The 144,179-nt window shown below is 33.5% G+C and overlaps 5 protein-coding genes, 4 long non-coding RNA genes, 1 other non-coding gene and 2 pseudogenes across 13 annotated transcripts; 5 read left to right on the top strand and 7 right to left on the bottom strand.

The window, feature by feature from the left end:
- Window positions 1–19,670: 19,670 nt before the first annotated feature.
- LOC146949480 (small nucleolar RNA R71) lies at window positions 19,671–19,777 on the top strand. The gene has a single exon (XR_015029545.1). It is a non-coding gene; the product is annotated as a small nucleolar RNA R71 (small nucleolar RNA).
- A 5,931-nt stretch (window positions 19,778–25,708) lies between these two features.
- LOC146949481 (putative LRR receptor-like serine/threonine-protein kinase At1g53430) lies at window positions 25,709–36,023 on the top strand. Of its 2 annotated transcripts, none has more exons than XM_085745489.1 (24): window positions 25,709–25,940; window positions 27,351–28,448; window positions 28,694–28,765; window positions 29,435–29,506; window positions 29,692–29,763; window positions 29,847–29,918; window positions 30,070–30,141; window positions 30,225–30,296; window positions 30,409–30,480; window positions 30,750–30,824; window positions 30,921–30,992; window positions 31,578–31,649; window positions 31,747–31,812; window positions 31,967–32,026; window positions 32,112–32,150; window positions 32,239–32,285; window positions 32,388–32,761; window positions 33,106–33,301; window positions 33,535–33,672; window positions 33,958–34,070; window positions 34,182–34,392; window positions 34,480–34,717; window positions 35,065–35,215; window positions 35,481–36,023. In XM_085745489.1, the coding sequence occupies exons 2-24, from the start codon at window positions 28,255–28,257 to the stop codon at window positions 35,868–35,870; spliced, it is 2,940 nt and encodes a 979-aa protein (XP_085601615.1). In that variant the 5' UTR covers window positions 25,709–25,940; window positions 27,351–28,254; the 3' UTR covers window positions 35,871–36,023. The 2 variants fall into 2 exon arrangements, with proteins under 2 accessions (XP_085601615.1, XP_085601614.1); XM_085745488.1 differs by having other exon boundaries at window positions 28,268–28,448.
- Window positions 36,024–49,249: 13,226 nt separating this feature from the next.
- LOC146949482 (uncharacterized) lies at window positions 49,250–49,940 on the bottom strand. The gene is made up of 2 exons (XR_015025417.1): window positions 49,803–49,940; window positions 49,250–49,469 (listed from the first exon to the last, which is right to left on the bottom strand). It is a non-coding gene; the product is annotated as an uncharacterized LOC146949482 (long non-coding RNA).
- Window positions 49,941–52,987: 3,047 nt separating this feature from the next.
- Window positions 52,988–55,939, bottom strand: LOC146949483 (uncharacterized). The gene is made up of 9 exons (XM_085741515.1): window positions 55,550–55,939; window positions 55,299–55,458; window positions 54,564–54,697; window positions 54,344–54,456; window positions 54,011–54,248; window positions 53,733–53,885; window positions 53,568–53,647; window positions 53,387–53,436; window positions 52,988–53,155 (listed from the first exon to the last, which is right to left on the bottom strand). The coding sequence occupies exons 1-9, from the start codon at window positions 55,937–55,939 to the stop codon at window positions 53,028–53,030; spliced, it is 1,446 nt and encodes a 481-aa protein (XP_085597641.1). The 3' UTR covers window positions 52,988–53,027.
- Window positions 55,940–59,758: 3,819 nt separating this feature from the next.
- On the top strand, window positions 59,759–61,763 carry LOC146949484 (uncharacterized; annotated as a pseudogene). The gene is made up of 6 exons (XR_015027282.1): window positions 59,759–60,092; window positions 60,516–60,570; window positions 60,689–60,754; window positions 60,917–60,997; window positions 61,088–61,192; window positions 61,295–61,763. The product of XR_015027282.1 is annotated as an uncharacterized LOC146949484 (transcript).
- Window positions 61,764–61,872: 109 nt separating this feature from the next.
- LOC146949485 (uncharacterized) lies at window positions 61,873–62,588 on the bottom strand. Its single transcript, XR_015027283.1, has 2 exons — window positions 62,042–62,588; window positions 61,873–62,007 (listed from the first exon to the last, which is right to left on the bottom strand). It is a non-coding gene; the product is annotated as an uncharacterized LOC146949485 (long non-coding RNA).
- Window positions 62,589–77,481: 14,893 nt separating this feature from the next.
- LOC146949486 (uncharacterized) lies at window positions 77,482–78,336 on the bottom strand. Its single transcript, XR_015025418.1, has 2 exons — window positions 78,111–78,336; window positions 77,482–77,727 (listed from the first exon to the last, which is right to left on the bottom strand). It is a non-coding gene; the product is annotated as an uncharacterized LOC146949486 (long non-coding RNA).
- Window positions 78,337–80,475: 2,139 nt separating this feature from the next.
- LOC146949487 (uncharacterized) lies at window positions 80,476–82,864 on the top strand. The gene is made up of 3 exons (XR_015025419.1): window positions 80,476–80,770; window positions 81,859–82,088; window positions 82,473–82,864. It is a non-coding gene; the product is annotated as an uncharacterized LOC146949487 (long non-coding RNA).
- A 3,727-nt stretch (window positions 82,865–86,591) lies between these two features.
- LOC146949488 (uncharacterized) lies at window positions 86,592–90,784 on the top strand (annotated as a pseudogene).
- Window positions 90,785–92,603: 1,819 nt separating this feature from the next.
- LOC146949489 (epstein-barr nuclear antigen) lies at window positions 92,604–100,362 on the bottom strand. Its single transcript, XM_085745451.1, has 7 exons — window positions 99,668–100,362; window positions 97,822–98,061; window positions 97,231–97,320; window positions 96,221–96,370; window positions 95,963–96,087; window positions 95,450–95,579; window positions 92,604–93,127 (listed from the first exon to the last, which is right to left on the bottom strand). The coding sequence occupies exons 1-7, from the start codon at window positions 100,199–100,201 to the stop codon at window positions 93,002–93,004; spliced, it is 1,395 nt and encodes a 464-aa protein (XP_085601577.1). The 5' UTR covers window positions 100,202–100,362; the 3' UTR covers window positions 92,604–93,001.
- Window positions 100,363–120,658: 20,296 nt separating this feature from the next.
- On the bottom strand, window positions 120,659–125,403 carry LOC146949490 (BES1/BZR1 homolog protein 4-like). The gene is made up of 3 exons (XM_085745493.1): window positions 124,907–125,403; window positions 121,101–121,831; window positions 120,659–120,870 (listed from the first exon to the last, which is right to left on the bottom strand). The coding sequence occupies exons 1-3, from the start codon at window positions 125,120–125,122 to the stop codon at window positions 120,867–120,869; spliced, it is 951 nt and encodes a 316-aa protein (XP_085601619.1). The 5' UTR covers window positions 125,123–125,403; the 3' UTR covers window positions 120,659–120,866.
- Window positions 125,404–130,657: 5,254 nt separating this feature from the next.
- LOC146949491 (BES1/BZR1 homolog protein 4-like) lies at window positions 130,658–134,905 on the bottom strand. 2 transcript variants are annotated; one of them, XM_085745494.1, is made up of 3 exons: window positions 134,384–134,905; window positions 131,207–131,958; window positions 130,658–131,075 (listed from the first exon to the last, which is right to left on the bottom strand). In XM_085745494.1, exons 1-3 carry the CDS (start codon window positions 134,597–134,599, stop codon window positions 131,072–131,074), a joined length of 972 nt encoding a protein of 323 aa, XP_085601620.1. In that variant the 5' UTR covers window positions 134,600–134,905; the 3' UTR covers window positions 130,658–131,071. The 2 variants fall into 2 exon arrangements, with proteins under 2 accessions (XP_085601620.1, XP_085601621.1); XM_085745495.1 differs by lacking the exon at window positions 130,658–131,075 and having other exon boundaries at window positions 131,203–131,958.
- Between the last annotated feature and the right edge of the window lie 9,274 nt (window positions 134,906–144,179).

Below are 144,179 nucleotides of genomic sequence, written 5' to 3' on the forward strand. Positions count from 1 at the left end.
TCTCCTCAGAACACTCATTGACAACACTAGGGGGAGATCGACTGCGAAACCAAGGAACACAGGAAATGCGACCACTCTAAGTGCTGCCACTCGTAAGAAAAAGGGAACCTCAAAGGAAGTCGTTTGGAGGCTCACTCACGGATGCACTAAAATTTAGGGTGCCTGCAAAATTTTGAAGCACGTCGCCCGCAAAAGCAACCTTGGCGAAGACTGCAAGCCCAAGGGTGAGTCAGAATTCAAAGCGACGAAAGGCACGAACGACCTAATGACCGACGCCCATGTAGAGCTGTCAAAATGGGCCGGGCCCAACGGGCCGGCCCGAAAGCCCGAATAAAATGCAGGGCCTGGGCCGAATAATTGCAGCCCGAATTTTTTCAGGGCTTTTTAGCCCGGCCCGAAAAAGCCCGTAGCCCGTTCGGGCCGGCCCGTTCGGGCTCCGGGCGGCCCGCCAGCCCGCCAAGAAATACAATTTTTTTTTTGCCAAAATACCTTGTCAAATGAAATTAGGTTCCTGAGGTTCATTCTCACAACCAAGTGAACTTCTCAATATTGGGTTCTACACGAGATTCATTCTCACAACCAAGTGAACTTCTCAATTTACCAGATCCTTCCGCTTTTCTATCAACAAATTGCTTATGCAGTTCCTGAACATCACAGTTAGGGTGAAGTCCAACAACCAAGTGAGGATTTCAGGATTGTAATTAGTGTTTTCATTTTGAACACTTGAAAATCCCTTGAACAATTTAGTAACTTGATACTGCAACCTTTGAAGTTGGCTACTACTACCATTGTTGTTATCATCTTTTGATGAATGTATAGCAGCATCAAAAAGCTCTAGCTATATCTTCTTCTTCTTTTGTCATTTGATCCTTCCTAAAAATGTTATGTTATATAAGCAACATCAATCATGCATGCATCAGTAATTAGTTACCCCAAACTCAATCATCAATTCATCAAAAGGAAAGTAATCCTGACCTTGAATTTGAAACAGCAAAGAATTGAAGCTGCAATCAGCAAGGGTAGTAGCTGTAATCAACATAAGGAAAGAAAAAAAAAAAGGTGCGGGCCGGGCTGGCCCGTTAGCCCGGGAGCCCGTGCAGGGCCGGGCTCGGGCCCCAATTTTCCAGCCCATATTCGAACCGGGCTTTTTAGCCCGGCCCTAAAAAGCCCGTTGCCCGACCGGGTCGGGCCTAAACGGGCCGGGCCGCCCGTTTTGATAGCTCTGCGCCCATGGAAAGGAAAAACCAGTCTGGAAAACATTCGTAAACAAACCTCCCAGCAAAGGCACCACCAACCAACAAAGCAAAAGCAGGAGATACACTCCCTTAAATTCATCACGAGAGACTATCCTTCGCGAATGCCTCATCACAGAGTTCAACGAGGCGGGAATCATACCACCTAAACCACTGGGAGAGTCCGCAAGGACAGACATGACAAGATACTGCCACTACCACCAATCATATGGCCACAACACCGACGAATGCTACCAGCTCTGAGACGCGGTTTAGGAAATAATAAAAACAGGAAGATTAAGCCGATTCACCAAGGGCGAGCAGAAAGAGGATGAAAGTCAAAGAGGAACCTCGCCAGGCAAGGTTGCACATTCTGACAGACCTCCAAGCCAAAGGCACCATGGAATTTGCTCACCTCTGAGGAAGTGGTAAAACATTAGAGAAAAGGGGGCCAATGCTCATGGCGGGTACGACAAAAACAGGGATAAAGGAGCACACATTTTCCTGGATGCCTGCAAGGGAGCACCCAGGAGGAAGGTCGTTGAGCTAGTAACAACGCATGTTGAAGCGCCAACCATGAAGAAAAGGAAGGCAAGACCCGCCTTGGGATTCACTGACAACGAACAGATCAATGGGGACCCCAACGGGATATTCCCACTTGTCATTACTGCCAATATTTTGGGCCACAATGTCGGGAGATGCATGATAGACGAAGGTAGCCCCATGGACATCTTCAAGGAGTTAGGATTAAATAAATAAGATCTGAAATACTGTTAGAGAATGAAAGCGTTTGATTCCAACAGAACAAGCACATGCTCATGGGATATTTCAACTTTGGCATCGCCTTTGGCAACGGAACCGGGAAACGAACGATAAAGACGTCATTCTTGGTGGTCTCCAGCATGCCCATTTATAACTGCATATTGGGGCGCCCTACACTTGCTGCGTTAGATGTCATCGCATCCATGATTCACTTGAAGATAAAGTATCAAAAAGAGAATGGGGGAGCTAATCACAATCCACGCAGATCTGGACGATGCCAGCAGGTGATATGAAGCTTCCCAGAGACTTGAATTCGCCTTCATACCAGAAATTGCTTAAACTAAAAGGAGCACCAGAGAATAGGGCAGCTCTGAGAGGAATGAGCGACTGGTGCAATAACGGAGCAGATAGAAGACGCGCTCAAGCTGGAAGGCAGTATGGTAGTTAAGTACGAATAAGCTTCTAAATCCAGTTATTGTATTTTGATTTGGAAAAGCCTTTGAATAAAAACCATTGTAAAAACACTTTCACAACATTAATAAAATGAACATTTTCCCCCAGAGAAATATGTTTGTTGTATATTTGATTAACATGACCAAAATTCCTAAAGCGCAAAGGAGTATCCTCAAATAAGAATGGTTGGCATGGCTTCTGCTCTTAAGTGGAACGAAAGCCTAGACAACCGTGGTAGGCCCACCTTAGGGCTAGCCACCTTTTAGGCTGAGTATCTCGCCCCCTAAACGTCCTATAAAGAGGGGGGGCTAAACCTTGCTCGGTCATGTTCCCCCACGCATCAAGAAAAGACAAACGTGCGGGAACCAAAGCAAGGAACCTTTAAGTAAACGAACTCTCACGAACGCGGCATGAAATAAAAATGCAAAATACGAAGAAGGGGAGGAAATGAACCAAGTAAATTCTCTCAAACGCGGCATGAAACAAAATGAAAACGCGAAGATGGAGGAATAAGGCATATATAAAGCAAGATAGCATTGCACCAAAAGAGGTGAAAGGAAAATAAACTCAAAACATGAGTAAACAAAGAGCACCATTCATCAAAGAAACAGGTCATTACAAAAGAAACCACCGTGGATGAACAATACATTCAAAATCAGAAAGAAAAGAAAAATAAAGGGGAACCATTAGTTCTCTTGAATGCCCACCGGGCCCGCAGGATGACCTTATCGATGGGAAGACAATGTTGGAAGAAAATGAGTTTAACAATCCTCTTTAAGTTTTGATGATAACAAGATATTAAAAGTTCAGTTGGATATGCTAATATTTGTTCAAGCGTGTAGAACCATAAACTAAAATATATATGTCTTAAAGCATAGTATTGGTTCTGAAAGAACGAATGAGAGCAAAAGAAATTTCAAGAGAAGCTTTGTTGCAAGTTAGAGTCTGAAGAAATGAGAGTCTAAAGACATCCAGAAGCTGACTATCAGAGTCTGCAGTTCACCCAGAGTTTGAAGTTCATCAGAGTTTGAAGTGAAGAACCTGAAGTTAGTTATTTGAAGACACAAATATGTAGAAGGAATAAAAGACTGGAGCAACGGTTATTTCTGAAGAATTAGAAGGCATTGTAAGCTTATCCTCAGAGAAAAAAGATAGTGAAAGACAATAGTACAATTGTACAGCTACTACCTCCACTACTCCAATATATCTTTTTCATAGTACAAGATACAATTGTGTCTCTACTAGTTAATTCCTTATCAAGGAATGGTTTTCAAATTATTCCCTCCTAGGATATTAACCATATCAAGCAATAAATCAATGATGATTGATGTAGCTTCCACAATGTCTCTTTGATGTGCTGGCAACTCTACAACATCTCTTTCATAACTCTATATAAAGGAATGAAGACTTGAAGATTAGTAGAGACTCTACAACATTTTAACTTGTGCCAAAACTCTACTGAAATTATTGTGCATCAAACACTTAGAATTTCTTAACAACTTTCGTATCTTAGAAATTCTAGAGTCTTAGAGTCTGAAATGTTTTGTATTATGAACACCATTGATTGTATATCAAGTGTTCAACCAAATTTATTCTTTTTAATTTTTTTGTTTAAAAGTCTCTTGCTTTTGTGCTTGAGCATGGGAAATCTCTTGCTTTTGTGCTTGAGTATTTGAAGTCGCTTACTTGTGTGCTTGAGCAAATTTAATCAGTTTGGGTTATAGTTAAAATCTCCATAAAAGTGCAAGGGGGACTGGACTACTTCCAGATTGTGGAATGAACCAGGATAATTACTTGTGTCTCGTTCTTCTCTCTCTCTCTCTCTCTCTCTCTCTCTCTCTCTCTATATATATATATATATATATATATATATATATATATATATATATTTTATATCATATGCATTAGATTCTGAACATTGTTCCAGACTTTGAACTCTATCAGACTCTGGACTCTCGACTTAGTTTTAAAAAGAAGAAAAAGCTAACACAATTCACCCCCCTTCTTGTGTTTTTCTCACCTTCACGCAAATGGGCCTTCTGATTGGGGTGAACCTTTGAGCAGTTAACCTTGAAAGGGAAGTGAATGAACTTCACTTGCTTCAAAACATCTTGAAAAGTCTGGTCCAAGCCCCAAACAGCAAGATCAACTGCCTAGTTGGATTTCTTGGTGAAATTCAGTCGCCCACGTCTTGACCCGCCAGAACCTTATCTGCCTGGCTCAAAGCTTCAATATCAGTGGAGAAGATCTTATTAACCTAATTCTGGGATTCCATCTCCTTCTCCATATGGGATATCTTCAAACCGGCCTCCTCAAGATGGGCTTTCCATGCTAACAAATCCGCCTCTAGTTCAGATATTTTTGATGCCCCGTCTGGGAGATCTATGTTCAGACGGACATGATCGGCACTCAGATCCTTAACTTTCCTTACAGAAGAAGAAAGTGACTCTCGAAGCTTCTCCTGGAAAACCGAGGCCTCCTTGACTTTCTTCTCGGCCTCCACAGCTCTAGTGTTGGCCTCCTTAAGCTGCTGACTGATAAGTGCTAAAAAGTGTTAATTTCATGTTATATTTTAAGCACTTTTTGTTACTTGTTCTGCAAGTTATTGTAGGAAAAGCTTATAAATAAACGTTAAATGCCTTATTACGCTTTATATATCTTACTCTATCCTTTTGTGCAGGAATTAGCCTCAAGACACTGAGCAAAGACCAAAAATCATGAAAAAGTGCAAATTAGCAAAAGCTGGTTTTGAAGAATTCGCTATTAGCGTGTTCCACGCTATTAGCGAAATTGGTCCAGAGAGGTACGCCATTAGCGTACCTGGAGCGAAGCAGAATCTGGTTTGAAGATATACGCTATTAGCGTAAATGACGCTATTAGCGTAAAGGTTCCAGAGGACTACGCTATTAGCATACCAAGGGTGAAGAAACAGGGCAAGGACCAGCGTGGCAGACTGCAATTGGCCAGAACTTAGGCCGACCTACCACGCTAATAGCGTATATTGCGCTATTAGCGTAGGTGTAAAAACTCAGCCCTTTTAAATAGAAGTTTACCTCTCTTTTAGAACATACTATTCCATTAGATATTTTTATAGATGCTAGGAGAGAAAATAGGGTAGAGCATATAGAGTGAGAGTGATTTTGGAAGTTGGATTCTTCTTCCTTTGTGAGACATCACAAGGTGTAATGATTCCTTCCTTTTCAATCCATCCTTGCAAGGCTTCCATGATGATGTGTAGCTAAATATCCTTTGTTGGGATGAGAGGTACTTGATCCTTGCTAACATGTAATCCTTTGATTTAAGCTTACATATGGTTCTAGCAATTTATATTCAATATTGTTGTTATTCTTGTTGTTAATGCTTTCAATGAGATTCAAGATGATTTGGACACGAACTCTTGAATCTAGAGCTAGAGTAGCAATATATCTTAGGTTATGTCATTCTTGACAAGTTTGTTAATCTTTGATAATCACCATAATCAAGAGTTTAATGCTTCCAGACACTTAGTCAGGCTGGACACGGTCGATTAAGTTATCCGATCGTCTTTGTGATCGTTTAAGGGATTTGGACACGAATGTTTAAACGATACCTTAGAGTCAATTATATCGCTTTGGACACGAAGGATAGTCTAGAATTGATTGTGATAATATTGGTTATAAAGCTAGAATTCGTATGGATCGTTAGGTTATGTGTGACGCTTGGTTAAGGAACTCTACTCCTAACAAGTTTCAATCCTTATTAATCTCAACCTTTTACTTTTTGCAATTTAGTTTAGTTAATTATAATTCAAACAAACAATCACTCTTAATACTTGGAATGATATTTGATGTTGAAATATCCATGATGTCGCACTAATCCCTGTGGAGACAATACAAATACTTATCTTGTTTGATGCAAAACTACTTCATCAAAATGGCGCCGTTGCCGGGGATTGGTGTTTAGATATCATAGATTGTACGATTGATTTATCATTTTAAGTATTCGTACATATTCCGTAAATATTTTCTTTACTTGATAGTTGTTTGTACTAACCCCTCTTTGATAAACAAAGAAAAGTTCTTGTTAGTTATTTCCGTTTCAGGATCATCACCTAGACAAAATCATGGCTGATCATGGTTATAGCAACTTCTATACTCCACCCGAGTATGAATCCTATCAACAGTATCAGCAACGTTCTTATGAAGATGAGAGATTTTCGGTGATAGAAAATACTTTGAACATCTTCATGCAACAATCCATGATAAACATGCAAAATACCAACCGGAGATTGAAGAATTTATCATTACAGTTGGAGTTGATGCAAGCACAAACCATGGAGAACCAATTCAACATTCAATCCACTCATGACGGAGAGATTGTTGGAGAAGGTGTTGTTGAACTTGAGGAAGATATAATAGAGCCGCCACTTGAAATAGAACTTCCTCAAGAACGGTCAGATTCTGAGGAGGCCAAAATTGTTGATAATGGAGAAGTGATAGAGGTGGTAGAGATAAAGGAACGGTTACTAATCAAGGAAGACTTAGTGGAAGCAAGGGGGAAGAATGTGAGCAAGGTAGAAATCGATCGGGTCATTGATGAAATTTGCACCTTGTTCAATAAATCAAAGTTAAGGAGGAGATGGACTCCACATCATCTGTACTTAAAGTTCATGGAATTCCTCCCATAGCGTAGGGTTTCAAAAGATGATGTGTTGTCCGCCTCATTTTGGCCACCCTAATGAAAAAGTCGTCGAGCTAACGACGTTAAACAAGCGCTTGTTGGGAGGCAACCCAATTTTGTAAGTTGATTTACTGTTTTTAATGCATAATAAGTTTAGAAGTCATGTGCATGCATCAAAGCATCCAATAGCAGAAAGCAGAATTCTGAACTGTCTCAACTCGCAATGGCGAGTGAAACAGCTCGCAACTGCGAGCAATTTGGTCTTTGACCAATTTTGACTGCCTCTTAGCTCGCAACTGCGAGTAAAGCTGCTCGCAACTGCGAGTAGCTGCAGTTTGGGCAGTTTTAATCATTTTTTTTGGATAATGGTGTGGGATGACTTTTGTTTTTAATTAGTATCGTGATGTTAGTATTGTATATAGTTGTCTTTTGTTAGTTAAAATATGTGTTAGCACTTTTGGTTAATTTAGTACTTCATTTTATTGTGGAAGTTTCTTTTGTATCACTCTTGCTTAAATTTCAATTCTCAGATGATTGATAATGATTCATAGTTGTGATCAAAAGCGCAAAGCCAAGGTACAAGTTTCCAGTTTTTCTAGGTTTTTACTCGAATATGAAACGAGTAATTTGTGTAAATTTCATGTCATTTAGTTCTTCGCAATAATGTATTTGTTTGTGAACTACTTAGTTCTAGCCTAAAAGTGAGGAAACCTCAAGTGTTTGTACATATGCAAGGAGACCAGATTCATTGTTTAACTCGGTTGTTTTATGTTAAATCCAATAATTGTTTTAAATTGTGTGAAGGCATGGAAGTGATTAAGGCATATTTTTTGTTAATGAGTGAAACATACTTGACCACAAATAGCCTACCTTGTGAGAAGAGCAAGTATTTGCTAACCCACTTAAGACAAATGAATCGGAGTCCTCAATTATGAACTGTCAATTCATAAGTACAATGCTTGATGAATTTGCCTTTAAACTTTTCAATATCCAGTTCATTTTTGACGCATTTTAAGACTCTGATATGTTTTTAATTGTTGAACCCTAAATTTTCATTGTTATTTGTCCTTTTACCTTAGAGTAAGGGAACATTCAAATAGGGTGTATTTTGATTCAAGTTGGGGAGAGCAGGTAGATGTAAATCTTTTGTCAAGTATAATGGTGTAATTTTATCTTTGATCAAGACAACATGGTGTTGTAAATACAAAAAGAAAAAGAAAATGTGTACATGAAAAGAAAAATAAAAAGAGAAAAAGAAAGAAAAATAAAAAAAAATAGAATAAGTTGTCAAGATCAAAGTGCTTCATGTGTAAACACCAAGGGTTTGTAATGATTGGTAGGGAAGATTGTGGAATTTAATAGTTGATTCAAGGAATGTTCCTCTTTGTTAGGCTTTTTGATTTCAATTGCCCCACATATGACATTTCTTTTGTAGCCAAGCCAAGTTATAACCCTCAAAGACCTTTTGATCCATGTTTTTATGCCTTTTGAAATGATATTTGGATGGACACATAACTTGATTGGAATGTTAACTTGATTTCCGGATGTGTGTTCATAATCCTCATTCATTTGATTTCAATTGTTTATCTACTTTCATAGAAGTGTGTTAGGTGTGGTTCGTAAGTAAATATATTATTGTTTTGAAATATTTGACATGAACTTTGTACTTAGGACTCAACTCATGTTGGTAGTAGAATTTTAGATTAGTTGGAAACTTAGACTTGCCCGCGCATTCACTTTTAAATCATTCATCTGAAAATATTTTCAAAGCCTTTTGTACTTGTGTCTTGTTATTAACTTGTTTGATTTTCAATCTTTTGTTTGAGGACAAACAAAGAGTTAAGTTGGGGAGAGTTTGATAAGTGCTAAAAAGTGTTAATTTCATGTTATATTTTAAGCAATTTTTGTTACTTGTTCTGCAAGTTATTGTAGAAAAAGCCGAGAAATAAGCGTTAAATGCCTTATTACGCTTTATATATCTTACTTTATCCTTTTGTGCAGGAATTAGCCTCAAGACACTGAGCAAAGACCAAAAATCATGAAAAAGTGCAAATTAGCAAAAGCTGGTTTTGAAGAATTCGCTATTAGCGTGTTCCACGCTATTAGCAAAATTGGTCCAGAGAGGTACGCCATTAGCGTACCTGGAGCGAAGCAGAATCTGGGTTTGAAGATATACGCTATTAGCATAAATGACGCTATTAGCGTAAAGGTTCCAGAGGACTACGCTATTAGCGTACCAAGGGTGAAGAAACAGGGCAAGGACCAGCGTGGCAGACTGCAATTGGCCAGAACTTAGGCCGACCTACCACGCTAATAGCGTATATTTCGCTATTAGCGTAGGTGTAAAAACTCAGCCCTTTTAAATAGAAGTTTACCTCTCTTTTAGAACATACTATTCCATTAGATATTTTTATAGATGCTAGGAGAGAAAATAGGGTAGAGCATATAGAGTGAGAGTGATTTTGGAAGTTGGATTCTTCTTCCTTTGTGAGACATCACAAGGTGTAATGATTCCTTCCTTTTCAATCCATCCTTGCAAGGCTTCCATGATGATGTGTAGCTAAATATTCTTTGTTGGGATGAGAGGTACTTGATCCTTGCTAACATGTAATCCTTTGATTTAAGCTTACATATGGTTCTAGCAATTTATATTCAATATTGTTGTTATTCTTGTTGTTAATGCTTTCAATGAGATTCAAGATGATTTGGATACGAACTCTTGAATCTAGAGCTAGAGTAGCAATATATCTTAGGTTATTTCATTCTTGACAAGTTTGTTAATCTTTGATAATCACCATAATCAAGAGTTTAATGCTTTCAGACACTTAGTCAGGCTGGACACGGTCGATTAAGTTATCCGATCGTCTTTGTGATCGTTTAAGGGATTTGGACATGAATGTTTAAACGATACCTTAGAGTCAATTATATCGCTTTGGACACTAAGGATAGTCTAGAATTGATTGTTATAATATTGGTTATAAAGCTAGAATTCGTATGGATCGTTAGGTTATGTGTGACGCTTGGTTAAGGAACTCTACTCCTAACAAGTTTCAATCCTTATTAATCTCAACCTTTTACTTTTTGCAATTTAGTTTAGTTAATTATAATTCAAACAAACAATCACTCTTAATACTTGGAATGATATTTGATGTTGAAATATCCATGATGTCGCACTAATCCCTGTGGAGACGATACAAATACTTATCTTGTTTGATGCAAAACTACTTCATCACTGACCAATTTCTTCAAGCTTCTTGTTGGACTCAATTATCTTTTGGTTAACTTCACCAAGGCTTTTATTTGCTTCTTCCTTCAATTTCTTTGCAGACTCATGATGACTTGCGTTATGCTCTCAGGAGCAAAACTATGGATAAAGTCATAACCAACCATCATGGTACACAAGGTAGCAACCTTATAGGCACTCATAGTGCCATCAGCCACCAACTTCCTCCAGGTAGCGACATCCAGCGACTAAAATAACTTTGATCCCATAACGTCATGGCTTACAGAAAGTCATCTCTAGACTTAGGAAGAGAAGCGGTGTAAATATTTGGAAGTCAAAATACGTGCTCTGAATCAGTTTGACAAGTTGCACCTGGTGATCCCATGGTGATCCTTACGTGCGGGGTCTTACTTTATCCGTCGATTTTGGTCTATCCCTCCGCCTGTTGAGTTGCACCTGCTTCTCACACGGTGATCCTTAAGAATGGGGTCTTACTCCCTCAGGGGTAATTGAAACATAAACTTAAATTAGAGTTCCTAAATTTCCAAAGATATGGTGGCCATTGTTCCTAAAGGTGTTCTCATCTTTGAAGTACATATCAAATTTTCCCTCTTGGTAGTTCTACAAATTGGAGTTCTACATTTTCCCTCTTGGAGTTACTGGGCTGATTTAAATCGTGAAGTCACTTGTTTCCTTATGTACTAACTAGTTACTACCTGACTTCAGCAGATTGCCTCAATATTTGTTATGTCACCTCCTAAGTACCTACTATATAGGTACACTCGCTTTCGGTTTGTTACGCTAGTTACTAATTACTTACTTCCTGGTTAGACAAATATAAATATCAATATTAGGCCCTGTCATTACCTAAGTGCCTAAATCAGGGTTATGCTTCGGAGAAGACAAATCTTACGCACTACAGTAAAACTAAATAGCGAACAGAAAATAACTAAATAAATGTTTTAAAATTAAATAATTATCCAACGAACATAATGGAGTTTCATCTTAGAACACTAGCCTAAAAAGATTTAGTTACCCATGGTAACTAAAGACAAATTACAAAGGAAATAAAACATACCCTTGAGAAACTTGGAGTGAGGAAAGAGTAACTCCTCCCTAGAAGCTCCTAGTTTTTTTCCTTCCACTTGAACCACTTTGCTCTGAATGATAAATTATGAATGAGGAATGTGTTATTTATAGGGAAAGTTTCCACCTGACTTTGGGCTAAAAATGCGGGCTTTCTTCACGAAAAAGTCACAAAATAGCGCCATGGACCGCAAGGCACAGGTGCCAAGCGCCTATAGCCACGTGCCTGGTGCATTTGAGTGTTGTTTCAGGTGCCCCAGTGTAAGTTTCTAGGTGCCTGGTGCCTCCTTATCTGCGTTGGGTGCATGTGTGTGATGTCCGGTGCTGAAAACGTATGTGTTCTTCGCCTTTTATGGTGTTTGCTTCTATGTAAGATGTCTTGGAACTTGGGAACATAATTCCTCCCTCTATGAATTTTTTTGAGGCCTCTTTAATCTTCATTATTCATCTTCCCAAGGACCTCACAAATCTTTGGATGTCTTGCTTTACCGATATGCATGATTTCTTTGTGAATTTACAACAAAACATCCTAAAATTGCTATGTTTCGGGAAGAATAGAATTACAGACTCCAATATAGAAAACATTACAAATGTACCGAAATCATATGATATTTTTCTAATACTCCTCTGTTCTGCTGGTAAACCTAATGAAGTTGATTGAAAAACATGCTTTCAACAACGTAAGATGACCTGTCATCAGCGAGTGTCTGGCGTGCCTTCCCGAGTATGGTGACCTTAAGGACCTTATGTCGCCCATAGAATGCCTAGGGGATCTGGAACTCTTTGAGGGTGGGCTCTTTCCCCTTCTACTATGTTGGAGGGAAAGAGGGCGAGCATCTTTCCTGGGAGTCAGTGACCTAATTAACTCGGGTATCACAAGAATGATCATTATTCATCTCCTTGATGCATCTATTTTGATCCTCAATAATTTATGTCTAGAGATGTAGAGTCTGAAGGATATTGTTGAGCATGGCATTTGCAGAGATGTGCTGCCTGCCTCTTCGATAGGTCGCCGTGGAGCATACTGATAGACGTCTGGCAAGTGCACCAAATACTATCGAAGTAGTAAAAATATCGATCCCACGAGGACTGTTTTTAACTTCAATAATTCAATTTCGTTATAAAAGTAGGATGTATAAAAGTTTATTTTGTTTTGCCACTAGGCAGTAGATTTGGTTTGATTTTAAGAAATCAAATAAAATAGTAAAGATTTGATTAAGAAAATAGGAGAGAGATGAGATCAGGTCTTCGAATCCTCTATGTTTCCCCTAATTGGTTACTGCACCTATTATTACTAATGATTCTCTAGTTTCACGATAGTTAACAAATTAGCCCTAATCAATCCCTTGAGTTAGGACCCTCTTTTTAAACTACAGCCCCTAATTCCTTAGGTGGTCTAATAATCATCAAAGGTTTAAGCACGTTAACCTAATATCACTAACAAACGATTATCCATTCCTAGACTAACCATGTTTATTAGAACAATTCAATTAGGTCTAAGTCGAAAGCTATGGTCAGTAGTCATTCGATCTCACAAAATCATGTTTATATTTGATCAGGATATAAAAAGCAGTAAGAACAATTGAATTGAATGAAAACTAGAATATCATTAATAAGTAATAGAGTTTCACAGCAACATATGATCAATTAGGGTTACATAGGTTCATCTCCGACCTAATCTCTAAGAGATTTAGCTACTCATAATTGAGTTTACAAATAGCATAATCAATGAAAGAATTAAAACATACATAAACTGGGTTAGAGATGATGAAATCCTCTCTGCTGCAGCCTTCTGGGTGTTAAAATCGCACTTTCGTTCTCCAAAATCGTAACCCCTGTTCTTCAGATTGAGTGCAGTATTTATAGAAGTCATGGGCCTGACCCATCAAAATCGCGCCGCGCCTTGTTAATTGGCGTGCCGCGATTTCCCCTTTACAGGAAGTGTGTATTTTTGCTTCAAAAATCGCAGCACGGCTTGAAATTGGCGTGGCGCGATTTCCTTCGAACAGACTTCAAATTTTAAGCTTTTTGCACTCCAGAACAGTATAAATTGCATGAGAACTCTATCAAAATGTCACAATAAGTCCCTAATATTACGTAATGACAGAATGTCATCACAACCCCAAACTTAAACCATTCCTTGTCCTCAAGGAATTTGCTTGCAACAGTGACAAACGACAGTAAAATAACAGTTACCTGACAAAACGATAGTACCCAAAAGTTCATTCTCCTTCTAGCTAAAGATGAGCTAGTTTGACTTGTTCGCATCCACCAATTCACAACTCCTCGCATCAAATTGAAACAGGGTTCTACCAGTCGACATGCAGGTCTACATATTACCATACGCTTGAAAAGTTTCTAAATATCAATCAAAGTCAATATCATTACACACTTTTGAGGTCTTTAGGGTTATAACGGGGCTTAGGTGAAAGGTGGGATATATTTGGATAAGTAGGCTACACAAAATTTGAGTTAGGCATTCCTACGGAAATTAAAGCACAAAATTCAGTCCTTCGATCATTCACCTTTTGAAATAACAATCAATGTAAAGGTACTAGAGAATATTTTTAACATTTAGGGACAATCGAGTTTGAAGTTACTTGGATTTTCAATGTTTTGTCCCTTTTTCATCATTCAATTTCTTTTTTTTTTTTTAATACACCATTTTTGTGTATATTTTGCATAACAATTTCATATTTCTTTTAATTTTTGTTCTCTTATTCTCTAGTACCCCCACCCCAAACTTAGTTGGTTGCAAATTCCAATAGCAACCCCAAACTTAATCTTTAGCAACATTCTACAATGCCTTAACTCAGAAAATACATTAAGGGACAAGTCCTAAAAGTCTCTAGGCTTGTAATGTAGTTTGTCACCGAACAAAAAGTTCTAATCCTACCGGCTCACAATTGGTTAAGAAAGGATAAATTCAACGAATTAAAACAGGGTAGGCTTCAAAAAAAAGGCTCACAGGACCAAGCACTTTTGCCTCAGTGTGTAATTGACAAAGACCAATCAATAATAGAGAAACAATGCAAGTTCTAGAAATGTAGTTGCATGGAAAACTAATCTAAATATAAGTAAATTGAAAAACAAGATTTGGCAATGAACCTTATGGCTGAGATTTCTGGGAGTATGTGACTACCTAGCAACGCCGTACACTTCGCCTTTGAATCAAGTCACCCCTCCTTGAGAACTTTTGGAATACCGTTTCATCAAACAACTGTTACTAAACTGGAATAGGTCACATGAAACAAAACAAATTCATTAATAATAAACAAGTGCAGGAGCAATTACAATAGGGAAATAAGTTCAATGGACTTCGACATTAAAAAGAAGATAAAAAAACTGAATGTATTGAAAAACAAAGTAAATCTAGTGGGTTGCCTCCCACCCAGCGCTTCTTTATCGTCACTAGCTTGACTGCTAAGGATCCTCAAAGGTCCTTCAGAATGAGTGCCACCCTTCCTTTAGGTAGGTCGCCACCTAGGTATGGTTTAACTCTTTGTCCATTTACTTTGAAACTTCGATCTCCTTCAGGTGTCACTAGTTCAACAGCTCTATATGGTGACACACTTTTGACCAAGAATGGTCCGGACCATTTTGATTTGAGCTTCCCAGGAAACAGCTTCAACCTGGAATTATACAACAAAACTAGTTGTCCACAGTTAATATCCCTAGGCACTAAGTTTTTGTCATGATACCTTTTTGTCCTGGCTTTATAGATGAGTGCATTTTCATACGCTCTAAGCCTCATCTCCTCAAGTTCATTAAGTTTCAAAATTCTTTTCTTACCAGCGGCTACTTGATCAAAATTTAAGGCCTTAATGGCCCAATAAGCTTTATGTTCTAGCTCGACTGGAAGATGACATGCCTTCCCATATACTAACTGATAGGGTGAGAACCCAAGATGGGTCTTAAAGGCTGTCCTATATGCCCACAGTGCGTCATCTAACTTCCTGGACCAATCTTTCCTATTTGACGCAACTGTCTTCTCCAGAATCTGTTTCAGCTGTCGGTTTGAAACCTCTGCTTGACCACTAGTTTGTGGGTGATAGGGAGTTGCAACTTTGTGCTTAATGTTATACTTTTTGAGCACATTTTCAAGAAAATTATTGCAAAAATGCTTCCCCCCATCACTGATCAATACTCTAGGGGTTCCAAACCTAGTGAAAATATTCTTTTGAAGGAAATTGACAACCGTTTTGGCATCATTAGCAACACATGGTATCGCTTCAACCCACTTTGTGACATAATCAACACAGACTAGAATATGGAGATAAGAGTAAGAGGAAGGGAATGGTCCCATAAAATCAATACCCCAACAATCAAATGGTTCAACTTCAATGATTCCTTTTAGGGGCATTTCATTCCTCTTTGATATGTTACCTGTCCTTTGGCATCTGTCACATCTTGTGACAAAGTCGTGGCAATCTTTGAAAAGGGTGGGCCACCAGAATCCACTTTGCAAAATTTTTGCAGCTGTTCTTTCTCCACTGTGGTGGCCTCCATAAGCTGAGCTATGGCAGTGCCACATGATACTATGTGCTTCCTCACCTGCAACACAACGTCTAATCAAACCGTCAGTACCTACCTTAAACAGATAAGGGTCATCCCACAAGTAGTGGTTCGCATCTTTGAAGAACTTTTTCCTCTGAGGATAGGTCATATCATCAGGAACTATGTTACCGGCCTTAAAGTTTGCCATGTCAGCAAACCAAGGTCTTTCTCCAATAGCAAACAGCTGTTCATCAGGGAACTCGGCCTTGATGGCCTTCTCCTTCTTTGTTACCTCATCATTTTCCAGCCTTGAGAGGTGGTCAGCTACCACGTTCTCGACTCCCTTCTTGTCACGAATTTCAAGATCAAATTCTTGCAATAATAGGATCCACCTCAACAGTCGAGGCTTTGAATCCCCTTTAGTTAAGAGATATTTGAGAGCTGCATGATCTGTAAAAACAATGACTTTGGAGCCTATTAGATAAGAACGAAATTTTTCCAATGCGAAGATTACAGCAAGCAATTCCTTTTCAGTTGTGGAATAGTTAACTTGATTTTCATTTAAAACCTTGCTTGCATAGTAAATTGCATGGAAAAATTTGTTCTTGCGTTGGCCTAGGACTGCACCAACAGCATAATCACTTGCATCACACATAAGTTCAAAAGGTAAATCCCAATTGGGTGCAATGATTATTGGTGCAGTCACCAACTTGTTTTTAATCAAAGAAAAAGCATTTAGACATTCAGAATCAAAATTAAACTCATTTTCTTTGACTAAGAGGTTACAGAGGGGTTTGGAAATTTTAGAAAAGTCTTTTATGAACCGCCGATAGAAACCGGCATGCCCCAAGAAACTCCTCACTCCTTTAACATTGATTGGTGGAGGAAGTTTCTCTATAACCTCTATCTTAGCTTGGTCCACCTCAATGCCTTTAGCACTTATTTTATGTCCCAAAACTATACCTTCAGTTACCATAAAATGACATTTTTCCCAATTCAAAACAAGGTTAGTTTCGGTGCATCTTTTAAGTACAGCATTTAAATGGAACAAGCATTGATCAAAAGACTTACCAAAAACAAAAAAGTCGTCCATAAATACCTCAATGTTCTTCTCTATCATATCAGAGAAGATGGAAAGCATGCACCTTTGAAAGGTTGCCGGCGCATTACACAGCCCAAAGGGCATCCTTCGATAAGCAAACACTCCAAATGGACAAGTGAAGGCAGTCTTTTCTTGATCTTCCGGAGCCACTGCAATTTGATTATACCTCAAATACCCATCCAAGAAGCAATAAAAGGCTTGGCCAGCTAATCTCTCAATCATTTGATCCATGAATGGTAATGGAAAGTGGTCCTTTCTTGTTGCGGTATTCAACCTCCGGTAGTCTATACACATTCTCCAACCAGTGACGGTGCGGGTAGGTATCAATTCATTTTTTTCATTTGCTACCACCGTCATTCCTCCTTTCTTGGGTACCACATGAACTGGACTCACCCATGAGCTATCTGAGATAGGGTAGATCATACCTGCATCTAGTAACTTCAGCACCTCTTTCTTCACCACTTCCTTCATTGTTGGGTTAAGTCTCCTTTGAGGTTGAACTACCGGTTTGTATTCAGCCTCCATGTGTATTTTATGCATGCAATAAGCTGGACTAATACCCTTCAAATCAGAAATGTTCCACCCCAAAGCTCCTTGATTGTCTCTTAACACCCTCATTAATTTTTCTTCTTCCAAAGGTGTCAAGGTATTGCTGATGATTACTGGTTTAGAGGCATCCTTAGTGAGAAAAACATATTTCAAGTGAGAAGGGAGTTCTTTTAATTCTGGATTTTTCTCTCCTTCTCCACTCAAAATAGGAGCATCCATAGAGTGCTTACCCATTAATTCTTCTATTTTTACCGGACCCAACTCTTGCTTGCTTGCTGCTAGTTGCTTCACACAATCACTTACTTCAAGATCTTCATCATCTTCACCTTTTGCTATAGAATTCACAATTGCACGTTCAAGAGGGTGTGTTGGTTGATGTTCACAAGAGTCATCTTTAACTATTTCTTCAACAATGTCAATCCGGTAACACTTGGGATTTTCATCTTTGTGCTTCATGGCCTCAAATATATTAAACACTACTTGCTCCTTATGGAATCTCAACATTAGCTCTCCTTTCTCAATATCAATCAAAGCACGGCCAGTCGCAAGGAATGGTCTTCCTAGAATGAGTGGCATATCTTCATCTTCAGCCATATCTAAGATCACAAAATCTGCTGGAAATACCAAGTCATTAACCTTGACTAGCACATCTTCAAGTATACCGAAAGGATAAGAGATTGACCGATCAGCTAAAGTAATGGTCATTCTTGTTGGTTTTGGTTCCCCACACTTAAGCTTCTTCATCATTGAAAGTGGCATCAGATTTATACTTGCTCCCAAGTCACATAAAGCTCTTCCAATGTCTACCGGTCCAATTGAACAAGGGATAGTAAAAGCACCAGGATCCTTCAGCTTAGGTGGCAGCTTCTTTTGAAGAATAGCACTACAATTCTCAGAAAGTGCTATGTTCTCATCATCCTTAGGCTTCCTTCGTTTAGTCAACAAGTCTTTCATGAACTTAGCATACAACGGCATTTGATCAAGAGCTTCACCGAAAGGAATATTCACCTAAAGTTGTGAGAAAAGTTGCATGAACTTCTTGAATTGGCCTTCATCCTTTTCTTTCTTCTTCGAAAGGTGAGGGTATGGAAGCTTCACATATGATGGAATAACCTGTGGTTTGTCTCCATCTTTCAAAATTTGACTCTTCGACTTCCTCAAGATTGAATCTTCATCAATTAACTTCTCATTTTTTTCTCCCTCTATTTTTTTCTTCCTTTCGTTTTCAACTACTCCATGATCATTTTCTTTTTCAACTACACCATTCTCATTTTTTCCAACTACATCATTCTCCTCCACCTCAACCACTTCATCAACCTTCTTTGGAGCTTTTGGAACTAAAGGTGTCAAAACCTTTTTGCTCCTCAATTCAATAGCATTACAAGACTCATTCTTAGGGTTATCTTTAGTGTTACCTGAGAATCCGCCTTTGTTTTGTTCAGCCAACTGCTTAGCTAATTGCCCCAGTTGAGTTTCAAGCATCTTCCTAGAAGCTTCATTGTTCTTTCTTTCAGCTTCTTGACTCTTCTTCATCTCTTCAAAGTTGCCTTGAGTCATCTTCATGAAGTTCATCATAGTTTCCTCAAGAGCTGATGGCTTCCTTTGTTGTTGTTGAGGAGGAGTGAGCATCTGAGAGTTCAAAGCATTGTTATTTGAGTAGCTTAGATTTGGATGCTTATTAATGCCTGAATTGTAGTATTGATTCTGCCTTTGATATCCTCCCATGAAGTTAGCTTCTTCACTTGATCCTTCCGGAACACATTCACCGTTGGGATGTTCTTCACCACATAAGTCACACTTGATTGCAGCTACTTGTTGTTGCTTTTGAGCCAAAGTGAAGCCTTGAAACTCCTTAGTTAGAGCTTCGATCTGTTTGTTCATTGCTGCTTGGTTGGCAAGGATAGCAGTTTGTTCACTTACCCCAAACACTCCTCTTTCCTTCTTCTTAGCTTCAGCACGATACTCATTTCCAGCCATGTTTTCTATCAAAGCTTGGACTTCATGATCAGTTTTGCTCTTGAGACTACCTCCCGCGGAAGCATCTAAGAACATTCGAGTGTTTGGTGTTACCCCCTCAGTGAAGATTTGGAGGTATTGCTTCTCGGTGAACTCATGATTAGGGCATCTCTTGAGAAGCAAATTGAATCGCTCCCAAGCATCATACAATGATTCACCTTCTCCTTGCTTGAAGTTAGAGATCTCCATCTTCTTATCCCAATACTTAGACATAGGGAAGTATTTCTCCAAGAACTTCAGCTCTAACTCTTCCCATGTTTGGACAGTCCCGTTTGGAATTGTTAGCAACCAATCTTTTGCTCTTCCCGTCAAGGTGAAAGGAAATAGCCTTAGCTTCTTTTGTGCTTCAGTCACGGTGGCTGGTTGCACACAAAACTCACAGGTTTCAGCAAAACGGCTCAAGTGTTCATGAGGACTCATAGCTTCAGTCCCATCGAATTGCTTGTCCCTCAAACCATTGAGGACAGTTGTCTTGATGTCGAACGCTACGGGGTTAGCTGGTTGAAAAGTGTGGGTCAGTTGACCGCGATGAGTGGCTAACCCGTAGTCTCCAAGCTTAGGTCTTGGTGGTACAACTTCTTCTCCTTCCATCGTTGCAGATTTAGGAGAAGAGATTGTTTCAGATTCACTTGAGAGTTGCTCCGGTACTTGTTCTCGAACACCCGGTGGAACGGATTGAGCTAACCTTTGCGATCGGACAGCTTTCCGAAGTGCTCTAGCAGTCCTTTCAATTTCCGGATCGTACTCTAAGTCGTCAGAGCTCTGTTTACCTCGCATAAACAGCAAAATACCTTAGTAGCACTGCACAACGCAAAGTAATCAAGTGAATATGAAAACAGAAAAATAAAAAATAAAAAAACAGAAAATTAAATTGCAAAAACCCTAAATTATAACGTAATTGCCTTGTTGAAATAATTCAACAGTCCCCGGCAACGGCGCCAAAAACTTGATAGACGTCTGGCAAGTGCACCAAATACTATCGAAGTAGTAAAAATATCGATCCCACGAGGACTGTTTTTAACTTCAATAATTCAATTTCGTTATAAAAGTAGGATGTATAAAAGTTTATTTTGTTTTGCCACTAGGCAGTAGATTTGGTTTGATTTTAAGAAATCAAATAAAATAGTAAAGATTTGATTAAGAAAATAGGAGAGAGATGAGATCAGGTCTTCGAATCCTCTATGTTTCCCCTAATTGGTTACTGCACCTATTATTACTAATGATTCTCTAGTTTCACGATAGTTAACAAATTAGCCCTAATCAATCCCTTGAGTTAGGACCCTCTTTTTAAACTACAGCCCCTAATTCCTTAGGTGGTCTAATAATCATCAAAGGTTTAAGCACGTTAACCTAATATCACTAACAAACGATTATCCATTCCTAGACTAACCATGTTTATTAGAACAATTCAATTAGGTCTAAGTCGAAAGCTATGGTCAGTAGTCATTCGATCTCACAAAATCATGTTTATATTTGATCAGGATATAAAAAGCAGTAAGAACAATTGAATTGAATGAAAACTAGAATATCATTAATAAGTAATAGAGTTTCACAGCAACATATGATCAATTAGGGTTACATAGGTTCATCTCCGACCTAATCTCTAAGAGATTTAGCTACTCATAATTGAGTTTACAAATAGCATAATCAATGAAAGAATTAAAACATACATAAACTGGGTTAGAGATGATGAAATCCTCTCTGCTGCAGCCTTCTGGGTGTTAAAATCGCACTTTCGTTCTCCAAAATCGTAACCCCTGTTCTTCAGATTGAGTGCAGTATTTATAGAAGTCATGGGCCTGACCCATCAAAATCGCGCCGCGCCTTGTTAATTGGCGTGCCGCGATTTCCCCTTTACAAGAAGTGTGTATTTTTGCTTCAAAAATCGCAGCACGGCTTGAAATTGGCGTGGCGCGATTTCCTTCGAACAGACTTCAAATTTTAAGCTTTTTGCACTCCAGAACAGTATAAATTGCATGAGAACTCTATCAAAATGTCACAATAAGTCCCTAATATTACGTAATGACAGAATGTCATCACATACAGTGGAGCCTCGCGGAGAGGAATTTCCAACTACGAAATTTGACGCTTGGGCTCCTCCCTTGGTATTTCAACAGGGAATGGAGTCGAAGTCTGGCAGTCACATTGAGAGTAGTAGATTTCACTCCGGATTTGAGATGTAGAACCGTTAGTCATTCTGATAAACGAGTGTTTTGGGATTTTTGTGTATAGTTTGTTCTATAAGAATAAAAACAAGGATGACTACTTTTCCACAAACGGCGCCATTGATCTAACATGATTAAAAGAGGGATGTCTGGATGTTTGTAACCTTTGGAATGGCGGGAGGAGGGTGTGTACCTGCGGACACTCTGATACTCAAGTTAGTAAAGAGCAAACAAATAGGGGTATAAGGTTGAAATGAATCATACCTTTGGGGACTGATTTATGCCCCTTACATAATGAAGAGGTGTAGCAACCGATGTGAATGACACACATGTGCTCCACGGTTACGGATCCTCGGGGATCGTGGCCGTCGAGTAAGGCTTTTTCGGGCACGTGGGTGATATGCCAATTAAGTTTTGAACTGGCTACCCGTAGTGTTGTGGGAACCCTCCTCACAGGGAGGGTGTGAGAGGGGAGAATGACCCAAAATTGTATTGGGCCTATTTTATTGGGTTTGCATTGAGAAGTGGGCTTAGACATTTGCTTGGTTCAAAACAGTTTGAAACTAAGTTTAGGATTGTTCTTTAGAATAAGCAACATTTTAAGTTTGGGATGTGGTACTAGTATAACTTGGTTACAAAATTAAAAAAAGATATATAGAAGGAAAAAAAAATGTAGACAAAATCTTAAAAATAGGGTCAATACAAAAAAAAAAGGCCAAATACCCCCATGGGTCCTTTAAGTTTCACGTTTGTTTCAGATAAGTCCTTTAAGTTTCTAAGGTGTCAGATAGGTCCTTTAAGTTTCTAAGGTTTCAGATAGGTCCTTAACGGAGGTTGGTAGAAGGACCTATCTGAAACAAACTCGAAACTTAAAGGACCTATCTGAAACCTTAGAAACTTAAAGGACCTATCTGACACCTTAGAAACTTAAAGGACCTATCTGAAACAAACGTGAAACTTAAAGGACCCAGGGAGGTATTTGGCCAAAAAAAAATGGAAAAACAAGAGTCAAGAATAAGCAATTCTAATAGTACCAAATTATTGTTTTGGCACAAAAAGTTGACACTCAATTATGGTTTTGACGCAAAGCTAGAGTTTGAAGAGTATTTCATTGTTTAAGGATCCGTAGTAATCTAACTCCAATTCTATTGTTAGCATACTTTTTCAAATATACCTCACCTTAACTTAAGCCATGTCATAACCTTAAAAGACCTACAAAGTGTATGTGATCAAATCTTGAATTTAAATTTTTTTATATTTGCTTCAAGTTCGCAACAAGATGCATTCAAATGTCAACTGAAGTAGAAAAATGCTTACCAGTCCCACATGCATTAGGATGACACAAATTTTGTATTTTGTAATTGAGAATGGTAGTATAAGCATCTTCTTTAAGTTTCTCCCGCTTGCATGGAAGTGGTAAGTTAGTCAAAGTTGGTTCAAAACAGTTTGAAACTAAATTTAGGATTGTTCTTTAGAATAAGCAACATTTTAAGTTTGGGATGTGGCACTAGTATAACTTGGTTACAAAATTAAAAAAAGATATATAGAAGAAAAAAAATGTAGACAAAATCTTAAAAATAGGGTCAATACAAAAAAAAAATGGAAAAACAAGAGTCAAGAATAAGCAATTCTAATAGTACCAAATTATTGTTTTGGCAAAGCTAGAGTTTGAAGAGTATTTCATTGTTTAAGGATCCGTAGTAATCTAACTCCAATTCTATTGTTAGCATACTTTTTCAAATATACCTCACCTTAACTTAAGGCATGTCATAACCTTAAAAGACCTACAAAGTGTATGTGATCAAATCTTGAATTTAAATGTCTGTATATTTGCTTCAAGTTCGCAACAAGATGCATTCAAATGTCAACTAAAGTAGGAAAATGCTTTGACCAGTCCCACATGCATTAGGATGACACAAATTTTTTGTTTTGTAATTGAGAATGGTAGTATAAGCGTCTTCTTTAAGTTTCTCCCGCTTGCATGGAAGTGGTAAGTTAGTCAAAGTTTCAAGTGGAAATAACAATTATCTAAATACCCTCTCCGAAAAGGTATGTTAATTTCAAAAGCTTATGCAAATTCTGACTTCTTGCTAATTTTTTACTTGAGGGTAAGCAACAATTTAAGTTTGGGGTTGTGATGATGGAGCATCTTATGATGTTTTAAGCTATGTTTTTAGTTATTTTATTCGCATTTGAAGACAATTTATAGGTCATTTAGAGGAGTTGTTCATGGTTTTAGGGATATTTTGTATTTTTTTTTTTCATTTGAGCCATTGTAAATCAGTTTCTTCATTAATTTTGCAACTTTATATAGGTGTTTTGAGTATTTTTATTGATAAATCATGTAATTCGGCGAAGAAAGACACCTTGTGGAAGATCAAGGGATTTCAAGAATGAAGATCAATGTTACTTAAAAGGTTTATGAAGACAATACAAATGTGGGGAAATGCATCCCAAGTCCCAAGACATTTCAAGACGGAATAACGCTCGAAAAAGGACGAAAAACTGCAAAATTCACCCCGAGGTCTATCCAGTGCACCCCTATACATGGATCTGAGATCTTACTAAGAGCCCGTTTGTTATAGCTTTTTTAAGGAAAAAATCACTTTTTTTAAATAAATAATCACTTTTAAGAGTTTTGCATCCGTTTTAAAAAAATCAGAATCTAAAAAAAATCTAAAAACAGCTTCAGGTGAAAAGCTGTTAAGAGCAGCTTCTAAAGATATAGATTTTTTTTAGACGAGAGAGAAAATATGATTTAAAAGATTAAACTAATTTTGTAAAAAAAATCCCTTTTCTATAGTTGTATCCAAACAAACTAAATTATTTGTTTAAAAAAGTGATTTTTGTTACGGCAAACAAACGTAAAATAGATTCTGATTTTTCACAAAATCTCTAAAATATAATCTCTAAATTATTTAATGTCAAAATCACTTTTATTTTAATCCGTAACAAATGGACCCTAAGTGGTAACCTATGTTAATTCAGCAAAGAAGATAAAGGGGATTCGGATAATCCTAATCGCCGCTCAATTTTTAAATGTATGTTTGATTTTACTTTTAAAGAGATCATAATTGATTATGAATGTGTATAATTGATTCTGACATGTTTGGTTGATGTTGAGTAGCATTTGGGTTCGTTTGTTTTAGTTTAAGAAAAAATAGATTTTGAATTAAAAGAATTTAGAGATTTTTTTAGAGATTCTTAAAAAAAATCTTTTAGAGATTCTTAAAAAAAAAAATCTAAAGCTGTTTCTGTTTGTTTATTATCATAAAAATCATTATTTTAAGATTTGAAAGTCTTACACTTGATTTCCTTGTATTTAGAAAAAAAAAATAGATTTTTATTTTGAGGCTAAAACTGAATGAATTTTTTTTTCTAAATCTAAAACAAACACAACAAAAATAAAAAAAATAAGTGATTTTTTAGTTAAAAAAATAGATTTTCTTTTCAAAAAAATCCAAAACAAACGGCCCCTTTATTCTGCCTCTAAAATTGATTCTACTTGAAACTAAAATTTGTACCTTTTAATTCTGAAATTGATTTTCACTCACAAATTTATAGTTTAACTCACTTTAATGAATTTATTCAAACACAAATTACTTTTAATCAAAATCACTTTTAACTGAAATCAAATTTACAGAATAAATTATGTCAAAACCAATATTGTCCTCCGCACAACCAAACACATGCTAAATCAAGCTTTTTGTAGTTGAATGTTGTTCAAAGTGTAATCATGAGTGAGTAAAACTAAAAAAATAAGGAATCAATAACTAAGTTTTTTTTTTTTTTACAAGAACATTTTTTGTTGTTGAATGCTTTTCAAAGTTAAGACACTATTAAGTAATTATATATATGCATATTTGAAAGGGAAATAAAGAGAACAACACAAAATGACGAAATAAAAACGTTTCTCATTCTCTTTCCCTCCAACAAAAACAAACAACCCCTTATACCAACTCTTATCTACGTTTCTATTTGTTTTCTTCCTTCTCAACTTTTCTTCCTGTCGTTTTTACATTCCATTCCAAAAAAGTTTCATCTTAAAACAACAGAGGAAAGGTACCCTTAAACAACATAGACCAAGATGTTTTCTCTAAGCTTCAAACATGTATCTATGTTGTTCTTTTTGTTCATGGCTTTCAATTGTTTCTCAATGTTTGGATCCAACGCTCAATCATTACCACAAGATGAAGGTACCCTTCATTTCTTTTGCTCTCTTTTTCTTTGTTTTGATTTTAATTTTGTTTATGTTTTGAAACAATTTTGTGTAACTTCCGAAACTGTCATGAAACTTTAAACTGTTTTTTTTTTTTTTTCCTTCACATATATATGAAAGTAAAACCAATTTTTTCACATAGTTCTAACCTTTGTCATAACTTGTACTATAATAGATTGACATATATGATCAAATACAGTTTTTTTTTTTTTTTTTTCATTTTAGGGGAAGTTAAGATTTTTCAGTGGCCATGAAATTATATGTTTTGTTTGTGTTAAATGACTGTGTGTTCTGAAGTGTCTTCATGTCACTTTCAGAATTTAGTTCATGAACTTTAATTACTTCATCTAACTTTGTTTGGATTCTTTGGTACATGAAGTTTTATTGGATACCAATGTCAGCAAAATTATTTATACAACATTAAATAATTGAAAGATAGATATGTAGCCAATAAAATTTCAGATTATCCAAAGTATTTTTTTTATCTGTGTGTTCATAATATGCATTTTGGAGTGTTTTGTCATTCTAAACAAATAATCAAACCGTACATTAGATGTTGATTTTTATCCTATGATGAGATAGCCACGGCTATAATAGACATAGGTGGGCCCAATAGGTTTGTAAACATTTATTATTTTATTACTTTATTGAAGACAGCCTTAATATATCTATCCACATTCAATTCATTTAACAATGAAATTATCTAAATTCAACTCATTATGGATGAATTATTGATAGGATATTTTAGAATAGTGGACCAAGCTTACTATAATATGTTGAAAAATAAAAGGTGGGGACCAATTAAATAGGGTACGTGATGGGGGGCAAACCGTGTATTAATAAATGTGCACTGTACTAGTCAAACACTCTGTTCGGTTAAATATTCCCTCTCCATATATATGCTTTGGCCCATTGGATTAGCAACAATTATTTATTCCTAATAAGAGTTTATGATGTTACTTATACTGGGATTATTTAAGTTCAACAAAGATGTTGATAGAGTCGAACTAAACGATTGAACTCGAGTGGTTAACGAGTTTCACCAAAGATGAATTTGAGAGAATTCGAGTTCGATTAGAACAATTATTGATAAGATTATTTTTACCTAATGACCGAACTCGGGATTTACTAAATCCCTTTATCATAGGATAAAAAGTTTAACAGAAAAAAAAATGTTGTTAGAGTTTTCTAATGATTTTTTTTATGACCAAAAAGTTTCTCTAAAAGTTTTTTGCTCCACTTAGATTTGCATCACTATTCAACAAAAAAAAAAACTTAGATATGTGCAATTGTGTGTCTTTTTTTAAACGGAACACTAAATAATTAGGACATTTTGAACAAATTATTTCTCAACTAATTGTATTTTTTAATTCATATGACGGTCCAGATAAAACGAAGGAGATAATAACTTCATAGGATTAAAATGCTGACCAAGATTTATTCGAGAAGCCTTGAGGATATGAAGATTGGAAAAAGAAAAGTTCCACACATAAACCTTTTGCATGAAAAGTTTTTTTTTTTTTTTTTTAGGCATGCATGAAAAGTTCCATTTCTTATTCTATAACTTATTGTATTAGATTATTATGTTGCCGCCTTGTATGACTTAGTCCCACCAACTATAAAAAAATTGGGATGGTTTGTATGACAATTTGTTAATTTTTAAAGTTTTTTGACCATGAAAGCTGCAAAATAATGAAGTATCGACTAATTAAAGTTTTGGACAACCAGAATTTGCTAAACCGTGTGAGGATTGTTCAAATATGATGAATAGGTCAATATCTACTATAGTACTAACCAAGTCCCTTAAAAAAGATATCTACAACATACCAAGTGGTTAGTCACTTTCACTTTTTTGACTCACTAAAACTTTACACTTTGAATCAACGACCTTAAAGTTGGGGCATAAACCTCTAACCAAAGTATTACTTGGGGGCGAGTAAAGACATTCACTTAAAATGAAAAATAGTTTGGAAGCAACTAAATTTAAATTTTGATTCAAACAATTATTGATCATATTTTACTTCATTTCGATTGAACTTTATATCATCTGAAAAGTGAAAGAAAAAATATATTGTGACTATGTAGAGATCAATGTTTTTTTGTTGTTGATATTATGGTCAACTTTATTATACACAAATGAGATATATAAGTCTTGTATCATTTACAAGTTAGTTTCATCATAGATCAATGAATCTCATAATTAAATCAAATAAGATATGACGTGATTTATTGTTTTAATAAAGTATGATATTAATACAAAGAAAAACTGTGAGACCTAATCAAGTTGATGTATGTTCTATGCAGTGAAATTGCTACAAACAATTTCAGACAAGGTAAATAACTTGAATTGGAAGGTTACAAACCGTTCATGCAACAGTGGTGATAAAGGATTTGGTAACGAGATTATTGTAGAGGATCAAATTGTAAGGAATGTCACATGTGATTGCTCTTTCAACTCTAGCACTGTTTGCCATGTGACAATGATGTAAGTTTCTAGAAACCCCTCCCAAAAAACATAAGAGTTTTGAATTTTACAATAAACTAATGAATTTTTATTGGTCCACATAAAATATGTGCAATATTTTGAATTAAAAGTTTTACATTTTCTTACATTTATATGCCTATGTGGACAAATGTCACCTTTTGTTCCTTTAGATTAATTTTTATTTATTAAATTAAATTCAACTGTTTCATTTGAGAATGACTAATTCAACGAATTGACTATGGTAGCTTGCTCAAGGGTCTCAACATATCTGGAGTTTTTCCAAGTGAATTTGGAAATCTCACTCAGCTCAAAATACTGTAAGTGATTACATTATTTTCTAATTTAATTTTCCCTTTGTCATTGTGTTAGAAAATGTTGATCATAGATTATTTATAACCCTAATTGCTTTAGTCATAAATAACGGAGTTACTAGTTTTCAAGGTCTCTCAGGGTCCTAGTATTTAGCCCATTGAGTATTGTTGGAGTTCAAGCGCGAGTGATTAATACCACATGCATTAGAAGTTGGTTAATGAAAATGAGTAATATATATAAGATAGGTGACACTGACACACATACACGTGATGTCTAGGTCTCTAGTGGTCACATCATTAGCATATTCCTGCTCCAAAAGCTTTTCTAGACTCGCAACAAGTCGTATCAGAGTCATGGTTCGGCACACATTTTTATATAAGAATAGGAATTGAAAATACAGGGCTATTAATGATAATGAACTAACCTCTTCTAACTAGAAACTTTAACTAACTGATAAACTAATAACTGAAGTTGTTAAGTTAACTATTTCCTAATAACCCGTGCTGTGATTACAATATTTTAGTATGATTTTTACATATGTATTCTATTTTTATTTTTTATTTTTATTGGAAAGTGAAACAACTATTAACTTCATCAAATGCAGAAGAATATGCCATTAATTATTAATTATTATTATTTTAAAAAGAATCTAATTGAAATTTTTTATTGAGCAGTGATCTCACTAGGAACTATCTAAATGGCTCAATTCCAAAGAGTCTTGGAGGCCTCTCATCACTAGTGACACTGTAAGCCATGTTACCTTTGTGTATATATTTATGTGTTTTATTTTCTTACTTTATGCTATGTATGTACGAAACATATGGTCTTCAAAAATTCTGTATACAATTTTTCCTAATTAGTTTGCATGCTTTACATGCACACTTTTTTTTTTCTTTAAATTTCTCAGCTTCCAATTATTTCCATTTTTCAGGTCACTTTTGGGAAATAGACTTAGTGGTCAAATTCCCCCAGAAATTGGTGATATTGCCAACTTACAAGAACTGTAAGTGTTCTTGAGAATAATTTGATGCCATATTAATTGAGATTGGTAGTAGAATAATTATATTTGTGATCCAATTTTTGCAGGAATGTAGAGGATAATCAACTTGAAGGGAATCTTCCTCCAAACCTTGGAAATTTGAAGAACTTGCAGAAATTGTGAGACTTGTTTCTTTCAGTCATTTTCATTTTATATTTATTGGCCTAATCTAAGGTATATCTCGTTGAAAAGGGTACACCGGCGATCCTTAGTATTGACCGTCGAGTTATCTATGATTTCACATTCCTAACATTTTTCTGTACGCTGCAGATTGCTTTCTGCAAATAATTTTACAGGGACAATACCAGAAGCATTTGGCAATCTAAAGAATCTCACAAATTTGTGAGTGACATGATACGATACAACTTTTCTCAGTTTTCATTTTATGTATTTGTTAAATTCTGAAATCACTCAATATTCTGCAGTAGGATAGATGGAAGCAGTTTATCTGGGAAGATCCCAAGTTTTATCGGAAACTGGACCAAACTTGAAAGATTGTGAGTCTAAATTTTAGTTCATTCATAAACTTTTACTGTTTGAAGAATGAAATAATGATATACTATGCTTAAGATGAAGTTTATTATCCAAGTAAACTTTTTTTTTTTGTAGGGATTTGCAAGGCACGTCCTTGGAAGGTCCAATTCCTCCTGCTATATTGGTCTTGAAAAATTTGAAGGAATTGTGAGTACTTTCTCTGTCACGGTTATCAGTATCGTACACTATTTGAGGCTAGTAGATGAAATAGCAGCTTATAATTTTTCTTTTCCAATTACTTTTACTTAATAGTGTCATATATTTACCAATAATGTATCGATGATTCATAAATTTTTCTTTGAATATCGACCATGCTTTCTACTTGTTGCATTTTGTCTGCATTTCACAATGGTTATGGAATGCATTGTTCAATAGGGGCACATTTTCTTTTTACTGATGAAACATTTATATATCAGGAGGATATCTGACTTGAAGGGAAACACAACGATGACATTTCCTGATTTGAAGGATTTGAAACGCATAAAAAGACTGTGAGTGGAAAACTTGAAACCTTTTCCTCCATGCTACATATGAAGATTTGTGTAACTCATTTATGATTTATTAACTGGTTTATTTCTGTAACTCAGGGAATTGAGAAATTGCTTAATCACTGGTCCTATTCCAGACTACATTGGTGAATTGGAAAATCTAAAAACTATGTAAGTTGGACCAATGGTGTATATTGTTGGCTATTTACTCTTTAAATTTCATTATATCTACATGATTACCAATAAATATAAGGTTATTTAGTATATACCAGTATGTAAGAAAGAACAGAAATGTGATCCTGGCAGATTATTTTTTCAACTAAACATTACTTGTATAGTAGAATAGTATTAATGAAATTTTGCTATTTCTTTATTTGACACAATTTCACACATACTCTTGCACAGCGCCTTTTTTTCCCTCCTTTTCTGTCTCGAGTTGTTAGAGGAATCATTCTTCAGTACTTAAGTTTTTGATTATGGATTTACTTAAATATAAAGATCAGCAAATGATTTGGATCAATTAAACTTTTACTAACACTTCATAAGTACTCTTTGTTAACATATTTTTCATGACTAATTTTAAGATCCTCCTCTTCAGATGTTTGTGTAATAGTTCGGAAATCTCTTTTTAAGATTATTGAACTAAAATTGTTACATATTGAAAATTACCTATTATTATGTTCTAAAGGTTCTTTATCATAATAGTCATAAATATTTTTCTTTTTATCATAATAGTCATAAATATTTTTCTTTCAGAGATTTGAGCTCGAACAGATTGACTGGTCCAATACCAGACTCACTTCAGGACTTGGAATCAATCAATTTCATGTAAGTGAACATTTTCCTTTGATGGAAAAAAGATTACCGAAAGGACGTGGATCTTCTTATTAGAAATTATATCTAAAAATGTTGTTTTTCTTAACAGGTTTCTGACAAATAACTCTCTGAGTGGAACAATTCCCGGATGGATACTGAGCAACAAACAGAACTTGTTAGCACATTTTCTTGAATTTTTGTTTACGTCTAATTCCATATTTTATACTTGTTGAAACTTCGGTGTTACACAAGTACAAATTATAATTTTCTTGCAATTCGTTGTGTTGAATTATGAAGTAATGAAAATATACTCTCGCTTTATGTTTCAGTGACTTATCTTTCAACAATTTTACTGAATCTTCTGCTTCTGATTGCCAGCTCTTGGATGTGTAAGCATCATCTTATTTTTATTCTATACGAATTTTACAAGCATTTCGCCTTTCTCAATACTGAGCTAGTACTATTGTTGAACAGGAACTTAGCTTCCAGCGTCTCTCCTTCAGCAAACACTTCGTATGTTCATGCGATCCTGCTTACGGTCTAGTTTTAATTCTGTATCATTTTTTGAACCATCTTCTGAATTTAACTCCATATCTTGTAGATTGTCCTGTTTGAAAAGGAACCTACCTTGTTCGGGAAAACCTCGGTGTTAGTGTTCAGACTTATCAGATCAATTGCGTTTTCATTAACTTCAGTGTTTACTAAATGAAATTGTGATACTGATAGCTTCTGTTGAATATTTCTCTGTAGATCATTCACTGTTCATAAACTGTGGAGGACCTGCAACTGAGTTTGATGACAATGAATATGAAGCTGATGATCATCTACGTGGAATTTCGAACTTTGTTCCAAGTGTTAGTGGAAAATGGGCTTATAGCAGTACAGGAGTATTTCTAGGAAATGAGAGAGCTGATTATGTTGCAAGAAATGTGTTCTCTTTGAAGATTAATAATGGCTCTGAATACTACCAAACAGCCCGCATTGCACCGATATCTCTTAAATATTTTGGATTTTGTATGCTGAAGGGAAATTATAATGTGAAACTTCATTTTGCTGAGATAATGTTTTCTGATGACCAGAAATTCAGCAGCCTTGGAAGGCGCATATTCGATGTTTCAATTCAAGTGAGTAATGAAATAAAAAATTTATATTTCTTTCTTAGGCCTTGTTTGATAAACAACGTAATTAATCGCTTATAATATAAACTCGTCATATAAGTTCTTAAATATATCTATATCTATAACAAAAGATAAAATAAAGTCAAGCTGTTCTCGTAAAAGCTATAGTCGAAAACAGATCGTGGACCTTCCCTAAGCTGTAGTTTTGCAAGTACTTATGTCAGTAGATAGATAAGCTCAAATAAACCAATCCAAACAGGTCCTTAGTTTCTTCTAAAATGTTGCTCATTTTTTGTATCTGGTGTTCCGACAAAACAAAAGTTCTGAGCTTCAAATCTATACAATGACAGGGTCGTAAATATTTGAAAGATTTTAACATTATGGAAGCAGCTGGTGGAGTTGGCAAGGGAATCACTAGGGATTTTAATGTTGATGTTAATGATAGCACTTTGGAAATCCACTTGTCTTGGGCAGGGAAAGGAACTAATGCCATTCCTATGAGAGGTGTATATGGACCTCTTATTTCTGCTATCACCGTGACACCAAGTAAGTCGTTTTCATATTTAATTTGTATGCACTGTCGTGTAAAAAAGATTTTATGCATGCATCCAATCATTTTCATTCATTGTGTCACTGACAGTGTATACCAATTAAACTCTATTTTATTCTATGTGGTGAAATGTGATTGGATACATGTGTAAACTTTTTTACACTGACAGTGTATACCAATTAAACTCTATTTTATTTCATGTTATGTAAACATTTACACTTTGTTATAGACTTTAAAATTCCTTCAAATGGGTTGTCTGCTGGAGCAATTGCTGGAATTGTGGTTGGATCGTTGGCATTTGTCATGCTGATACTCTTTGTCCTTTGGAAGATGGGTTACCTTTGTGGAAAAGATCAAACAGACAAAGGTAAGATTGAAGTCCAAAATAATCAAAACAGATAATGCCCTTATGATTTGATAATTTTATAATAACGATCCAAAATTTTGATAATTTTAACGGTCAAATATGTTTTTCGTTCCTACAAGGAATGAAAACAAAATTGAGATAATTATAAGGACTAAAATAATGTTTAACCAAAATTTTAAATCAACAGAAAATGTTGATTTGGCTTATTATATAATTACATTGCTATTCTATCTTTCTTTTTATTTTCACTTCTTGTAACTGAGTAAAATTCCTATCTTATTGCAGAGCTCCTAGAATTAAAAACAGGCTATTACAGTTTGAGACAAATTAAAGTTGCTACTAATAACTTTGATCCAGTAAATAAGATAGGTGAAGGAGGATTTGGACCAGTTTACAAGGTAAATTTGGATAAACTATTTGTACATTTTACTTGAGAATTATTTAGTTTTGAAATGTTATCTTCAATTATATATGAAAAATGTGATACTGAAGGCATTCCCTATTCATAGGGTGTACTGTCAGATGGTGCTGTGATTGCTGTTAAACAGCTCTCTTCCAAATCAAAGCAAGGGAACCGCGAATTCGTTAACGAAATAGGCATGATATCTGCTTTGCAGCATCCAAATCTTGTGAAGCTTTACGGATGTTGCATTGAAGGAAACCAATTGCTGCTTGTATATGAATACATGGAGAACAATAGTCTTGCTCGCGCTCTTTTCGGTAAATGCTTCTTGTAACAAGTTTTGGATGTGTTTGAATGTTCCTGATAAGTTAAAATCTAACATTGAAAGAAACTTTTTCTTCTAGGTAAACCAGAACAACGGTTGAACTTGGACTGGCGTACGAGAATGAAGATCTGTGTAGGGATAGCAAGGGGTTTAGCTTATCTTCATGAGGAATCAAGATTGAAAATAGTACATAGAGATATTAAAGCAACCAATGTCTTACTCGATAAGAATCTGAATGCAAAGATCTCTGATTTCGGTTTAGCCAAGCTTGATGAAGAAGAAAATACCCATATCAGCACACGAATTGCTGGGACAATGTTAGTATTATGCCGCATTATTTAAAAATTTTGAATCCTAGACTTTGTTCATCATTAGTCGGCATGCACTCATGGTTTTAAATTTCGGTGGCATTGGCTGAATTTGTTTGCGATATAAAGGTTTTGAATGTTCTCGAGAACAAGTTGTGACTACAATTGCATCTGCATCGACTGCATTTGATTGCAACTCAACTGCAATTTATAAACATGCTTGTAACATTAATCATGATTGTGTATTTCTTGCAGCTATAATCATATACATAGTTCTAACGTAGAAAATGTTTCACTTTCTGTTTCTGAAATCACCGACACAAATGGTACTAATTTACTAAACGTTCTCTTATCAGAGGTTACATGGCTCCTGAGTATGCTATGCGGGGTTACTTGACTGACAAAGCAGATGTCTATAGCTTTGGGGTTGTAGCTTTAGAGATTGTTAGTGGAATGAGCAACACAAATTATCGGCCAAAAGAGGAGTTTGTTTATCTTCTGGATTGGGTAAGTTACACTTTTGTGTGGCCTTTAGAGACTGCGTTTATCGTTTCTTCGTTCTAAATATTCTTGGCGTTTTCATTTATATCGGAACCTTCATTCTATTTATCTCCAAAAACAATAAAGCATTTCAAAATCAAATATAATAGGTTAATAATTAAGGTTTATTATATACATTATACTTGGTCTGATTTTTCATTGTGATTTCCCTTGTTTTATAATTATGGTATGGTTAAATTTCTAATACTATATTTTGCATGTGATTAAAAAGGCCTATGTTCTCCAAGAACAAGGAAACCTTCTGGAATTAGTGGACCCAAGTCTTGGTTCAAAGTACTCCTCAGAAGAGGCAATGAGAATGCTGCAATTGGCACTCCTTTGCACCAATCCATCTCCAACTCTTAGACCACCAATGTCATCTGTAGTAAGCATGCTTGAAGGAAATACTCCGATTCAAGCGCCGATAATCAAACGCAGCGATAGTACAGCTGGTGCAAGATTTAAAGCCTTTGAGCTTCTATCACAAGATAGCCAAACTACTTCAACATTCTTACAAGATAGTAGAGAACTAAGAGGCAAATCAATGGATGGACCATGGGTTGATTCTTCCATATCTTATCCAAGTAAAGATGAGTATTCTTCATCTGAGAAGCTTATTTGAGGCTTGATTGATGTGTGGTTTGTAAGTTAGAGAGAGATCAATTCAGATTAATACAAATTCTTTTGTAAAGTATATATCGAAAGCAACAATATTATAGAGTGAAAGCATACTTGCAAAAATGTAGTGTTTGAAATCAAGCATGTGGTTTTGAAACGTGTGGAAGATTTTCATTGCTTTCTTTCTGTATATTTTATGTGTTGAACATAGTTAGTTATTCACTGTTCAAACTACGTGGATTTCTTAGGAAATGAATGATGTTAGTATGTTATCCATGCTGATATACAAGGAAGGTTTAATTTACATCATATACAAAACAGTAGGATATGTTTTATATGAAAGAGTACTTATTGGGAGATTTTTTTTCTGTGTTAACCCTCCGGTTTTCGGTGGAAAGGGGGATGAGAATGAGTTTATATAGTCCTAATGCATATTTAAAATCACGGTGAGTTTGATAAAATCACGGTGACACGGTGAGTTTGTTGAAGTTCTAAAGTGTAGGTTTTGCAAAAAACCATAATGGAACATTGTGATTCTGAAGAACACAGAAGATAATCCAAACATGCTCCTTGAAGTCTATAAACATGCATCGGCTAAAACAGACCGTGAAATATTTGTAATATAGTTAACATGAAATGTACTCTCTATCTTGGCACATTCATGATCTTTAAGATGCTCTCTCTCCGCGCATTCCTATATCCTTTGCATTTCTTGTTTTACCAACTCTTTACAAACTTTTGCTCGCATTCCGATATCCTTTGCAGTTCTTGTTTTTGCTTCCTTCTCTTGGCGCAAGGATTCCTCCATATCTCTCGGCGCAAGGAATCCTCCATATTTTTTAATCCAATCCTCAAGAACAAGAACTTTAATTCCTCATTCAATATGATGCAATTTTCCTCTGCACTTCCAGCCCAACTTTCAGCTTTAGAAACCTTTGACTGATGATCCTTTATCACATTTTGCATATTTCTAATTGCGGAATATAACATACTTTGTTTCTCCTTACTAGCTTCAAAAGATGCTACTGAATTCTGCAATTGTAGATTAATTTCTTTTAGCTTCTTCTATAGCAAATAGACATTGTCCGTCACCTTTCAAAAGATTAAACTCTTCATTGAGTTTTGAATTAGTCTCTGTCAATAACTTACATTTAGCTTCTGCAATATCAGCCCGACTTTTGGCATTAAATGCAGTTTCTTTCGGTTCAACAATAAGTTTTCTTATTCCTTACTTCAGAACACGCTACATTATATAGATTATCCGAAGATGACTTCACATTCCGTATGTGAATTTCAGAATTTTGTCACTGGTTCTCAAGTAAAGACATTTTATCTCTTAAAGAGGGGACCTCAGAACCAGTAGGGATTCGTTTATCTTTAGAATCTTTTGAATTAGCTTCTGCAATATGCCAATATCGGCCCTAATTTCGGCATTACATACCATTTCATTCAGTTCAGCAATACCATTTTTCATATTCCTTACTTCAGAACACACAACATTATAAAGATTCTGATATTCAATAGAAGTGGACTTTACATTCAATAGCTGAATTTTAGAATCCTTCAACTGCTTCTCAAGTAATGACACCTTATCGTATCTCTTAGAGTGAAGACCACAGAATCAGAAGCGATTCGTTTATCTTCGGCGTCTTTTGAATTAGCTTCTGACCTTGAAGAGAGTCGTTTAATTCACCGGTGCTGCTTTCAGTCGTGTTCATAATAATATCCGTAGTTTTTTATTGTTCTGCAAAAGTATCAAGCTTAGCTCGAAGCTCGCATTCACGCTGACTTAAACCATTCAAATTAAAATGGGAAACCTGGAGTCTACTCACAGACTTTTTAAAATTTTCATCAGAATATCATGTGCATTGTCTGCCTCAAACAATCTTTGAAATTTTAAAATGTTCTTCAAACTCTCTCGGTTACAAAATATAAGCAAAAGTGAGTCAAAGAAAGTTGATGTGTATTTAGTACGAGATTTGTATCAAATACATCAACTTTACATGACTCATTTTTGCTTATATTTTGTTACAGAGGGACAGAGTTGTTCTTTTTCATCTTTTGCAACATTATATTAAAAGTAATTTGAAAGACACTTCTGAGTTCCTGCTGCTTTTGCAAAAACAATTACACAAGGATATTCAATTATTATAGAGAAACCCCAAACGACAAGACAAACATCTATGTAGCATTGACACTTCTAATTGAAGACATGTTTGACACATATCTGTCTTTGACACCGACGCTGACGCATGCTCTTAATTTCATTTTTTCAATTACCAGCATTGACGTGTAAGTGTCATGTTCAGTGTCCATGTCTTTGTATATGTATTTGTTCTTCATATATAGTCACAAAATAATACACTTTTCTAACAAGTTCATGAAATTGAGATTTTTTTAAATTAAATTAATGAAATAAGATCGCATGCTTTGATAGTTTCTCTAAATTGTTGAGTATCCCCCGTAAACACAACAAGGAGCATCCTCCTTGCCATTGTTATCAAAAACCCGACTTAAGTCTCAAAATCCTGGTTTTTGCGACTTTGCGTAGCTTCAACGACTCAAATCCATAGCAAAGTCCCAAAAACAGGCAAAATCCTATCAAAATCGCACAAAATCGCACAGAATCGTGAAATCCATTCAAAATCGCAGGATTTTGATGGATTTTGAAGGATTTTGTTCATTTTTTTGATAAGGGTCAATTTTTGACCTGGTTCATAAATTGACCCTATTTGAATCCATGACCCGTTTTATAAATACCCGAAAGGCCAAAAATTTTCATTCCTTCACTTCTCCCACATTTATGTATATGTATTTTGTGGACTTTGAACTTTAGTCATTTTTGACTATATGCAATTTATAACATATATTTAACGTTATTTTTGTTTTGGTAGAATCCTCGATTTTGATTGCGATTTTACAAGTCCCGACTTTTCTATCCTACATCGATTCTACAAAAGTCCTTGAGTAAAATCCTTCGATTTTGATTGCGATTTTACGAGTCCCGATTTTGCTACTCCCTTTCGACTTCAAGTAAAGTCCCGATTTTGATAACCTTGCTCCTTGCAAGAGCATGCCCATCAATGTAGTTCAATGAGCCATAATAAAGATGTATTATCAGAGATACTTAATTTAAAAGGAAGCATATCCTGAACTAAATATATTTTGGTGCAATTATTAACCAATCTTATTAATGTGACTATTTGATTCAATATGGATTTTTTTCAAATACAAAATGATTGGTCTGTAAAGATAGTAGAAGAGCAACAAAAATTTAGGGATTCATATCACTGAATGAAGGGGGGCGGCAACATGGGCCCTTATGAGGATCACAAAGAGGTGGAGGACATGGTGTAATATGAGGATCGCAACAAGGTGGGAGGTCTGTGTGTACATTGCCTGCCATAGCACCTGCAAGAAACACCATTAACATCAAAAACATCTTCAACATAGTTTCCATTATAACCAAGCTTGGTTTGAACATAAAAGCAAGATGGATATCTTATTGTGAGTGGTTTGTTGAAACAATATAGTTATATTTATAGGCAAAGAGAGAATCCTTTGAATATAATAATTGAAAATATTTAGATGTTAATAATGTAAACGCTTTAAGTTTTTAATAATATTAAGTATTTCTTTTAATACGTTGACTAACTAGGAATACCTTTTTTTTTTTTTTTTGAAGAAAGTAATACCTTCTTTTAATACCTTATTATTTTATTAGAATATATTTTCTAATAATAATTATTAACAGTTATGAATTTGACGCTTTTGATGCTATGGTGGGTGATAGCTCGCGTTTCTGCTTTGCAACCCTTTTTTTGGGTTGATTAGACTTTTAATATTTTGGTTGAATGGTTGGTTGCATTTATGTTATTCTTCATGTTTGAATTGCTTATGCTTGCGTGTTCTTTGATTAGAGTTTGAATTGCATAAGTTGCTTTGTTTGCATTTTTTGGGTTAAGTTTTTGAGTTTCAGATCGTAACCATGCCGTGTTTTTGAATATGAAATAATTGAGTTTGTGGTTGAATGTGAACTAGATTTGTGGTTGAAGGTGATGAAGAAATTGGGGTTGGAGATGCAGAAGAAAAAATAGAGGCAGAAGGATGAACAAAATTTACGTTTTTTTAATTTCATCCCACTGCAATTTTGTGTTTTTGGTTTTTGTCCTTCCTTTCTAGCCACTCATCATCTCTCTTCACACATAAATCTGTTTTTGCAAACTCACCCTTCGCCACGTGTTTCTCCATCTGCCACCACAACATTTTTGTAACGGGAGTTAACATGAAGGACTAATTGCAAAGGTTAACAACTTACAAGGATGATTTTGAAAGAAAAAAAGATAAAGGGACGACTTGCAAAAACACACCAATTTACAGGGACGTTTTGCATATTTAAGCCTTTAAATTATCAAATACAAAATATTAAAAATCAATTATTTATCACCGGTTTATGGTTAAAAATTTAATTATTGGTATTAGAATTTTAATTTATTAGTTATTACTTTTTTTTAAAATATAAAATTGCTTAAGTTATATTATTGATTTTTTTTAGAGATTGTATTCTTGAAATATTATTATTTATGTATTATTTTTTTGACTCATTCATGTAATTTATAACTAAATTGGGTTTTAGTAATTTTGAGAGGAAAAAAAAACAATAATTTGAGTTTCAATAACTGAAAGGAAAAAAAAAGTATGGAATGCAAAAGGATTCGATTGAAATAAAAAAAAAAAAATGGAATGGAAAAGGATTTGCTAAGTAATACTCACATAAGTTAAGATTTGGTATCAAATTATCCAGGTGTCAACGGATCTAGGCTCAAAGTGTAAGAGTAGGATGAGCAATTTCCTAATGCTTAGAGACACCCTGATAAGCATGAAATTTCTCTTCTTTCGTCATGTTTTCAAGCATCCGTTTTAGGGATCGGTTTTTATGAATATGCAAAATTTAATTAATGAATAAAAGGTACAATTAAAGCACAAATTGTGCCAAACATCACGACAACACTACTCCCTCTGGTCTCAAATATAAGAAAAGATTTTCTTTTTAGGTTCATTAAATAATTAACGTATCTGTTTTACAATGTAGACCAGATACATTAACTATTCAATGAACTTAAAAAAAGAATCTTTTCTTATATTTGAGACCGGAGGGAGTATTTGATACAACATCAACAGAAGCACCCAGTAGTTCAAATTCAAAAAAATCAGTCATATGCAGGAGCCTCATCCAATGATCAATGTCATGACCATAGGGACAAACAACACTATAATTTGATATTATCAAAAATATATGATATCCAATTTTTAAAATTTAACTAGATTATTTCACTCTATAGCACCAATCCAAACATACTTAGAGGAAAGACAATCAATAAGTAACATTGCAAAGGCAAAACAAGAGGCTGAGGGCCAATATTAGGGAGAAGAAAACATGAGCGAATCTCAAGGCAGCTCATCCTAAGAAGGTATGGTCTCTAAGATAACATTTGCCCATGAGTCTAATAAAGCTAATCAAAAAGTAAAATGTACAAGAAAAAGGGTGAGATCCTCTTTTTTTTTAGGGGATGGGTGAGATCCTCTTACTATGACGTTTGCTCCTACTCCTTGCATGTTGCAGTTGACAATTGTATGTATGGTGCAATGGTGCATATATATTACATAAAACTTATCATATATAGTGATGTATAAGCACTACAAGAAACCATTGAAATTCCGAGGCACAAAACTCCTTGGAAATTGTCGATTTCTCCTCGGAATGTCACTTTTTTCCGAGGAACTCTCTTCCTGGAAAAATAGTTGGTTGCAATCCACTTTCCGAGGAAGTTCTGTTTCCGAGAAACAAATGTCCTCGGAATTTTGATTTGACTACTGCGCCACAGGCTGGGCTTCTGCGATGTCTGACATAGCATTTCCGAGGAACTTTGTCCTCGGAATGTAAGTTATTTAAAAAATAATTAAATTTATTATTATTATTTTCCTGTCTTTTAAATTTAGGGTTAATTATGTTTCTAGTCCCTATAAAATAGCGACCTTGTAAGTTTAGTCCCTACTTAATTTTAATAGCATTTTTAGTCCCTATAAAAAAAAAATTACTTATAATTTTAGTCCCTGCTAAAACAAAGTTTGATTAATTATCCTTAAACTCTTAAATTTTTGAACGATTTTTTTGAGACAAGATTAGAACACTATGAAAGGTTCGTTTACTAAAATTTAGAATTTTCTGACATGAAATGAATTAAATATGAATTTTTTAAAACGACAAAAGTTAAAGATAAAAAGTAATAAAATCTGGATGTAGAAATCAAATTTTGCAATAATTTTTTGCGGACGAACTTTTAGTAATGTTCTAAACATGTCTGCAAAAAATTGTTCAAAAATTTAAGAGTTTAAGCATAAATTAAACAAATTTGAATTGAGTAGGGACTAATACTCAGTGCAGAAAAATAAAATTAGGGACTAAAAATGCTATTAAAATTAAGTAGGGACTAAACTTACAAGGTCGCTATTTTATAGGGACTAGAAACATAATTAACCCTTAAATTTATGATTAAATTAATAATTATCAGAAAGAGAAAGAAAACTGTTCCCTCAAAAAAAATTCATTGTGTAACTGTGTTATGCTCTTCAAATCTGATGATAGCTCTTTGGCTTTCTCGCGTGTTGCATTTGCAAAATTGGCATCAACAGTTGGACTGGCATCAGAGACTAAACCATTTTCAACATAATTGGATGTGCTGTGTAAAACCTCAGAACTTGAAGCCATATGCTCTAGTTCCTCTTTGATTTTTATCTGAAACCGAAGAACAGCAAGCTTCCCTTCAAGCATATCTAGTAACAACCCACAATAAAAAAGACATAAATCCAGATGAAATAAATCCAGAAACAGTTTCATTCTTTCTCAATATAAAAAAAACCCCAAAAACAGATGAAATAAATCAAAAGGAACAAAGATTTAGTAATTTACCAGTTCAAATCTTCAAGAACCGGAATGAAGGGTTTGGGTATGAGAGGGTTTCAATGGATTTGGGCTTTGAGAGGGATTTCGAATTTAGGTTTGTTTGGAGCAGAACCTTCGACGGATTTGGAAGAACCTTTGATAAAGAGATTTGGGTTTCTTTGCCTTAAGTTTTGAGGCTTGATTTGGGTTAAATGGAAGAAAAGGGTTATGTGGAAGAAAAGAGAGTACTGAGATTTGTTTTTGAGAAGAAAGAGAGTACTGATTGTTTAAAAGCAAGAAAAACAAGTTAAAAAATTAGAATAAAGAAAAAGAAAAATATATGGAGCAGTGTTGATTGACATCCTGCTCTGTAAAGTTGCTGCTGCAAGTTTTAGCGAGGAACATCTTCCTCGGAATGCAGCTTAAAAACGCATGCTTCTACCACATATCACTGCTATTGCATTGTGAGGAAAAAGTTCCTCGGACTTTCCTCGGAAAATGACATAAAAAACCGTGCCTATACAGAGATTCCTGACACCGGTATAACGAGGAAAATGTTTCTCGGAAAAACATTATTTTTGCGAGGAATAACTTCTTCCTCGGAAAGTTTCGTCGGTATACGATTGATTTCTTGTAGTGAAGGGGGTTTCCTTAGTATTATTATTTCAACTCAATTTTAATAATTTCTGTTTTATTTTTTGTTTTGGATTTTCGATCCATTAGGGTTCCCTTAGTATTTAAACACTTCAAATGTAGCTAAAAGAGGCAGTTATTTTCGTTCAATAAAATTTTCAGAGAGTTTTCTAAATTTCTGGTGGATTCTAGAACACTATTTTCACAAGTTTGCAAGTGACAAACTTGTTTCTTTTTAATATAGGTTTGGCGTTTGCTGACTTACGCTTTGATTGCGTTAATTGGCATTAGAGCAGGTTTTGTCATATTGTTTTCGTAACGGGATTTAGCAAAGGGTAAAAGAACAATAAGAACTGTAACTGAACTTGGTATTGAGTAGGAATTGATTAACAAGTATTCGAGATGAGTTTTCATGCCTTGCTTCTTCTGCTTCCAATCTCGTTGTTAGTGCTTCTTGCAGTTGGGTTCCACTTGCGACTGCCCTCTCCAGTTCATCAACTTGGGATTCGATGCTTGTATTCAAATCGATTGCTACGGCCAGAGTGCATGGAAGAACTTCTGATACCAATGATAGAGATTTAGTATTAGGTAAAAGAACAATAACAATAACTGGACTCATTTACAAGCATTCGAGAGACTTTATTTATACCGTCCATGCTCCCTATTGACTTTATTTATGTTTCCTGTTTTTCTAATTCCCCATATTAACTAACTAACTAGCTAGTTAACAGTTACAATTTTCTGAAACCCCAACTTAACTAACTAAAGAGTTTGTTATTTACTCTCTCCGATCCTTGTTATAAGAAAATTTTCAAAATAAAATTTGGTTCTATTTATAAGGAAATGTCTCAACTTAAACTACTATCTAATACATAAAGTTTCATCGTTATCCTTAATTTGTGCCTTCCCTTTGTTCAATATTATCACTGGTACCGTAATGGGTACAATTGGTAGCTCAATTGGTAGTGGGAATGCATTGAACTAGTACTTAACCCCAGGTACTAGGTTCGATTCCCACGGGAGGCAAAAACACCACTATTGGGGGGGGGGGGGGGGTGATTAAGCTTGTGAGTAACAGTGCCGGGGGGCACAGGGCCTAGCCGGGACCCGCCTGGGCTGTTACATGTTCACACTCCGGTAAGGTAGACGCTAATAGGGCTGCCAATTTGTAGAACTACCGATAGGCAGAGTGTGCTATGTGCTTCTACGATTCATAGATGAGGGAACCTTTATGACAGTTGGAAATTTAGGAACGCTAATTCAAGTCTATGTTTCAAATACTTATGAGAGAATAAGAACCCAACACTAATAATCAGTACGAAGGTGTACAAACCCTATAGGATTGAAAATCATATAGTGTAGCGCTCGTATAACCTTAGTGTGATCATTAGGTTGCAACCCGACAACTGAAGGAGAATAAGCCATGCCTCTGAGAGAGTAAGACCTCACATGTACTTACCCGTGTGATCAACAGGCACAACTTGATAGATGGGAGGTAGTAAAACCCAACGAACTCATCACTTGAATAGGAATCGTTAAATGCTGAATAAGACTTGACTGTTACTTAATTCCAACAAATAAATAGAGGGGATTGAAAAAATTTTAACCACCGCTAACATTCTGCAATCAAAAGATGTAAACTTTGCTCTATTACAAGCAGATAAAAATTGCAAAACTCTAAACCCTTATCTCTTTTATTTTTAATGTTTCCAAATAAGTGACGCAAATTGTTTGATTGGAACGACAATCCTTGTGGATACGATACTATATTTATCACTTTATTACTTGGTAAACGATTTAGTACACTTGCATAAATCCGACCATCAAGTTTTTGTTGCTGTTGTCGTTTCCGGGTAGTTTTGATATTTTCAATTAAACAATTTAAATTACTTATTCGTATCAGTTTTTATTTTTATGTCATTTAATTTTTCTGTTTTAAATATTCCAAAAATACCAATAAAATAAGTCCTATTTGAGCCGTTATTAGATGTCTAGTTTAATTTTCATTAGTTGTTTATTCCTCTTTAGTTGTTACTAACCATAGTTATTTTTTCTTTTGCATTAGTTTATTATTATCGAGTCTATTTTCCTTTTCCTTTTTAGTACTAATCATTCTTCTTTTCTTTTCTTTTTCTAATTAGGAACTAACATTTACTTTTATTTTCTTTTTCATTTTTAGAGTCGTAGATTTTAGGGAATAATTAGTAGTTGTGCATTTAGAGAGTCATAGTAATAATAACAATTGTTATAATAACTATAGTCATTAGATCAAGTCTAGTAATGTAGGTCATTTAATCTTACGAGTCGTTTCATTTTAGTTTTCATTTAGGATTAGAATTAGCAATTAGTAGATAGACGAAATGGCAAAGCCATTATAAACTTAGACACGTAAACTTAGACACATAGTGGAGGTACCGGAGTTCGAACCCCGATCATAGCATCTAGCTTAACAATTTTGGCATTTTACATACATAGACACATAGTGGAGGTACCGGAGTTCGAACCCCGATCATAGCATCTAGCTTAACAATTTTGGCATTTTACATACATAGCATTAAGGTCCCGTTTGTTTTGGATTTTTTTTCAAAAAAAAATCTATTTTATTAAAGCATTAAGGTCCCGTTTGTTTTGGATTTTTTTTCAAAAAAAAAATCTATTTTATTAAAAAAAAATCACTTTATTCATTTTAAAGTGTTTGTTAGGATTCTTAGAAAAATCATTTTATCAAAAAAAAAAAAAACTATTTTGACCTTAAAAGGAAAAGCATAATCAGGGAGACAACCCATAAGTTTATTTTCCGTATTTCCCTTTTCAATAAGCTAAGCTGAGATTTCCTTTCTGAACAATTTCCTTTCTTTTATTGTTGCTAATCCTCACTATTATTTTTAATTTTATTTCTTTGCATTACATATATAACCTTTACATTTATGCTTAAATTGTTTTAGTCTTAGAGTTATTTCAGAACATTTACAGGGGAGGCTAGTTTACCCTTACATTCAAGAGCACGATAACTTTTGAGGCTTGCTACTAAAGGTACTCATATTAATATATCACCATCTCTTTTCTGTATAGCATAATCAGTGAGATTTTTAGCCAAATATTTCTAACCCATTCTTCTACTACAATTCTTTCTATCATGAATGTTCTATTTGAATGTTATTTTTGCTTGAATTTGCAGTCGTTCTTTACGGACAGTCGGTCATGTTATACTACACACGAGGCAAAAAAAAATGTTGCTACTTTGAGCCTTTCAGCCACCCTTTATAATCTTGCTATCCTTTGTGAAACCCTTTTGAGCCTCCAGTAATAATTTATTTTGTTATTACTAAGTGGCGAATCATGTCATAGTTATGAACCTTAATGTTATCTTTTTTATTTTTCTTGGGAGTTAGATATAATTTTTACAACTTGGTATGGTTTGAAACTAAGTTTGGGTTGTTCTTTGGAATTAACAACATTTTAAGTTTGGGGCGAGGTACCAGTAGAACTAATTTATCAAAATGAAAAAATGTAGATTGCCCTAGGTCTACACAAAAAAAAAAAGTAAAAAAAAAAAACAATCAAGAGCCAAAAACATAAAAAAATTAGTATCTTAAAGGTGTTTATTTCTATTGAAAAAGAAAAATGATAAATAGTTATACTTAGTGCCCATCTTGTTTGATTTATGGAAGGAATGTTGGGAGTAGTTCAATGTTTAGTAGGAATCCTTAGCTTGATAATCTAACTTCAAGTTCTTTTGTTAGCTTACTTTCCCAAATATATCCCACCTTAACTTAAGCCATGCTACAACTGTTGGAACAAAATGTGTTTAACAATGAACCTTAAAGAGTTTTGATGATAACAAGGTATTGAAAATTGTAAATTGGACTAGCTAATATTTGTTCAAGTGTACAGGATCATAATTATAAAGTTACATCATCATTGGTTCTGAATGAGCAAATAAAGAGCAAAGGAAACAACAAAAATTTGAAGCTTGGACGCTCCTGAAGGCAACTTGTTACTGAAGAGAAAAAGCGCTCCTGAAGTTAAGTCGCTTCTGAAGTAAGGATAGTGCTCCTGAAGTTAAGACGCTTCTGAAGTAAGAATAGTGCTCCTGAAGACAAGAAGTCCAGAAGTCATATCATCAGAAGCTGCATCATCAGAAGCTGCAGAAATCATATCATCAGAAGCTGCATCATCAGAAGCTGCCTCATCAGAAGCTATTTCACCAGAAGCTGAATCTCAACTGGAATTGCAAAAGATTCAAGAATTGAAGAATTATCAATGCAAAAGCTGTCTATTGGATTCGTAAACACAAACAAAGAATTAGTGGAATTTTGCAACGGTCATTTCAAAGGTGTTTGAAGGCTTGTGCTTGCAATTTGGACGAAAGCGTTGACATTGTACTTTGTACGAATTGTACAACCACGTTCTCCACTACTCTGTTTTGTGTCCACGCTTCAAGACAAGAAAACAGCTCCAGAATACGGTCTCGCCTGCATATATGTTCCTTTGGATAAGGAATGGATTTCAAATTGGTTCTTCATAGGACAACAACCAAATCAGGCAAAAGATCATTGGTGAAAGATCAAGCTTCAACAACGACTCTTTGGTGTGCTGGCAATTTTACAACGTCTCTTTCACACCTCTATATAAAGGAGTGAAGACTTAGAGTTTTGGTAATGCAAGAACGCTGAACGAAAGACTCACAAGATTTTCACAAGTACCAAACCTCTGCTGAAATTGTTCTACATTCACTTAGAATTTCTGTGTCTCAAAGTCATATCTTAGAAATTCTTAAGTCCATTGAGTCTGTATCTGTTTTGTATTGTGAGCACCTCTGATTGTATATCAAGTGTTCAACCTTAAACAATTTTCTGTGCAATTTTGTTTAGTTAGGAAGTCTCTTGCAGTTGTGCTTAAGCAGGAAGTCTCTTGATTGTGTTCTTGAGCAAAGGAAGTCTCTAGCTTGTGTGCTTGAGCAAAGGAAGTCTCTTGCTTGTGTGCTTGAGCATTTGTAATCAGATATTACTCATAGTGAAATCTCCTTGGAAGTGCAAGGGGGACTGGACTACTTCCGGATTGTGGAAGGAACCAGTATAATTGCTTTGTGTCGTTCTTCTTCTCTCTCTCTGTTTTATTCCGCTGCATTTAGATTCTGATTATCACTTCAGAAGCTGTCTCACTTAGCTTCTGATCAGTGTGTTCAGTTTTAAGGAGAAACGAAGAATTTTTCAAAACACAATTCAACCCCCCTTCTTGTGTTTTTCTCACCTTCAACAACCTTAAAAGAGCTCAAAGCGTGTATATAATCTGATCTTAACTGTCTGTTTCGAATTGTCTCAAACAATTCTAATTGTTCTTTTAATACATTGTTATTATTGAAACTACGACATTGTACAAACCCATTTTGTTTCAAAAAAGGATAATTTTGGCATTTTAGATTAAATAATTATGTGAATGTACTTAAATTTATAATAGTCCACCTCCCCTCTAAAAGAACTCCAATTTAGGGTGAGAGTGGGGAGCAAAGTGGTGTTAGTAGGAATTCGGCTTCTCTCCCTTTCTAAAAATTAAACCAAACACAACGATAACACTTTTACAAGGAAGCCTTGTTAAAAGAGGTGCTTTTACGCTTCAAAAAAGCATTGTCTAAAAGTGTTTAACTGTGTAGGAATACACACGACTTAAAAAGCGTTGTCTAATAGAAAGAAGGAAAAAAAAAAAAAAGTTGTCTAAAGTCATTTTTGTGTAGTATTTTTTTTCTTCTGTTTTTGAGAGAGAGATGATAAATAAATAATTTTAAATAGATGCTTGGATAATGCATGTGAAAATAAAAACGGAAATCAATGTATTTATTTTTAACTTGTGCATTAACTTGTACAAAGACTTATACATGCTATATTCCGCAGCAACAGAGGTTTCCATTGCAGTTGGCCATAGGGATACCCTTATCATCACAACTCTTTTTACAAGCTAGCACATTATTTGGACAGAACTTGCTCGGTTCACAGTCCTGCAATGGAGGATGATCGAAAGAAGAAGTTCCTGTTGATTGAAATATTTTTTAAGATGTTATTATCAATTTAAAAGAAAGAAAACAGAAGATTTGGGATGTCTTCTGGAAATCTCAATTTGAAAATCTTGAAACCAAATAATGTTCTTGTAAATTCAAATTTGTTTTGTAAAAAAAGGGACAAAAACTACGATCGAAACATACTTTTCAGTCAAAAGTGATTTCTCTATATATTAAAGTTTTAATAAACCCTAAACCTTATACATTATAAGTTACTTTACAAAATTTCTTCAAAAAAACGTTATTTTATAATAACAGAATAATATGAAAATTAAAATAATTTGAAAGATTCGTATAATTGATACCTGGAGTCACCATAGAAACGATGCATATAATTGTAATGAAGAAAAACATGTGGTTGATTCGTGCAGCCATGTTTTCTTTGATGATCAACAAACAATTAGGGCTATTTATTGAGAGAAGTAGGAATGTTACTAGCTATTTATTGAGCACACACACACATTGCATTAATTTTGGTCAAAATATGATAATTCATTGTTATTGCATTCTAGTTTTACATAAAATATATTTAATATACTATAACTTTATTTTAGATAAAAAACGAAAATATTATAACTTTATTTTGGAAGTTATCAATTAATTCGAGCAATTTAGTGAAAGTGGTCAAAACTAAAATATTTAAAGAATGTGTTAAAAATGACATATTTTTTTCAATTTTAAAGTAAATTAAATTTAATAAATTAGGTCAAACCCTCATTTAGAGGTTTATTAAATTATATATGTTGGAAAACTTGTACTTTTTGTTTACCAAGAAAACCTTTTATTTTTTTTCAATTTTAAAGTAAATTAAATTTAATAAATTTAGTCAAACACTCATTTAGAGGTTTATTATGTTGGAAAACTTGTACTTTTTGTTTACCAAGAAAACCTTTATAACATAAATTATTTAAATACTCCTTAAGCTCTTTAAATAACATAAAATAAAAATAAATACAGATTTTTTTTCTATTTTGTCATTAAATAATAAATGAGTTAATTGAGAGATAAATATAAGAACATTAAAAATATTATACTATTTTTAAAAAAAATAATACGGGGAAGAGGAAAATATTAGGTAAAGTGACACTAATTAATGATCATCTTAGAATTGTCATCGAGGGGATTTAAATTTTATTAACTGTGGTGAGTAGATGATATCAAATGATAAAAAAAAAGGCAAAAGAATGATGCAGGGAGCATCATTCAAATTTCATTGAAAATAGAAAAAAAGAAGTACAAAAAAGAAATGGGGGACTATGCCAAGACCTTTTTGGAAATTTGCAAACCTATAATTAAGTTATCTCATCTTATTCCTAATGTACCACCCTTGATAGAGTTAGGGATATCATTTAACCAAACAAAAGTGTTCAATGGTGAGTTGAGACCTATGTTAGCCAAACCATCAGTACAAGCATTTTCATCCCTATAGATATGTGAAAATGTGAACTGTATGCTTCTAACAAAAGCCAAACAATTTTGTCATCTGTTTTTTAAAACCCAAGTAACCTTAGCAGATGACTTAAGTGCCAAGAAAACTAACTAGGAATCAGTCTCCAACCATAAATAGTTATAACTCTTTCTTTGAGCAGTCTCCATAGCCAGCATTGCAGCAACAAGTTCGGCATGGAAGGCATTGATATTTCTCAAATTTTGAGCAAAGCAACCTAAGCATGTACCCTCTCTATCTCTGAATATACCACCTGCATAAGCATTTGAAGGATTCCTTGTGTCAGCTCCGTAGTGTTTGCTTTTATTCAATTGAAGATTGGAGAGGTCCAGAGAACTTGTCAGATGTGAGTTTTCTTTTGTAGATTTTTTTTAGAAAGATGCACAAACAGGATTCAACTAGGCGTGCCAATTTGTTTATCAGTGTTTTTGGTAAACAAGAAGATTAGTTTTTAAAAGTTGCTTGCATGATCAAACTAAAAATCCTAGGACATGTTGAGTAATCTTATTTTCAGAACACTTTGAATGTTCATCATATTCATGAGTTTGTTTGTGAAAAAGATGAATAAAATTGTTTTAGGATGAAGATAATTGTCTTTTTGACAGAAACCAACAAGGATGTTTAAAATTAAAACAGTAAAAGACTTAAAATTTAAAATCAAAGAAACTTAAAAGAAAAGTATTGCGTTATATTTAAGTAAATTGTTCAACAAATCATGTGACTTACATTTTGTTTCTCATTTCTCTCTACGCTTGGGTACTTTGAGTGTATAGAACTTTTGCTAATGATTTGTGACCCTCTTTTCCTATGAAAAACTACTATATATACATTAGAAAAAGAACTAACAAACCAACGGTCTAAAACTAAATCTAGGCATGGCAACAAAACCCATACCTGTGGTTACCCACCCGAACCAAACCCAATTTACGGGTTTTCCCCGTTTTGACTGGGTTCGGGTATGGGTTTGGGTTTTCCCCGATGTCAAAACACGGGTATGGGACGGGTAACGGGTATATAGGTACCCACCCCGAATCCGTACCCAAACCCGTCCCGAGTGCAGAAAATTACTTTATGTTGATATATCATGTTATTTTGTTTGATAATTGCCGTGTTATAAAAACTACGATTGATATTTAAAGAAGCAACTAAATCAAGCGGTCTAACAAATGTTAAAGTGAACATATTGTTGAATAATGCATTACAACATTTCTCTAAGGGTTGCAAAAAAACTTTTATTTTTTATTAAAAAAATTTATTCAATGCGGGGATGGGGATGGGGCGGGGATACCCGAACCCGTTGGGAACGGAGATGGGGTTCAATTTTTCATCCCCGTTTGGTATGGGTAGGGTAACGCGTAAGTATACGAGAATCGGGTATGGGGATGGGGAATGTAAAACCCGTCCCCACCCCGCCCCATTGCCATGCCTAACTAAATCCTTTCGACAACTTTGGCATGTTTCCTACGTGTCTGGACCTTTAATCTGGTCTCTTCAGAGAGAATTTGTACTTAGGGAATTTTGTGGTCTTATTAACCATTTTGCCTGTCAAAATATACACTTAAAAATACATGCTAACAACATATGTACGTGCAACAAGTCTAAAATCCAACAGTTCAAGTCCATTTTATTGTCGTAAATACTTCTAATTGTTCATAGTCTCACATGTACAACTTCAACATTCAAGGGTTAAATTTTCAGCAATTTACTTCTCTACTAACATACTCAATACTCATTCTTGATTTTAATTCTCCATCATTACTGCCAAATTTATCTAATTCTAGCTACAGCCCCTAGGGTTCATCTTTTACTAATTCCCATCCCAAAATCATAACTTAGTACGGAATTTACTCTTGCTATTGATGGAGAAAGTGAGAAAGAGGAAATATTTGACTCAAAATTGTGAAACCCTTGATTTGTTCAACTACTAATCAACTATTTTTTTTACAAAGTAAATCTAAGGAGTAAGATAATAAAGATTAATTCATAAATAATTCTTGGGATGTTACAGGAACAAAATAAATCTAAGGAGTTGGATAACTTATTTAAGTGCCATCTTTCCAAAAATTAACAAACATCCTCAATATTATATATTAACTTCATCATAATATTTTTTTATCCAGCTTTGGATTATCTCAACCTCTGTATTCCTTTGTTGAACTAACCATGCTGGATCACTTTCAGTTGAAGGCACAAGATCCTGGCAATGAGTTCCTGAAAAATCAACATTTGTAAAACATTATAGAACCATTTGATTAATTGGTTTACAATTTTTTATTAAATGATAAAAAGTTAGCAACATACTCTTACTACTACTACTACTACAATGTATTCTCTATATACTAATATCTGAATGTGCATAATATAATATAATTAGACAACGAAATTGTATGTATTCACACAATACAAGACATACATATTTCAAAAAGAGTAAGATATACATACCATTGACTGTAGGTAGGGCAACAAGACTATCGGATATATTGTTCAGAACCCTGAAGTATATAAAAGCCAAAGGAAGCTTATTTTAAAACATTGTTCTAAAATAATTAAGATGAATTTAAATTTTAGATTTTGCATGTTTTCTTTCAACAAAAATAAAATAAAAATGATTTTGCATGTTTACCCGCCACTACTATATGGATCTCTTAGGCCATTTGAGAAAATGATTTTGCTCGCAAACCTCTTAAGAACCAATTTAATATCCTGCCATTAGTCACAACGATGCAATTAATTTTCTATTGATAATGTAATACTAATATTGAAACCTAAACATTATAGAAGTACGTACTTGACCTCCGTAGTAAGAGTTGATCCAGTGAGGGCGAGGTTGGACACCAAAATCTTTCTGACACTGTTCAGCATAGCTCGTGAAGTTGAAAGGTTGAGGTTGAAGCAAGCAAGAATTTCCTATGCTGATAGGCATCACTATTTCAGTGCACGTCTGAATGTATAAAATAATTCATAATTTTTTTAGAACAACGAAATATGTGCACCAAATAATATAAAAAAACCTCCAATAATTATTTACTTGATCTTATATAATTACTCAAATTTCAATGTGACTACCTGCCATCTCCAAGCATCAAATGGCTTTGCACCAGTATATTTATCTGGATTAACATTGCATTTTTTGTTGCCATAGCCAGCAACAATACCTGCATATATCCTACTGAGGGTATCTTCTCCATAGGCAGCTCGATCAATGGCCTCACAAATAGTCATAACTGGAGGATCATTGTATTGTGCCGCCTTTTGATACATGTTCCCCAAGTAGTTTTTCAACTCATAAGGCTGTTCCAAGGGACTGCAAGAGGTGGCAATTTGAACAAGTTAAGTCAGAACTTGATCCTATTGTTCAAACAAAAAAAAAAGAAGGAAATATATGGAAACAATGTTTACTAGCAAGTGTTGAATTTCTTGCTTAGAAAGGAAAGACCATTTGGCTTAGATGCTACGTCATCAATTTCAAACCAAGAATTTCGTATAGATTCGTAGCATGTCTTACTGGTTTCCTGTATACCAATTAATTCAATTACCATCCATTCATATTTGATAAATCAAAAATAAATATATATTAATCAACAAACATAAAAGATAAAAAATAACTATGCTGATTTACCTGGAAATCCCTTGTAATAACATCATGGTAAGCACTTGCTGGTGTGATGTTATCAAAGTAGAGCAGTGGAGCTGATGAAGCCAGGGCGCCGATGGCAACGTGGGGATACTTAAGCCGAAACCATGCAGCAAGCGCTGCATAATTAACAAATACATGTGACATTAATTAAGATGACAGTACATATAATTAGGTCATATGATCAACACAATAAGACTTTGTTTTTATATGGTTATGTTTTTCTAGAGTTGTATAGTACTAATACTTACCAAGTCTTGACAAAAGATATCCTTTTTAGTATATGTACTAAGAGTAATCTTGAAAAAAAAAATATAGTTTGCGACAGGCATTTCGGCTATCATCAATGTGATGATTGGCAGATTATTGAGGTCACCGAAAAATACACCATATAGTTTTACTTGGTGCACTTTACAACGAGAAATTTTCCCGTTCAATTAAACAGAGATTGCTTGTTTAAGCTTAGAAGTAATTGATTTTAAGACTTCATACATATGCAACTAATATTCTGAAACTTTTATATAAAGCAGAAACTTTCTTTGGTATGCTTAAAATTATAAAAGGTATGTTTTAAAAGGTTTCAAGGAGTATTGTAATTACAAGTTTAAAATTTTAAAAATATAATTTAAATATAACAGGAGTAAGTAGAAAAAATTGAAAAAGCAGAAAAACTATGGTAAAAAGGTGAAGAAAAACATAAACATAATTTAAAAAACTAACTTCCAGCATATGATCCCCCAACCACAATCACCGGGGACTTTTGTGCGTGTAGTGCATCCTTCAAATGTAGCAGAACTTCTGCGTAATCAGCAAGGGCTTGTGCTGAGTTTAAATAGCCGTAAGATGTGTTAAAGGGCACTGACTTCCCGTAGTACCGGTGCTAACAAGAAAATTAGAAGTTTTATCAGAATTGTAAAACTAATTTGATTTAGATCAATGAGTGTCATAAAAAATAGTTTTCTATTTAGTACCTCAATGTAAACTAGTAGAGCTTTAAAAGAAGTGGCATTATCCGTCATAAAACCAATAAAACCAAGCGAATTAACAATGTCTCCTTCTCCACCCAAATAAGCAAATATTGGGGCACTAGAATTAGCACCGCCCCAAAACTTGAAATTTACAAAATATCTCTGTTTGAAGGTTTTGTAGCTTTCTGATAGATAGTTGAAGTGGTCTAAAGTCTGTTCATAGAAATATGTATTCAGGTCTTCATTTAAATCGAAGGTTTTAGCGTTTTGGTACTTAGTAGTTTTCCATTCTGAAAATGGACTCAACCGTGGAAGTGTCAGGGAGTTGGTGGTGGTAAATGAGAAACATAGGAAGAAAATGAAGAGAAGATGAAAAGAGATAAATTTGTTCATTGTTGGTGGGGTGGGGTGAAGGAGTATGAAGGTATAAGAGAAACAATAACTTTAATTATAAGGATAGGCTGAAGGAGAGCAGCGCATGTGTTTCTTACTGCTTTAAAAGGTATATGAAACAATAAATTTAATTATAAGGTAAGAGATTATATAAGGAACAATAATTAGGAAAAAAGGAAAAGAGTAAATCAGGAGGGAAAAGGAAAGAAATGGAGGATTCCTTCTGATTAGGAAAAAGATTTATCATGATTTATGAATATTCTTTACAATTTACAGCTTGACAGTTGTATTGTGAGTGTCACAGAAGCTGGTGCTAACCTGCACTAGTACACATGATTAACCAGTTAGAAAGTTATAATTACGAAATCACGATTTTCTCTCAACTTTTATATATTGAAAAGATTCCAGGTTAAAGGTGTGAAAACCGATGTCTTAACGAAGAAATGGAAGAGTCTGAAGCAAAGGTTGAAATTATGGGTGCAAGAGATCGGTTTGGTTTTTAAGAAAACATAAATTCAAACAAATAAAAATAATTGATTTGATTTGATTTGGTTTGGTTTGGTTTTTGCAATCTTTTCTTGCAAAATCAAAACCAATAAAAATGAGGCATTGATTAATTGGTTTGGTTCAATCGGGTTGACATGTTTAAAAGTCCCGACCAAATACACTACAGCATAATTGCCATCTAGTAACAATTGAAAACTGTTACTAAATCAAGAAAAATGTTACTGATTAAAATTATAAGATTTGTACAATTGTTTGGTAAAGTTCGTGTTACTAGAGCGTTTTAGTTACATTTTATAGTATTATCTGTAACATTCAAAAAGTGTCGCCAAATGTTACATTATTGTAACACTTTTTGTATCACTGGTAACACTAGAAAAATGTTACATTTATAATTTTTTAGAAGTTGCAAAAAGTGTCGCAAAATTGTCTAGACTAAAATATTGTGAAACTACCAAAAATATGTTACTAATTGAAATTGATTAGAAAAAAGTGGATTATCTATAGGAGTTTTTGTACTCAATCCACCACATTGAATCTAGAAATTACATAAGTGTTTTTACATGAACCACGCAAATCAAAATACTACATTTTGATCAAAATTTAGAACAACGATTTTGGATAAAATTGCAATGAAATAAGATATCCTAACTAAATTACCTAGTAAGGTATTAGCAAAGCTTCTGGCTGCTAGGCGGATACAAGTAATGGGCAACATGATTTAAAGAAACTAAACAACATTCTTACCTGGGATTCAAATGTAGAATAGAGTCATCATAGTCAATGAAATAATTGATTAGGAAAATGAAGGAGGGGTCAGTCACTACAACATAGTTGAGATCTAGTAACAATTATAAAATTTTACTAATACAATTTAGTAACATTTGAATAATTGTTAGGTAAAGTTTGTGTAACTAAAGAGCTTCAGTAACATGTTATGTATTATCAATAACATTCAAAAACTGTTATTTATATTTTTATAGCACTTTTTTATTACAAGTAACATTGAAAAAATGTCGCATGTTTTTAGTTTTTAAGTTATAAAAAGTGTCCCAAAGTTGTTTAGTCTAAAAAAATTGTGAATCTACCAATAGATGTTACTGATTGAAATAGATTAAAAAAAGTGGATTATTTATAGGAGTTTTTGTAGTCAATCCACCACATTGAATCTAAAAATTACATAACAAATATTTTTACAATCCAAGCAAATCACAGTACTACATTTGGATAAACATTTAGATCAACAGTTTTAAATAACAAGATAATGAAATAAGATATCCTAACTAAACTTTCCACCAAAATTTTCAAGAAAAAAAACACTAGCCATAAGGCGATTTAAGCGAGATAATGCAACAAAAATCTTCTTGATTGTAATTTCAATTGTTTAACAAGGTTGCAACACCATCTTTATTAGCTTATCTGTACTTTGTTTGGATGTAGTTTTTCCCCCTCATTTTAATCTACAATTTTGATTTTTCTTTTTATCTATTTTTGCTATACAGTTTTGTTGATAAATAAAAAGAAGAAATTTTATGATTGGTTGTATTTTTGTGCATAAGAAGATTTGGTAAATCATTTTTGGAGCAACTTAAAAAGAGATTTTATAATTGTTTTCGGCTGCTGCTGCTACTATTTTTTTATTATTTTTTTTGCAGATAAGCAAAAAATATTTATTTTTTTAGTCAAAAAATTATTTTGACTAAGAAATATGGTTAACCAAAAACAGATAACGCTAATGCTATGCAATACTACATATTTGAAAAAGATAGTCAAATGAAAGGTATTAAAGAGAAAAAAACTTAACAGGGTAAAGATTAAATGACGAGAAATTGTTTAAATATTTTAGTAAAATAAGTACGACCATGGGATTTATTTTATTGTATCAATTAGTGAGTAAAAAAATTGAAGGTTGTGAAGTGTTGAAAATAAAGTGGAAAAATGGAAGAAATAAGAAGAAAGAGAGCGAAGAAAACATTTTGGAAGAAGGAAGAAGAAAATGATGGAAGAAAGAAGAACGGTGAAGAGAGACAGCACTTAAATGGTCTTTAAGAATGAGAGATAATTAAATAAATAAGAGAAAGTTAGAAAGAGTGGTAAAATTTGCTGAAAAGAAAAGAAAAGAAAGTGGCACAATTGTTTGGTTTGCAAAACAGTATGTATTGGACATAACAGTATAAGACAGAACATCACAACACAAGGCAAAACAACTCAGGACAAATTTTTATGGCATTGAATAATTTTTTGTTTTATACGATTTTTGGAGGACGAAATGCTATTTTGGTATTTTAGACAATTTGTACGTGTGACAAAAAGTTGTGTTGTGGTTTGGTGAGGGACAAAAATATCAGTTTTTGTCCTGTCCCTAGCCACTAATTTGTCCTGTACCAGACACAGTTTTACAAATCAAACACTGAACAACTGTAGTTGTTCTCTCTTGTGCTTCATTTTTTAGCAAATCAAACGCAAATTAAAGTTCAAAAGATGGAAGAAGTGGAGGGAAAATAACAATGAAAATGAGGGACATTTTAGGGAGTTCAATCATAGTTTCTACTTTTAAATTAAACTAAATTGATAATTGATTTCAAGGAGAAAAATACTAGATAGGATGCTCCAATTATTTACTCATGTTTTATCACCTACCAAATCAAAACCATGTAATGAACATGACGCTCATGTGACACGAGAGAGTGATTTTTTGAAGGAAAAAAATACTAGATATAAGATTGAGTTGGTGGTAATAGAATTGAGCAGCGTCTATGATGTTTAGATTTCATTGCTACTTATTGATTTTTTTTTGTTTATTTATTGAGTATTTTTTTTAGTTAGGAATAATATTATTTTTTGAAACAATTAGTTAGGAATAATTGTTGCTACTTGTTTTTATCTTTTAAATTTAATTTTGAAAATATGGATACAGTTAAATTGGGAATCTGATAGGAGTATATTATTTGTGGGGGGTAGGAAGAATAAATTTCGAATTTGAACAAAAATAGGTTTTTGGCCAAGAATGGGTTTCTTGACCCGTAAACTACGGTTTTTGATCCATCGTCAAAACGCGTTAGAAATCTGAATTGAACTTCCGAATCGGTTCTCGAATTCCATCCATTTTATATATGCTTATGCTTTCTTCGAGGTACGTTTCTTTCATTTACAAATTACAAATTGTTCCATTTGTTGCAATTTGGAGAGAGATAGACACAAAAAAGTAAGTGATGGGTCCTATCACTATCAAGAGTTGGTATGAGAACTACAAAAGAAAATATAAGAAAAACAGAATATGAAAGCCAAAGTTGCAACTGGCGTGAGTTAACTCACGTGGGCCAAAATAGCCTTGCATGAGTTAACTCAAGCTAACTCAAGCAGGTTGAGTTAACTCACGCCGGATATAACACCTGCGTGAGTTAAGTCATGCAGCGTGACTTAACTCAAGCAGGGGCATTTTCGTCAGTTCAGCTAGGCGCGAGCGAAAAATGAAGGGGAATTGCAGAAATCTTAGAAGTGGGTTATTTTACTGGACTGGACAGCCCAATTACTAATAAGGATCCGGCCCAAATAATCTTAACACTCAGTCTCTCTCTTTTCTCTGTATCGTATTCATCTTCTTCTTCTTCTTCTTCAGCAACTTCGTTTCTTCTTCATCGTTTTCCAGGTTCGTTTCTTCTTCGTTTTATTGTGTGTTATTCTCTGTTTGAATTTCTCTGATTTGTGTTATTGTGAAATGATTTCGTGTTCGTTTTACTGATTTGAATTTCTCTTGTGTTGAGCTCTTTGTGTGTTATGCTCTGTTTGTTCCCTTAGGCATTTTGTTTTCTAAGAAATGCGTGTTCTGTTTTTTGCCACTACTAAGCTCTTAACACGTCATGTAGCATTTTCTAAAGATAATGTGGAACATAGTGTCATCTTACTGTGTTTAAATAATGATTTTGTGCCTTAATTATTTTCGCCATGTTTTATGTTCTCAACGATTTTTACAGTTTGTTTATACTTTATACCTTTTATAGTAGTAAATATAGCTTTCTTGTTACCTTTTATCATTTAATAACTGATTGATTTATGTTATTACTCTTTGCAGTTTCAACTTCTTTAGAAGAATTTGGTAACTGCCTGCCAGACTTTTCCAAAATGAGGTATGTATTCTCTTGTCTTGCTGGTTATTTTGTGAAATCGAGATATATTATTATTATCATTATTTTTAAATTTGCAGTTGTCTAACATTTTTTGTTTTCTTGTTTTTTCTTTTTGAAGCCGGCCAATGGAAGTTACTTATTCTTTAATTATAATTTTTATCACAAGTTTTGCATTATGATCCTGGTACGCATATCTGTTATGTTCTATTTAGTGCACATTTGGATTGACCTTGAGTTTGGCGGAATCTTGGTGTCACCTTGGTTTTAACAGAAGCTACGCCCGGTGTTTCAACAATATCGCAGTGCCAGCATGATTTAGTCAAACTGATATTCTCAATTGTTACAGGCTGTCGGGAAGAATGAGGAAGAGGAATTCAACACTGGAGCACTATCGGTACTCATGATGAGTGTGAAAAACAACACACAAGTATTTTTTTATATGACACTAATAGTAATGTATGTTCTTGATAGGTGTTCAGAATGTTTTTGATGCTTGGTTTTACAAACACTTGTGCAGGTACTGATCAATTGTCGTAACAACAAAAAGCTTCTAGGCCGTGTCAGGGCTTTTGATAGACACTGCAATATGGTTCTTGAAAATGTCAGGGAAATGTGGACTGAGGTATGCAATGTTTTGTTTACATAAATTGCTTCACTACTTAGCACATTTGAATTTACTTGTCTGCTTGTGACATAAGCTAAATGTTGTGCTTGTATGCATCAGGTGCCTAAGACTGGTAAAGGAAAGAAGAAGGCTCAACCAGTCAACAAGGATCGTTTCATCAGCAAAAATGTTCCTTCGTGGAGATTCTGTCATCATTGTTCTTAGGAACCCCAAATAAGCTAGTATCTCCATCCCTCTGATGAATGGCAATAAACTTTGAAAGAGCCTCTTCGAACAATTGGTAGATTTTTAACTGTATCACGACCTTACATAGCGACATCTTGGATATGCTATATTTACAAGAGTTGAGTCTAACGTTAGACTATCACGACATTACCAATCAATTTGAATATGGTTATTCAAATGTGAGAAGAGACCACGGCGCATGAGTATTCAATTACATGAATATTTTACAAAATCGAGTTGTAGAGTGAGGATTGCGCTTATATCAATTTTATCTAATGTGAGATTTTTAACACATCAAATAACTCTTAGTATGTTTATCAAGGTAAGTGTATGTTGAAGATATAACAATAGAATAACGATAAATAAAAAGAATAGTTGTTGATAATTGTAACTAATTATTTGATAAAGACATTCAGTAATGAATACAAAATTTAGCAATGGTCAAACAAAACTAAAGAGAACATTGATCATAGATTAGTGTCATCCAGTTAACGATTACCAAAAGACAAAAATAAAAAAAATAGCATAATATTAATATGATGATTGCTGGAGATAAAAAAGCGTAGCGTGATCAACCTTCACGAATTCTAAGTCCCAACACTTGAGATCATTCACGGGAACTCACGGCAGCGACCACCACATGCTTCTTAGTTCTTACAGTATTCAATCACCTTCGCCAACATCTTGCTCGTCACGTTTGGAATAGGAATCCCGTTGTTGGCACAATCTTCCTCTATCATGCACATTATCCTTTGGAATTCAAGTGCCACCGCCTCATCAACCTCAAAGATTTCTCCATCGGAACTCTTCAGAGTGACTGTCTTCTTGGTTGTTGAAGACATGGTGATCAGGAAAGGTGTGAAATCGCTAACTCTTAACTTTTTCTTAATGAAGTTTGTGAGCTTGAATCTTTGAACCCCGTTTCTCTTATTTATTGGTGACGGTGTTTTGTATGTAGACATATTTTTTAAGAAGATATATCTTAGATTCCGTAAAAAAATATAACATACTGAACAAAAAAAAAAAAAAAGATATAGTTCAGATATATAAAAAAAAAAAAAAACAAAGGGGTACAAAGAGTAATTTTTTAATCTATATTATTTAAAAGTAACTCTATTGTAATACTAAGATATATTAGTTTTCTTTGGTAAAAAAAAAAAAGATATATTTGTACGTAATTGAAAGGCTTACATTACAACATGGTTCCTATATGTCAATGGGCACAACCACTTCACTGCAAATCTCAATGTATAATAATTCATATTATTATTTTTTTTACGGGAAATTCATATTATTTTTAGAGTGATTAGTTTATTGTTAAAATTGTTTAATTAGAGTGATTAGTAGTTAACCATTCTGCTAGGAGTTAACCAAACACTTGTAACACTCTAGTTTGTTTTACTAGTCTAGTTAAGCTCTTGCATAAAAGCTTTGTAATTCATTGTATTCATTCAATCAATTAAAGTATATCCATTTACACACTTTATCTCTATCTATCTTTATTTCTATCTCTCTTGATTTGTTTTCTTTCACTTATATTTCTCTCAATTTTAACCATCATTATCTCTTTTATTTTCTCCAATTTTAATCTAAAAATCACTTTACCTTATCCTCCCAATAAGTGAAACCATAAATTAACAGGAACAAGCTGCGTTATTGCTAACATTATGTAAAAAATTTCATCTACCTTTCTTTATATCTGCCAACTACTTTGTCTCTGTCAGTAGTTAGTTGATACTATTACAAATGTTTTAAGATTCCTGTCCTGTTGCCCTAAAATTACAGACTCGATTCAATGCCCTATATAACATCAAGTAAATAACTTAAATCTACCTTATTGGCACCTGTCCTTAACGTTAGCAAAGGAACGAAAAAAATTGACTCCTCTTCAAAATAATAGTACTTGACTAGTGGTATATGGTCCATACCCCTTTCCTTTTCAACCAAGTAAAGAACATGCCAATGTGCTCTCAATCACTTTGCTGCATTGAATAAGTTACAATCCCTTGTTGGATCGTTCATATAAAGCATTACATGAAGATACATACCTTATGCAGGGTCGGCCTAAGGGCCAAGCAACCCAAGTAAGGGATTTAGGCCTCAAAATTATGAGTGAAAAAAAGGCCTCTAAAAAATTAATTTGGTTATAATTAGCATATTATATGATATATAAATTACAGACATAACTGATTACTGAAAAGGCCTCAATTACTCTTGGTCATGAATTCAAATTTTGATCTCCATAAAATTGATTTTATATAAATATTATGTTAGAAAAATATATTTTTAAAGGTCACATTAATTTTTTTTGTTTTAGGCCTCTTAATCTCTAGGGCCGGCCTTGCTTGTATGTTTACAGGATCAAATATATAGTGTTTAGATATACACAAAAAGATTTGTTTTAATAATAAAATAGATAAAAAAAAAAAACTGATATAGGGTTTATGGGACAATATAGGGTTTGCAATTATTGTCTTCACATGCCCTTATACTTTTGGTACTTCCAACCTGAGGAATTCTTGGTTGGTCACGGGACCAACACATTTGCATTTGATCACAGCCAACCAAGACTTGACACCTCATTCACTACTAAATAAATAATAATAATTATAATAATAATAACAAAGCGAGAGAGAGAAACCGTGAAAGAAAAGAAGAAAGAAAAAAACAGAGAGAATGGGATAGGAAGCACAGCAACGAGGGAGAATATCATGGAAGTTAGTACAATCATTGCCAATTTGCCATGCCGGAAACAATAACGACGAATTCGCTGGCGACGACGTCAAATTTTATTCTGGCGACGATTAACCACTTCAATTTGCAACACACAGCAACAATCCCACCATGGAAGATTATCTCTTCCACAAAAAAAAAAAATCTGATGTCCACCACCATGGAAATCTGCCTCTTTCGCTGCCCTGATCACTCACCTCTCTGAACTCGAACCCAGACTAATATCAACCGAAAAACAAATTAACACAAATTCAAACATTAAGAAGTCACAATTCTGGGGAAAACCAACGGCGCCAACATGATGGTCGGAAAAAGAGACGGATGCGGAGCTCTAAAATTCTGGCAGTGGAAATCGGCGTTCTTGTGGTGATGTAGAGTGCTTGCCGCATAACATTGAAGGAAACAGAATGAGGGATCCAGAGTCCATCATCGCCACCGTCTTCAACAACTACCTCACCGCCGTTATCGCCGTCGTCGTGTCCGGCGTGAACACTGATGCACCCTTCTTCTCCGGCATCAGATCCATTTCTTTCTTATCTGTTTTTTTCTGTTCTTTCACGGTTTCTCTCTCTCTCACTTTGTTTATTATTATTATTTATTTAGTAGTGAATGAGGTGTCAAGTCTTGGTTGGCTGTGATCAAATGCAAATGTGTTGGTCCCGTGACCAACCAAGAATTCCTCAAAGTGTTGCTTGGTTACAGACCCAACAACTCATATTTGGGCACAACCAATATAAACATGCCAACTCACTTTATTTTATTTAAAAAATGAAAAAAAAAAAAAGGCTAGAAAAACGTAAAACCATCATCTTCCTTAGTTCCTTTCTCTCTCCTTCCGGCATTGATAACATCCGTGACGGCTAACTCATTTCTCCGATTTCAGAAACTGCTTCTCCACCGATGATTGACAACCCTCCACCATAACCAACTTCAACTCCTTCATCGCCGGTCATCACCAACAGAGTAACAACTACCCAATTTATTTTCCAATCCTGGTTGAATTTGTCATGAAAATTTAGATCTCTTTCTCGATCAGCCATAAATTCGCATGCTAGTCAGATTATCAATGCCTTTCATTCTCAAAGCTTGCATCTTTTGGTGTATCATTTATTGGAGTCATGAGAAGCAAGATCGTAGTATTTGGTGTGAGTTTTTTTATGACCCAATGCTGGATTGTGATGATTTAATTTAAGATAAATAAAACAAACAAATAATATTGCAAAGAAGAGCTAAGAGGCTTGCCGTGTTATGTATTAAAGTACGCATGTGTTGTTTATGGTTATGGAGAAACAATAGAGAAAGGGTCTGGTGTGGTGATGCACATTCCCTCTCTTACTTTCTGATTCTCTATTTTTTATTAAAAATAAATAAATTACATGCATATGTGTTGTCAAGTTCTTGTTGGATGTGCCCAAATGCCAAGTGTTGGTGCCGTGACCAAGGAAGAGTTTCTCGTACTAATCATTGTGCTTCTTACATCACAATCAGCAAGCACTAAAGATTTATATGGGATCCACTTGTGTAACATAGAGAGATTTATGTTATATACCATTGACTAATTAGGGTGTGCCACGTGGCACACCTTTTTTTTTAAAAAAAAACAAAATAAATGAAACAACACGTTAGAGAGAGGGGAAGAAAACTCAAAGCTCCACCTTTTTTCTTCTTCTTCTTCTTCTTCATTCCTTCCTCTTCTAAACAAAACCCATCCACCATCATCATCAGCTTTTCGTCCACCGCCAGTCGCCGCTGCCTCCGCCGCCATCTACCTGCCACACCCTTTTCTTCTTCAATTTGGCTGAAGATGTATCACTGGACATAAATTTGACAGCTAAAAGCATAATCACAAAGGCAAAACACAAAGTTGCTCAGAACACTTCCACTTGACTTTGACAGCACAAAGGAAGATTTGAAACTGATAGAAGGCGTAGTTATAGTTCCATTGGAAAATATGTTCTTTTGATATAAGTTTGTAACTCTTTTTAGAACATAATGAATTCAGATTCTTTGTTTCACAACCACTACTCTTGTCCATTTAAATATTTAATTGAACCATTATCAACAGGCAAAATGAAAGAAGAAACACAGTACTATTATTGCAGAAACGGGTTACTCTTGTCCATTTAAAACTCTGTTCTTTTATTAGTGTATACCAATGTTAAAGGTACAAACAAACAAGCAGGTAATTAAGGTTTATAATGAATTTTATGGTTAATATACCTTTAATTTGACGCATTGAGTTTTGTTTTGAAGAAAAGATGATGATGATGGTGGGTGGGTTTTGTTTTGAAGTGGAAGGAATGAAGAAGAAGAAGAAGAAGAAAAGGGTGGTGGAGCTTTGAGTTTTCTTCCTCTCTCTCTAACATGTTGTTTCATTTATTTTATTTTTTTTTTTAAAAAAAAAAAAATGTGCCACGTGGCACACCCTAATTGGTCAATGGTATATAACATAAATCTCTCTATGTTACACAAGTGGATCCCAGATTTATATAGTCCATTTCCGATATCATTTATACAAGGGCAAACTTGTCATTTCAGTTATTTATCTTTGTTTTCCTGCCTATCACAACGGTTTTAGTAGCATAAAACGTTCTCTTATGAAACTGACTCACTATATTTACGATATGTACGGTAGTTACGATATTTCGATTTAGGCGGTGATGTTGGCGTTAATGGTTGTTTGTTTTAGGCGTTGAAGGTAGGTCGTGGTTAGTTGGTGTGTGTTTTAGCAACATTTTTTATGTTTCTTTTGGGTGTTTTGTCTATATACGACGTCTCTGTTTTGTATTCTGGATGACCGGACTCTGTTCGTATTGTGCATTGACCATGTTTTTAATAAAAAAATTCCGTTCAAAAAAAAAAGTCTCATTTCATGAGGTAAAACGTTTCCTCTCAAATGGTAAAAAAAAAAAAATAAAAATAATTAAATAAATGGTAATATTGGAAGAAAAATAGTGTATCAACTTTATATATTGTTATGTTATTGATGTATTTGTACCAAAATATCGTAAATATAGACATTATTAATTATTTCAAATTTCTCATTTTCAATGTAAATATTATAAACATCGTTGAGCATAGGCTAAGAGTTTTTCTTTCCTTGTTTTTTACTTTGTACAGGTTCCCTCTGTAAATATTGTTTGACTTTGGTGTCCTTTCCCTAGTACATCTTGTGCTAGAAAGGACTCTTTTGATTTGGTAATATATTTCATTTTAGCATTTTCAAAAAAAAAATGTAAATATTATAAATAATTTGTTTGTAAGGTCTAACTTAATAGTTGGTAAATGCCAATGTTCTTAGGTTTGACACCCTTACTTGTGTTTGAATCTGAGACCTCACAATTGCGTGTACGTGTTTTATGTGATACTTGCTACTTCAGATCGCCTTAGACTAAAAATAATTCATCCTCAAAAAATTATATCAAACCATACTTATAGAATTTATATCTTGAATTTGTAAACACATATACTTTTATACAAACAAATTAAATATTAAAGCCAAACAAAATTTCAAATGGAGTAGAGTAATGAGGTGACATTTTGGATGGATAGTAGAAATGTTATTTGTTAATCATTAGATCAAATGAAGAATATAGTTTTATTATAGTATATACTTTTGAAATGATTGGTAAATAATTTTCCTTAAAATGGTGGTAATTTTTCTTTTATAGCAGTAGACAAAGTGATAAACACCGTCTAAAACTCACATCAAACACAAACATTTATGAGGTCACAAGTTCAAACATGGTTAAATGTGAATGTCTAATCTAATGATATTTCTTATTTGGGTAATTAAACCATTTTAAAAAAAAAAAATAACTACTATTCTACATTTCACAACTTTTCTACTCAACACAAAGACTTTGGTGATTTATATCTCTTACTAACACGACTCAAGACACAAACAACCTTAGCTTAGCACAACAACATAGTAGTGCTTAGTTCCTTTCAAAGTTTGAAAGAGAAAGGGGATACATACCTACGGCACTGGCACTCACATGTGAGTTCTATTCTTCATGGTTTACTTGTATTTTTTCTAATTTTTAAGTCAGGTCAATATTTTTATGTTAAATAACTTATAAGCTAGATAGATCTATGTTTTACTTCTCATCTTTAATATTTTTTAAGTCAGATTTTTTTTAATTGCATTTTTAAGTTAGATCTATTTGTTTTATGTATTTTATAAGTCAGATCTATGTTTTCTTCTCATATTTTATAATATTTATGCTAGGTCTATTTGTTTATGAGTTTATCTTTACTAGTAATGTTAAAGCATATAATTATTTTTTTGGTCCAAGCATATCTGTTAATTTATGCTTCTGTGTTTATACATTGTTTCAAATTATTGGGTATTTTTAAATTTTGTTTGCAATTGTTTCCAACATACTGTTCATAATATATTTGTTTTGCTCAATATTTTGTTAAACTATCTGTTTAGCATTTTGTTTTCCGAGTTCAATCCATTTTTAAGCTTTTTTATTAACATATGATCTTCCATAATATTGGTAATTGGTAGTGTTTTTTAAAGAATAATATACATGTTTGTCGGTCTATTTAAAGATGTTTGATATTGCTACTTCTAATTGGTTGATCTAAAATTATTATAAATTATTTTATACATTCAGAAATGCATTGAAATGGTGTTGCCCATGGACATAGAGAATTCCTCCATGTTTCAACCTAAACCTTTCAGCTTCACGAGCTTTCTAAACAGTGTGAGGAAGATTTTGGTGTCTCACCTCGCCCTCATTGCATCGCTACTTACTATGGATGTCACGTAAGTGCTTCTATAACATTTAAGTTTCAATTTCAATATTGATATTGTATTAACAATTTTGTAAACAAAAAATAAGATTGTATTAACAATAGAAAATTAATTTCATCAATGTGATTACAGTTCTTCATACGTTCGGGAGCAACGTCAGTAGTGGCGGGTAAACACATGAAATATAAACTATAAATTCATCGTAATTATTATTTTAGAACAATGTTTAAAAATAATCTTTTTGTGGCTTTTATACATTTAAGAGTTTTCAACAATTTATAGGATAGTCTTGTTGTCCTTCCCACACTCAATGGTATGTATGTCTTATTGTTTATAAAATACATACAATTTAATTAGTTTTCTAATTATATTATATGATGCACATTCTAATTCTAATATAAATACATAGAGGATACATTCTAGTAGTATCAAGAGTATGTTACTAATTTCTATCATTTTATATCAAAATGTAAACCAATTAATCAAATGGTTATGTATTGTTTTACAAATGTTGATTTTTCAGGAAGGTATTATTTGGATATTTTGCTTACAAAGGAGAGTGATTCAAGATGGTTAGTTGACCAAAGGAAGAAAGAGATGGAGATAATCCAAAGGTGGATTAAGGAGTATTATTTTAATATAGGATGAAGTTAATATCTAATAAGGAAAACATGTTTGTTAATTGTTAGAAAGATGAAACTTATGTAGACTTTGTTCCTTTAGGATGTAATACTCCAATTTACTACCTATATCATTATTTCAACTCTTAAAAATATTAATTTTTTTTTTTTGAATATAAAGTGTATATGTTATGTTTAATGAGAATATTTCTAAACTAGATTAGTCAAAAAAAAATGTAACTAGAGTTTAGTAATTTAATTTACTATACCTCACGTTTATCTATCTTAAGCCACACTCATCCAAATCAAAATTCACATGTAAGCCACTCTTAATGTGAGTGAATCACTCCCCCATGACACTCTTCTATAAAAAATCAGTGCCCCTCACCCACACCCCACGTCATCTCATCTTTCATTTTATAGAAAAGGAGAACCGAAGAAAAGTAACAAAATATTTCTCCCTATTTCATTCTTGACCGTGAGCTAAGAGAAAGGAAGGAATGGGAAATTTTCTAAAAAAAATAGTTCAAGGAATATCAAGGGTTTAGGAGAATAAATCAAGAATTGCAAGCATGAAAGTTAAAGGTGTGCCTAGATGGAAGGTTTACCAGGAGAGAGTGGGATTTACTTTTCTATTTTTAAAGTATGAATATAAAACATTTTTAAATCAATTAAATGTGATTGGACTATTATATAATATGATCATTAATCATGATGTTTTTTTTTTTTTAAATATCAAATATATATTAAAATATAGATTTAACTCTCTTAAACTCTCCTATCCTAAACTTATCCGAACACACCCTAAGGAAATTAGAGATTTGTGGTTAACCATTACATGTGAAACCTTCTTTTGTACTCTTTCCAGTCACATTTATAAGCAAAAAACAACATTTTAGATTCATGAAATAATTAATGTATTTTATCACATTTATTAACCAAATACATTAGTTATTCAATGAATCTAAAACATTGTGTTTCACTTATAAACGTGACCAGAGGGAGTATGTGTGTTTATGCGAATAAGTCAAGAACTTAGTTGTTCTACTGTTTGGGCTTGCTGAAAATGTTGTTATCTGTAGTTGTCTTCCCTAGGCTAGAGTCACATAAAATCCCTAGTGATTACACATGCATCGAATCACATATTTTATGAACTAATATAACAATGTTGTGTTCATAAAATATACACCTCTCATAGGAATGGCATTAGTTCCTTTCCCTGCCCAAGACAAGTGGATTTCCAAAGTGCTATCATTAACATCAACATTAAAATCCCTAGTGATTCCCTTGCCAACTCCATTAGCTGCTTCCATAATGTTAAAATCTTTCAAATATTTATGACCCTGTCATTATATATAGTTTTGAAATTCCGAGCGTTAGTTTTGTTGGAGAAACATTTTCAGAAGAAACTAAGGATTTGGTTTATTTGAGCTTATCTATCTACCGACATAAGTACTTGCAAAACTACGGCTTAGGACAGGTCCATGATCTGTTTTTGACTATAGCTTATACGAGTTTATATTATAAGCGATTAATTATGCTGTTTATCAAACAAGGCCTAAGAAAGAAATAGAAATTTTTTATTCCATTACTCACTTGAATTGAAACATCGAATATGCGCCTTCCAAGGCTGCTGAATTTCTGGTCATCAGAAAACATTATCTCAGCAAAATGAAGTTTCACTTTATAATTTCCCTTCATCATACAAAATCCAAAGTATTTGAGAGATATCGGCGCAATGCGGGCTGTTTGGTAGTAATCAGAGCCATTAATATTCAAAGAGAACACATTTCTTGCCACATAATCAGCTTTTTCATTTCCTAGAAATACTCATGTGCTACAATATGCTCATTTTCCATCACCACCTGGAACAAAGTTTGAAATTCCACGTACATGTCCGTCGGCTTCATATTCATAGTCATCAAACTCAGATGCAGGTCCGCCACAATTTATGAACAGTGAATGATCTGCAGAGAAATATTAACAAAAAATATTTTTTCATCACAGGCTAATGAAAAAGCTATCACAATTTCATTTACAAAACATTGTAGTCTATGAAATTGTGATTGATCTGCTAAGTCTGAACACTCACACCGTGGTTTTCCCGAACAAGGTAAGTCCACCTTCAAACAAGACAATGTACAAGAATATAAGAAGTTATATTCAGAAGATGGTTCAAAAGATGATACAGAACTAAAACTAGACCATAAGTACGATCGCACAAACTTACGATGTGTTTGATGAAGGAGAGACGCTGGAAGCTAAGTTCCGGATCAAGAAAGTACTGTGTTGAGAAAGGAGAAATGCTTGTAAAATTCGTATAGAAGGAAAAAAAAATGATGCTGACATACCCAAGAGCTGGCAATCAGATGCAGAAGACTCGGTAAAATTGTTGAAAGATAAATCATTGAAACATAAAGCGAGAATCCATCTATATCTATCTATCTATCTATCTATATATATATATCTTTGTAAAGGAAACTTGAGTTGTTCTCTTACAAGTTTTATGATGATGTGACACTCTAGAAAAAGTTATCACCTCTCTCTTAAAACTTTACAAGCTACAATTCTTCACTATATCAATTAAATGTCTAACATTTTTTTTTTTTGAGAGAAAATGTCTAACATCTTTTAAAACCTTACAACTCTTCATATATCAATTTATATTATACAATTTCTACCCAAAAAATTGATGCTTTCAATGTCTATTTATATTAATATACAAATTATAAAATAAAATAAAAATTACTAATTCCAATTTGTAAATTTTTTTTTTTGGTAGTGTCAAATTTGTGAATTGATTTAATATGATACGGCCCATTGTCTTCTTTATGTAAAAAAAAAAAAATTTGTTTTTGCAAGTTAAAAGAGTTTATTTTTTTTAATATAGAAAAATTAAAATAGTTGTTGGTTACATTGATCAATTAACTTATCTTTATTTACAGACTACTAATGCTAACGCCATAAAAAAACTATACTATTACTAATCTTCCTTAAAAAAATACTACTATTCTCAATTAATTATTGGATATGTTACTTATTCTTCCCATTCAATTTGATCTTTGAGTTCATTTTTGTTTCAGCAACCATATTTCTATTCTATCAGTTAATTACAAGCCACCACTCATCCTTTCATTTTTCCCTCAATTAGTGACAATCCATGTTATTTATTAACCTCATCTCATTTCTTCTTTCCTTTCATTTTTTGTTCTTACTAGTTTTCAATTTCCTCTTTCAAACATCATATATGCTTTCTTCCAATATTTGGTATTATGAAATGAATATTCAAAATGCATGTGCCTGCGCAGATTTTATAAATAGGTCTAATAATATTTGTTTCCCAAAAATAGTTTCTTTAAAAAGTTGTGACGAGGTAATATCATTGGCTCTTTTATGATTCATATTTTATTAATTTTCTATGATCTGTGAATGAATTTATTTGCGATAGATACCAATGTGCATATTCTTGAATTAGATATCAACATGTATGACAAGATTCTTCTACAAAAGGTTCACAACATTTTTCTTTTTGAGAGAAAATGTCTAACATCTTTTAAAACCTTACAACTTTCCATATATTATACAATTTCTACCCAAAAAATTGATGTTTTCAACGTCTATTTATATTAATATACAAATTATAAAATAAAATAAAAATTACAAATTCAAATTTGTGAATTTTTTTTTGGTAGTGTCAAATTTGTGAATTGATTTAATATGATACGTCCCATTGTCTTCTTTATGTAAAAAAAAAAAAAAATTGTTTTTGCAAGTTAAATAGTAAATTAAAAGAGTTTCTTTTTTTTTTAATATAGAAAAATTAAAATAGTTGTTGGTTACATTGATCAATTAACTTATCTTTATTTACAGACTACTAATACTAAGACCATCCACAATGCAGCACCCCATTTGGGTGCTTAAATAGGACCCGACTGTACACGTCATTCGTTTTATAATTAATACGTAATAAGCACCCAATCTCTCCAACCCATCACCTCAAAATAATTATTAATTGGGTTCCAGCAATAACTCTATATCGTTACATTTTAACAATAATTTTTATACTTATTCATAATTATATAATTTTAAAATATTGAAAAAATTTAATTATAAATTATTAAAAAAACGAACATTTTTATTTTATTTTTATTAATAATCAAGAAAAAGTTAAAACTTAAAAAAACAATATAACATGGATGATGAAAAATTGCATATTTTAAATAACAACTAATCTTGTTGACTATCACTCCCAAAATGTTGCCAAATATGCTCCACAAGACCATGTTGAAGTTGAAGATGAGTTTGTCTATCTTGAATTTGTGATCTCCTTTGTCGGTACGTGGCAAGATTTGGATGAGGACCATTATGTATTTCATTCCTTGCAACATCATTTTTTAATATCAAAATAATACAATAATTAAATTTATAAAACAAATAGAATTAATTGTACATGTGAGACTCATGAGTAATAGGAGAGAGAGGGTGCCTATACAAGCACCCACCTTCATAAACACCATATTCATTGGAGTCACAAAGGGGGTGCCTATTTACAATGGTGCTTAATAGGGGAAGGACTCCCCATTGTAGATGGTCTAACGCCATAAAAAACTATACTATTACTAATCTTCCTTAAAAAAAATACTACTATTCTCAATTAATTATTGGATATGTTACTTATTCTTCCCATTCAATTTGATCTTTGAGTTCATTTTTGTTTCAGCTACCCTATTTCTGTTCTATCAGTTAATTACAAGCCACCACTCACCCTTTCATTTTTCCCTCAATTAGTGACAATCCATGTTATTTATTAACCTCATCTCATTTCTTCTTTCCTTTCATTTTTTGTTCTTACTAATTTTCAATTTCCTCTTTCAAACATCATATATGCTTTCTTCCAATATTTGGTATTATGAAATGAATATTCAAAATGCATGTGCCTGCGCAGATTTTATAAATAGGTCTAATAATATTTGTTTCCCAACAATAGATTCTTTAAAAAGTTGTGACGAGGTAAAATCCATGGCTCTTTTATGATTCATATTTTATTAATTTTCTTTGATCTGTGAATGAATTTATTTGCGATAGATACCAATGTGCATATTCTTGAATTAGATATCAACATGTATGACAAGGTTCTTCTACAACAAGGTTCCCAACATTTTTTTTGAGAGAAAATGTCTAACATCTTTTAAAACCTTACAACTTTCCATATATTATACAATTTCTACCCAAAAAAATTGATGCTTTCAATGTCTATTTATATTAATATACAAATTATAAAATAAAATAAAAATTACTAATTCAAATATGTGAATTTTTTTGGTAGTGTCAAATTTCTGAATTGATTTAATATGATACGGCCCATTGTCTTCTTTATGTAAAAAAAAAAAAACAAAAAAAAAAATTTGCAAGTTAAATAATAAATTAAAAGAGTTTCTTTTTTTTTAATATAGAAAAATTAAAATAGTTGTCGGTTACATTGATCAATTAAATTATCTTTATTTACAGACTACTAATACTAACGCCATAAAAAACTATACTATTATTAATCTTCCTTAAAAAAATACTACTATTCTCAATTAATTATTGGATATGTTACTTATTCTTCCCATTCAATTTGATCTTTGAGTTCATTTTTGTTTCAGCTACCCTATTTCTATTCTATCAGTTAATTACAAGCCACCACTCACCTTTTCATTTTTCCCTCAATTAGTGACAATCCATGTTATTTATTAACCTCATCTCATTTCTTCTTTCCTTTCATTTTTTGTTCTTACTAGTTTTCAATTTCCTCTTTCAAACATCATATATGCTTTCTTCCAATATTTGGTATTATGAAATGAATATTCAAAATGCATGTGCCTGCGCAGATTTTATAACTAGGTCTAATAATATTTGTTTCCCAACAATGTTTCTTTAAAAAGTTGTGACGAGGTAATATCCATGGCTCTTTTATGATTCATATTTTATTAATTTTCTTTGATCTGTGAATGTATTTATTTGCGATAGATACCAATGTGCATATTCTTGAATTAGATGTCAACATGTATGACAAGGTTCTTCTACAACAAGGTTCCCAACATTTTTTTTTGAGAGAAAATGTCTAACATCTTTTAAAACCTTACAACTTTCCATATATTATACAATTTCTACCCAAAAAATTGATGCTTTCAATGTCTATTTATATTAATATACAAATTATAAAATAAAATAAAAATTACTAATTCAAATATGTGAATTTTTTTTGGTAGTGTCAAATTTCTGAATTGATTTAATATGATACGGCCCATTGTCTTCTTTATGTAAAAAAAAACAAAAAAAAATTGTTTTTGCAAGTTAAATAGTAAATTTAAAGAGTTTCTTTTTTTTTTTAATATAGAAAAATTAAAATAGTTGTTGGTTACATTGATCAATTAACTTATCTTTATTTACAGACTACTAATACTAACGCCATAAAAAACTATACAATTAATAATCTTTCTTAAAAAAAAAATACTACTATTCTCAATTAATTATTGGATATGTTACTTATTCTTCCCATTCAATTTGATCTTTGAGTTTCATTTTTGTTTCAGCTACCCTATTTCTATTCTATCAGGTAATTACAAGCCACCACTCACCCTTTCATTTTCCCTCAATTAGTGACAATCCATGTTATTTATTAACCTCATCTCATTTCTTCTTTCCTTTCATTTTTTGTTCTTAGATTTCAATTTCCTATTTCAAACATCATATATGCTTTCTTCCAATATTTGGTATTATGAAATGAATATTCAAAATGCATGTGCCTGCGCAGATTTTATAAATAGGTCTAATAATATTTGTTTCCCAACAATAGTTTCTTTAAAAAGTTGTGACGAGGTAATATCCATGGCTCTTTTATGATTCATATTTTATTAATTTTCTTTGATCTGTGAATGAATTTATTTGCGATAGATACCAATGTGTATATTCTTGAATTAGATATCAACATGCATGACAAGGTTCTTCTACAACAAGGTGTGTATTTTTTTTAAAGGAACAAGGTGTGTATTTTTATTCACCTTTTTAATTTTACATGCATTTTAATGTTTACACGTATAAGATTATTTGTTTGATTGATTTTATTGATTTACAAGTGTTTATTACTCAACAAGAGCTGCTTTGCAATGTTGTGATAAGGTAATATCCATGTCTCCTTTTCTACTCAATCACTACAAGAAATGTTGCATTTTGTCAGGGGCAGAAGCCCTGGCAAAATGCTAAAAGCCTTGATAATTGGACGTTTTCCAGGAGTTTTGCCAAGAGCAGAATCACCAGCAAAGCTGCTCATCGCAAATGACCCTGCCAGGGGTTTAGCTCCTGGCAAATGCGCTCCTGGCAAAGGCCTTCCCTCAACCCCTGGCAAATTGTGTCTGCATGATTGCAGCCTTTTATGATGCAATATGGTTAATGCAGGCTTTTGGAGACTGTGTCAGCATCACATCAGTCATTTTCAAAACATGTCAGGGACATTGCGAGGGGTTAACCCCTGGCAAATTGTGCACATTTTTTTTTAAAAAAACGTTTTTTATTTGTTTAAAAAATCAAAATATTAAAAATTTAATAATTAAAATAATTTTAAAAAACATTATCTTTTTTTTGTTGAGGTTAATAATAATATTATCTTTTTTTTGTTGAGGTAAATAATAATATTATCTAACTATTCAGTTTTTAATGACAAAAATAATTGGGGACTAAGTTCTAACTCCAATTTTGTTCCCATAACAAAATATAGTAGAAAATTTTATTTGACAGTAACATCAACCAATCTATCTCAAGAATTTAGTGGAATTCAACTTCGAGAAAAATAAAAGTCAGAATCTTCAATCAAAAATTGTGTTATAAGCTTATACTACAATTCTGTCCTAATTTTCAAAACATAGCCAAAATGAAATAAAAGAGAATTAAATCAAGCTAGTGAGTAAGAGAATGAATTTCAATAATCAAAATGATAAATTGATTCAATGGTACTCCATCACCAGACTCAAAACCAAAAGTTCATTGATAGCTAAAAACATAATCATACAATACTTCTATAAATAATTAAAATTGAAAAACAGAATCAGATAACCTAGTTGCAGCAATGGATTGTGAAGACCCTTGGCTCTTATAGTCTTTGATTAAGCTTCTTCTATTTCTTCGATAACACCTCAAGTTGATCCAAGTTCCTATAAACATAGTTCAAAATTAGATAAATCAAAATACATTTAATTCAAACTCTTAGCTCATCGCAATAAAGAGTAATAACAATATTCAATCTTCATAATGAAGAGTAATTACAATCTCTTAAATTTCCTTTGACATTTCATAAAATGCTCAACAATTAGCTCATAGCTCATACATTACCTCTAGGACATTTCTTTAAACACCAAGAAAACACAATTCCATCCCTATACACTCACAGACATAGAACTCTCAAAATCCATATTGAAACAAAGTTGAGCATTATGTGAACAGTCCTCTTGCAAGAATGCTATCCTAGTTTCTCTATTGGATAACTAACACAATGTAAAAGAAATTGTACAAACACACACTTGATAATGTTTTATACCTTTTCATTCTAATAGCCATAAATTTTCCATATCATCCTTCAAGCCAGCTGCAATATAACCGAAAAATGAACAACTGTTATTCCCCTAAAACCACACCAGAAACCACGCCTCCATCAACTCCTATCACCAAAACAGACAAAAATCGGCCCTCAAAAGAGCTAAACAGCTGCTGTGCCACCAGACAAAGGTCAATCTCCACCAAGGCAGCAAATTAATATAACATTTACTCCTAAAAAAAATGACACGTTTTTAGTTATCTAAAATATATTTGTTTACATAAATGCTCGCTCACGGTTATCATTAACAACTAACATTCAACTTAAAATAACATACAATCATGTACATCTATCCATATAATTATCCAGAAATGAGAATCACTAGTCTACTAGTGTAAGTAATTGACTAGATGACACAACTAAAATCACACAAATCTATTAACAGTTTATTGATATGATTCACAAAGCCAACAATACACATAATCAATTATGTCAAAGTGACAATAAGAAAAAATTATGTCAAAGTGCCAATAAGAAAAAATTATGTCAAAGTGAATTACAACTGCAAGAAAGGTGAACAGAGGAAAGGGGATGTAATAGTTCGTATAAATGATTTTTGAGTGAATATTTTGCAAAACATAGATCGTCCTCAAAAGGTCATGCTAGTTGGCAAAATCCGTTAATTCTTGTGTCTATTACAGGGTTTGGAAGGGAGAACCCTTGTAACAATGAATTTCATTAAATCAACGACAAATTTAATTGAATATGTTGTTAAGAACTAGATTCTTACTCCCTTGGTTGGGATTTTCTTTTAAAAAATCTTTCAATAGTCTCATGTAATAACAAAAACAAGACATGTGAGTGATCAACAACAATGCTCAACATATCAATCATCCAACATATAGTAAAACACAAGAAAAGGAACAAAATACAGCATTACAAGTCCAAACTATGGACTGAAAACAAGCAAAATTAGGGGCATATAATTAAGAGGGGATCTAATGAATTTGTTAGTGTGTACAAAACACAAATAGGAAGATTGTAAAGAACAAATTGAATAACAGCAAAAATCAAATTGAAGCAGGACAAAAAAAAACAAATTAAACATCAGTAAGTTTCATCACTTTTATAGGTTCACAAAAATCAAATGAATAACTTCAAATAAACAGAGCTGAAATTGAACACAGAACAAAACTAATTGTACCCTAAATCACAATATCTCACATTAACTAATTAACTAATTGAACCCTAAATCACAATATCTCACATTAACTAATTAACCAATTGAACCCTAAATCCTAAGATCCAAATTGAAAATTTCAGAAAACCCTAAAATCAAGGTCCATTACCTTACTGTGAGTAGAGACTCGTGAGATGAAGAAAGATTGGACAAGATGATACACGAAATCACAGAGAGAATAGCTGAGCTGCAGATCGCGAGTTGAAGGAGAGAGGAGAAGATGAAACATGAAATCGCGAGTTGCATATCGAACACGAAATCGAGTTGCAGTCATAGGGAAAAAGAGAGACTCCAATGGAGTGTGGTGCTGTCAAATCGTATATGAGTCTGGAATATGAAAGGAGGAGAAAAATTAGGTTAGAGAGAAGTGTGTAATTGGATTGTGGGAGAGATAAACGTGTGGTGTGTGGTTGCTTCAATAAAAAAATAAAAATGAAAGTAAATAAGAGAGTGAAAAGTAAACAAATCCCCTGCAACTTACTGCCACTTCCATGTGGTCTTGTCTCCATTTAAATTTCAATTTTCCCACTTTACATTTTACCAGGGGTTATTTCAATTTGTGAGGATCAAACCCCTGTTTTATGAGAAACGGGTCCCACGTCATTTTCCCAGGGGCATCCCTGGCATTGCTCCTGGAAAATTTGCCAAGTGTTATTGCTCCTGGCATAGTTTCCTGGCTAATTACACACAATCCAATTACACACTTCCCTCTAACCTAGTTTCCTGGAAAAGGAGAGACTCCAATGGAGTGTGGTGCTGTGAAATCGTATGTGAAATCGTATATGAGTCTGGAATATGAGAGGAGGAGAAAAATTAGGTTAGAGAGAAGTGTGTAATTGGATTGTGTGTAATTAGCCAGGAAACTATGCCAAGAGCAACAACTCCTGGCAAATTTGCCAGGAGCAATGCCAGGGATGCCCCTAGGAAAATGACGTGGGACCCGATTCTCATAAAACAGAGGTTTGATCCTCACAAATTGAAATAACCCCTGGCAAAATGTAAAGTGGGAAAATTGAAATTTAAATGGAGACAAGACCACATGGAAGTGGCAGTAAGTTGCAGGGGATTTGTTTACTTTTCACTCTCTTATTTACTTTCATTTTTATTTTTTTATTGAAGCAACCACACACCACACGTTTATCTCTCCCACAATCCAATTACACACTTCTCTCTAACCTAATTTTTCTCCTCCTCTCATATTCCAGACTCATATACGATTTGACAGCACCACACTCCATTGGAGTCTCTCTTTTTCCATATGACTGCAACTCGATTTCGTGTTCGATATGCAACTCGTGATTTCATGTTTCATCTTCTCCTCTCTCCTTCAACTCGCGATCTGCAGCTCAGCTATTCTCTCTGTGATTTCGTGTATCATCTTGTCCAATCTTTCTTCATCTCGCGAGTCTCTACACACAGTAAGGTAATGGACCTTGATTTTAGGGTTTTCTGAAATTTTCAATTTGGATCTTAGGATTTAGGGTTCAATTAGTTAATTAGTTAATGTGAGATATTGTGATTTAGGGTTCAATTAGTTAATTAGTTAATGTGAGATATTGTGATTTAGGGTACAATTAGTTTTGTTCTGGGTTCAATTTCAGCTCTGTTTATTTGAAGTTATTCATTTGATTTTTGTGAACCTATAAAAGTGATGAAACTTACTGATGTTCAATTTGTTTTTTTTGTCCTGCTTCAATTTGATTTTTGCTGTTATTCAATTTGTTCTGTACAATCTTCCTATTTGTGTTTTGTACACACTAACAAATTCACTAGATCCCCTCTTAATTATATGCCCCTAATTTTGCTTGTTTTCAGTCCATAGTTTGGACTTGTAATGCTGTATTTTGTTCCTTTTCTTGTGTTTTACTATATGTTGGATGATTGATATGTTGAGCATTGTTGTTGATCACTCACATGTCTTGTTTTTGTTATTACATGAGACTATTGAAAGATTTTTTAAAAGAAAATCTCAACCAAGTGAGTAAGAATCTAGTTCTTAACAACATATTCAATTAAATTTGTCGTTGATTTAATGAAATTCATTGTTACAAGGGTTCTCCCTTCCAAACCCTGTAATAGACACAAGAATTAACGGATTTTGCCAACTAGCATGACCTTTTGAGGACGATCTATGTTTTGCAAAATATTCACTCAAAAATCATTTATACGAACTATTACATCCCCTTTCCTCTGTTCACCTTTCTTGCAGTTGTAATTCACTTTGACATAATTTTTTATTATTGTCACTTTGACATAATTGATTATGTGTATTGTTGGCTTTGTGAATCATATCAATAAACTGTTAATAGATTTGTGTGATTTTAGTTGTGTCATCTAGTCAATTACTTACACTAGTAGACTAGTGATTCTCATTTCTGGATAATTATATGGATAGATGTACATGATTGTATGTTATTTTAAGTTGAATGTTAGTTGTTAATGATAACCGTGAGCGAGCATTTATGTAAACAAATATATTTTAGATAACTAAAAACGTGTCATTTTTTTTAGGAGTAAATGTTATATTAATTTGCTGCCTTGGTGGAGATTGACCTTTGTCTGGTGGCACAGCAGCTGTTTAGCTCTTTTGAGGGCCGATTTTTGTCTGTTTTGGTGATAGGAGTTGATGGAGGCGTGGTTTCTGGTGTGGTTTTAGGGGAATAACAGTTGTTCATTTTTCGGTTATACTGCAGCTGGCTTGAAGGATGATATGGAAAATTTATGGCTATTAGAATGAAAAGGTATAAAACATTATCAAGTGTGTGTTTGTACAATTTCTTTTACATTGTGTTAGTTATCCAATAGAGAAACTAGGATAGCATTCTTGCAAGAGGACTGTCTCACATAATGCTCAACTTTGTTTCAATATGGATTTTGAGAATTCTATGTTTGTGAGTGTATAGGGATGGAATTGTGTTTTCTTGGTGTTTAAAGAAATGTACTAGAGGTGATGTATGAGCTATGAGCTAATTGTTGAGCATTTTATGAAATGTCAAAGGAAATTTAAGAGATTGTAATTACTCTTCATTGTGAAGATTGAATATTGTTATTACTCTTTATTGCGATGAGCTAAGAGTTTGAATTAAATGTATTTTGATTTATCTAATTTTGAACTATGTTTATAGGAACTTGGATCAACTTGAGGTGTTATCGAAGAAATAGAAGAAGCTTAATCAAAGACTATAAGAGCCAAGGGTCTTCACAATCCATTGCTGCAACTAGGTTATCTGATTCTGTTTTTCAATTTTAATTATTTATAGAAGTATTGTATGATTATGTTTTTAGCTATCAATGATCTTTTGGTGTTGAGTCTGGTGATGGAGTACCATTGAATCAATTTATCATTTTGATTATTGAAATTCATTCTCTTACTCACTAGCTTGATTTAATTCTCTTTTATTTCATTTTGGCTATGTTTTGAAAATTAGGACAGAATTGTAGTATAAGTTTATAACACAATGTGTTGAGTCTAGTGATGGAGTACCATTGAATCAATTGATCATTTTGATTATTGAAATTCATTCTCTTACTCACTAGCTTGATTTGATTCTCTTTATTTCATTTTGGCTATGTTTTGAAAATTAGGACAGAATTGTAGTATAAGCTTATAACACAATTTTTGATTGAAGATTCTGACTTTTCTTTTCTCCAAGTTGAATTCCACTAAATTCTTGAGATAGATTGGTTGATGTTACTGTCAAATAAAATTTTCTACTATATTTCGTTATGGGAACTGAATTGGAGCTAGAACTTAGTCCCCAATTATTTTTGTCATTAAAAACTGAATAGTTAGATAATATTATTATTTACCTCAACAAAAAAAATATAATGTTTTTTAAAATTATTTTAATTATTAAATTTTTAATATTTTGATTTTTTAAACAAATAAAAAAACGTTTTTTTTTTTTAAAAAATGTGCACAATTTACCAGGGGTTAACCCCTCGCAATGTCCCTGACATGTTTTGAAAATGACTGATGTGATGCTGACACAGTCTCCAAAAGCCTGCATTGACCAGATTGCGTCAGAAAAGGCTGCAATCATGCAGACACAATTTGCTAGGGGTTGAGCCAAGGCCTTTGCCAGAAGCGCATTTGCCAGGAGCTAAACCCCTGGCAGGGTCATTTGCGATGAGCAGATTTGCTGGTGATTCTGCTCCTGGCAAAACTCCTGGCAAACGTCCAATTGCCAAGGCTTTTAGCATTTTGCCAGGGCTTCTGCCCTTGGCAAAATGCAACATTTCTTGTAGTGGATCATTTGTGTAATATTAACTAATTTTATCTATTTTTAAATTATTAACACTTTTAATTTCACTTAATACTCTTAATGAGATACTACTTTAAATGTTAAGAATTGGGATGTTACATTTGTATTACTGGGAATCAGTGTCCTATGACTCAAAGGGACACATACAAAAACATAATCACTTTGGGCTACTTCAACTTGGTGCAAACCCATGCAGATTATCCGATAGTTCTGATACATTGTAAGGATACAATACATACGCAAAAGTCTCCAATGAATGAGACTAAAGGATCATATGTGGGAATTTAGTATCTAAAACTCTCTTGTTTTAAATTATTTCATTTCGTATAGGATGCTAGCTTTCATATGATTTTTATAAAATGATATTCAATCTTAACTTCTTGTTAATTTAAAAAAAAAATATAAGTTTAACTTTTTTTAATTCTATTTTTAAGTTATATAATATTTTGATTCTTTTTTTTTCATTTTTTTAGCAATATATTTCTGCTTTTTATTTTTACTCCTTTTACAATTAAATTTTATATTATGCCTTCTTTTGGTTCTATTTTTCTATTTTGTGCAGGGGCGGAACTGGGGGGTGGCAAGGGGGAGCCACCGCCACCCCATCTTTAAAAAAAATAAAATTTTTTATACACTGGAAATTAGCAGAGATGTAGTTTTAATTAGCAGATCTGAATCACAGTGAAAGAAAATAGATCTTGAACAAGAAACATATGTGAAGAAGGAAGAAATAGATCAAGACAGAAGGAAAAGTAACAATCAACCATTGATATGAAAGAAGTTGCTGCCAACTGAGAGTTGTTGTTTTTCTCAACAAAACAAAAAAAAATAAACTGAGAGTTGTTGTTATTAACATACGGCTGTCAAATGCTTGTGTGTTTTGTAAAATAATTCTAGGGTTTCATGCAAACTTGGGCTTCATAAAATAATAAGAGAAGCCCATATTGAATTGTTATGATCCAGCTCATTATAATTATATTACTATATAACACATAAAAAAAAGAGGGGTGCGAGTCAATTATTGATGATTTCAAGTCACTCGAAAAGCGTAAAGTGTCACTTTAAGTATTTAATGATAAACTTTATATATTATGTAATTTAAATTTTGAATAATCGATTTTTAGTTTATTACGACTTAAATGTGTTGTATGCAATATGATTTATATATTTTAGTTTATGTTGATGACGGCCACCCCAAACTTTTTTGTCTGGCTCCGCCACTGATTTTGTGTCTCTTATTTTTGTTAAAATTAAGATGTTATTATTGTTCTATAATTTATAACGTTGATTTTCAATTATGATGCATTCGAGAAATATTATTTTAGTATGCATAGAATGTTAGTGATTTGTATGCACATGTATTGTGATAATCCTAAATTATATGATACTATTGAATGTTAGGAATGGATCTGAATATTATATGTTTGTGTTAACTATTACAAAGAATTTTAGTTGAGATATTATGTGGGGATGATGGTTTGTGACAAAAGTTACCCTACTTTCTATTAGTTTTATTTAAATGATAGTACTTGCACATGCGTGCGAGCGTACTTCAATGACGGCACTATTGAAATTATGCAATATTATTTTATATATAATAAAATAAAACTAGTAACCTATAGGATACATTTAAATGATACATTACATGGTCCTCGTGAGCTTAACTCAGTTGGTTGGAACAATGCATAAAATATGCAAGGTCTGGGATTCAAACCCCGTCCACTACCAAAAAAAAAATGATACATTACATGCGCAAAAGTTCCTAGTCAATGAGATTGGAGGATCATAAGCTGGAAGTTTTTTTTTTTTTTTGAGGGAAAATCATAAGCTGGAAGTTAGTATCTGAAACTCTCATATTTTAAATTCTTTCGTTCCGTATAGGAAGCTAAATTTCATATGATTTTATAAAATGATATTCAATCATAACTCCTGGTTAATTTCTTAAACAATTTAGTGTTTAACTTTTTTAATTCTATTTTTAAAATATGTAATATTTTAATTCTCTTTTTCTTCATTTGTTTAGCTTCGATTTCAGCTTTTTTATTTTTACTCCTTTTACATTTAAATTTTATACTATGCTGTCTTTTAGTTTTATTTTTCTATTTTGTGTTTCTCTTATTTTTGTTAAAATTATGATGTTATCATTGTTCTATAATTTTTAACGTTGATTTTCGTTTATGGTGCAATCGAGTAATATTATTTTAGTGTGTGTTGAATGTTAATGATTTATAGGCATATGTGTTGTGATAATCCTAAATTATTTCATCATGTTGAATGTTAAGTATGAATCTGAATATTATATGTTTGTGTTAATTATTACGGAGAATTTTAGTTGAGATAGTATGTGGGGATGAAGGTTTGTGACAAAAGTTACCCTGATTTGTATTAGTTTTATTTGAATGATAATACTTGAATGTGTGCGCGTGCGAGCACGCACGCACGTCAGTTCCGTCACTATTGAAATTATGCAATATTATTTTATATAATAAAATAAGCATAAAATTATTTTATATTACTTTTTTTTAGAAATATGTAATCGTTTAACTAAATCATTAAGCAAACACATAAGCACACCTTCATCCCGCTAAACACTTAGTTTACACATAATAACTTTATTAAATCTCCTGATTTGAACCTATATTATCTTGATTCAAACCTGAACCTATAATTCTTAATATGTAAGAAATCGTCCAATCCAAAATCACAATAGTAATTGTCATTCTAATCCACAATTGATACCAAATTATCAGTTTTCCAAATAAGAGGGAGTCTTGCCTTTTCCCTCCTGATTTACTCTTTTCCATTTTTCCTAATTAATTGTTCCTCATCTAATATCTTACCTATAATAAAACTTATTGTTTCATATACTAAGCAGTAGGAAACACATGCGCTGCTTCATATACTCATTCAGCCCACCCTTATAATTAAAGTTATTGTTTCTCTTATACCTTCACACTCCTTCACCCCACCCCACCAGCAATGAACAAATTTATCTCTTTTCATCTTCTATGCATTTTCTTCCTATGTTTCTCTGTTAGCACCACCAACTCCATGACACTTCCACGGTTGAGTTCATTTTCAGAATGGAAAACTACTAAGTACCAAAACACTAAAACCTTCAATTTAAATGAACACCTGCAGACATATTTCTATGAACAGACTTTAGACCACTTCAACTATCTATCAGAAAGCTACAAAACCTTTAAACATAGATATTTTGTAAATTTCAAGTTTTGGGGTGGTGCTAATTCTAGTGCCCCAATATTTGCTTATTTGGGTGGAGAAAGTGACATTGTTAATTCGGTTGGTTTTATGACGGATAATGCTAATTCTTTTAAAGCTCTACTAGTGTACATTGAGGTACTAAATAGAAAACTATTTCTTTTGACACTCATTGAACTAAATCAAATTAGTTTTACGATTCTGATAAAACATTTAATTTTCTTGTTAGCACCGGTGCTACGGGAAATCCTTCCTTGCTTCAACCTCAACCTTTCAACTTCACGAGCTATGCTGAACAGTGTGAGAAAGATTTTGGTGTCCAACCTCGCCCTCACTGGGTCACCTCTTACTACGGAGGTCAAGTACTTACTTCTATAATGTTTAGGTTTCAATATTAATATTACATTTATCAATAGAAAATTAATTGCATCGTTGTGACTAATGTTAGGAATGAATCTGAATATTATATGCTTGTGTTAATTATTACGAATTTTAGTTGAGATAGTATATGGGGATGAGGGTGTGTGCCAAAAGTTACCCTACTTTGTGTTAGTTTTATTTGAATGATAATACTTGAATGTGTGCGTGTGCGTGCGAGCGTACATTAATGACGTCACAATCTACTCTTTTCCTTTTTCCCTTGTTAACTGTTCCTCATCTAATATTCTCTTACCTTATAATTAAAGTTATTTTTTCATATACCTTTTAATTAAAGAAGAACCCATGTGCTGCATCATATACTCCTTCAGCCCACCCTTATAATTAACGTTATTGTTACCTTCACACTCTCCTTCACCCCACCTCACCAGCAATGAACAAATCAACCCCTTCAGCAATGAACAAATTTATCTCTTTTCATTTTCTATACATTTTTTACCGCCACCAACTCCCTGACACTTCTACGGTTGAGTTCATTTTCAGAATGGAAAACTACTAAGTACCAAAACACTAAAACCTTCAATTTAAATGAAGACCTGCATACATATTTTTATGAACAGACTTTAGACCACTTCAACTATCTACCAGAAAGCTACAAAACCTTTAAACAGAGATATTTTGTAAATTTCAAGTATTGGGGTGGTGCTAATTCTAGTGCCCCAATATTTGCTTATTTGGGTGGAGAAGATGACATTGTTAATTCGCTTGGTTTTATGACGGATAATGCCACTTCTTTTAAAGCTCTACTAGTGTACATTGAGGTACCAAATAGAAAACTATTTCTTTTGATACTCATTGATCTAAATCAAATTAGTTTTACAATTCTGATAAAACTTTTAATTTTCTTGTTAGCACTAGTACTACGGGAAGTCAGTGCCCTTTGACGCATACAACATAAGCTCTTTGGGCTATTTCATCTCAGCACAAGCCCTTGCTGATTACGCAGCATTTCTGCTACATTTGAAGGATACACTACACGCACAAAAGTCCCCGGTGATTGTGGTTGGGGGATCATACGCTGGAAGTTAGTTTTTTAAATTATGTTTATGTTTTTCTTCACTTTTTTACCATCGTTTTTCTGCTTTTTCAATTTTTCTTCTTACTCATGTTATATTTAAATTATATTTTTAAAATTTTAAACTTGTAATTACAAATCTCCTTGAAACCTTTTAAAACATACCTTTATAATTTTAAGCATACCAGAGAAAGTTTCTGCTTTATATAAAAGTTTTAGAAAATTAGTTGCATCTGTATGAACTTAAAATCAATTACTTCTAAGCTTAAACAAACAAGCTCTGTTTATATTATGCTTTCTTTTAGTTCTATTTTGTGTTTCTCTTTTTTTTTTTTAAACACGATGTTATCATCGTTCTATAAGTTTTAACGTTGATTATCAATTATGATGCATTCGAGAAGTATTGTTTTAGTGTGCATTGAATGTTAATAATTTTTATTCACGGGCATTGTGATAATCCTAAATTATATGTTTGTGTTACTTGTTACAAAGAATCTTTGTTGAGATAATATGTAGGGATGAAGGTTTGTAACAAAAGTTATCCTACTTTGTATTAGTTTTATTTTAATTATATTACTTGAACGTGTGTGCGCGCGTGCGAGCGTACGTCAATGAGGGCACAATTGAAATTATGCAATATTATTTTATATAGTAAAATAAATTTAATGCAAAAATTATTTTATTTACTTTTTTAAAATATTTAATCCTTTAAAAGCAATTCACCGTAATTTTATATTTTTGTCTTTCGTATTATTTAATTAGTTCTTTTATCGATAGCCTAAATTAATTAAGATGGATTGAGGTATTTGATTAGTTCTTTTACTCATAACCTAAATTAATTAAGATGGATTGAGGATAAATTAATTAATTAGTATGCATGAAGCTAGTGAGACACATGCTACGTTTTAATACTAGATTCTTGGTCTGAAATTGACCAAGTAGTATCTCAGACAAATGGTCTTTCTATTCTAAGCTAAAAATTTCACACTTGCTAGTAAAAATATCGTTTCCATTTATTTACTGCCTTGTTTTGTTTGAAATAGGATTTAAGTGCAAAGTTAAACTTATTCAAACTGCAATTTAATGCAGTCCCTTCGAATAGTCTGATGAGTTGAGAGAGTAACATGGTGCATGTATCCCTCGACAACTCAATATGATGCACCCCACAACTTTAGATATATGTGAGGGCATTGACTGAGCCTCCTTTGGAAATGATATATATCCTCTGTAGGATATATGGAGGGGTTGTCGCTTTCAATGGAAACAACACATGTCATGTTAATCCAAGTAAATATATTGACATTGATCCAGAGACATTTGACGATTGGGGATGGTAGGTAATCAAATTTAAAGGGGAATTAGTCACTTTAGTCCCTGAATGGGGAACGATTCGTCAATTTAGTCCCTGAATGCAGATAATATGCAAAACAGTCCCTGCATGGTCAATTTCAGGGACTAAAGTGACTAACGAAGTCTACATTCAGGGACTAAATTGACTAACGGAGTCTGCATTCAGGGACTAAATTGACTAACAAAGTCTACATTCAGGGACTATTTTGCAATTTATCTGCATTCAGGGACTAAATTGACGAATCGTTCCCCATTCAGGGACTAAAGTGACTAATTCCCCCAAATTTAAATTATAGTCATTATATAAGATAAAATAAATAATAATTGGAGGGGGGTTTTCATATTATTTTGTGGACATATTTTGTTGAACTAAAAATATGGTGAATTTTTTATACATTCAAAAATGTAGTGAGATTGTGATGATCATGGGCATATGGAGTTCTTCACTAGATTGGTTGAACAGTGTGCGATTTTGGCGTCACACCTCACCCTCACTAGATCACCTCGTACTATGGAGGTGTACATACTTCTATAACATTTAGGTTTTAATTTCAATATTTAGATGAGATTAACAATAGAAAATTAATTTCATCATTGAAACTAATGTCTAAATATCAAATTGGTTCATTGAAAATTTGGTAGCAACATCATTTTCTCAAATGGCCCAACAGATCCTTATAGTAGTGGTGGGTAAACACGCAAACACTAACAAATACATTCATTGATTATTGTTGAACAAGGTTTTAAAATAAACTTCATGTGCATTTTGTTCTCAACGATTTTTCAGATAGCCTTGTTGCTCTTCCTATTGTCAATGGTATATATGTCAATATGTCATGTATTGTGTGAAAATAAATATAGAGTTGTCTAATTATATTATAGCATGCACATTCTAATATAAATATATAGAGAATATATTGTAGTAATATTAAGAGCATGTTGCTAATTTTTATCATTTTGTATCAAATTGTAAATCAATTAATTAAATGGTTTTGTAATGTTGTACAAATGTTGATTTTTAGGAACTTATTTCCTAGATATTTTGCTTGCAAAGGAAAACGATCAAGCATGGCTGGTTGACCAAAGAAAAAAATAGGTGGAGATAATTAAAAGTTAGATCAAGCAATATTATGCTGATACAGGATAAAGTTATTAATATCTTATAAGGATAAAGTTAGATCAAGCAATATTTCCTCTTGGATGTAACACTCCAATTTACTATTCCAAAATCGTTATTTCAACTCTTGATAATATTATTACTATTTTTAAAATAAAATGTATGTGTTATGTTTAATGAGAATATATATGTAATTATATTAGTAAAAAAATGTATTTAGAGTTTTAGCAATATAATTTACTAAATAATAAATTAGACAAGAATATAAATGATATATTTTAGTTAGCTTTGGTGTTTTTGAAATCTAATAATTGAGTGAAAATTTTCTGGAAGTGTTTTTAAAATTAGTGAAGAAAAGTGAATTGAAATGAAATAGAAAATAGGAAATAAACTTAGAACTTCCTACTTCATCCTTTAGAGAACTCCTTGCATAATTTTAAAGAACCCCTCACACCTCACTTTATCTCTCACACTTTTCAATCTTCGGCCACACTTGACCAAATCAAAACTTTCATTCTTTACTAATTCGCATTATTTTAAAGAATCCCTCACACGTCACTCTATCTCTCACACTTTTCTATCTTTGGCCACACTCGACCAAATCAAAACCCTCATTCTTTACTAATACATGCAAGCCACTCTTCTATTGTGAGTGAACCACACCACCATCACACTCCTCTCAAATGTCAGTGTGCCCCTCACCACACCTTATCTCATATTTCATCTAATAACAAGCTGAAAGGAAGAAAAGAAACAAAATCGTTCCCCTTTTTTATTCTTGCATAAAAGAAAGAAATGGATGAGAAATTTCTCAAAAATTGGTTCAAGGGATACCAAAGATGGTGGAGAAGAATAAATAAAGAATTTAAAACATAAGGACTTAAAGGAAATTAGGGATTTGTGGTTACCTATTCATGGCATTCTTGACATCAAGCTAAAATTTAGTTCATCATCTACTTCTGAAAATCCAAAAGTAACATAGAATCTCATTCAAAACCTCTCTTAGGCTGCGCTAGAGAATGTTAATGTTTGCGTGCATGTATATTGCGATAATCCTACATTATTTGATACTGTTATACGTAGGAATGCATATTTTGAGTTTATATTATCTACTATAGAGATTACCATTTTGAGATAACATGATAGGACGAGGAATTATGCAACAAAGGTTACCCTTACTATTCTGTATGAGTTTTATTTGAATGATAATATTATTGTTATAGTTTAATTTGGGGAAAATGGTTTTATCCCTCGCGGTTTTGGATTTTGGGTTAATTGATAAAATTTATGTCATATAGTGGATTATGGTCGAAAGAGAGAATTTGAAATATTTTTCTGCTAAAAAGAATCGGACATAGATGGATTAAAATGGATGTAATAGGATTAGGAGCTAGAGATATCGTTTTTCAGTGAAATCAATTGGATTTGATTGCTAGTTTAAAGTACTTCGTCTTTGTAAAATTTGATAGTTTTCAATTAATTGCACATTTTTTTATGATATTATGAAGTAGGTTATTATTCTTCATAAAGTTCTCTGAACCTATCAGTTAGGAATAATTATTATATTTTGAGCTAGAAAACTACGGTCTTAATTAGTAATTGAAAATCATCACAGTCAAATTGATACACAATTTGGTGTAACCAGATTTCTAAGGGGCGTGGCTAAAGAAATCTACGAATTATCAAGGTGATTCATTTTTGAGAGAGAGAGATACACTCAACGGTACCATCTTAACTTTTCCAATTATATTTACCTCTAAATTCATATTTTGGGATATCTTAAAAAAAAATTAAGCTAAATGTCAGAAGTTACAAGACCCTCACAAAACAAAAACTAAAACAAAATCCATGACTAATTCTTCCCTTTCATTGCTGAAATAAAATTGCTTGAGAAATTGAACCAAAGCTCTCTCTCTCGCAAAGGCAAGATCCTTCACTAATAATCTTTACAACACGAATGCTAATACTAATGAAAAAGATAGAGATGTTAAGCTTGCAAAACAATTATGAAATTCAATATAGTAAGTATACTGAGCTCCAACATATCATAAATTGAGCCAAACCATAAAAAAAATGGCAAAAATATGTACCAATCTGACTAGATTTTTCTATTCACATAAACACCGCAAGCTTTTGGTGTTAGGAGTATAATGTTGTGGATGAACCGAACCGAACCAAACCAAACCTATGTACACTTCTCATTGAAAAAATATAGAAAAGATGGTGTCACGAATTTGAAGGGTATCATCAAAATTCAATGCCACTGTTTATCTGAACGGAGAAAGAAGGACGTCCAACGCTGCAGAGGGGAGTATCAACTCTCAGAACAAGACCTGACTTCCCAACATTTCCATTCCATTTTGACCTACCAATCTGCACACACCATAAAAGTGACCCAAGAAATCATTTACAGCGTCATGGATGATAAGCACTCTTGCTTCATAATGAACTTGTGGGAAAAAAAGCTTAATAATGGTATTCAAGCATTCAATAATCAATGCAGATTAATATTCATGTCACAGATTAATATTCATGTCACAGCATATTTTGTGAATCCCAATAGTATGAAACTGAATAAGAAAATACATGGTATGCAACTAATTACACATACATATATATTCACGTTGCATGGCTTTTTTGCTTCTAATAGGAATTTATGGTTTTTTTTGGCCAAGTCCCACACCAAGTAGTATAAAATGCTCGGTGTTGTCAGGTTCTTCCCCTGTAATAATAGCTGGTTTTTAAGGAAGAATTCCTCAAGCACTTGAATACATATCAAATGGTATCGGTTAAGGAAGAATTCCTCAAGCATATCAAATGGTATCAGAGTTGGTTATTGGCGACTCAGAAAGAGCTGCCTACAAATGAATTGGCCGAAAAAGCCGAGTAAGAGTAAAGTGTTGACAAGTGGAAACACTCGATACTCACAGACAGTGCTATGATAGGGATTTGGGCATTGTGGAGAGCCCAAGTCTCTCTAGTATGGCTCAGTGGAGTATTTATATGACCCGATTCTTACCCTTCATAGCTAGCTTTTAAGAAAGGGTTCCCCAAGTGTTCGGACACTTATCAACCTCTTTTTTTAAGGTTGTTTTTAAGTGATGAGAACCCGAAATTCAAAATCAGAAATTACGTAGAGAAATATAGATCAAATTCAAACAACGGAAAATGGAACGTATTTAATTGATGAAGAAACAAAAAAAAAATAGAAGGGAAAGAATCCAAATCTACTCCAAAGCCATGCTCCTCAGTCCTCAGAGAAGGAGAAAACGGTCTCTCCCTAACCATAAAGGTTCACTCCAATATTTTTGCATAACCCTCACAATTCACTCATCTCACATTTTATATTACTAAGGCATAACAAACCTGCCAACTAAGCAGCCTACCCCCACTCTTTATTTACCATACATCCTTACCTGCTCTTTATTAAATTATAACTTTCCTCATCAACCCTCACTCGGGTCTCTATCATTAAGCCACTAGTATGTTATATACAAAAGAATTGACTTCCTACATTCCTTAGTAGTACAAATATTACGCATAGAAAGTCAAATCTATTGCATTTGACATATTAGTGCCTTCATAAAAACATTAATAGCAATTAGCAGATACATAAGTTTATACGTAAGGAAAGTACCAGCCAGATACACTAATAGCTTAGCTTATGTAGTGCTATCAATATTTAAAGTTAAAAGGATCTTCAGCTTGTCTCAATCCAGCAACATAAACTAAAATAGTATTTCATATATTTCCACCGAAAATATGACAAAATTATAACTTCTAGCAAATTAAATGCAAACTAATTTTTTTCTTTCAAAGAGGAAAAGGAGACCAAAGAAAACTATAGGTTCGACTATCAAGAGAAATATAAAATTAAATGGTATATCTTTATAGATGGTCAATGACCAAATATCAGGACGTTATTTATATATATGGTGCATGACAAAATATATTAAGGCATGTTTAGTCCATGTAACATAACTAACCCCACATAATGATAAAAGGCATTTCGCATTCATAAACTAATAATCGTAATTCTATATTTAATGAACAACAAATGTTTTAACCAGTGTTGTCAAGATCACGCTATAGATCGTGAGATTGTACAATCTTGCGCGTCACAGTGAGTCCACCAAGTTGGATCGGGCCCAAGATCAGAGAAGAGGGCGGAGCAAGCAGCCAGAGTGGAAGAGTGCAAAATCGCGAGATTGGCGCTCCGTTTCGCATCTGCATAGGATGTGTGACCCGGTTGACCCGACTTGTTTCGACCCGGCTCCTCAGCTAACCATTTTGCCCGATTCTGGACAGAATTCGACCCCCGCTCTCTCAATTGAATCAATTTAGGTTTTGGGAAATTGTGAGAATTTATCAGAACCGCTCCAAATGGAAATTTCTCAGAATTGGGAATTTCAATCAATTCCCTCTCTTCTTTTACTTTTTCTATAAATTTCTATCATTCCTTTACACTTCTCATCTCTCACTCTGCAAATTATAGCAATTCCAAAGTTCCTCATTTTACCCCACAAAAGGTTATTTTTCTTAGTTTATTTTATAATTTTGTCTATTAGGTGGGATCTTAGGATCCTTGTTACGATCCTACAATCTACGCTTTTTCTATACCCCAACGATCTTTAGTGAAGCAAACTTAAGTTTTCCATAAGTCAAGCACAAGTTAAGATTGGTAAAAAAACTTACAGATACTGAAGCAAACGCGGAAGGATAGGTTGTCATGGCACATCCACAAATTAGATTAAGTTGCTCTTCGATTGAATGAATGAGTTCAGCCCTCAACCCTGGATTGCTTCCACCAAATGTAGGGCACACACTGACATTGTATAGAACATCATAATGATCAAAGTGTGCGAAATGAAGTTACATCGAAAAGATCGGAGACATTGATGACAGCTAAATTACAAAAATATAGCTAAAAGAACAAATATATAAAATTCTGAAATAATTCAATACCTTATCAAATCAACTTATTATGGTGTTTTATATGACATTTAAAATATAAGTAAATGTGTACTATTAAATTACATGGCTACAAATGACGAAATTATCTAAAATATGGTTATCGATATAATATTAACATGATTCAACTGTTTATTTGCTAAAAATCCCATCATCTAACACAATTATTAGAAACAACATTATGCTATGTTTGACACTTGGTGTCAACAGATCCTGTAAAAGAATTGTAAATTTTACCTGAATTGAACAGTTGGCCTCACAAGGAGACCAGACCTCTTCCAAGCTAGCGCTTGACAAACACCAAAGGAAAACGATTTATCAGGCCATTGTATCATTGGTGTGATTCTCGTTCCCCATTTGTTCTAAGAAAAAAGAAGTAGAAGATATCAGTTCCAATGCATAAGGAAATCGGTTCAAAACCACTAAACCCTAACTTATTGTAAATTTTGAACATCATTTTCATTATCTCCTTCGTTAACTTGGATTCTATCTAACCTTGCAGGAATAGCTGAATCTCATTTCACCGGGATATTGACCCTGGGCTTGAAGAAGACCTCCACAAATAGGAAGGAAAGCACTCGTACTTAAACCCTCACCAGATACATAGGTTAGTTGCCCATTTGGAAATTGAAGATCCACAAATGACTGCATCCAAAGAGAGAGCAAAGGAAGACAACGATAAGAAACGTATACAAATTGTAATTCATACAGGCTTATCAAAATATTGGATTCAGTATTTCATGCATAAATAAGGGTTAACTTATTAAGAGGAGGCAGCGAGAGAATATTTTTATAATAATAGAATATTTTTATTTATATACGGTGTGCAATGATGTATTTATGTTGAATAAAATTCAAGGCACCAACTATTACCTCAAAAAAAAAAAAAAAACTATTATTGATACTAACATTAACCTTCAACTCTAAAAGACAAGGAAACAAAATATGAAAGTCATTCCTGACGAGGATTAAGCTTATTGAGAATCTACAAAATATTAGTATTCTAGATACTCTAACACTCCCTCCTCAAGTAAAAGCTTGTTGAGGAATTAAGCTTGTTCCAATTAAACGTGAAAAGGAAAAATGAAAAATAAAATATTACATTAGATGCTCAACAAAACAACATCCAGAACCAGACACAGGAATAGGATATGAGACCAGTAATAAAGGGAAAATTTGAAAAACTAATAAATATTATAGCTAATTGTATTGTTATGAACCAAATTAACTACCTTTCTTAACAACTGTACATTAGGCAAATGAATCTTAGGATAATGGATGGAGGAAGTAGCAATGAAAGACAATAATGATAATTTCAACATTATGTATTGGATAAAGAGTAACATAAATAGTCCTTCATTATAATTGGATAAAAAAATTAAATAAAATCGTATTTAAGAGCAAACATAAGCAATTACGTCGGAAAACTATATCATAAACATCGTCATGGCACTGTGCAAAAAATTCAACAAAAAAAAAAAACATAACAGTTCATATCAACTTACACAAGCTACGGGATTCAAGCAAAGCATGGACATCAACAGCCACCGTCGGTGTTTTGACCACACTGCTGGACAAAGAGAATGCATTCCGTTCTGACAGTCAGAAAATGACCACGTGAGATTAATACATATAAGGGGGAGACGCTTCATTGACAACATCTTTACAATACTAAAAAAATGTGAAGATTAAATGAGCTATTTTGAAAAGAAAAAAAAAACTTTTAACTATTTTCGGAAGTACAAGACAGAACGATTTTGACAGAAAAACAAAGCCTGTAACTACTAATGTAAATGGTTTCTTTCTTATAAAAATACAGAAAGTATAATAATGTTCAAAATGAACACCCAATAATATGGCCATCATTTGAAATTATACGCAATAGTTTAGAAAGAAAGAAAGTTTGTCAGAAACACATGATAAAGTATGCAGTAAAAAATAATATTAGGGCAAATTATTAAAAGATCGTTAAAACTTTAACACGGATGCTTTTATAGGATCAAAAACAAATTTAACAGGCGTGATTTTTTCCCCTTTCCCATATATTGCAAATTTTATAGCAAAATACACTTTAGTGAGCTGAACCTCATGTTTACCTTTCTGTCGTAGCCATACCATAGCAAATGTTGCTTTGACAAATGAACAGGCAAAAGAAGAGTTGAATCACGGATAAAGAGGAGAGGTCCAAGCTGGACCAGGAAAAGAGAGGAATTTTCATTTCCAGATGTAGAACCACCACGTGATGCCTCTACTCTCCACAAATCTCCCCTTGCAGCTATAGAACCTTCCACTTCTTGAGTTCTACTATCATAAGTTGACGTAAAATTTATAACTCCCTGAACATGACAAAATATAACTAGTAAATGAAATAGCAAGATAAGCAATACAAACTAAAGATTCCACATCTTCCACGCATGCATTTCAAAATAGATGTTGAATGTAATAAATATTTCCAAACTAAAAATTGCAATTTGAAGGATCGTAGGATATATGGAATTTTAGGAGCTACAACTACCACGAGGGATTCAATTACATGTCTATGCTCCACATAGTATATCAATTATAGAGTAGAGATTCTAACCAAACAGCAAGTCAATACTAACAACCGACGTACTTTTGAATGTTAAAATGATCAGTGTGAAATACAAAATAATTTGGTCTATACCAGCAAATGTAAGTGATTATTATTAGAAATGAGTTCTACTTTATATATGCAAGGGAAATTTTTCGTCAATGAGATACCACAAATTTCCACTACAGATTTAACAGCCTGATATGTTAGGAAAACATTTGTTCAGCTCTTGCTTTTTATACGACTGTACCACTATGCTTAAGTTTCTCTTTACACATCATGAATTCCAAAAGAAATCATAAACAGAATGCACAGAAAAAAAACTACAGTGCAAAATTGTGCATTTTAACAATCCTTTCCTAACACCACAATTTTTTCAACAAAGACATAATCATGCATTGCATTAGTTCATGGTTTAGACAAAAAACCATGTCCTAATCAAAATATCCACTAAACTTTGCACAAAACAAAATTCTAGAAATAAACTGTCTCTAAACACAAACACACCAATTCATAACAAACTATAACACCCAATTACTTCAACATCCTCCACCATTTCACACGACAATTATTCTCTATCCATAATAAAATAGTTAAGCAGCTACTAAAAATCACTTTCCCATCCAACAGTTCACTAAATTTTGCAGATAACAAAATTCTAGAAAGGAAAACTGTCTCTATAAACACAAACACACCGATTCATACCAAACCATAACACCCAATTACTTCAACACTCTACCCCATTTCACAAAAAAATTGTTCTCCTATGCATAATAAAATAGTTAAGCAGCTACTACAAATCACTTCCACATCCAACAATTCATCAATATACCAACAAACAAACACACACATGCAACACCAACACTTCTGATGGAAGGCATGAATGTGATTACGTTCAATTAATTCATTTTTTCAAATTTTACCGGTGTCAACGTCGCAGTGTTCACCCACACGTGATTACATTAAATTAATTCATTTTTTCAAATTTTTACCGATGTCAATGTGTCTCAATGGTTTTTGTATCAATGCTTCATAGACAGACACACCGATGCACATAAATACATGTCATTATAATCATGAACTACATAATATCCAAATCCAAATAAACAACATTAAAAACAACAACAAAAACAATATACAATTTTTCTTTCGAATTAATTCAGTGTTTGTGTAAGTGTCGTGTCCGACACCACACATGTGATTACGTTCAATTAATTCATTTTTTTTTCAAATATTAGCCAGTGTCAACGTGTCAGTTAATGTCACACCGGTGTTTGTGTCTGTGTCAATGTTTCATATATCATATAATCATGAACTACATACATAATATGCAAAACAACACCAAAAACGAAATCCAAATTTTCTTATACCTGTCTCCTACCCAAATGACCAGCAGAACCAAGATTCAACCCACCAATCTCTTCCTCAACACTACCACTAACACTTTCAGAAAACCCATGATTCTTCAACCTCTCACTAAGCAACCCTAAACCCAAATCCTCACTCAAACCAACCCCAACTAAACCCCTCCTCTCTCTCCCTTTCCCCCCAACCCTAACCCCATCCTCCTCCTGCTTAAACGGCACCGGCAACGACCTAAAAAACTGCTGAACCATTCCATTCAAACTAGCACCAAAATCCATCCCAGCTTGACCGATCCGATTACCGATATCGAAAATCGCCGAAACACCATAATCATCAACAGGTAATCCAAAATCCTTCTTCCCAAAACTCTGCGTCGAAAATTCAAGATCAAACAGCTTCGATTTTGGAGGATTTGGCCAAACGAATTGCGGTGGTGTTATGTGTGTGTGAATCAATTCGGTGAAACCTTGGGTAAGTCGGTCAGCTATATCCTGACCATGTCGTTGCACTTCTTCCCATGCTTCGAACGAACTTTCCATGTTTCGTGTTCGGTGTTCGAGAAACAAATAAAATAACGAATCGAAGCGATAAGAGCTGAATCTGAGTTGAGTTAAGATAAGTAAAAATGGTGAAGGGAGGTTGAAGAAATGTGAAATGTGGAAGAATGAAGAATGGTATGTAATGAAAATGAAATTGAAGTGATAAAATAAAAATATTGGAAAATTGAAAAAGGGTGTGTGGGAGTGAGTGCACGCGATGCGTATTGCGCACCTTATATGTATGATTTGGTGACACGTAGCAGTGTTTGTGGATGAGGAATGGTTTTAGATTTGATTTTTGTTAGGACAAGGGTTAACTAAGGGGACAAATTTAATGTGTCTGTGTGTTTGGTGTATTTATTTTCGTTGGATTAAGATTGGACAGTTTAAAATTTAAATATTTTATTTTAGTAGAAAAGTTTTATTGTAATCATGGTTGATTGTAAACTAACGATTGAGGATGTGTTGAATATATAAATTTGTGTTTTTGTGGAATTTTATTTGTTTTAGTTGAAGGATGAGGAATGGGTCATTTGAGAGGGATGAAAGGGAATATCAGTATGGCATGCCAATGAACATTCCAGTTTCCACACGTTATATTAAAGACCATATACTACCAAATCATTGATAAAAAAATTGTCAAAAGAAAAAACAAATCACCAATCAAAACAAAAAAGGCCATACCGTATAAGCCAAATGAGTTGTTTAAGTTTTACAAATAAATTCCTCTAAAAAATGTTTTACAAATAAATTAAGATATGTTTTACAAATAAATTAAGATATTTGAGGACAAAACTATTTTTCTAAATGATCTTACAATTAGAAACAACGAGAGTATAAAATATTTTTTTATTAAACTAACTTTATCAACTATTGTTGTTGGTCCATGTTCTACCACAATAAATGCAAACGCATCTTAATGTGTGTTTGGCTATACGGTACAATTACCACGTCAAGGCCAAAAGCACGGCAAGAACCACGTTTACAATGAAGCTACATATTGTAGCTTTTCCAAATCACGGCAAAAATTGCCTTGGGATGCGAGAAAGTTGCTTCCACCGCCCATCCAAACAAGCACTTAATTAGATTGTAGGGTTGAAAAAATAATTCATTCTACATTGAAAAAAAATGATATGGTTTTTTTTTAACCTTCTAGTTCTCAAAGAAAAAGATTATGGTAATTTAAAATTCGGTAAGATAAATATATCTTGATCAAGAATTGTTTTATCTTAATAAGTTTGTTAACCATTTGAACTCAATTATTTTGTTGATAATATTCATTTTAAAACAAACTCATGACGCAATGAGTAGTAAGATTAGCAACATAATAACAAAACGGAACGAGTAGTAAGATTAGCAAGCAAGACTACTATCCATTTAATTATTATCCACGTAAGAGAGTATCTTTAATGACTATTTTATACTCATTATTATGTTTGAGGAGGTTTTAAGTAGTATCTTCCTAATAAATGCATGGGGGCAGAATCGTTTGGCTGTTTATGTATATATCTTTGCTACCAAACTCATAACGATTGTAGGTAGGGTGTAAGTGGTTCGGATAAAACTAATGAAATCGAAAGTCCAAACTAAACCAAACCGAAAAAATATCCGAACTTGTTTGGTTCGGTTTGAAACCGATCCGAACCAATTGAAACTGATATAATTTGGTTTGGTTCATGGTTTTTCATTTTGACATCCGTGAAACCGATAAACCAATCCGATGATAACCACACTCTTTATTTTACTAATATTATCATACCTTACACAAACTTATGGTTAAGCCCAAAATTAAACATAAACTACTTTTTAATCCATTCACTTTCTCTCATCATCTTCACATCTCATCAGTTGACGATTCACCTTGGAATTGGATTGATTTAGTTTGGATGTTTTTATTTAATTTCATGGCGACTATAATTTCATGATGTTTAAATTTTAGGATGTTTTAATTTTAGTTTGCATGGATTTGTTATTTTGACTATGTTTTAATTTTAGAATGTTCTTTTGGAATTTTTGTGTTTTTTGATGAATGATGCATGTATGGATCATGAATGATTGAAATATTTGAGTTTGATGAAGTTGTTTTTCAAGAATGATGGATGAACGAATCTTGGATCATATGTATGAAATATAGAGAAAGGTTAGTTATAAAAAGTTGTTTGAAAAATAGAGAACATGAAAAAACAAAATATGAAATACAATTATAAAAAGATCTATGAAATATTTTGCGAGAATATGATTTTTTTTAATTGTATTTTTAAATAAACCGATCAACCGAACCAATCCAAACTGAACCAAACCGATTAATTTGGTTCGGTTTCTTTTTTGAAAAACAGTGAAAACCGAACCAATCCAAACCAATGAAGATTTCATCGGTTCGGACATTTTTTTAACTAAAAACCAATCCAAACCGAACCATTACACCCTTAATTGTAGGAAGAATAATTGGATCTTTTTTCCATGAGTAGAAGGAATAATTGGATCTTTTAGACTTTGATTTTGTTTGTTTTGGATTTTTTTTCAAAATAAAAAAAAACTATTTTTTTTAAAAATCATTTTTTTCATTTTTGTGTTTGTTTAGGATTTTTAGAAAAATCATTTTATCAAAAAAATCTATTTTGATTTTGAAAAGCTATTAGGATTATCTTTTCTCAAAATTTATTTTTTTCAAAAATAAAGAGGTAACACATGTACGTGTTAAACTCTTTTTTTAATGGATTTTTATGGGTAGTAGGCAAACAAAAATAACTTTAGATTTTTTATAAAATCTCTAAAAATTAATCTCTAGATTCTTTTAACACAAAATCTATTTTTTTAAAAGCTAAAACAAACGCACCCTTTGTTGTCTTTTTTACAAGAATAAAAAAATCATTTGTCCGATAAGTATGGCAGTTACATGACATTTAGTAAGTTGGGGTGTAGGTTGAACATGGTATCTTCATTATTTAACACTTAATATGTGGAAGTTTAATCGTTAAACGCTTTTAAATAAAAAAAAATTGTTTCATTTTGTTTCATAATAACAATTTGTAATTGCAATGAGTACAATATTAGAAATTAGGGTTTAGTTTGTTTTTGTCCTCCTTAAGAATGCTCTCAAGAGGTGTATTTATAGCCCTCTGTTTGCTTGTTTTCTCGTGACTTAAGCCCCAAGCAACCAGGGCCTTAAGTCTTTTCACAGTGCTCTAAAAGCTTCTAGAAGTCTATTGAGGCGACGCCCTTGGGGGGACGCGCCTAGGCTTTAGGAGCCCTTCTGGAGGGCACCTAAGCCTTTCTAGAGAGGTCGTTGTGCCCTTAATTATACATTAATAGTCCACTACGTACCCCCCAAGCACGAGTCTTTGAACACGCTGAAGTGATTAATTATGAAGTCGATAGTCCGCAACCCCCCATGCACGAGTATTTGGATAAGGCGAAGTGGTTAGTTATAACGTTGCTCTTTCGATATTGGAGTATGGGCAATATCTGCTTTTTACATGTCATTCGGCGAGTTTATTGGTGTATGGCATGGGTGAACCCTTTGTAGCGCTACAGTACTCTGCAACTTTATTTTTTATGTAACTTAAGTGGTGAGCCCTCTAAGGCGCCTTCAGTACTCTTTAAGCTTTTGATGGGATATGTATTTTGAGACGTCGTATTTATGTTGACTTGGCTTAATGGTTTTGAACATGTTTCCCCTTTTCTTATAATATCAGCTGCCCTTTGTGGTTTCGAATCCGTTTCCTCTTTTGCTTTTAATTTATCTTGGATTTCCGACCTTAGTTCACCTTTTTGGCATTAATTTTTCATGGACTTAGTTTTCCTATGGCGTTATGTCTTTTTGACTTTATGGGTCTTAGTTCTTTTGTTTTTGCTTTTGTAGCTTTGTTTTGATAGCTTTTGCTTTCATAGTTTTTGCATCTTCATTTTTGTGACTTCATGCATTTTGTTGGAGAAGGTTCTTTTTTGTGACCTTTCTTAGGGAGGGCCTTTATATAAGGTATTTCTTGTGCTTATGGCCCTTTTGAGGTTGGCATCATGTTCCCGTTCAGAGCCCACTTGGGGTTGACAACTTATTTCGTTCATAGTCCTCTTAAGGTTGATGACTTGTTCTCGTTTAGAGCCCATTTAGGGTTGACGTAAAGTCGACGTTCAGAGCCCTCTTAAAGGGTTGACGAAATGGCGACGTTCAGAGCCCACTTGAGGGTTGACGTAATGGCGACGTTTAGAGCCCTTTAAGGGTTGACGGAATGTCGACGTTCAAAGCCCTCTTTAAAGGTTGACGGAATGTTGACGTTTAGAGCCATCTTTAAGGGTTGACGGAATGGCGACGTTCATAGCCCACTTAAGGGTTGACGTATTGTCGACGTTCAGAGCCCTCTTTAAGGGTTGACTGAATGGCGACATTCAGAGCCCACTTAAGGGTTGACGTAATGGCGATGTTGAGAGCCCTCTTTAAAGGTTAGCAAAATGCTTTACTCTGCAAGTATTTTTGGCCTTTGTCTTTTTCTTTATTTTTGTTGGAATCAGGTAGGGAAGACGACAACACTTTTCAGAAAGTAAGGTGCCTCGTTAAAAAAACCTGCAAAATAAATCTCAAGGGTCGAAAAAGGTTAGGACAACTAAGCGTTTCATCTTCCTGTTCTCAATGGTGGGACAATTTCTTCCATATGCATTATTTCTCCATTTTCGGATTTCAGTGAGCTCTTTTGTGAGTTCTTTTTTAAGTTTGCCCTTGGCGATATGATTTATTTGAAATATAACAATACTTTCAAGCTTCGCAATTGGTAAATAACGCAATCTCAAATATAGTCCATCATAATCACTCAGAACCAACTACTTTCTTCTCATTAAATTGAAGCTAACTCGCCAATTCAGATATTTTATGTATGAGTTTAATTAGAATACTCTGACAGTGTAAAAATATTTTACACTGTCAACCAATTAAAATTAGTCAATCTTACACATCATTGTTTGTGTTAAAAATTGATAAAATCAAATAAAATCTTCTCTAATAAATTCCTCACATGTTTCCTATTATATGTATCTGTTTTTTTTTATGCATTATGATACTTCCTGCTTTCATCTTTGCAAATCTAGTCTTCATCTCTCTCATCTCCCATACACTTGAGAATTATTTGTCGGTAGATTTATGCAATGGTTGCAATTTTCTATATGAAAAATTAATTCATTTTTGCGTTATTTTTGATATGGCTCCAATTTGTGAACACTATGAGATCAATTGTTTGTCAAATAATGTGCTTTAATTCTGTATGTGGTTGAAACATTCCTAAATCCTAAATAAATAACAATTGTGGTTTTAACAATCAATGGGAGGCAAAAGAACATGTCTAGAGGGAGAGAGCGAGAGCGTGGTCTAGAGAGGGAGCGTGGTGGTTATCCTCGATTCCATAGAGGACGATCACGTCGGTATTCACCTTCACCGGAAGTAAGGTACTACAGGGGGGTCGGGGACCAAGCAGGGTGCCACTAAAGGGGGGGTATATGGGAGAATGGACTGATGCGAGACAGCGAAAGGGGAAAGCGTGGGAACAGGTGGATGGACAACGGGACAGGCTTCGGGAGGAGCAGCGGCATGGAGGTTCGAGGGATCGTCGCCATGGACAGTCTAGGGTTAGGGTTCGAGATGTTTCCGCGTTACGGTATGCTTCAGAGGATGATTTTGATTTTGGAAATCAGGAACTTTCTTGTGACGGTAGGGTTACGGTTCAATATGTGAATTCGGACAGACACAGGGACCATTACAGATTGACATATGATGACATTCACGTTCTGGAACCGTGTTATCCATCATCTGAACACCGCGGGAAAGAAATGGTTGCACAGCCAGCTCAAGTGCGACACCATTAGGCTGTACGACGTCCAGTTTCAAGGCAGCAGACTCCTTATCAGCGTGAACAGCAGAATAAGGTGAATTCAGATTTTGTTTCTTTCTACTTTACCAATGTTCCTCACAACATATCATATGTATCATTGAGACAAGGTTTTGAGGTGTGCGGTATACTAGAAGATGTTTATTTGGCTAGGAAACGTAACGTCAATGGTGGTGTTTTTGGTTTTGTGCGATACAGTAAAGTAAAAGATGTCGAAAAATTATTGAAGTCGTTAAATAATGTGTGGTTTGGGGAGTGGAGGGTGGTTGCTAAGGTAGCGAATTTTGACCGGTTTGGTAATAGCAGGGAAGGTAATAGGGAGCGAGGAGAGGGAGTTAGTCGAAAAGTGGATGTAAAAAATTCTGAGGGAGAAAATAAAAAGGCTGGTGAGGGAGAGATTAGTAAGGTTGGTGGAGGGAGCAGTTCTGAGGGAGTTAAAAATAAGGAAGCAGGGTTTGATAAAGCTGTGGTAGGGACTGAAGGGGTGACTAAAGTTGTTAGAGATAATATGGCGGTGGTGTCGGTGGATGCGGAGAAGATTTTTGTTCCTAAATATTATTCTACTGAACTTGATGTTTCATGGGCTACTAAGGGTATGGTGGTTACGGTCTTGAATGGGGAGGCTATTCCAGTGATTCAACGCCGTATTTTTGATGCGGGTTTTGAAAATTTGAATATCATTCCTATGGGTGCTGACAAGGTTTTCTTGAGAACTAGTGACGACACGGATGTTAGAACTCTTTTACTGGAAGCTGCTGAATTTCTTAACAACTTCTTCTCTGCGTCAACTGTTTGGAAAAAAATAATGTTATTCGTGAAAGAGGAGCGTGGGTAAGGATTTATGGCGTACCTTTGCATGCTTGGAACATCGATTTTTTTAAATTATGTGTTTATGACTGTGGCCGTCTGTTGAGATTGGATGATTTCACAACGGATAAAGAACGTTTTGATTTTGCACGTGTCTTAATTTCGACAACATCTTTGGATATAATTAAATTTGATGCAAAGGTTATGGTGGATGACTCACTCTTTGACCTTAAAATTATGGAGGAGTGGGGATTTTCGTTGGGGGAAGACGCGTGCTTGGGTGATGATGATGAATCACAAATTGATGAAGAGATGGGACTTGATGGGGTTCATGATGATTTGGAAGCTGGTGGGAATGTTGATAACTTGCTGCACCACTTATCAGAGGAATGGAAGAAGGAGGGTTCTGAAGAGTATGTACATTCGACTCCAATGGAACAAGAAGGGGTTACGGCGACAGTTTTGAAGCCAAAACATGTTACGGTGTCTCCAGCTGTCCCCTCGGCCTCCATCAAATCTGTGGGGGCAGGAGCTGGTACGGATCCTTCTGTGGAGAGTGTTTCGGCGGTAGCTGCTGAACCAAATCAACCTGAAGGCAGCGCTATTAATAGTGGAGGTTCGAGTATTTTTGTGAACCGCCATTTTCCTAGTGGTGCTAAGCGTGTGGTGAAGCGAACTTCTTCCTGTCCGCCAAGTAGAGTTCGGTCTGTTACAGCTGGTCCGTGGAGTTTGGAATGGGTAAATAGACATAAAAGTGCTAGTGTTGGTGCTGGTCTACGTGCAGCACCTAGTGGTATGAAGAAATCTATTTCAGGTGCACCAAAAATTACTAAGAAGAAAGGTGGCGGTTCCTTGCATCATTGTGCACAACGCTTAAAGCGTATTGCTAGACTCTCTGAAGAAGACCGAAAGAAGGTTCTCCGTGCTTTGCGTAAGACTTATCGACGGCGTAAGGTGGTGGCGGAGGCATCCAAAGATAAGGTTAATTCCAATAATAGCTCTTCTCAAAGTGGTTCTCAGGCTTCTGTCAATAATGACTGGACAAATTGGTTGGTGCTTCATGGTATTGACAAGGCGAAGTCCGATGATGTTCAAGGGATAGGGAAGGTGGTGGGGCTGAGTTTCAAAGGAGATAAAAATAATATGTTCGATGTGTTGTCAGGGGTAGGGCGAAAAAAAAATGAGGGAGATGGGAAAGGGAAGTAGGCCGAGGCATTGGTGTGTGGAGGGGGGGAGGGGTTATTGATAGGGTGGTGTTGTGGTAGTCATGAAGATAATTTCATGGAATGTTAGGGGTTTGGGTGGGTTTGAAAAAAGAAGGGAGGTGAATTATCTGGTGAAGGAAAAATGTCCGTTTATTTTATGTATCCAAGAAACAAAGTTGTCTGTTTTTGATGATATGGTGTGTAAATCTATTTGGTCAGATATGTCAGTTGGATACTCTTATCAACCCTCGAGTGGTGCTTCTGGAGGGTTAGTTACGCTTTGGGATAGTAAGGAGGTTGAGATGTGGTCAACTTTATTCTTCGAGCATGTTCTAGGAATCCAAGGTCGATTTGTGAAGACTGGTGAAAAGTTTACTTTATTTAATGTTTATGCCCCGTGTGACTCTAATCGACAACAGGTTCTTTGGCACAATTTGTCTGTCCGTTTGGGTTCTTTGAATGACCAAAATGTTTGTGTGTGTGGTGATTTTAACGTGGTGCGCAATGTGGAGGAACGTAGAAGTGTCGGCAGTGCTATTATTCAGGCAGGTAGCGCTTTTTTTAATAAGTTGATAGTTGAGAATTGTTTGGTTGATTTGCCTCTTCCGGGTTGAAAATTCACGTGGTATCGGGGGGATGGGAGGTCTATGAGCCGTATTGATAGGTTTTTGTTATCCGAAAGGTGGTGTCTGACGTGGTCGAATTGTTTTCAGTTGGCTTCGTCGCGTGGTTTGTCTGATCATTGTCCGCTTCTTCTTTGTATCGATGATGTAAATTGGGGGCCTAAACCGGTTCGTATGTTAAAATGTTGGGAGAATTTCACAGGCTACCATTCCTTTGTTCGTGAAAAATGGAACTCTTTCCAGGTGGAAGGATGGGGTGGATATGTTTTGAAAGAAAAGTTGAAAATGATTAAAGTAGCGTTACAAGAGTGGCATCGGTGTCACGCTAAAAATCTTCCAGCTAGGATTCATTCTCTAAAGGATACAATTTCAGCCTTAGAGGTTAAGGGAGAGACATCTGTTTTGTTGGATGATGAAATTGAAGAGCTTCATGGTTTTTCAGAGGATTTGTTTTCTTTGTCTCGGATTAATTCTAGCATCTGTTGGCAACAGTCGTGGATGCAATGGTTAAGCGAAGGAGATGCGAATTCAAAGTTTTTTCACGGTATTATGTCTAGTCGGAGGCGCAAGAATGCTATACCTTTTTTTCTTGTGAATGGGGTGCTGATTGAAGGGGTTGACAATGTCCGTTCTGCTGTGTATTCTCATTTTTCTTCTCATTTCCAGTCACGTGTAGAATCTCGGCCTAGTATGGATGGTTTGCATTTCCGTTCGTTATCTTGTCATGAAGGGACCAGTTTGATCAAACCTTTCTCAATGGAGGAAATTAGGGCCGCAGTGTGGGATTGTGATAACTATAAATGTCCGGGTCCTGATGGAATTACATTTGGTTTTATTAAAGATTTTTGGGATATTTTGAAGGAGGACGTGAAGAGATTTTTGGTGGAATTTCATAAGAATGGAAAGTTGACCAAAGGAATAAATAGTACTTTTATTGCACTTATTCCTAAGGTCGACAACCCTCAACGCCTAAATGAGTTTCGACCCATTTCCTTGGTTGGGTGTATGTATAAAATTTTGGCAAAGGTGCTCGCTAATAGGCTTCGAATGGTAATTGGCTCGGTAATTTCTGAATCTCAGTCAGCTTTTGGCAAAGGTCGCCAGATTCTTGATGGGATTTTGGTGGCAAATGAGATTGTCGATGAAGCTCGTAAGTGTAAGAAAGAACTTATTCTTTTTAAGGTTGATTTTGAGAAAGTGTATGATTCCATTGATTGGTCCTATTTGGATGAAGAGATGTGGAAAATGGGGTTTCCGACTCTTTGGCGCAAGTGGATTAAGGAATGTGTTGGGACGGCCTCAGCATCAGTTTTAGTAAATGGGTCTCCAACAGATGAGTTTTCTTTGGGTAGGGGATTAAGGCAAGGTGATCCTCTCTCGCCCTTTTTGTTTCTTTTAGCTGCCGAGGGGTTTCATGTCTTGATGGAATCTTTGTCTGTGAATAATTTGTTTTCTGGTTACAAGGTGGGAAGTAATGATTCAGTAGTGGTCTCTCACCTCCAGTTTGCGGATGATACTTTAATTTTGGGGGAGAAATCGTGGGCTAATATCTGAGCTATGAGAGCTATCCTTTTGCTATTCGAAGATCTCTCTGGTTTAAAGGTGAACTTTGCGAAGAGCTTATTGGTGGGGTTGAACGTTAATGGATCTTGGTTATCTGAAGCTGCATTAGTTCTAAATTGTAAGGTTGGATCTATTCCTTTTTTGTATCTTGGGCTACCTATTGGTGGAAACGCTCGTCGATTGGCTTTTTGGGACCCTCTCATTCAACGGTTATACTCTAGACTGTCGGGTTGGAGTTTGCGATATTTATCTTTGGGTGGTCGTCTGGTTCTGCTGAAGTATGTCCTGTCATCTCTGCTTGTTTACGCTCTTTCTTTTTTAAAGCTCCGTCAGGTATCGTTTCCTCTATTGAATCTATTTTAAATAATTTTTTTTATGGGGGGAGTGTAGACCACAGGAAAATTATCTGGGTTGACTGGCATACTATTTGTCGGAGTCAGGAGGTTGGTGGTTTGGGGGTAAGGAGAATTAGGGAGTTTAATTGTGCTTTGTTAGGGAAGTGGTGTTGGCGGTTGTTGGTGGATAGTGATAGTTTGTGGTTTAGGGTGTTGGCAGCGCGTTATGGTGTGGAGGATGGCAGAGTGAGTTCGGGAGGTCGTGGTGGTTCTGTTTGGTGGAGGGATATTTGTTCCTTGCGCGCGGATGGCTGGTTTCATAACCATGTCAGTCGCTCCGTGGGTGATGGCAAGAATACCCTCTTCTGGACGGATGTGTGGGTGGGTGGAGTAGCGTTACGGGATAGATTTCCTAGACTTTTTGAGTTGTCGTTGGTGAAGGGGGGGTCGGTTTTCGATATGTGTGCTTTAGGGTGGGGGGATGAGGGGGCGGCTTGGTCTTGGCGCCGTAGATTGTTCGCTTGGGAGGAGGAGATGGTAGGGGAACTTAGGATTTTACTTCTAAATGTTTCTTTGCAGGATACCAGGGCCGATAGATGGTTATGGAGTTTGGAAACTTCGTCCATTTACACAGTTCGTAGCGCTTACAATTTTTTAAATACTCGGTCCTCTGTGGAGAATGTAGTTCCCGTTCCTGATCTTTGGCATAAGGATGTTCCGTTGAAGGTGGTGTTGTTCGCGTGGCGCCTGTTTCGCAACAGGCTCTCTACAAAGGATAATTTGTTTCGGCGGCGAGTTATTGATATTGAAGGTCAATTTTGTGTTGGAGGGTGTGGCCAAGTGGAAACTTCATCTCATTTATTTTTACATTGTAGCACATTTAGCTCTGTTTGGTATTATATTTTACATTGGTTAGGTGTGTCTGCGGTCATGCCCGAGGTCATGGTTGATCACTTTTTTCAGTTTAGTCACATTGGTGGCATTGTTATGTCGCGAAGATCGTTATTACAGGTCATCTGGTTTGCAACAACGTGGGAAATATGGAAAGAGAGAAATAATAGAATCTTTAATGCTAAGGAATGCTCTATTATGCAGGTGGTGGACAAGATTAAGTTGTTAACCTTCAGGTGGTTGAAGGCGAAACTCCCTTTACTTCCCTTCAATTATCATGGCTGATGGCTTAGTCTGTTTACTATCCTAGGCATTGGTTAACAGTTTTGTTTTTTCTCTCTAGTTTAGCTTTTGGTGGCTTCAAGCTGTTGCCTTGTAAATTTTGTATATATTGCTGATAGTTTGGTTCTGTTTCTGGGTGTTTCCTCCTTCGCACATCTTGTGCTAGGAGGGCCCTTTGTCGTGGTAATATATTTCATTTTAGCCTCTTCAAAAAAAAAACAAACAATGGGAAGCAAATAAAATCAGTTTGGATATGTATTGCATCTTTATAGGTTTTTTTTTTTAAAGAATCTTTATAGGATGTGAATAGCGGTAGTTGATTTTTTGGCTTTATTTGTGCAAAATCCTTTGTTCCTGGCTTTACTAGTGCAACCTCAGTTTTACTAGCATAAATAGTGTTAGCATGAATAGAAAAAAAAAAAAAAATAGAAGGAAGAGGTAGAGAAGAAGAAAAAAATTCTGTGTCTTGCAAAAGGATGAGAGATCGGATCAATAAGTGTCAAATTAGAAAGGTTGAAATAGAGAATTTATTAAAAAAGATTTGATTTGATTTTTTCCAATTTTAACACATAGGCTGATGTGTCTAATTGAATCATTTTAATTGGTTGATAGTGTAAAATGATTTTACACTGTCAGAGTATTCTAATTAAACTCTTTATGTATTCCCCCTTTGACTTTAAATAACTCTTCCATCTTTTTATTAAATTTGAATTAATTATTCGTTGTCGTCGTCTTATTAATCCGCCTATGTTTTCTACTTCTCTTCTTCATCCTCCTACTAAATTGAAAATAACTTTGCTACTTAATTATCTTGTGTTTGTAGTCCCTTTCTTTTTTTCAAACGATTTTATTCCACCTATTGTTTTTTGGGTTGCTTTCAATTTCACTTCTTCAATATTTCTTTCTAATCCTTTTTTTGCTTTTGGTAATTCAAATTTACTTTGGAACCTAATCGTTAATCTTATTGCCTACTTGCTATCTATTTATTTACTTACTTACGTAATTTTGATTGTTCCTTCTACATTTGATAGTATGATGGTGTTGATTTGAACGATTTGTTTGGTGATTTGAAAGAGAAGGTAATACACAACACTACTTTTTTTCTGAGAAAAAAATTACTTTTTGTTTTTTTATTTTATTTGAAGCCTACTTCTTCTTCTTCTTTTTTTGTTTGATTTTGCTATTTAATATGATAAAATAATGTTATCATATTTCATATCATGTGTGCACGAAACATAAAATAGAATAAGTGTTTCTCATACACTATCATATCATATCTTTATCAACTTTTTATCATATCATGTCTCTAATCATGTCTCTATCATATCTTGTGCACCAAACGAATCCTTAATGTATGTGAATTTTGTTGCTAATCTTAAACATTTAAAAACAAAAAGTAATTTTTTTTTTAAAAAAAAGGAGAAGTTATCATTGGCTATTTTACATTTGTCCAGATGAAATTTGAACCATGGTTTTTGAATTTACAAAGTCAAATTCTTTTTTTGGTCAAACAAAGTCAAATTCTTATCATTGAGTTTACACATCTTGGACCAAAAAGTCATTTCATTTTTATCAAAAAAATTATCAATATATTAGACATATTCAACTCATTGTTTAGGCGTGTTCTAACAAATGTCAAATGTAACATTTTGATTTTTTTTAAGAGGGGTAACCTTGGCGACTGGTAAAGTTGTTGTCATGTGACTGAAAGGTCGCGAGTTCAAGTTTTGGAAACAACCTCTTATGTAAAAACAGGATAAGGCTGCATGTACGCTTCCCATAATTGGTACACTTTATAACTTGGTAAATGTTTAGTACACTTGCCATAATTGCAATTGCATTGATTCGACCATAAGTAACTTAGTAAAAATAACTATTCTTACTAAAACACCGAAAATAATCTTCCCAATAAAATTACTAATTGACCCTTACTCGCCAAATGACCAAAATACTCTTTAGTCTAAAAATGACTAAAATACCCTTCTAGACCAAAAATCCACTAATCCCAAATCAAATACACACAAAGACATATAAACACATATAAATACATATAATAAATAAATAAAATAATTCTAGCTAAAAACGGGTTGTTGCACAATATCTCAACTATAATTTATAATAATACATTTAAATAAGCGAAAATTAAATTTTTGTTGATGGTTGCGAAAATTAATATTGATTAATAAGTTTAAATTAATGAAAAAGATAACCAATCTATATTTTAATGTAAAGTAATTGATGTTCATAATTGAAGTAAATGTTGAAACATTATCCTGATATTAAGCTTTTTTTTTTTTTTGGTACATGATATTAAGCTTTCTGCATTTATAGGCAAATGAAAAATGAAATTTTACTTCTTATAATTTTTTTCTCTTTTTGAAGGATTCATATAATCGTTTTAAGGGTCATGTTAACCGGTGCCCTCGGGGCACTAGTTAAGCAACCAAAAATGGAAAGAAAAAACAAAAGTCAGCATTAAAAACAATGCTTTTTCAAGTTTCAAAAAGTAAAATACACAATTTCCGAGAAAACATTTCCTTTTATAATTCCTTAACCAGTGCTCCGGGGGCACCGGTTAACATTTTCCTTGTTTTAATAATTTATTTGTTTTTGAAAAATTTGAAAACATTTTTATAAAATAAAAATTTATTAAAATAAAGTAAACAAAAACATGAGGGACAAATTTTAAAACACTTGTATTTTAAAATTTAATGAAATTATATCTATTCTATATACTATATATAAAGAAAACTACCTCTTTCATCACTTTTGAGTTGGATTTTTCTTTCCACAAATACCCTTAATTTTCAATACAAATAACACATGTAACAAATAGATAAAAATAAATTTAAATATTAAAGCTAATGTAACAAGCACGATATAAATATATACTTTTTTGTTTTTTTTCTTCCTTTATCATTTAAAAAGTGTAACAAACTAGATGAGTATATTTATACATACTTTTTCATCATTCCAATTATACCCTTAAACAACTTTTTCTATAATAAAATTGTTGTTAGTGTCATTAAAAAATATTTAGATTATATTTTTTTGTTATATTGTTTTTTCTTAAGGATTTTTTTTGTTATATTGTATTATTGTCGGTGTCGTTGAAATAGCTAATCATGGTTAGTTTGATTTTTTTATAACTTGAAAGCAACAAACATTTATATTTTGTTTAGTTTTTATCAAAAACAAAATTTCATAAAAAAAAACACCATTCATAATTTTCAAATATTAGCGCAATCTTTTCGCTAGTTATTATAATACAATTGATGAATTGAAACATCAAAAATAACATGTCGTATTTTTGAAACTAAAGATAGAAGATTATTAACCATTTAAATATATAAACATAGTTGGTGTGAATCATACTAAACTATTTCCCACCAGTGCAGATTAATGAACCATAAGGAAGATGCATTATCAGAGATACTTTAAAAGTAACATATCCCAAATTATATATGATTTGGAGCGATTATTACATATAATTTATTAACCAATCTTATTAAGATGATTATTTGATATGATATGAGTTTTCTCAAATATAATAGATTGGTGTAAAACTAGTAGAAGAGCAACACAACTTTAGGGATTTATATCACTGGATGAAGGGGGGAGGCAACATGGGGGCTTAAGACAAATAGGTGGTCCGCATAGTCTTGGACCATTAGGGCAACAAGGTTTCAAGCCTTGTACATTGGCTACCATAGCACCTGCAATAGCGAAAAAAAACAACATAAACTTAAACAATATCTTCAACATAGTTTCCATTATAATCAAACTTAGTTTGAATATGGTATTGTGAGTGATATATTACAACAATGTGTACATATTTATAAGCAAAGAGAAAATCTTTTGAAATATCATAACTGGAAATATTTAAATGTTAATAATGTGAACGCCTTAATTTTTTTTATCATATTAAGTATTTCTCTTAATATGTTGACTGACTCCTAATACCATTTTAATTTATTCCCCTCAAAAACATATACCACTTTAACTTATTAGACTGTACTTTCTAATAATTATATGTTAAAAATATAAATAAATCACCTTTTTGTATTACCTTTATAATTCTATATTCCATAATCTTTTTGGTGGTGGCCGGGGTTCAAACCCCGGACCTTGCATATATTATGCATTGTCCATACCAACTGAGCTAAGCTCACGAGGACCTATATTCCATAATCTATACTACATATAAAGAAAATAGTTTAAAATATATGAGTTTGTGTTTATTTTTTCATCACCTATTTTTACCTTCATTTAAACAATTTTATTTATTATTTTATTCTTTAATAATATTATTTTAAATTTTAATTAAAAAATTAAATCCCATTAAAATAGGCAATCTCCCACTTCAATAGGAACAATATTATCAATATTATATATGAAGGGGATAGAGATTTTAGGTTGATTTTTATAATTCCAATTATACCCTTAAACAAATTTTTCTATATTAATGTTATATTGTATTAAAAAAGATAAGGATTTATATTATATTTGTTAACTTATTGTTAATATTGAAAAAGATAAACATGGTTTTTTGAGTTTGTTACAATTTAAAATTCATAAATAGTTGTATTTTTAATTTTATTGAAAATCAATTTCATATAAAATACCGTTTATAATTCATGTGAGTGCTCGTATTTCCGCTAGTACTTAATAATATTTTTGAAGGTGCTGCAAAAGAATTGGGGGGCCAACATAATTGAGATATCAATAAATCACAAATATAGAATAAAACGTTGGGCAAATCATATGCCAAGTCATTTAAAATAGGGTTAAAGGATGTTTATCCCCTACCATTTGGGCAAGTTTTGATTTATCCCTATGTAAAAAAAGTTAGAAATTTTTCCTTGTAATTTGAATATTCTTTAAAAGAAATAATAATCGTCACTTTTTTAAAATAAATCAAAATATGTCATTTTAAAAGGTGAGTCCGACCTCTCTTTTTTTACAAGATGAGTTCGGTCTCTTGATGATTAGAATTAGAAATAATTACATTTAAAGATAAACAACAAGAGTAAACATAACTATATTCATCATATAATCATATATGGCATCCCGAGATGCAATATGAATAATACATCTTAGAAATAAAAGAGGACACCTGGATTTATGATACAACTACTACGGGCTATCATAAATCACATGGTACAAAATGCACTACCACAAAGCATCAATTAATTGATAAGGTCTGGGTTTGTCAAGTATTATATAAACAAAATTTAGAAATATACAGCTCAAAAAGAAAGACTACACTCTAAGTAAAATATACACCAAATGAATCTCAAAGCCAAGGTTTGATCAACTAAAAACAATAACATGGATATAATACTTGCGATATATCGATTGATGTCTAAAATATTTTTTAAAAACAATTAGATTGAATTGGATACTTTGAAACTCCCTAACCAAAAGAAAAAGAAAGAGTTGGAATTATGCAAATTATTGTTAGACCACTTTTTATAATTCCAAGATAAGGGGAAAACTACTCACTCATTATAAAGATGAGCAAAAACAAAAATGAAAAGAAATCAAAAGTAAAGAAAAGTTATCTTTATTGAACAAAATGCAAGAACAGTATTACAAGAGTTTTCTGTATGTATAGAATGATGTGGAAAGCTTGGATTACAACAAGTGGTGGATCAAGAAAAGAAAAGTATGGTTCAGCCACTAAAATAAACTATAATCTATAAACACAAAATTTAAGTTGTAATAATTAATAAGCATTGAGCACAAAGTTGAAGTGTCAGAGTTTGACTAAAAAATTCGGGAGGGTACTTAAAAAAAATGAATTACATATTTTACAATTGTTATAAATTATGAAACAGTTTATCAATTGAAGAAATTTTTTAGTTAACTGGACAATACCATGCAGGTTTGAAACCCCCTCAAATTAAAAGACCTATAAACCTCCACTAACCTGTCAAGTATAAACATGGCAAAAATCCCAACGCCGTTTTGCGAATATTTGGAACTGCTGAAAACTAAAACCGCCACAAAATAGTTTAAAATATGTCAGAGTGGATCTATGGTTTTTACTTTTAAATTTTTATGGATGTGTCCCGGCCCACCCTAACTCATGAGGGGCTCCGCCACTAATTACAACCCTATATATAGCCACAAAGACGACGCACTCAGTAGCCACTAAGACATGAGTAGAGATTATTACATGAAGCCATTGAAAACCAAAAAGTGTAACCAACGAATCAGTTCTTAAAATTACTTCATCAAATGCATATTTTCCACCAACTTTTCATCAGTTCTTCAAATTCTATTGATCTTACCTAACATAAATGTCTGAATTGTTGCACAGAAACACTGGACCTCAACACACCTATGATACTGTTTTAAATGTTCTATTTCTTGTAAGATTTTATCACTGAATAACATTTCTCTATCAGTTGTCCCAAACTCATCAAGTTGCACTTCATTCCAGAGACAGATAATACTACACTCTATCACAACTGTTTTGCCATCTTTCATTTTTACGATCACCTTTCACATGCCTTGAGCATTCATGAAATTTCTATCTACCGATTTCACTCGGTGTATTGATACCAACCCTCATAATTTGAGTCTGATTCCTTGTCATTGGTTGTAGCCATAAGCATAAAAGGATTTAAATATGAGTTGGAATATTCATGTGCCACATTTTCGTCTAGATCATTCTTTGGTTTCTTGTCTTTGTTTTAACCAGCACTCAAAAACATAATGTCCATATTTCTCACAGTTGTAGCATTGTACCTTCATTTTGTGGCTTCTTCTTTTGTTGATCATTAGAGGAATTTCCTCCATTCTTGGAAGTATCAGGCTTGTCATCATTCTTTTGCTTGTCTTTAAACTAACCTTTAACTTTATTCTTCTTTCAATCTTTCTTGAACATTGAAAAAATTGCTTGTTCTTCTTGTCTTTCATTTCCACTTTCAGTTATCTTTATCTTATATGCTTCAAGAGTCCCTTGTATATCTTAAATCTTTAGATCACCAAACTCTTTTTGCTTCTTTGATAGTATCAACCATATGATCGAACTGAGATGGCAAAGTCCTCGAAATCTTCTCAATGATTACATGATTAGTCATAATATCACCACACTGCTTCATTTGATTGGCGAGAGTCACCAATGTTGAAAAGTAATATGCAATCTTTTCATCCATCTTCATATGCAATCATTCATATTACCTTCTTAACCTTCACATCACCATCATTTTACTTCACAAGTGTGTCCCATACTTCAACTGAGATATTTGCATCAACAATCTTTTCAAACACCTTGTTGTTTACACATTTATGAATGTAGAAGAGAGTCTTGCCGTCTTTATTCTTCCCATTTATATGCGAATTTCTTTGTGCATTTATTGGATTTGTAGGAAGCACTTCAATACCGTTGTTGACAACTTCAAGAACTTCTTGTAAGCCGGAGACGACATTCATTTGCTATGTTTCCTCCTTCTCGACTGGTTTGGTTCATTCATATCGATGATTCTTGGTGTAGGAACTGCTGGAGTTTTTTTTGTGTTCTCTAGTTGTTTGGTTGTTTTGTCTTTCTCGCCTTATTGTACCTTTGGTTTCTTGGTAGTATTTGTGTTTCTTTTTGGTCTTAGATCTGAGTATTCCTTGTACTTCTATCATGTGACTCTTGTTGTATCTTGCTACTGAACTACCTATACATGCATGATGTTGCTTTCACAACAAGTAACTGTTTTATCTTACTAACTAAAACTGAAAAAGAGGAAAGTTAGTTACATCACACAACCAAATAACCAATACAATTTACACTATGCACAACTAAGTTTTAATTACTAAACAAAGTGCACGACCCAACTTGTTTCGACCCAGGGCCTCCTTGGCAGTACAAATAACGGTTTTTGTGTTGTACCGATGTGTGTTTATGGACAAAAACATGTTTTCTCTTGGATATAGACACTCTGCCTTTTGGTGATTTTAGGCAGAAAAAGGAGAGAGAATGTGAAAAAGTATGAAGAAATATGGATGGAAATGATGATAGAGTAAATGAAAGACGAGAGAGTTAGAGAAAAAAAAACAGGTGCATTTCCCTCCCTAAAGGTAAACAATCCCTACCACAAGCTGTTTTTTCCATTTGAAAGCATGGTTCAGAAATAATGTGTGTGTAAATTTTTAGAAGGTGGATAAAATTTGTCTTGCTTTTAACATTTTCATTATCCATAGCTAAAAGATGCATCCAAAAACCCTATTACAAATTAAATATTCACGAACAAAATTACAATCTTTTTTCCCGCTGCAACAGACGCATCTGTGATTTTTTAGAAAACACGAGGGATTGGGAAAGAAACTCGCGCAAATTAGTTTATTTGGACAACTTCTATAGCTAAATATATCTATATAAGATTTCCTTTTTTTTTACTGTTAACCCGATTCCTAGGGGAAAGGAGTCCTAGCAATTTGAAGTTCGATCGGTGGGTAAAGTCTGACAAAAAATTGTAGTCTGACAAAAAATTGTAGTCACCAGAAATCAAACTTGGTTCTTCCGAACCATTCGTCATAAAAGGAGTTTATTAACCTCATGCGCCCAATCACTTGGTTTGAGTGAGAAATATTACAATAGAAGGCCGGGTCTTGAGTGAACTTCTTACATAAAAAAAGTTTACGATATTTTGAAAATTTTGGCCATTGAATTAGCTAATAGGTTGTAACATTCTCTAAAGCTATTCAGGTTTTTTCAGTGGCAAACCAAGCCAATTGATAAAGTATAGTACTAGCCAATGATAAGGTTTAACAAGACTTACAACAATGATGAAATGAATGGGTTGAAAATCCACGCCACGCCTAACTAAACATGTATATAGTACTAGCCAAATGTAAAGGAAAAATTGCAAAGGAAAAAAAATAGACAACAGCTTCTTCCACTCACCTCCATTACCTCAAACATTTCTTACTCAACAAAACCAACATAAGTTAATGTTTATGTAATTACATTTTTTGTAATCGAGCTCGGTATCTTGGAGTTTACAACACACTACGTACCGATCACTTGCAGTGGACTCCTAGGAGGTTTGCAACACAAGTTAATGTTGACATTCCTATTTACAAAGAATTCACCTGTCAAAAGAACATTTCAGAAGGATTAATAGAACACTAAACAAAAATAAAATGCACACATCTGAAACATTGACAAAGACATGAACACGGGACACGACACAAACATGTCGACATTGGTAATTTGAAAAGAAAAAAAATTAATTAATTGAATGTAATCAAACATGTCAATGCCGTGTCAGTGAATGTCAGACACTAGACACGCCTACAATGATGATAATGATAATAAGTACCTGGTCTTTGAGTTACCAAGTGTGAGTTCAAGATCATCTGCTACAAATTCTTCATGGATCCTTTCTCCTTCCCAAGGCTTCACAATCCCAAATGTGTTGCTTCCAAATGCAAATTCATCTGAAATGGCTTCAGACATTGGAATGTCAGCAGTTTGATCAAAGCCTGCTGCAATAGCTGGAGAACATGCCCCTGACTGTCCAGGGGTCCACATGCGCGAACCGCTGCCTGAAAAAGCATCTTCCTTGAAGGCAAATGGGCTTCGAGATACAAGATTGAATGTCGGAGAAGTTGGACTAGCATGTGGAAGTTTGATCCCAGCAAACCATTCAGGATCAACTATCTGACGGCCAGGGCTTGGAGGACCGGAAGAAGGCAGGAAGGAGTAATGTTGTCCAGTCCACCCGGGCCGTGCAGATTGATCATCGAAGTCAGCATTCAATCGCGGTGTTCTAGCAGTCGGAGAGCTCAGGGGAGGTGTGACAGGAGCACTGATGGAGCCACTATGAAAATAAGGATGAGGAAGTTTCGGAGATGATCCTGAAGATGAAGCTGTGGAGAGGTTTTTGAGCCATGGAATGAGAGAATTACCATCAGCGTTACGATTTGCAGCGTAAGGGGATGATGATGGACTTGGGAAGGAAGACGAGCCGGGGCTTGGATGGTAAGATGAACAAGGGCTTGCAGCTGATGATCCACCAACCATATCCATGTTCTCTAAAGGCTTGGATCCCTGCTTGTGTACAATTATTTCCATCAATTTATCAAACATTAGCATATGAAAATCTACTAAGTAGTTCACCTCGGTATCCGATCCAAGAATCGACTAATCCGAGAAAACCTACTAAGTAATTCGATTTTGGACATATTATTTGTTAACAAGAAGCTATTGTTTAAAAACTTGTTAATGATTCTTTTGATGTATAATTAGATGGATAAGCAGGGAAGGATTACTTGTTAATAAAGTAAAAGTAAATTTGAACTATGCATGTTATCAATTCAGGTCTAAACTATTACTGTCAAATCTAACCTATGTAGCATAATTAGTCAAAACCATATCCATTTCAGGCACATTCTATAAATGGAAAATGAATTCAATTATCAGAAGAATATGTTATAGCCAGTGGCGGAGCCAGGAAAAAAAAACTCGGGTGGACCACCAAAGTTAGTAATAATAATAATTACAGTTTTGTTTGCAAACGACGACATGAGATGATCAAGTACAAGATGCAGTCAATAGAAAAGTAGCAGCAATATTGTGACAGCCATGGGAGAGGTGTGTATATCTCAATTAATAACAGACTCCTATATAACAAAGACAAAATTCTAGAGCGGATGAATACATAATACATTGAACCCTTTGTTCATAAGTAAAATTAAAGTCAAAATCAACAACTAGGTAAGTAAAATAGAAATATGAATTAGTATAATTAGAAATTAAAAAAAAAAAAAACTCACGCCAACTTTGTGTAATTTGATTAATTTGTACAAAATGAGAACCAATCAAAATTGTTGTTTCACAAATCTATGTGTAGACTGTAGAATCCATATGTTGAACAACTAAAACAACAAATAAAACATACAAATCTCAATATCAAGTCAAACTGTTGGCTTTTGACCTCTCTGTCTGTTGACTTTGGATAAATACATAAAGAGAGGAGAAGGTGAGGAGAAAAGTGAGTTGAGCTTGCGTGAGAAAAGATAGGATGGGCCAACATGTATATATTTAAAAACGTAGGGGGTGTTTTTATATTTTCCCTATGGGGGTGTTTTTATATTTTCCCTATAGGAAAAAAAATTAATTATTTTTTGGGGGTGGGCCGTGGCCCACCTCAGCCCGCATGGTGCTCCGCCTCTTGTTATAGCACATTGAATCTTCTTCTTCAGTATGAAACATAATTCTTTCTATCTTAAATTTTTATCAATTGAACCATATATAGCCTCAAATTCGTAATATCAATAATATTTTTGTCTATCTTAAGAGAAGTCTTCCACTAACATAGCCAAATGTCACACTTTTAGTTAAATTTTAGTATTAAATTGTTTTAATTAACACATTTACTGTTGTAATTAATTGATTATAACTAATAGTAGATTATACCAGAATTTAACCAAGCAATTGGGCTCAAACGGTTAGTGAGCTCCACCAAAGACGAATTATTCACGAAAACCTGAGTTCGTTCACCAGTGAAACACTTTTTTTCCAAACTTTACTTACCTCCCGACCGAACTCCAGATTACCAGGACCCCTTTATCCTGAGAACCGGAGGATTACACCAGGAAGATTATACCAGAATTTTGTTACTCGGGTTTTTCAAAAAATACTTAGTTCATGTCCATCTTAACCACATAAAACTTACATGTAAGGCCATGGTAATTTAACAAGAGATAAAAAGTAATAACATTGGATTCTAATTATAAGCATGAATTCAAACATGTCCCTCTCATTTGGAATGAAATGAATCAAGAACAGTAACTTTCCTGAGCACCTTCACAAAAGAAGGATCAATCATGAGAAGAAGTGAGGTAAAAGGGTATACATAATGGAATCCTATGTGGCCACCAACTCTCAAAATGTCATAAAGCTTATGCTACTTTGCTACATTACATACCAAACATATGTACCAACTTGGAATGGAACACCTGAATTGGCAAATGTACCCTCTCCATTTTCTTAATTACCAGGTTCAATATGACTTTAATAGACAGAAAAAGGCACCAAACAAGGGCATTTTGGTCACTCAACAATTAGAAAATAAAAAATAAAAAGTTATGGTTTCTCAGGTGACTATGAGTCAAAGAAAGTGATAGAAAATTTGGTGTTTCCCACTAAAATGTCATGACCACTTTTTACTGGAGAAAGATCAAGAAAATAATATTTTTCCCAATTCGAAAATGCAAAATCAAATATGAAAAAAAAAAAAAAAAAAAAAACATTGATTCACATTTTTTATTTTTCTCTCTTTTAGTAGAGAGATACCAATTTTTCATTTATATTAGCCATTTATGTCTCTCTAGTTGAAGATGAAGTTCATTTAAATTATTTACTTTCCATTTCAATTTCTTTGTTTCCAAAATCATTAACATAAAGTCAATTATTGCCATCTACACCACATCATCATGGTTTTTCATGTCATTGCAACTGCAACAAGAATAATATATGTTTGAATTGAAGATGAGTTTGGTAAAATCGCTTAGTAGTATCGCGATTATGATAAAAGCTACATTTTAAAACTTTAGTAAAATCACACCGATGTCTGTGTAATTTTACCAAACTCGTTGTCAATTCAAACATGCACAAATGCTGCATCAATCACATTCGACCATAATCCTCATTAACATCAACTACCGTCAATCCAAAGGTTGCATTTAGTGGCATTTGACTGTAACACTATCAATTAAGCACCGAGCCACAACCATTACCACAACCACCTTTTAAAACATTGATGGTTTCTTAAAAGAAGATAATAATGTAAGAGATTAATTGTCATGCACTGACTGTGTAAAACTTTTTTACACATGCATAAGAGATTAATTGTCATGCACCGACTGTGCAAAACTTTTTACACATGCATCCGTCAAATCATATTATAATATCATTTTATAGGCAAAAATATCTAGGTGGTGTAAAACTTTTTTACACATGCATCCATCAAATTATATTATAATATCATTTTATAGGTTAGTTTCAAAAATATCTCGCTAAATATCTATATAGCATGATTTAGTTGATTGTCTGTGTAAAAAGTTTTACACTGTTTATATATACAAACTAAATCCATAATGTAATAATGCAAAGAAATGTTACCTTACGATAAGTGGTTCCATCAGGTTCAACAGTCCAACCAGCTTCATTACAAAGAGCTTTAAGAACTTCATTGTTATCACAATGTTTAGGTAATCTAAAGTTACCATACATTCTCAAACCAGAGAAAATCTTAGCAGCTATAGCTCTTCTTCTTCTCTCTCTCCTCTTGTTGTTCTCTCTCTCCTTCCATGTTGGTAGTCTTGTACCAGATGTCATTGAGAGTAACTCTCAAAAGGGTGTTCACGAAATGGAGAAAAGAATTGAACTTTGAAGGAGAGAAAGAGGGAGGTGTGGAAGTAGAAGAAGTGGGGTGTAGTTAGTATATTTGGAAATGGATTTGGAGGTGGAGGGTGATCTTTGTCGGAAAAATGAGAGAGTGAGAGGAAAAAGTGTGTAATGAAAATAAAGGAAAGGGAAAAAGTGAAGGGAAGCGTGGATTTTTGGTGGGGTATATGTACTTGATTAGCCAAATTTGCGGATCCAATCATAATAAATCACCAATTTTAGATTTTGGTGTTGGATTTTCTTATATTGGAATTCAGCCTTGGGTTTTATTGATTAGGTGTAAATTAAACATGACAACAAAACTTGGATTCAAGAGTATGCGTCCAAACCCACCTTAATTTGACGAGTTTTTCTCGTTTTGATTAGGTTAGGGTATATGTTTGAGTTTTCCTCGTTTTTAAAATACAGGAGGGATAATGGAGGTGTAAGTATCCACTCCAAATCCGTTTTAAATGTAGAAAAAACCGTTATGCAACACACAATCATCTAAGAGTAATGATATATGAACAACCATTAGTGACAACTTTTAAGACAACTTCTATTTCCTCAATTTCTATTGGTCAAAGATAATATAGAGAGAAAAAGGAAGAGAGAGAGAGAGAGAATAAAAACATGATGTGAGTATGAGAGAGAAAGTTGTCAAAAAGTTGTTGCAAATTGGTTGTACAAATATCATTTCTCATCATCTAATTGTCGTCCATACTTTTGAGATATTATTAAACTTTTAATCGTTGTGAACATTTCACTAGTTTAAATACACATGGTGTTGGGTGTTTTTCCTATCCCAAATGGATTAAGATTAATAGAAAGAAGGTGGAAATTAATTTATGGTAGTAGGTTCGGGTATAAGCTATGGGTTTAGGGAAAAAATTCTTGGTTTGGGGTTGGTTCGGGTTTGGTGTTGGAAAAACTTTTTTTTATTAAAAAATTGATTTCACTTTAGGGATAGGGACGGGGCAAGGATACCCGAACCCGTTGGAAATTGAGATGATGTTTAATTTCTCATTCTCATTATGTTTTGGATAAGGTAGCATGTAGGTATATGAGATTTGAAGATGGGGGCGTGGAAAGTGAAACTCAGGTGTTGGGTGTGTTCAAATGCTTGAGGTCAATCAAATACTTTTCATTGCATAAACGAGGTATGTGTAAAAATTTTGAAATGAATGAAGTTGAGTCTATTAATTCATCATATAAGCCTATCCAAAAAACTAATAAAGTTAAAAATATGATTCATTAAAATAAATGCATTTTCATTTTTCATGTAAGAATATATCATTAAAAAGATGGGCTATGATAAAAGTGAGATAATAATAACCGAAGTAGTGCTATCTTTTTTTGTTGTTGTTCTTTTTATTTATTTATTGGTTTTAATTTGCCGTAAATAGCTGACCATAAAAGCATAAAAGTGTGAGTGTGATATTTAGACCCTTTTTCTTTTTGCCATAGACCATGGTCATGTGGGTTTATTGATGAAAGTTCAGAACTGTTTGTTCAATTAATGCAACTTTTTTCCCGAAATGTTAGATTCTACTGTGCAGAAGAACCATTTTTTTTTCATGGTGAAAAGAAACTTTTTTTTTTTTTAATAAAAGAATAACCTTTGTTCTATATATGTGAATTTGTCGTTGCAAAATGAAAATTATTCACACTAATAATTTTGTTATACTTTTTTTAGCAACATAATTTTGTTATGTTTTTTTAGGGATAATTTTAAATATCCCTCAAAACATTAATTTAAATATTTAATAGTCATATGTTAATTTGTTTATCATATGGTAAAATTAATTAAAATAATAGTTTTACAATAGGCAAATAGGAACATCTTTAGTGGAAGAATGCTTAAAACATATGAATTTGTAACGTAACATCTGGTTTGGCTTCTGAGAAGCAATTCTAGCCCAAAATCAATTCTCTACAGTGCCAAAAGCAATTCTAGCCAAAAACAACGTGTTTGGTTCAGCTTTTCAGAATTGCTTTTGTCCTCCAAAAGCAATTCTCCATGAAGCTACAAATCCTAGCTTCTAGCTTTTCTAGAATCAATTCTCCTTGAACAACGTGTATAGGTTTGTATATTTTATTATTACAACATGTTATTTTACTTTATTGCCCTTTATCAATTCTCATTCTTTATCAATTCTCCTTTAGCTATGTCTATTTTAGTAATTATACATTCAAAAGCAATTCTACATAATTGCATCCAAACATAAATCATTTTGTTTAATCAATTCTACATAATTGTATCCAAACATAAATCAATTCTCTCAGAATCAATTATATCAGAATCAATTCTCTCAGAATCAATTATATTCAAAGCTGAACCAAACGGGCACGAACTATGTGGCACTATGGATTACATAAACATGTGAGAGTATCTCAAACAAGGTACTATTCCATATCAATTAAAAATGAGTATATTGAACTAAATAAAAATTATTAAAGTGCTCTAAAAAAATTCATGTGTTTAGTAAAAACAAATATTGAAGTGTTGGTTCTAAAAGATTGCTTAAATTTGTAGCATTGGAGTGAAATATGTTTCAATTGTTTAAGGGTGATGTGACATTGCGAAAATCACCAATAAAATCAACTTTGAATTCCTTATTTTCTTTCCATTGGAGATGCACATAGAGAAAGAAAAAAAAAGTACTATTCCAATAGGTTTGAATTGGTTTTACATTTGTCAAAAAAAATAAATAATAGTTTTACAATAGGCAAATGGGAACATCTTTAGTGGAAGTATCATAGAGAATGCTTAAAACATATGAAATTGTAACGTAACATCTTTTACCATTAGAGACGAACTATGTGGCACTATGGATTACATAAACATGTGAGAATATCTCAAACAAGGTACTATTCCATATCAATTAAAAATGAGTATATTGGATTTAATAAAAATTATTAAAGTGCTCTAAAAAAAAAAATCATGTGTTTAGTAAAAACAAATATTGAAGTGGTCGTTCTATGAAGATTGCTTAAATCTTTAGCATTGGAGTGAAATGTGTTTAAATTGTTTAAAGGTGACGTGACATTGCTAAAACCACTTATAAAATCAACTTTGAATTCCTTATTTTTTTTCCATCCGAGATGCTCATAGTGAAGAAAAAAAAGTGAGAAAAAAAGTTTCAAAAGTGACCTTAACACCCTTAATACTTTGAAAGAATGGGAATTTAATATACTTTTTAGTTTTTACGTGATATAATCAAAATTGGAAATTTGAAAGAGATGAAAAAGAGATGTATTATAGTGTAAACTTTCTCTTGCAATTGTCAATTGTGAGTGCAAAATAGGCACAAGATGAATCCTTTAATCAGAACTTGGCCCCAGTTCATTTTATATGTCTTCTCTTCCACCAACCAAAGTAACTTTAGTAAGTGTTTGGAGAGGAACATCCAGGGCCTACACCACAAATAAGACACAATTTTCACTGGCCAATTGCAAAATTATAAAACATATCTAGAAGCAAACTTGCAAATAATTAAAAAGAACCGAAAAGGAAATGTGGAGCTTTTGAGTAAATGGTAAAGTAGCAGTGCTTGATGTATGTGATTGTAGATGATATTGTGAAACTCAATGATGGTAGCTCCTTTGGCAATTAGTGTTGGAACTTGTGTTGGGGGTCTGCTGCAATAACTTGACCAAGAAGATGATGAAGATGACTATGATGAAGTGTGCACATAAATTTCAAAGATTTGTTGTATATCTTGATTGTTGGGAAGATGCTGATGTACTTGAAACCTGAAAAGATTAATGGTTATGCATGCAAACTCAAAGCGTATGGGGTTGCCATACTAACCTTTAGGTTCGATTCGCCCCCACCAATAACTGTATATTGGATGCAATAAGGAATGACCGGCGAATCCCCTTCAGGATACTATGAGTTCCTTGACGTGTATTGCACAACCACACCAAGCGTATCTCCTAACAGTATTTTACAGATTTATGGTTCCAGCAATTCACTCATGCATTAGAGAATTGATGGATGATTTAGAGTAAGAGAATGATGGAGAATTATGTTGTTGTTCTTTTTTTTGTGTCCAACTAATGCCCAAATGCCAAGCATTTATAGTGCATTATATGACTCTTCACATGAGAGAAGACACCCCTTTGACTTGAATCAATGTTATGATTCATTAAGCACCCCTATGCCAAAGGTTATGATCACATACACTTGAATCAATGTTATGGTTCATTAAGCACCCTTTTGCCAAATGTTATAACCATATACACTTGAATCAATGTCATGGTTCATTATCTATCAATAAATAATAATGTTCCAATGTATATGAATGATTCCCATGAAGAGTTACAACTTTTGGTTCTAAAGTGATTCCATTATTTTGGAAATCACCAACAATTAGGGTTGCTCTGGTGATGGAGGTTTAATTTATTGATTCTCCTTGATAATCAAGCTGAACATGAAGCTTTATCATAATTTTAAGAGTTGTTTTTAGCATTTTTTTTAAATACTTGATAGAGTTTACTAGATCAGAAGTCCTTGTATTATATTGTGATGTGATTTTTTGTCTATTAATAATATAAATTAACTTCTCTACCGTAAAAAATTTGACACCAAATTTAAAAATTCAGAATCTCCACTTGACACTTGTTTTTTGTTTTTTGTCAGGTAGTCTAGTAGTTATAATTCACTTTTTTTAAGGTGAATAAATGGGGTGTCCGAGGTTTGAATTTCGGCCCTGTATATAACAATGCATGTCCTGTTACCCGTCTTTATTAATGAAAATTCAAATTAAAAGTAGAATCAGATCATAATCTTCAACTGACTTTTTCCCTAATGCTTCGTGTTTGTACTCATGGCACTTGTTTTATATTCTTGTCATCATTCATCATTGGAAATGACCTACGTACTTTCTACTCTCTTCAATTCAATCTTCATAATGAAATATATGTCATATCATCCTTGCCATATCTACGTTCCTTTCACTCCATGAAAATGACAGTCACAAATTAATTTAAGAAAAAGGAAAAGCACTAATTATTGAACAAAGTGAATATGGTCAATGAAGGTTCTGTTCAATTTTGATCCATTGACAACTAGGAGTTTAAAAAGAAGGGTAAGCTCTTTCAAGAAGCTTTTGTTTAATCGAAGAGTAATAATAAATCACAATAATAGAAGTAAGAAGATACCATTCATTTCATAGTCACACAATGGCACCGTTACAGCAAATATTGACATGGCAAGGACAAAAAATATTCGTAGCCAAACTCAAATATCAGGTCAAAGATATTCGAAAAACAGACACATCACTAGAGGACAGATCTATTCCAGTTTCTGAAAAATGATCAGTGTGAAGGTAGCAAGTACTGGCGTATTGGTCCACAGGTGATCATTAAAAACAAGAACTTTTTAGTTCTTTTAATTTCAGAAATCTAAGAAAAATGGTAAAATTTGTCACCCTGAAATAAAATCAGAAAAACAAGTGATAGAAAATTGGAAAAGATATATGGTAGGCCTATAATTCAATCCGAATTTGCATTGAACTTCCTTTGGTCATGCAGGTACATTTGAATCTTTTGCCTAATTTTACTTTGAATATGAATACCAACCCAATCCATTACAGGTATATTGATCTTTCCAATAGTATCTGAGGGTTTAACATGATTGACCAAAATGAAAGGGTTGAAAAATCACCCCACACCTAACTAAAGTTGTATACATAATATATAACTTAAGAACAAATAAGACCTTAGAGAAAATAAAAGAATAAAATAAAATGGAAGAGCAAATGCTCGCTTTCATCACCTTAACTCCATCCTCTAACTTTTCTACATAATATAACAGACTCAAATTTCATATTGAGGGGACCACTGACTATTCATTTATGCAGCACTTTTTTTTGGATAGCTCTTTTATGCAGCATTTTACCTGCAACAATATGAATTCAGGTTAAATTTTTATTTCTGAATGAATGAATAATAAAAAATCAAAATTTCAATATATCAAATATACATGTTTTTTTAATTTTGCCCAGTTTTTCAAATGTTGTCACTACTTACCTGGTCTTTGAGGTACCAAGAGTGAGCTCTAAATCATCTGATCCAGAATCTTCATGGATCCTCTCTCCTTCCCAAGGCTTCACCAAACCAACTGCACTGCTTCCAAAGGCAAATTCATCTGAAATAGCTTCAGACATTGGTATGTCAGCATTATGATCAGAGCCTGCAGCTAAAGCTGGAGAACATGTCCCACTTTGTCCAGGGGTCCACATGCGGGAATCACTGCCACAGAAAACCTCTTCCCTGAAGCCAAATGGATTAGTAGCGACTAGGCTGAAGGTAGGAGAAGTTTGCCCGCTGTGGGGCATCCTGATCCCAGCAAACCAATCTGGGTCAAGAACTTGGCGACCAGGGCTAGGAGGAGTGGAGGAAGGCTGGAAAGAGTACTGCTGCCCACCCCACCCAGGACGAGTAGACTGATCCTCCCAGTCAGCTTTCCTCTGGGGTGATCGAGCAGTTGGAGAGCTAAGTGGAGGAGTGACAGGAGCACTGATGGAGCCAGTGTGAATATATAGCTGGGGAAGCTTGGAAGAGGATGCTGATGATGATCCAGATGAGAGGTTTTTGAGCCATGGAATGAGGGAATTTCCATCACCATTAGGATTTACAGCATGGGATGAGCGCGGGCTAGGGAAGGAAGAAGAGCCAGGACTTGGGTTGTAGGAAGCACAGGGACTGACATGGTAAGATGAACACGGGCTTCCCATTGCAGAACCACCTATCACATCCATGCGTTCCGCAGGCTTGCATCCCTTGAAATAAACATTTTCATTAATAATTAAGACATAAGAAATAGAATATACAAAATTACGAGACTTCAAATTAGTTGCATTTGTATATCATTTTAGCAACTAATGGATCGATAGGCAACAAACAGTTTGATAGTTTTCCCTTCAATAAAGCATCTAATATGCCAACAAAATATAACTTGCATGCAATGGACTAATTTGAAAAAGAACTTCCTATTATTGGACATTGTAGCAACATTATGCCTGTAGATCAGTATATACAGTCAATGTGTATCAGTATTCAGCAGATTTAATTCCTTTATAAGCGGGCAAGAATGTAAGTAGATTTTTGCATCATAGCCAGGTTAACAGTGAATTCAATTCAGTGCTTTAAGGCTTGTTTGGGAGGACGGTTTTGGAAAGTTTTTGAAAAAAGAGATGAATAGTTTGGAGCTTTTGGAAAAACACTGCTTTAATCACAATCAAAATCATTTTTGCAGTGGAAAACTAATTCCAGCCCTTAAATTCTACCATTGATAGCTTTTAGTATATTACAAACAAATAAAGTAAAGAATTATTTAACAGAACGTAGGTAAATAATAGGAAAAAAAAATTAACTGACCAACATCTTTTTGTCTTTGGTGAAAGTAAAATCAATACATGCAGAGAAGGAATTGTTTTTAACAAGCAGTGAAAAATATAACAGTAACCATTGAATCAGTTACTAGAAACAGTTATCCCTCAAACTGTACTAATACTCCTACAGTCCTACTCCTACAAATGTCAGAGTGGGGAAAATTTTACTCTAATAGCTTACTATAGCTCTGTCTGATTCAATAATACATCAAGTTTTTGTCATTACTTCATTCATTTCAATTACAACCATTCCATTATTGAAGAACACTAGTAACCTATAGTTGAACATTGAAGAGTTCTATTTGGGATATTTAATCTGGTTTTATATATTAACTTGTCTAAAAACATAAATATGATATGTCAATATTTTTTTTTTTGAAGGATATGATATGTCAATTTTGTAGGCAGCATCTTTAACAAAACAGTATATAAAACATCAACTGGCCTAATAAGTTTTGCTTGGAGTATTATATTATATGTAACTGTATTGATTGCCATTTTGGTTAATTTTTGTTCACTAAGCTAAAACCTGACACTTTTAATTCACAGAGATAGAATAATGTACCCCTTTAAACACACGTACTCAACCACATTTTTCTATTCATCTTTTACCAAAAACAATAAATGCAAAAACGAAAATGGAAAAAGTAAAAGGAAAGAAACCCAACCAAGGAAAGTCCTATTGAGGACAAACAAAACTGGTGAGTGAATACTCAACAGTGAATACAGCCACTCTTTCCAGTTTATAGATCGTCATCAATAATAAAGGTAACACTGCAAAAATTAAAGATAAAGTTCTAAATCTAAATCTAATCTAAATAAATACAACCGCAACCTCCTAAAAAAAGAAGAAATATCACGGGAAGTAAGGAAAAAAGTAGCTCTCCAAATCAGAGTACCATGCAATGTCTGCAAAAGCTTCTGCCAAATAGCAACAAGCTCAGCAACAAACTAAATATACCAAATCACACACCTAAACTACCAAAACTACCCTTAAATTCAAAAGGTCATGTTAAAAAATTGTTCAAATTTCATTGCCCTCAAAAGTCCAAATCTCAAAATACCAATTTTTTTTCTTCACCCTCGAGATCTATGCCCCTCAAAATATTTCTCACGGATCATTATGAATTTATGAATCATAAAAAAAACACCATAGAGAGAATCTTTAGTGCTTCACGCTTAAAAGCGAAAGGCACAGTGCCTCAGCCACTGCCCCGACCAGATCTAACGTACACCGGCGAGTCCTAAATAAAGAAAGAATCTAACCTAATTCTTGTAATCATATTACCATAAACCAAAAATAACAACAAAATCACACACCAAAAGTAACATTAAACGCAGCACTATCTATCTGTCTACACTGATACACTCGGACACCAAACACCTAGATACACATAATAATTTCAACAAAAATGGCATAATTAAATTAAGTGTAATCATATAAGTCACTTTGTTTCGTGTTCGACACTGACACGTGTAAACACAATTTCGATCAGAAGTGTAGGTGCTAAAGAGCTCTAGGCTCTTTTTCCGTCCTTTTGATTTGGAGAATCATTGCTAGCGTCAGTAGCATGTGCAAGTGTCATGTGCTATATTGCTGGAATTTTCAGAAATCAAAACCCCACATGCATAACAATTTTTTTTTTTTTTTGTGAATTTCTCAACGTTATTCTGTTATTCATCATTTGTATAAATTACTATAATTAATATTAATCAATAATAACCAAATTAATACTAAAATTAGAAACAATAATAAAAAAAATAGTTATATTTAACAACTTAAAAAATAGCTTATTCTGAAAAGCTCGTTTACCTTACGATACGTTGTACCATCAGGCTCAACGATCCAACCAGCTTCATTACAAAGAGCTTTGAGAACTTCATTGTTGTCGCAATGTTTCGGAAGCTTATAGTTCCCATACATTCTCAAACCGGAGAAGATCTTCGCTGCTATCGCTCTTCTTCTCCTCTCTCTCCTCTTGTTATTCTCTCTCTCCTTCCACGTTGGTTGCCTCGTCCCCGACGTCATCTCGACGGAAAAAAATCTCACCGCCGGTAAAGAAAAAAACAAAAACAAAAAAACTCCGATGAACAGAAAAATTATCAGAGAAGTAAGAAGAAGCACTTTGAAGATTTGAATCGGAGAAAATAAAAAGTTTGACTACAAAACGACTGCGTTTGAAGGAGTTGAATTTGGAAGAAATTGAGAACGGGAGAATTTTGATCTGATTGGATCTAAGAACGTGAGGTGGTTACTTCGCCGGAGTTAGTTAACAGTGAATGTTGACCGGAAAACTCGTCGGAGAATTGTGTATGATTTTTGAAGAAACGCGTTGAAGGAAGAAAGAGAGAGTGTGAAAGAAAAAGTGGACTAAATACATTGAGGTGATGAAAAGGGACATGGTTTGATGGGTTATTTACGGTGATGCCATTGAGATTGAAGAGAGAGAAAGAGAAAGTTTTAATGTGGAGTGAGATTTGTACGTGTGTGACTGGACTGCATGTTAAGGTTGACTGGGGTGAACACTCTGATTCATGTATGTGTGGCAGTGTGTATTATGGATAAATTAAGGAAAGAAATGTGATCAAGGTTTGTGGTTAATTAAAGCATAATGTTGCTTAGATTTGGAAAGAAAGAAAGAAAGAAAGAAAAAACAGACACATAGCTGGTAGGTTTATGATTAGTGAATTTATTATTCTATGAGTTAAACTGAATTTAAATTTGACTTACTTGTTTTTGGTTAAAAAATTTGACTTGTTTGTATAGGATAAGGCTAGGGTAAGAAAACATAAAGAGAAATTCTAACATCATGATGATAAGATTGGTATTTTGAGAAATCTTCATTTTCAGTCACTCACTTTTAATGCATTTACGTATTACTCCCTCCGTCTCGGAATAACTGACCCATTTTCTAAAAAAAAGTGTCCCAAAATAACTGACCCATTTTAATTTTCAATACAACTTTCATCATTCCCAATACAATATAACACTAAATAATACTACTTTTATCATTCCCAATACAATATATTCCACTTTCCCCTTTATTTATACACTTTTCTTAATCTGTGTGAAAAACCAAAGTAGGTCAATTATACCGGGACGGAGGTAGTAATGACTTGTATGAAAATGGTACGAACGATCAAGTTTATTTAAGAAAAATAGTATTTTTTTAATCATGAATAAATTCATGATTAAAATTAGGTATATTTATAATGTGTTTAATCGCATATATTTTTGGAAGTCTCCCATTACGGTATTCGTTGAGAATGAATGTGTGTGCTGACTTTCCTATCAAGTTAAGAGCTAGGAGTTTGGATCTTCTAGTTAGATTACGGAGGCATGTCCCGAGTTTTCATGCGTGTGCCGACATTCCTATCAAATTAGGAACTAGGAGTTTGAAACTTCTAGTTAGATAATAGTATGCTTGTCCCGAGTTATCTTCAATGTTATTGACTAATGTTTCCTAGTAGGTCTTTTGACGTTTTGTTTCTTTTGTTTTCTCGTGTAACCAAAAACGAACGTAGCGAAAACGACAATACGAGTGACGATTACTGTTAAGTTAGTAATTGGAGTTTCGTGTTGATGTGCAATGATAATGTGGAAATAAATGATTGGAGAGACATATTTATTCAATTGCCTAGTATGCTTTTTAAACACACCAAACATGTGTTTGGATGCACATTTGATCATTGCTTCTTGTGTTCCAATGTTGTTCCGCCGCAAATTTTCAGAAGCAACAAAATTGAGCTTTTGCGCTACCGTGAAATTTTATTGTGATTTTTGTGGTCATATTGCATGACCAACCATGACATTAAACGTTGATATATCAAGTATGACTTAGAATTTTTGCATTGAATATAACAAAGTTTCCTAAAAAAAATTGAATAGAACAAAGTTAATGTTGAATAACAAATAAGTGAGAAGACTTATATCTCTATTGTCTTGGGATCTTTTTGGAGTTTGAAGGGGATGGATGGAAAGAGAGGAAAAAAGATAGAAAACTTTCACCTTATTTGAGATAGTGATTTTGTAAGAAAAAAATAAGATAATAAAATGCTTATGATTAATTTTTTTTTATTTATATTTTGACTGTTTTATAACGTGGAGTTTTTTTGAAAAATTTATCTAGACTTTATATAACGTGGATCAAGAAAAATGAACTCATAAAAGCCCTCCCTTTATCAAAGCTCGTTATTCCTTCCATTTTCTCCTTCATTATTTCTAAAACTCTCCCCCTCCTAAACTTTCAAAAGGACCTTTAGTGTTTTAGGTCAATATGTAGTGTTTAACTCACTTGTATAACTATTCTTAATCCAATGTTATTATCAACTCCATAAGCTCCTCCAGAAATCTCAACAATGATATTAGAGTCTGATTCAACTTGACGGAGAGCGACAATAATCATGATGTTGAATGAAGGATACAACTAGTCTCACACTTGAGGGATAAAATGTTGATATGTCAAATGTGAGTTAGCAATCTCATATTGCTTGGAAAATTATATGCTGAACAATATATAAACAAGACTACTTATATACTTGATATCGTAAGATTCTGTATGAAGAACTGATGTTTAATTCGCTTATGTTTTTTTTTTTTTTTTGACAAATTTAATTCGCTTATGTTGTTGCTCTTATCCAACGTTGCTTAGCTCCCCAAATGTCCAAAGTCCAAACACAAACATGTATTACAACTTTTTTCATAGAGAAATGTTAACAAACAAACATGTAGAACTACTTAATGGCAATCCTTACCTCATTCAAAAGCCTATAAACATTGAGATTGTTACTAATTTATTTATTTACCAAGATATTCGATATATATTTATAGGAGAATATATCCCTATGTCTCGAACTCAAATTGGTTTAGGGTGTCTGAATTAATGAAAGTGACACAAATGTGAAAATGGCACCAATGATCAGTACTATAGTAGGTATTCTACTTTCAATTCTTTAATAAGATTTTCAAAGATACCCTACTAACATTGATTAATATTTGGATAAACTATATTGACGTATATATATTATTACTGTGAATTATGGTTTGCAGCCAGTGAATGGTCAAATGAAATTTCCTTTAAAAAAAGGTTAATTAGGTACAAACAACCCATTAGTCCTGTTTGAATTTGTAGTTGAATTATATTAGGACAAAAGCAAAACGTTAGCATTATTACAAAGCACGCTTATTTGACTTGAATAGCCAAAACAAAACTCGTGTTGGTAGACCACGAGACTCGTTGATGGTGATAGAGATAGATGATGGTTGATCAATACACATAATTCGCCAATTTCGTGTAAGAAGACGACAATATAGAACAGATATTGCATGGGCATTTTGGGAACTTAAAATAGAGGCAAAATCCCAAAAATAAGGAGCACTACATATGCTTTTGCTTGAAAATGTGTCACATTTTCCTAATATTAATTGCCAAAGTAATTGAAAATTGGAGATAACTCTTATACTCAATTTCTTTTCTAAAGAATGCATTACTTTGTTTTTTCTGTAGAAATGCATTCATCATTTTGTTCTACGATAATTATGACTTTTGTTTCAACACCAAAACAAAAAAGAAATTATGAGATTTGTTTGACTAAAATAATTGTCACATCTGGCATTTTATATATTTAATGCAATTTTTATTATTTTATTTTATTTTTAAAAAAAATCGTTATTTTAGACTAATTTTACTTATAAATTAATACTATATATACGATTTCAAGTCTATTATATTTTACTTTGCATCAAGAAGAACAAGACATCCCAATTAGATTGACATCTCAAAGCAACCACCTATCCTATATCATCCGCTCAAAAATATTATTAGAAAAGGGTAAAACTATACAAGAGGAGGATCACTACATATGCTTTTGCTTGATAATGTGTCACATTTTTCTAATATTAATTGCCAAAGTAATTGAAAATTGGAGATAACTTCTTATACTCAATTTCTTTTCTAAAGAATGCATTACTTTGTTTTTTCTGTAGAAATGCATTACTCATTTTGTTCTACAATAATTATGACTTTTGTTTCAACACGAAAACAAAAAGAAATTATGAGATTTGTTTGACCAAAAATAATTGTCATATCTGGCATTTTAAGTTTTTAATGAAATCTTCATTATTTTATTTTTTAAAAAAAAATTCGTTATTTTAGCCTACTTATAAATTAATACTATATATACGATTTTGAGTCTATTATATTTTACTTTGCATCAAGGAGAGCCAGACATCCCAAAGCAACCCCTATTCTATCTCATCTGCTCAAAAATATTATTAGAAAAGGTTAAAACTGTACAAGAGGAGGATCAAACCAAAACCTCGAAAACAAGCAAAAACAAGAGACCTAAGGATCAAAACGAAAATAAGCATGTTTCTGTCTCTAATAAAACCTCCTTAAGAAAAGAATGCAAAACATTATACCAAATTAGTGGTGGATGCTATTCCAAAACCAACAAGTAATAGTCAAAAACAAAATCAAAGGTTCAACATCTTGCAAGATTCCGCATAACCTATACCTTGATATTCTATCAATGATGCGGAGTAGAGGGTGCCTTAGAACGTGTATTGTAAGCTGCTCTATTGAATTCTTTCTTCTATTTCTTTGTTAAATAAAGGAGTGAAAGGCACATTTGAATCATCTGTTTTTTTTTTCTTCCCACTAAACTAGACATGCCGAACTAGATCAAAGTCTTTTTGAAGCACCAAACATATTTGTGAGTTTGCTCCTTTGTTCTATTGTGTTTCAGGAACCATCTCCAAAGGGGAGGTAATAATTGTGGCATAAAAAATTCTAAGAGAGACATTGTTTCCTGGCTCAAAAGTCTAAACTGCTAAGGACAGTGCCGGTTTTAAGACTGGAGAGACTTTGTATTTAGGCTTAATTACTCTTTTGGTCCCTTAAGTTATTTGTTGGTTACATTTTGGTCCCATAAGTTATTAACGTTACAATTTGGTCCCTTAAGTTACTTTTTGGTTTCGTTTTGGTCCCTTAACTATTAAAAATTTCGTTTTGGTCCCTTAACTTATTTTTTTGTTTCGTTTTGGTCTCTGAACTTATTTTTTGGTTTCGTTTTGGTCCCTTAACTTATTTTTTGGTTTCGTTTTGGTCCCTTAACTCTAATACATTCATTCTAACGTAAAGGACCAAAGTGGTTGACGGAGGAAGAGTTAAGGGACCAAAACGAAACCAAAAAATAAGTTAAGGGACCAAAACGAAACCAAAAAATAAGTTAAGGGACCAAAACGAAACCAAAAATAGTTAAGGGACCAAAACGAAACCAAAAAGTAACTTAAGGGACCAAATTGTAACGTTAATAACTTATTGGACCAAAATGTAACCAACAAATAACTTAAGGGACCAAATCATTAATTAAGCCTTGTATTTATAATACTTATCGATATACAAGTAATTTTCTTAAAATAATGCATTACACGTTTTTCTTTTCTTGATAGAAAGGCATTACTCATTTTTTTTTATCAAGTAGCATAGTTGCTAGATTCACACACATTAAGTGTGGAGAAGTGAAAAATTCGGCGTTCGAACCCGGCCCCTACATTACTCATTTTATTCTACAACAATTATGACATTTGTTTGACAAAAAATAATTGTCACATTTGGTATTTTATATTTTTTATGCAATTTTCATTATTTTGTTTTTTTGAAAAAGTTTCATTATTTTAGTCTAATTTTACTTATATTATGTACTGCTCTCAAGAGTCAAGCCCATTATATTTTACTTTGCATTTGTAATACTAATTGATAAATACACACATATATATTTTTTTATAAATTTAGTACCAGTATATTCTTTCATCTATTTATGATTTTTTAACATGCGCATATAAAGTTAACAACAATGATCTACGTTTTTAGTTTTCATACACCGGTTCAACATTTTTTTTTTCTTCTTCATATCACATCATTAATATATCACATTCTTCATATTAGGCTCTTGATTTTTTTTTCTTTCCAGATGTAGAATAGACGTCCAGGAAATATTTTTCTAGACTTGAAGTGCACATAGACAATATGAAATTCTTTTTTTTGAAGACTTATATCTATATATATATATATATATATATATATATATATATATATATATATATATATATATCATTAATTTTCACACACTCATCCAACACATTATTCTATCACTATCGCGCATTCCTATCACATATATTATTTTACTTTCTTTATTTATTTCTCTCTAGTGGTAGATTGAAAACTAGGTGTCTAAAAATTATTTCCCTTCTTTTATGTATGCATTTATTTTTATATGCAATTCTTTTTCGTATAATTTATATTCATGGAGCATTCAATCACTCACATGTCAATGAGTGACTTTATTTGTAATTTTTTTTTTCAATTTAATTTGGAGACATTGTTGTTTTAGTGTTGTTTTTATACTTTCTAACTTTATAACTTTTCGATCCTAGCACTCCTTGTGTTTTAATTGTTTATTTTTAATACTTTCAAAAAAATAATATTATTATTAATTTTTTTTAGAAGTAACTATGTTATTAGTATATGTTTATAGACTGTGTGATCTTGCAAGAAAAACTTTTTTTTTTTTTGGAATAATATTAGAGGTGTTTAAAAAAGACAAGTTATATCAGAATGTATTGTCTGTGATATAAATCCAACTCTAACATAGGTTCAAACCAACTTTTAGATCCTAACTCACCCTAAACTTGATGAAGAAAAAATCTAATAAGGACGAGACAATATCAATACAAGCCACCAATTCATAAACATTTTAAACACCAATTCATAAACATTTTAAAAAGAAAGAATTAATCGACAATCTATTTTAAGAGGAATGATATTTTGATAACCAATTTTAAACAACTTTTAGTGAAAACAAATTTATTTTAAGAGGAATGATATTTTAACAATAATAATAGAGAGAATAAAAGTACAATGAAAGTATGAAAAAGTTGTTTAAAAATGCTTGTTCAAATATCAATTCTCTTATTTTAATTATGACAACAACATAATTCCATTCCATTGCTGAAAAAGAAAAAAGAAAAAAACATAATTCCCATTAATCACAAATTTTCATTAGCGTATGAGACAAAAACGGCAGCGTATTGAGGATAGAAGGGACACGTGCGAGGGTGGTTCGGCGCACGTGTTGAGAGTGATGCATCAAGCTATGATGTTGGTGGTGAACGGTGGTGAATGTGTGAGTGTGTCTCCTTCATCGTTGTTTCCTTTCCACTTTCACGTGACCACACGGTTTTGCATGACACTTGTGGGTCCCATTTTCTCTCTCCTTTCTGTTTCACTTTCTCTCTCTCCATCCAACTAGCCATGCGAACGTGTGCGGGGGGGTCGCCAGTCTGCCACTGTCACATTTCTCCCCCTGCGACATTTTTCATTTTCTAGAAAATCAAGTAAATTATTCTTTAATTAAATAGAACAAATACCTTATTTTTGGGTATAATATAGAATTGATTCAAAATATCGAAATGTACAATTTAGAGTAAGAAAAGTGTGTTCTTAAGCCATGGCTCAACTGATAAAAATGTTGAAATTGTTAAATCAAACGTCATGATTGAGGTTCAAATCCTAACTTCTTCATTGTGTGTGTGAATTTATGATGACTTTATCATTTCTTGTTAACCGGATATTAAAAAATATAAACCATTAACTAGATATAAAAAAAAAATTCTTTCCGATATTGTATGATTTAGATTTAGATTAGATTAAATACAATGTTGTTTGATGACCCAATATTAATCCTGAAAAAATGTTTGGTATAACCTATATTTGTTATCATAGTGGAAACATAGAATCACAATGTGTCCATCTTGATTTTCAAAAACCCACACTGTGTCTATTTGACAAGGCAATCATACATCTACATCTTCCTCCCAAAAAAAATCGTTGTTTTCAAACCCATTCTCTATTCTTTTATTTCTTTATTTCTTTTCATTTTTTCTGAGCAACAATTACAACATAAGAGGCCTTCTCTCTCCCCCTCTCACTTTTGTGAGCCGTCAGCTGAAACCCTAATTTATTCTCCTTCATCCATCAAAAAGAGGTGGTTTAGGGTTAATTTTTTTATCCCAAATCACCCCTCTAAATCGTTTTTTCTCCTACCCTTTTATTTAAATAAGTGATTTTCACATCGAATTAGGTTTTTCTTTTGTGATTTCGTCGTCTTAGTGCGATGTTGTTTTGTTTGTCGTCTTTGTGTGACGTTGTTTGTCTTTTCTCTCTTGTTCAAGTGTTTGTTCGGTTCAGATTGTCAGATCAACTTCGATCCAATGCAGATCCAACCAAGGACTTTGGCGTCATCAACGTTGCAGATCCGGAGGCATGGCTATTCCGGAGATTTTAATATAGTCATATTCGTAGGCTTATGTACTTTGTCGTTTTATGCTATTAACATGGATGCTGTGAGTTTGTTCACAGATTCATCCTTTTTGTTTTTAGCAAAATTGTATTGCATCGATGTACTCTATCAATTTGAATGAATGAATGTCGTTTGTTTTGGGTAAAAAAAAAAAGACAATGCAATCAAACGAGTTTATAGTGGATAGTTTATAGTGAATAAGCTCGAATGACTAAAAAAAACTTTGTGTTGGTAAATATCATTTCATCACGAGCTTATAATTTATTTTCTAGACGCTACTTGAAGTTGAAGTAGCCTTTAAACTTATAATTTATAGTTTATCATCTTTTCTTTCAATTATACCCTTATCATTTTATCTAAAATCCATTTTTATCCTTTATAATTTATTTTAATTTAAACAGAATAGATTTAATGTTCTACTTATATATATTGCTCCGGTCCATGTTACCTTGCTTTAAAGAAAAATGTTACGTTTAATGTTTATGTATAATTATTTTTTGAGGGGGTTACGTTTTTTTTTAAGGACAGGGGGTTACGTTCATAATAACTTTTTTAGGGATTCATAATTTTTTTTGTTAGTTTTATATTTTTATTGTTTGGTTTTTTTTTTTAGGAAATTATTGTCAGGTTTATAATTTAAAACAAATGCATATAAAAAATAATAATGGATAGAAGCATATTTTAGTGTTACGTTTTTTTCTTCTCTGTAAAGTATAATACTTTTTAATGAAAATAAATTTAAAATAATTATATAAAAAAATACATTAAATTAATAAATTCTAAGTATTTTAAATATTTTGTAAAAAAGTATCACATAAAAGATACATTAAATTAATGAATTAAGATTGTTTTTTTTTTTTTTATGTTATTTTACATTTATAAGTTAATTGAACCGTTAACTTTACCAAACACTTTAATTGACTTATCAACTATAAGTTATCAGTTATCTGCTATAAGATATCAGCTAGCTTATCAACTATCTGCTATTTTTACTAAACATAACCTAAATTGAATTGTGATGGTGTAATGAATGCTTGTGGCAATAAGGTTGGTTGTGGGGGGTGTTGCTCCTGATATGTAAAGAGAGAATAATTACTTTCGAGCAGTGAAAAAGCTCCTGAGAAAAGAAGAGAGAGAGAGAGAGGAAAAAGTGATTTGTTATTAATTTTACGGGTCTCAATATTACAAACAGTAGTGGTTTAATAGCTCAAGACCTCTCTAAACCTATCAGATCAGGACACATGTCC

This window comes from Medicago sativa, chromosome 2, assembly GCF_051527215.1.
Source record: "Medicago sativa cultivar Bolivia chromosome 2, Bolivia_mono, whole genome shotgun sequence".
NCBI lineage: Eukaryota > Viridiplantae > Streptophyta > Magnoliopsida > Fabales > Fabaceae > Medicago > Medicago sativa.

Bases quoted from the DNA above. Each gene is read 5' to 3' on its own strand.
- LOC146949481 (XM_085745488.1), top strand. From the start codon at position 25,832: ATGTTTTCTCTAAGCTTCAAACATGTATCTATGTTGTTCTTTTTGTTC. The intron at 29,764-29,846 runs GTAAGTGTTCTT...CAATTTTTGCAG, and splicing joins ATTGCCAACTTACAAGAACT to GAATGTAGAGGATAATCAAC. The intron at 34,393-34,479 runs GTAAATGCTTCT...TTTTTCTTCTAG, and splicing joins TCTTGCTCGCGCTCTTTTCG to GTAAACCAGAACAACGGTTG.
- LOC146949483 (XM_085741515.1), bottom strand. From the start codon at position 55,939: ATGAACAAATTTATCTCTTTTCATCTTCTCTTCATTTTCTTCCTATGT. The intron at 54,698-55,298 runs GTTAGTTTTTTA...TTAATTATGCAG, and splicing joins TGGGGGATCATATGCTGGAA to CGCTTGCTGCATGGTTTCGG. The intron at 53,648-53,732 runs GTACGTACTTCT...GACTAATGGCAG, and splicing joins ACTCTTACTACGGAGGTCAA to GATATTAAATTGGTTCTTAA.
- LOC146949489 (XM_085745451.1), bottom strand. From the start codon at position 100,201: ATGGAAAGTTCGTTCGAAGCATGGGAAGAAGTGCAACGACATGGTCAG. The intron at 96,371-97,230 runs GTAAGTTGATAT...CTTTGGATGCAG, and splicing joins GCTTGAATCCCGTAGCTTGT to TCATTTGTGGATCTTCAATT. The intron at 93,128-95,449 runs GTAAGTTTTTTT...TGGTGTGTGCAG, and splicing joins CCGCGTTTGCTTCAGTATCT to ATTGGTAGGTCAAAATGGAA.
- LOC146949490 (XM_085745493.1), bottom strand. From the start codon at position 125,122: ATGACATCTGGTACAAGACTACCAACATGGAAGGAGAGAGAGAACAAC. The intron at 121,832-124,906 runs GTAACATTTCTT...GTACACAAGCAG, and splicing joins ATGGAACCACTTATCGTAAG to GGATCCAAGCCTTTAGAGAA.
- LOC146949491 (XM_085745494.1), bottom strand. From the start codon at position 134,599: ATGACGTCGGGGACGAGGCAACCAACGTGGAAGGAGAGAGAGAATAAC. The intron at 131,959-134,383 runs GTAAACGAGCTT...GTTTATTTCAAG, and splicing joins ATGGTACAACGTATCGTAAG to GGATGCAAGCCTGCGGAACG.